Genomic DNA, 144,179 nt, shown 5'->3' with positions numbered 1-144,179 from the left:
TAATGGCGATGCCGCGGAAACTGGAAGTTGTAAACCGGAACTCGGCTTCACAATGAGGCTTGGAGCGCATGTGCAGTCGCTTCATGCTTCTTCATCTGTGCTCGCTGCTCGCAGCCGCTCGCCATGGAGGAATTTCTCCTCGCATTTGGCGAGCGGGCAAGCGGCTTTTTCAAGTCCTGGCTTACCAAATGGCAATGCCAAAATTGTTGTCAAAGCAAGAAATCAAAGAGAATCCTCCAATTGAGGCATCTGTTCCTGTGATAATTCTCTAAGATGGGAATTACATTCACTTTACAAAAAAAATTGCCTCTCATTTCCTGTTTTGTCTTCAGGACAGGAAGTGAAGAAAAATCTCTTTTCTGGGACACAGACAGCAAAAAATAAGATAATAATGGTTTTAACTTATCAGTACTCCAAACATTGAAAAAAAAAAGCATCTACTGCTAAAATGGTCCAAATAAGCTTATTATCAGTGCTTCAAGCAGCTAGCAATGAACAAACACTTGGTGTAGTTTGGTCCAGGTTTGTGAATCCTCACCTGCACATACTGCCCTCTGTCATAACCTGCTTGCTTCTTTTCTTCTTGTGCTACCTGCTGTCATATCCTCTACACTCCTTTTCTTCATGTGCTGCCTACTGTCATACCCTCTGAACTCCTTTACTGCTTTCTACAGCTTATACTATCAGCTGTCATACCCTCCACATTCCTCTCTTGCAAATACTGCCCAAGGTTACAACCTGCTTACTCCTCTCCTCAACATACTGCAAGCCATCACACCCCTTCACTCCTCCACTGCATATACTGTGCACTGCCATACTCTCCACACTCCTCTTCTCTGTATCCTATCTGTTGCCATACCTTCCACACTCCTCTCCTGTGTATACTATCTGCTTCCATAACCTCATCACGCTTCTCCTGTGTATACTATCTGCTGCCATGCCCTCATCACTCCTCCCCTGTGTATACTATATGCTGTTATAGCCAGCACACTCCTCTTCTGCATGTACTGCCCACTGTCATACCCTCTGCATTCCTCTCCTACATGTACTGCCCACTGTCATACCCTCTGCATTCCTCACCTACATGTATTGCCCACTGTCATACCCTCTGCATTCCTCTCCTGCATGTATTGCCCACTGTCATACCCTCTGCATTCCTCTCCTACATGTACTGCCCACTGTCATACCCTCTGCATTCCTCTCCTACATGTATTGCCCACTATCATACCCACTGCATTCCTCTCCTACAAGTATTGCCCACTGTCATACCCTCTGCATTCCTCTCCTACAAGTATTGCCCACTGTCATACCCTCTGCATTCCTCTCCTACAAGTATTGCCCACTGTCATACCCTCTGCATTCCTCTTCTACATGTATTGCCCACTGTCATACCCTCTGCATTCCTCTCCTGCATGTTTTGCCCACTGTCATACCCTCTGCATTCCTCTCCTACAAGTATTGCCCACTGTCATACCCTCTGAATTCCTCTTCTACATGTATTGCCCACTGTCATACCCTCTGCATTCCTCTCCTGCATGTTTTTCCCACTGTCATACCCTCTGCATTCCTCTCCTACAAGTATTGCCCACTGTCATACCCTCTGCATTCCTCTTCTACATGTATTGCCCACTGTCATACCCTCTGCATTCCTCTCCTGCATGTTTTGCCCACTGTCATACCCTCTGCATTCCTCTCCTACAAGTATTGCCCACTGTCATACCCTCTGAATTCCTCTCCTACATGTATTGTCTACTGTCATACCCTCTGCATTCCTCTCCTACAAGTATTGCCCACTGTCATACCCTCTACATTCCTCTCCTACATGTATTGCCCACCGTCATACCCTCTGAATTCCTCTCCTACATGTATTGCCCACTGTCATAACCTCTGAATTCCTCTCCTACATGTATTGTCTACTGTCATACCCTCTGCATTCCTCTCCTACATGTATTGTCCACTGTCATACCCTCTGCACTCCTCTCTTACATGTATTGCCCACTGCCATACATGGGAATGAATTGCTGCAAGGTGACTGTTTTCTGTAAAAAAAAAAAAAAATAGTGGGACAGTCCACTGGTGTATCCAATAGGTTCGGTACCAAAACACCTCCCACTTTCCACTAAAGGCGGGGCTTCTGTGACAGAGAAGAAGCAGTCTCCAAGGAACATGCAGAAAGGATATAAAGAGGCACCACTAAGTGCATACTGTTTTAGATTTATTAAAAGACAAACTAAAATGCATTCACATGCGTAAAGTAAAAGACAGGCACATCTAGGATCAAGTGAAGTCCGGGACCAACAGATGTCTCTCTTCACTTGATCCTAGATGTGCCTGTCTTTTACTTTCTGCATGTGAATGCATTTTAATTTGTATTTTCAATAAATCTAAAACAGTCTGCACTTAGTGGCGCCTCTTTTTATCCTTTCTGCATTGCCCACTGTCCCACTGTCTGTGTTCCTGTCCTGCAAATGCTGTCTGCTGTTGTACATTTCACACTCCTCTTCTGTATGTACTGCCTGCTGCCACCATCTCCATTCCTTTGCCACACCTATTGTCATACCCTCCGCACTCCTCTCCTGCATATACTGCTCATTATCATAACCTCTGCCTTCCTATTCTGCACCTACTACAAGCTGCCATACCCGCCATGCTCATGTCTTATATATACTGCCCACTGTCATACCCTCTGCATTCATCTCCAGCACATACTGCTCCCTAAAACAATTCTTCACCATTGTTTGTAATGTCTGAAAGCACTGGTGCAATGCTTTCCATGCTCCCAAAATAAAAATAGTAAATGCACATTTTATTACATGCAAAAAATGTGCATTTGTTATTTTTGGTAAAAATTAACTTATCCTTTAATATCCAGGAATCTTTGATATGTGGTAATTGGATGAACTGCAGGCTTATATTATTCTACTTCTTTCTCTCCCTCCTCATTGGCTCAGAGACAGCAGCAGAAACCATTGGCTCCTGCTGCTGTCAATCATAGCCAGTGACGAAGGAGCTAGGGGCATGGCCAAGTCCTGCTTTCCGTGTCAATAGGAAGCAAGGCTCCGGAGCGAGCCCACACGAGTTCCCTCATAGTAAGCTTCCATGGGGGGAGGGGCCAGGAGCATCGGTGGGGGACACGAGAAGAGGAAGTTGGGGCTGCTCTGTGCAAAACCACTGCACAGAGCAGGTAAGTATAACTTGTTTATTATTTTAAAAGAAAAAAAATCCTATGTTTGGAATTACTTTAAGCCTTTATTTTTAAAGTATACCTTGTAGAATTTATTTCTGTGTCTGGCAATTTAACTTCCAGGAATTATCCTAAATGGTTCTTGTCAAAAATGTGAATTTACTCCTTGTACTATACTCCTTTTCACCAAGGTCAGTTGTCAATAGTGTTTTTTGATTATCACACTAAAAAGCAACATGTCCACCCCATATATGCCTCGTGCTTTTGATGTCCTGCTTTTCCTTTATATTCTGAATGAAGTCAGGGATTATGACATTGGCTAAAAAGGACACACAGACAGTTTCCTCAGTGACCAGAAAGGATTCTCAGTGAATTAGACCTTTCTCAGCCTTGGGGGGGTTCCACAAAAGATCTTAAAAAAAAAAAGCGTATAGCGATTGTCTTGTTTCGTGATCCTGGAAAGGGAAGAGGTCTTTAGAGCAGGGAGACCAACACTGAGCATGACCTGACACCACAGGAGGAAGACAATAAAGGGCCAAGGAGACTAACGAGAGGAAAAACACAGACAAAGAGTAGCACAGCTAGCCCTCAGCCGGACCACGCAGACCGCAGCGCTGCAACATTAACTGCCTCAGACATGTGAAGAATAAGTCAGGCGGAAAGAACCTGAAGCTTCCTTATGAAGCATTGTACCACATTATCTCTAAGATTTACCCATGGCTCCACAAAGACGTTGGAGGAACGAGGCTGGCTCCCTAAATGAAGAAAAATAACGATTAAATAATTGGAACGTGGAAAGGAGGGGCAAGGGGGAAAGTTCATTAACCATCTGCCTCCTTGTGTCCTGGGCAAGAAAGGAAAAGAAAGGAAGATAAACTGCTTAAACACTTTGCTTGCAAGGCGGTGCGCGATATCCTTATAGTGGAGACATGTTAGAATTAACTTCCCAAGAAGTGGTCACTTCAGAGGGAACATAAAGCATCACATATGGCATGAAGGTGCAAAAATAGTGTCCTTACCTGAAAACTAGCGATGGCATTGCCTACAATTAGAGCGTAGTGATGTCACTATTTATAATAACTAAAAATATTAGACCAAAACCTTTTCTTTTAGTTGGATAGGGTAGGGAATGTTGAAAACCCAAATAAATACAGTTTTGGGCCATCAAAGTTAAAAGTGTGCAAAGTCTTACAGTTTGACTTCTTTAGAAAGCAGCCACAGCCTGAGTAGAAAAGTCTGTCCCCTTGAGATCATGCTGCAGAGAAGGACCTTGAAGAAGTCGATTTTCTGCAAATGTCTGAAACACCCCTGCTGAGGGAAAGATGGATCTTCCCAATAAGCAGGGAGCATGAGCTTCACAGATTACAGAGCTGTAAATCTGGCCCACAGGGGGCGTGTTGGACCTCTGCAGAGAGGCTTCCACAGAGACCTTCTTCACAGCATGCTAGCAGGGCACAGGCTTTTCTACTCAAACTGTAAGACTTTGCACACCTTTTGTTTTGATGCACCTGGAATTTAGTTGATTTAAACTCAGAGATCTAATTGGACCTTAAAGTATAGCTTTATTGTAAGGCAAAGTGGAGTGATATTAGAACACCTATTATATTCTTTATTGCTGTCTGTGCCCTCGTTAAGGAGATTAACCCTCAATATTTGTCCTGCTTACCATTATCATTGAAAGTGAAAGTGAAGTAAAATCCTAAATTTTGTCTTGTTCCCAGAAAAATAATAGAGGGGAATCTTCCAATGGGGACACTAGGTATAGTCACATGGGAGGCCCCAAGGGATTCTCTTTAATTTGCCGGGATTTCCTCACACTTCCTATTTTGGCTGTGGGACCAGAAGTGAAGGTAAATCTCCCCAATGGCAGAAAAAACTGACAGGTGTTATAACTCTCCCTTGGTTACCTTAAACCAAACTGAAAAAAAAAGTTTTGACTATAGTTCTATTTTAAAATCCCTGCAGATTTGCTCTTTGCTACCTGTGGCCCAGTGGATGGATTTACCTTTACTTCATGTCCTGGAGATACAACAGGAAGTAGGAAGAAAGCCCATATTAGATAGTTGTCAGTTGAACAGTTTCCTTCTGTTCCAGTTCTGGTAGCAACCATAACTTTCTCTTCTGATGACAATGGTCACCAGGACACAAAGGGAGGGGACACACAGGGCAATAATAAACAAGCCAGGGATTTTAATCCTTCTACATGCTTTCCAAAGGAAAAGAGTTTTGGTTTCAGATATACTTTAAAGAAAAGCCCAGGCATATATCCTTTTTAGTGTTCTGATGTACCACATCAAAAGTAATTTAATCTGCTCAGGTAGTGTTAGTACCTGTCCTTTTAATGAGGTGACATATACAAGTCAAACGTATAAAGGATAAGTTCACCTTTCCAGCAGCTGCAGCCTCTAGATATGCGAGTCCAACATTTTGTTGGGATCTTTAATGTCTTCTTAGAATTTGCATCTTGAGCTGACTTGTTGGGTATATCTAGGTTGAAATGTGTGATGCTTTGCATATGACCCAGCTGTCTCTGCTTTGATAGAATTTTGACCAATGGTGGACCAATAGAAGAGAAGGAACCAAGACAAGGTTCTTAACAAGATAGTCATTGTCTTGACCAAATACACTGTCCAAACGTTTGTGAACACCTGGCCATCACACTTTTATGAGCTTGTTGGGCATCCCATCCAAACCTATGGTAATTAATGTTACGTTGCCCCCTCCCTTAGTATTACACCGGACTCTCTTTTGGGAAGAATTTATTCAAAAATTTGGATTGTGTTTCTTGCTATTTGTGCCCATTTAGCAAAAAAGGAATTTGTATGGTCAGGTACTGATTTTGGCATACAAGACCATGCTCAATTTCAGTGTTCCAATTAATCCTAAACTTGTTCTAAAGAGATTTAATAGGGTTGGGGTCAGGGCCTTGTGCAAGCCACTCAAGTCCCTTCCACAACACTCAACAAAACCATGTCCTTATGGAGTTGGCTTTGTGCACAGTGCCACAGTCATTCTGTAACAGAAAAGGACTTTCCCCGAACTATTGCAACAAGGTTGGAAATTAACAATCCTTTTGTCTTGCTGTGTGCTGCACAAGCCTCATAAGTGTATGACAAATGTCCTTTTCTTTCCACGACTGAGCCAAATCTTCGTTCATTTGTGTCTCACATGCTACCCAACTAGACACTGCAGCCCACAGTAGGAGGGTTTGCAGCGGCAGTGCTCCCAATCCAGAAAGCAGTGGAAAGGACTAGCTATGGCCAGGTGATGACTGACAAGCTTTAGGCTAGTGAATCAATAGTGAAAATGCTGATAGCCCCACCCCCTGTAACATCTTCTCATCCCACCGTACCGACAGCAAGCACAACCTACTTGAGGGTGAAAACTCCTCTCTGAATTCAGGTGCGGTATCAATGCCACCTCATCAAAGGAAGCTGTATTAAGTGTATTGCACTGGCAGGATCAACAGGTATTTGTGGGATATAATTAAGTACAGCAGCACATATTTAGTTTTTTATTTTGAGACCATAGTTCTAATTTAGCATGACCCAAGTAATTGATAATGTTAACTTGTCTGTTCCGTTTTCTCATAGAGATGTAATTTCACAGCACTCCAGAATTAGAAACACTCCGATAGCTGATAAACAAGCAATGCTGGTTTTTCCACAATGGCAAAGAGACGGAAGGAACCAAGTATTCCTAAACCTGCATGTTATACTAAAGTTGCTGTAGGCCCCTAGGACCCATATGTTGTTGGAATTACTAATACCTCTATGACTTGATGGATGTTTTATAAACGTTGTTTTTTTGCTTATTATGGGAAGCAAGGTTTGAAATAATAATTTCTGCATTACTGTTTTTGTAGAAAGATACAACATTTTTTGCAAAACTTTAGACGCTATAATCCTTAATGCCTGACTGCAAGTATTATTGCATTATTACCCCTACATGTTTTGATGAAGATAATGTAGATATACTGTACAGTCCTCTGATTATACAGCTGACTTTCAGGTAAGTTTGACTACGCTTGTGTGTGGCCAACTCTTTAAGTGGAACTAATATTTGAAAATAAAATTGTTTTGGAGTCAGAGATTTTTGGCAGAAGAGTCCCTTCTGTTGACAAAAAACTCTGTCTCCTAGCAATTAGTCCAATGCTCCAGAGCTCAGTAAATTAGATAAAGTTTCACTTTACAAAAAATACCGAATCACCTGCAAGGAAGATTAAAAAAACTGTGTTTTTGCTTGCACATGATTGGATGATGGAAGTTTGCAAGCTTTCCTGCCTTTACTAAGATCTTGAGCAAGTGCATTTGTAGAGTGCATTGCAAACAAACAAAAGGATTTCCCAGCAACACTAACCAGCCAGCCTGCAAAACAACCAATGTGGCCCTGTCTAACAGTTTGCGTTAAAGACATTTGTACACATTTGCAAATACATAGTAAGCCACAGTCCCGCGTCAAGTGTCCTCTGTTTACTGTGGACCTAACTATGGGCCACATTGGTTGTTTTGCAGGCTGGCTGGTAAGGGTTGCTGGGAAATCCTTTTGTTTGTATGCGATGTGCATTGTACTTCCATGTGCACCTTACTGCTAAGGCTGGTTATAGGTTGGGACAGTTGCCATTTTTTGTGTTTTTTTGTGCATTTGCAGGGAGAAGCTGCACTTTGCAAAGTGCACATTCTTATTTACCTTTAATAATTTAACCTCTATGGGTCAATTTTCAGCACCTCAGGAGTGGAACTGGGTGCTGGGACAATGCAACTCCAGTGCTCATGAACAGAAGTTATATCACTGGTGCCAAGTGGGTAAAAAAAAAGAAGAATCGGTGAAGAAGATGACTGCAGTGGCAATGGTATTGCGACGGGAATCACAAAGCTGTCAGTTCTGGAGGAGGGCAAACTCAAAGATAAAGTGGTTATAAAGGAGCAAGGTTTTTTACCGTCATGCATGAAGGTTAAAAACCTTTTGTGTGCAGCAGGACCCCAGCCCTCCCTAATACTTACCTGAGCCCCCTCTTGATCCAGCAATGTGCATGAGAGCAGCGGCTCTTCCTCCACATTGGCTGAGACAGCAGCGGGAGCCATTGGCTCCTGATACTGTCAATCAGAGCCAGTGAGCCAATGATGGCAGGACCAAGCCACACTCTGCGTGTGAATGCACACGCAAAGCAGCAGCTTGGGCGCGAGCCTCCTTGGGTGCCACCATAGCAAGCAGGAGGAAGGGGCCAGGAGTTTTGGCGGGGGACCCAAGAAGAGGAGGATCGGGGCTGCTCTGTGCAAAACCATTGCACAGAGCAGGTAAGTATAACATGTTTATTATTTTAAAATACATTGCCTTCAATATCACTTTAAGTCTTCAATAAAAACCAAGCTGTGCAGTGAAATAACGTTGTTACAGTCTTCAACTTAGAAGCTGACCTGAATGCTCTGTTTAATTGGGCACCTATTTGGCAAATGAGGTTTAATGTTGATAAATGTAAGGTTCTGCACTTGGGGGATAAGAATATGCATGCATCATACATACTAGCGGGGGTACAACTGGGGGAATCAGTGGTGAAGGATCTGGAAGTTATGGTAGATCACATGCTTAATAATGGCATGCAATGCCAAGCTGCCGTTTCTAAAGCGAGCAAAATCCTCTCTTGTATTAAAGAGGCATAGACTCCAGAGAGAGAGAGATATCATATTACCCCGGTACAAATCATTAGTAATACCTCATCTAGAATATGCAGTTCAGTTTTTGGCACAAATTCACAAAAAGAACATTGGGAAACTGGAGAAAGTACGGAGAAGGGCAACCAAACTGATATGAGGCATGGAGGAGCTCAGCTATGAGGAAAGATTAGAGGAACTGAATTTATTCTCTCTTGAGAAGAGGAGATTAAGGGGGGATATGATCAACATGTATAAATACATCAGTGATTCATATAGTGAACTCGGTGTATAGCTATTCACCCTGAGGTCATCACAGAGGACAAGGGGGCACTCTTTACGTCTGGAGGAAAAGAAAGATTATCTCCAAACATGGAAAGGCTTCTTCACAGTAAGCTGTGAAAATGTGGAATAGACTTCCTCAAGAGTTGGTTCTGGCCAGCTCGGTGGATTGCTTTAAAAAAGGCCTGGATTATTTCTTGGATACACAGAATATAACTGGATATTAACATTTATAGGTAAAGTTGATCCAGGGAACATCCGAATGCCTCTTGGGGGATCAGGAAGGAATTTTCTTTTCCTGCAGGAGCAAATTGGATCATGATTTGCTGGAGTTTTTTTTGCCTTCCTCTGGATCAACTGTGGGTATAGGATTATAACTTTTTTTTTTTTTTAATGGTTGAACTGGATGAACTTTTGTCTTTTTTCAACCAGACTAACTATGCATATATATGTGCACATTATAGCAGTGCCCCACCAGTAAAGGCTTGAACATTTATTACTTGAACCGCACAGCTGAATCAAATTCGAAACCTTCTTTCTGAGATTAAACAATATTTTGGTGTTAGGATAGATGAAGTCAAAGCATTAAAGTGTATGTTCAGTGTAGATACCACTCCAGAGCTGTTGTCATCCAGATCTCCTTCAGTCCCTCTTAACTCTGGCAATACATATCAGAAGACAAATACAAGCAGAACATCCTCATAGCATAGGTAAAGCTAGGAGTCCCAATACGGCACGTGCGCCAGATGTGACGTCACCGCGCTCCGGAAGTATCGTCAGGGCGTACCAACGCGTTGCATCACAGGTAACACGTATAACACTATATGTTGTTTTTTTTTCATTCAGCCTGCTGGGTTGAAAAAAAATACTTCTTGTGTGTACCTGGCATTACCGTAACATAGGAGAGAGATGTTTTGTAGTCCCAGAGATAGGAGGTAACAATGCTAAGTGATAACAGCAGTGGCAGGGAATAAAACAGGCCATAGATGGATCAAATCTCGGTCAGGTCACCATCTATGGGTAGACTGATTGTACTCAAGTCGATCTATTGATCGACTTGGGTACAACCGCCCTGTTGGATTTTTAGTATGTTATTACTGCCTGCGGCTATAGCCACTAGCAGTAACCATTGTGTCTTCTGCCGGGTGGGAAGGATTTCTAGGAGGCATTCCCCCATCAACACTGACGGTGTTAATAGGGTAATCCAGTGATATTCTTTCTTTCCACCACAGATTCATCAATTCATCTATGATTAGCCTACAAGAACTTATATCAGCTCAAAATATTTTTAGCAGGATTAAGGGGATTTATTTGGCCTTGTGTTGACCATATAACATGACACTTTTAAATGCATGTTTAACAGACCAAAAGAAAGCAAATAAGATAAGTTCATTGTTGGGTTTTACATACACTTTAACAACACCTGGCAAAAATCCAACTGCTGTCTTTAAGGTATGGCAAGCTAAAGTCTATTATGAGGAAAGAAGGTGCTATTTTCTGAGGGATGGGGAGGTTACAGAGAATAGGGGTCCAACTGTAGCCATACATCCAAGCCAATGGTGTTTGAGTTTGGTCCCTAGTTTGACTATTGATCATAATCCAGTAAGAATTATTGTCTGCCAAATGGGACTTGGCCAGCATATGACTCTCACAGGTCCATGTAGATTTGCAGGATACATATAAACCAAAGCCCAGCAGGAAAGGCTGAGCCTTTAGTCTTATAACAAATGGCAAGCTGCATTATTCCTGCTCAAGTGTAAATGTGAATGTCAGAACAGCTTTGTACATCCTTGACCAAGTGTCCATTTTACCAGGTGGAGGGAAAGGAGAAGGAATGATCTCAGTTTAATTGCACTATAATTAGCAAATTGTTAAAGTGGAGAGCAGTAAAGCTTGGTTGTTGTTATGCGAGATTATACCCCACCCCAGGAAAATCAACTGCCCTGGTATGACCTAAACAATGGAAAACTATCCATTTGCTATCTTGTGTAGATACCTGGGATGTTAATTATTCAATTACCATTCTTAACTACTAATAATATGATCAGCAGTGGCCCTTACTGTGGACAAGCTTTAATGTACTTGTGTCAATTTCCTGTCCAAGTCATCCTTTAAATGCAAATTGGCTCCGGCTGCTTTGCTGCCTGTCCTGAAACTTAAAAATGTTTAAAGACATGTTTTTTTTTAAGAAAAACAAGCTCACAATTTTGAAGAAACACATACATTAATGAGCCAATTAAACACTGACTAGACTGATGGGCCAATAGGGCAAAGGTGAACCAATGACTGTAGAACTATATACTAAAATTGCATACTGATGAGAAGATAATAAGTGGTTCTTTTTAGTATTTTGTCCATTTAAAGTTATTGATCATATTTATTGTAAGAATGTTTGTACTGAGGAATATGTGCGTTCCTGTGTTGGCACCCTGGTGCTGGTATCTTTTGGCACAGAGGGGTTTGTCTTTTGTACAGAGGATCCTTGTGCAGGAGAGTTAAGTATGCAAACAAGAGGTTACGTTTACATAACCGAAGTTTAATGTGAGGGTTATAGTAGGAATACACCTTTAGGTTTAGGGGTTATAGTGTACTGTTTGGTTAAAAGGGTCAGTCAACCCAAAAATTAAATTCTGTTAGATTGTAAGCTCTCATGAGCAGGGCCTTTCTAAACCTCTTGTATTGTATCTGTTTTGTAATTGTACTGTCTCCCTTTATATTGTAAAGCGCTGCGCAAACTATTGTATAATAATAACATTTCCATATAGTGACCGTGGCTGCACACCTTTTGTGGCCATTATGCCTAAAGCATATAAGAAGCCAGGAGCATTCTGTGTGGACTAACTGTAAGGAAATATGTTTTATTAACTGGCATCCATTTTGTATTATGCCTCAATTTCTAGATGTGTGAACAGTTAGTTTCGCTTGTAACTTCTCTCTCGCTTTCTGAGACTAGTTTCCATTTCACTGTAAACGGAACTACCTTTTATGGTAACTATATTGATAAGAATAGAATGTTTCATTGGTCCTTCTAAGATTTAGCAACACCCACTGAGTTCTGTATAACCGTTCTTGTCTTGCATTAAGCTTTCAGAGATTTAGCTTGCACACTTCGGTGTCTGGAGCTTTATTTCTCCCAGGCCTGAGGGTGAAAATAACGAGGACAGGGGCTACAAACATAGGCTGATTCCTATCACTTACCATTTAGGGTTGGGTTAAGTTAAAGCTGAATTACAGCCTTGGCACCCCCTTTCTTGTCTTCTTTTGGAGGTGGTCTTAGCCTGCTTTCCCCCTTACATGAGGCATTCCCATCAGAGTGCCCCCTTACATCAAGTTTCTGCATCAGAAGCCCTTCTTACATTTGGTGTCTTCCATCAGTGTGCCCCCTTACATCAGTTGTCCCCATTAGAGTGCCCCATTATAAAAGGTTTCCCCATCACAGTGACACCTTACACAGGGTGTGCCAATTAGTGTGCCCCATTACATTAGGTGTCGCCATCCGAGTGCAACTTTACATCATGTATTCCCATCACATCAGGTGTGCCCATCAGAGTGCTTCTTTACATCATTTGTCCCCATCAGAGTGCCCCTTTATACATCACGTATTCCAGTCAGATTGCCCTCTTATACTCAAAGTACCCCTTTCCATAAAATTTTCCCATCAGAGTGCCCGTTTACATCATATTCCCCATCAGAGTGCACCCAGACAATGCAAATGAGCAGTTTCTCTGTCCGCATTGCAATGTTTATCAATGTCAGTCAAATAGATGGGGGGAAAAGCTCATACCTTTTCTAGGACCCCATTCTGCCTCAATGGTTTCTGGATATTGTACCCACTTTGAAATCAATTTCAACCACTGTAAGTTTGAAAAGATACGTCTTGGCTCAGGCTACCATCCTTTATTTAAAGCAGAGCTAAACCTAAGGTTCCTTCAATGACCCATGTCCTTCGCTAATGCCAGCATCTTTTGCTGGGTATTGGTTTTCAGCCATCTTCATTGGGATGATGTAATTCCTGCCCATGTGCAGGAGGCGGTCATCCTGGCTCAAGGACCGTGCCAGGGATGTAAGCTGAGCTGCGCATGCACAGCTCAGTTTACATGTCGGAGCACATTGTGAGCAGGCAGGTAGGTGTATTTAATTGCAGAAGAGACACATTGCATGTCTCTTCTGCAATAAAGAACCTGCCTGCTCGCAGTTCGTGACAGTGGAACTTTAGTTCCACTTTCATTAATGCACTCAAACTTGCTTGGTGAATTTTCTTCTGTAGACAGTCTTTGCACTTCAAGAAAAGTCCATGCTGGCAGTAATGGTAAAAGAAAAACATGAGACAAAAAGGCACAGAAAAGGTTGTTTTGTTTGTCTGATTACTTGTATAATTTAAGATTTCTTTTAAACGCCAAAGGTTTGATGAATGTAAACAGAGAAACTTGCTATCGTTACGGAACAGTACATAACAGTAAACTTTGCACAAACAAGAGTGAATGTGAAAGGATGTTTAATAGAAACATAAAGACAAAATAAAACGGTATGACAAAATCAGGTCTCCAAAGTGATAATCTCCAAAGATCAGCTTGGTTCATTAAATAATAAACATGTCCAAGAAGTAAAACTTTTTCTTAATTAAGTTTAAATTACGTGCACGTTTCTTTTTACTGTACCATTTCTGTGTTTATCACTTACACAATTTCACATCTATCAGGCAGTGAGAATGCTTACAGTTGCTTTACAAGTGTACAGGGAGCAGATGGCATGGCAGACCACAATGATTTTAAATTTACAGAGGTTCTGCACTTCAAATCATAATATTTAAAGTGGACCTAGCATTAGATATATTTTTTAGGTTCAATTCATGCATTCCAAATAATGTGCATGTAAAACACTTCTAGCAATGTATTACTTCTCACACAGATCAATGTTCTCCCCATGACAATTCCCTCATCTTCTCTTTTCTCCAGAAGGATGGAGCCATCTTTATTTCCTACATCAACCAGGGTGAGCCTCTGACACAGATCAACTGCTGCGCCTCCCACCTTATGACTTTCTCTAAAATTACCATGTTAAAGTCTGGTCCCTGGGAGAGAGCGGACTAAGGAAATGCTTCCTCCTACAGACGGCTGACATCATCTAAGTCTAGGCAAAGGCTAGACTGGAGCTCAAAAATGTCTTTTTAGTGTTAAAAGTTAGCATTTTGTTAAACAATATGCTGTTGCTGTGTATTGTGATGTTAAAAATGTATTCATGCAAAATGTTAACATTATTGAAAGGTCCATTTTAATTGTGATTAACAGGTAAAGGAAGACTGTACCTTTGTGGTACAAAGACTCACCGACTTCAGTTGCACTTCCTTACACAGGTTGTCAAGGACTGTGTTGGTCTAGAAACCAGCCTTCATCTGACTCCTTGAAGAGGTTACAGGCTTTCAAGGTCAGTTAAAATCTAAATTTGGTTAAAAATGTTTTTCGGAAAAAATCAGAGGATGGTACATACATTCAATAGGAAGTGTCCCTTGTGCTGCTGGTTGCTCCCTTAGTTAAAGTCCTTTGTGCCCCCCTTACCCCTGCAGCAGTATGGTGTTGTGGGGGTTAATATAATCCCCGGGACCTGTCATAGGCACTCATCAAGAGTACTGACTATGCCTGCCTTTTCTGCCCCCTCTCCTATATTAATAGAAGCCGTACTATAGCTTGCATCAACAAAATACTATGTGCGAATGGAGGAGAAGTGGAGAATGGAAAGGTCCACCAGCTCCATTCATAGTATTTCATTAATGGACACTATAGCACAGCTAATAGTACGAGTGCCTATGACAGGCCCTGCTGATCATATTAATCCTGGCAGCACCGAAAGATTACGGCTCCTGGGGTTGGGGGATGGGAAGAGACCTCCGATTTCAACTAAGAAATCAGCCAGCAGCACAAGGGACATTTTACATTGATGGTAAGTACCATCACTTGTGCTGATTTAACAAAAAAAAAAGATTACTTAAAAAAGGATAAGTTCACCTTTCATAACATGTTACACCCATATTCAGGATGTAAGATGTTATGAATACACCTCCCCCCCCCCCCCCTCCCGCTTTGGCAGCTAGCGAGGGATATTCTCCCCCTTCGCTAGCTGGCAAATTTTTAAAAAACGTAGCCGTGCAGAGCTACGCCCACCCAACTGCGTCACTCATTCACACTGTTCTGTGAATGAGAAACTACAAGTCCCGACATCCTTCGTGGATGTCAGGTTGTAGTTCTCAATGAAATGAGAAACTGTGGAGCGCTGTGGTAGTTCATTCATTCTTCCTGTCAGTATATCTGCTTGTTTGTACATCTTGTACGAGCAAGAAGATATACTGACAGATCTGCAGGAGACTTGCATGGCACCAGCAATCTGCTGATTGCTGGTGCAATGGTTTCCTGTCCCCTGCAACCAAAAATAAAAAATGCGCATTTTTTTACCTGCAAAAAAAAAAATGCATTTATTATTTTTGGTAAAAAGGTGAACCTATCCTTTAAATATTACATTTAGCACCAAAGTGTGCATCAGAAGTTAGGTTGTGGGTGATATTTTTGTGGAACATTTTTCCATAATGGCCCTAAAATTGACTATTAAACTAAAGTTACAGCACTTTTATTCTATTAAAGGAAACTTTCACAATGTTTTTGACAGTACTTACAGATTCACATAATTTGAAAAATATGAAATTGCTGTTCTATGAGGCCTAAAGCTCTTTGTTTGGTGCATGCTGGGCAAAAATAGGCATTGAAAGGTCTGGTCATAGTCTTTCTCTATAGATTTCCTGGACAGGAGGTCAGATTAGATGTGGGAGAATGAGTACGATCTCACTTTTGTTTTCATAATCCATTTTAACTATTCAATATTCATTTATCAATTTCCTTGATAAAATTCACTATTGATAAATGTCTATAATTTATTTGCCTTTTAACTTATATTAAGCAGTAGATATCTTAGTACTTATGTATGCCATGTACCAGAATGACCTCACTTGTTGCTAAACTTGGCTTTGACCCTTGACCTTCAATACTGTCTCTCCCCTGACCTCCTGAATTTACGACCTTCAATATTGTCTACAACCATTTGACCTTTGCCTGCTTGCTTACCCTGATATTGTTCACTGGGTAGTTCCTCCAACTGGTTTTGACCCTTATAGACCATCCTCCCTGGCTTTGCCATATGGAGGTGCCCAGAAACAAAAGTCGCATTTTCCTTTGTAGGAGACGCTACAGCTAGTCAATGTGAAATACACCTTGCAGATAACTTGAAATTAATGAGTTGAAGTAAACAAAATGAGACCCAGTAGATCTATATCGCACTGCTGACCTATTTTCAAGTTACAAGGTTTAGAGAAAATTCCTGTATGTACAGTTAACATGTCATACAGAAAATATTGGTGAAAACATTTGCTATGCCCCAAAAGCCCAAAGCAAGCTAAAACCTTTTATTAGTTTTGGATTGAGTATAAAAGAATTAGAAGCTCTGTCATGTTTTTATTGGTATCTGTATTCCTGCTAGGAAGATTTCCTCCCACTTCCTGAATCTGTAACACTCATCAACCCAGGACAGCAAATGAGAGCAAACAGATTAATCCCATGTTTGACCTCCTTTCAATGCATGTAGAGTCAAAAATGGTATTTTTAATTTTGGATAGAGCACTGATGGGTTAAAACCCATATCAGCTTATTTGTTGTCTTGAGGCCTGCTCGGGAGATTTCTCTCTATTTCCTGCTCTGAAGACATAACAATGAGAAGAAATCTCTAAAAAGTGAGGAAAGTTCCCATCTTAGACAGTTGTCACCAGAACCAGTGTCCCCACTGGAAAATTTACTCTCACCTCTTATTCTGATGACTACTTTCCCATTCTGGATTTCCCATCACTTTTTGTTATTCTGACATTGATCACCAAGACAAATAGAAAGGATGAATCTACCTAACAGCAGAAACCGTGAACAGTAAAAAGCTGGGTGTGCAAGAAGGAAAGCACCAAAAGTACAAAGTACAGTAGGTCCAGACTAATTCTATTTCAGACTTTAATGCCATAAAAACCAAAGTGTTTCCGGGATTCAAAGGCCCTCTCCCCCCTTCATTGGTGTGGTGAACTGATAAAATTAGAGGGATTCTGAGGGGTAATAAGTATGACAGCTCCAAATGCTAGTTAAGGTGATCCCTCTAATGTTATCCAGTACACACTATGTTCAACAGTACCGAGTCCTGATGATGGAGACCCTTTGAACCCCCGAAAATGAATTTACATTTTATGACATAAGAGTCTAAAAATGTAATTTGGAACAAAGTTTGCTAACAACAGTTAACAAATCCTGCTTTTGGTGCTTTGCTGCTTGCACACCAAACCCCCACTCACACAAAGAGCCAGCTTTCAGCTACCACTTCTAGGATATCTGCCTAAGAAAAAATCATTCTCGCTGCACCACTTGAAGCGGAACTAAAGGGGTAAATATAAAAAATTGCAAACAGGCTGGCTTTTTATTACAGAAGAGACATGCAGTGGGGTTGATTTACTAAAACTAGAGAGTGCAAAATCTGGTGCAGCTGTGCATGATAGCCAATCAACTTCTTCTTAAGCTTGTTCAATTAAGCTTTGACAATAAAACCTGGAAGCTGATCGGTTTCTATGCAGAGCTGCATAAACCGCAGTGTCTCTTCTGCAATAAAAAAACATTTACATGCCTTTTTGAAATCCTCTGCGGAATGTGCTGGGATGATTGCACTCCTGTGCATGCACATGAGTGACATCGTCTCACACTGGCCAATCAAAATGGCCCAAGACCAGCACCTAGGAGAACCTGGGGAGAAGATGCCAGCACCAGTAGGGACCATGCAGGTGTCATACAGTTGGAAGTAAGGTAAGTGATTGTGCCTTTAGTTCCGTTTTTAAGACCTGACTGAGAACATCTGCTACTTTAGAAGTTCCAGTGCCCACACCTTTCTTCTAATTCCTGAACAATAAAAACCTCACATGAGTTCTAAACTGTACCAAAACAACAAAAAAAGTTTTAGCTATACATATACTTTAACTAAAGAACCCACAGCAGAAATGTGAAAGCTTTGCCTAATAGGAATCAGCCATATACTAGCTTTTTTCCCTATCTTGTGGTAGACCAATACCAGCTGGAATCTCATTGGTTCCTAAACTCTATGTAAGTGTAATTTGCCTTTAAAGCAAATAAATGACTAGGCATTATATGGCACCAATATCACTGCTTTTACCCTTAGATTCTCCACTGTTTTCTCAGATCTTGGTTGTGGACATGTTGGTAGCTGTTAGTGCCCTTTTAAGTTCTGTCCCTTTTGTAGTGATGTCATGCGTAGAGCTAGTGCCCATATAATACCAGGTGTAGGTGGGGACTGAGGAGTGTGGGGTATGGGAGGAATTCAGCCTATTGTAGAACCGTGTAATTTAGCTAGGAAGAAGAAAGTGGAGGGTGCCTGGCTCAGCAGCACCAGCAAGTGGGACAGATGAACTTACTTTTAGAAGCAAGTGGAATCACCTTGCCACCCATGACTGTATTTGGGAAGAGTTGCAGTAAAGTGTTGAAAATGCTGTCGGAGTGGTGGGCATTCCTTTATTCATATAATGGCCTCAGGCCGGGGATGTAGTGTGAGGGCTTCAGGTTGGGAGAAGAATGACACAACGTTGCAGGCTCAAGAAGTTCTTCAAAAGACAGGTATGTGAGTGCCCTATCCAAGCAGAAGCAGGGTCGAACGTGGGACAGCTTGGCACCAACCGCTGTCCAATCCAGGTCCCTAACGCTCACACAGGCATGTACCCACATTCGGAATTTGCAATGTGATGCTGTTTGCCAGAGCAAACTATTGGTAGCTGTAAGCACTAGCATAGTGGTGGTGGTTGGAAGGGTGTTACCTGCATACGCCTATTCAGTATTTGTATGGAATTGTATGGGATACCATGGGTGCAGTGAGTGATGCCTATTTTCCTTCGCAGTAACATAGTCACAGGTCCTCTTTAAAATCCTCCTTCCTCTATCCATGTGTCTTTTTAGAACCCAAGGCTGTTTCTCACCAGGGAGATGGTGCAATGCAATCCATATGTGTGCTGCATGACATATTTTCCTCATATTTTGAATGCTGCAGATGTAAAGAAAAAGAAAATAATATATTTCAATCATGACTGCAGTCATATTTATACCTTATGTTGTAACCGCAGACTTGTGAACTGTGTAAAACACTAGGTACATATAGCTGTTCTATTAAAATATATATTGCTATAGAGCAGAAGACCATAAAAAATTATAATCCACGTGTTCATTAATAAGACTGCAGTGATGTATTTTTAATAAATATTTAAAATGGAAAAATATGCCCTACAAGTGTTCACCAGAGTGGAAAGGTGAGAACTTGCAAGTGAAGTAAAATAAACCTCATCTAAATTATAGAGCATGTGGCAATCAGATTACATGGGCATCTTGGTAAAAATCATAATTGGACCGAAAGGGCGTCTTCAGCAAAATATAAAGCTGAAACAATTACATGATAAGTGTTTACCTACCACAAAATATGTAGCACAGTACTCTTATATTCTACCCCAGCTGTACTACATGGCAGTAAAGTATAAGGTCAGTGATTATGCTTTTCCAAGCCTTCAAGTTTTCTACAGACTCTCTGCCACTGCTCCGCCTTTTGGCTGCTGTTTGGGCTGGGCTACCAGTAAAAATTACTATACTAGTGATTCCCACCTTAAGTGCTCACCTTCCTATAAATCTTGAAAGTCTGTTGTATCTGTTCTAGAAGTGCAAAAAGTACAGTATCTGTTGATCCTTATAGAAATCTAGTGAGCTGAGGTTCCTGTATGCTCTGCGGTGTATCTCAAGTAGTGTCCTGAGCCCTACCCAATTGAACTACAGAACAAATGCAAAAACAAATTCTCTCCTATGTTATGGAGATGAAGAGCGTATTCTGTAATTTCTTAACAAATCTGTCCTAGTGTGACAACACTGATCCTCCATAAGTACAGAACATTGAGCACAGAAAGTTTCACCTTTGAATCACAAGGTGAAACGAAGGGAAAAAAAGCTTGAAGAAAGAAACCACACCACCACAACACCTAAAGTCTGTTAAGCTGTGATATGTAGCCCTAGTCTGCTATGCTGGCACAAAAAGGAGCGGCTACTTGCACCTTAGTGTCAGTTTACTGTTTACAAGGCTGCTCCTGCTCATGTCTGAGGAGAGGAGTCTGTGTTAGTTCAGTGACGGGGGCAGTTACAGGCACAGCTACATGAGAGGCTGCTGTCACAGAACATAGAGCAGCCAGTGTTAGGCCTGCCTTCCATCCACTAGGGGGCGAACTGAGGATGTGAACTTCTAGAGACTTTGAGGAAGTGTGTGGAGGATTGTGGGAGATATAGTTTCCAGGAGTACAAGTCCCAGGAGGAAGGGCTGCTGCAAAAGGAAAGGTGAGCAGAAGATACATGTCTCACATGGAGAGAGAGAAGGGAGGCTGCTTGTGTGCTGAGGCTGATGATGCTGCTAAGTTCAAGTGTTCCCTGTGTCCCTCGATAGGGACTGAACTGTTGTACCTGCCAGAGACGACTGTGTCAGATGAGAGTGGACTGCTGCACCTGAAAGAAAGTGGGACACCGTGGCAGGCATTCTAGAACATCAGAGGACATCCTGAATGCTGGTGGAGACTGCTGCCCAATTGAGGAGCTGGATTCTGATGACACAAACCAGGATACACTTTGTCAGTGAATAGAAGAAGATTCCCCCTCTACAGAGAGTGGTGAGAGGCTGTTGGTCAACCCTGCATTGCGTCTTGCTGAAAGAGTTGTCTGCAAGAGATACAGTAGCAGTGCCTACATATTTCTTAAAGGAACACTACTTTGACCACACCACCGTTGGTTGGGTCCCAACCAACTGGCCAGCAGAAGAAAATAGAGTAGCATACAAACTTCAAGGACCCAGTGTTTAGGTTGGAAGGCTCTCTAGTATTTCCCTGCCCAGCAATACTCAGAATGGATAAAAGGGAGCAGTGCTTCAGGCCATTCAGGCCCTGCTGCATGCACATGTGGTAACATTGAAAATGCTCATGATAGGTGAGAGCACAGAGATAACATCATTAAACCTCTGCTGCTCTTTCACTGTCTTGTTACAGGCTGAGGGCAGGGAGGTGATTTAGTTGTTTAACTGCAGAAGAAAAAGTCAGGTTGCGATCCTGGCTGTGCTAACTGGCAGGGTTTTAAAAAAAATCTCAGGGCTGGATCTACAGAAAAACAAATCCTTTGAGTACAAAAATAAAGGTATAGATATTCTAATAGATCTGCTTCGATAGTGTACTTGGCTATTTGCTGGGTGTTCAACTTTAAGGTCAATTTACATTTTTCCATGAAGGAACTTCTAGGAATAAAGTAAAAATAATTAGGAAGTTATCTGGCCTTTCCCCAGCACACGTCCTTTTGTTTTTGATGTTTTTTTTTTCTTCCCCTTCACTAAGTGTTTGGGAAAGGCGGCACCGCTTTCCTTGCCACTATTTCTAAAGCCTTTGTGCCCTGTTGGCTAAGAGTAGATGACACAAGAGGAAACAATGAAGGTGGCTTTGCATTCAGAGGACACTTGTGCTTTATCTGGCATCGAGGGAGCGTGTTGCAGATTGAGTTTGCTCTGGAAGCCTGCAGAAGGGCGCAGGAAGGACGCTTGTAATCACTTAGGGGAGGGAGACTAATTAGCTGAATCAGTCTCAGAGGAAAGAGAGAAGCCTGAGGGGGATATTTTGGAGTTGGGAAAGAAGATTTGAGTTTGCTGAAAAGCAGAGCGGTCTGAAGAGAGTCATATGGTTGAATGAAGAGGAAGTCGGTGCTGGGAGAGGATGTTCTGTACAAGACAAGCCTATGTGCCTTGTAGAGAAGCACAATAAAATGCATAGCATTGCTGTAACATTGTTACAGCCACTCTTCACATGGCAAGCAACCATTCGCTTATATGGATCTTTTATTAGAGCTTTCACCCTCGAAATTCATTCATTTTAGTTCAAGTTAAAGCCCTACTCCTGCATTGTTGGGGTCGTAGCAACCCTGGGGGGAGAAAACATACAAACGCACACTCCTGAACCAGGCCACACAATAGGTACAAATACATATATATATATATATATATATATATATATATATATAAACACTCACAAATAAACGCACAATACCTGGGTACTATCCAATAGCCCATGTTGGTGTTGCAGTACACATACCAGGAATTAAAGTAGAAATAAAGGAGAACTTTTTTTTTAGTTTTGGATAGAGGGCAGAGGGATTACAACACCTATTAGTTTTTATTGCTGTGTGTGCCCCCCTTAGGGAGATTTTCCCTCTCTATTTGACTTGTTTACCATTAGCATTGAAAGTGAAAGTAAAAGAAAATCCCAAATTTTGGGTTGTCCCCGGAAATGGAATAAAAGGATATTTTATCAAATGTGAACACTAGTTCTTGTGACCCAGGGGACCCCAAGGATTTACAAGCAAAATGAGCAACCTACTGCATTCAGGGTGGATGTTCTGGCAAAGGTGAACTTTAGGTCTTCAACAACTTGGAACTGAGCAAGACTTTGTGGCCCCCTAAAAACTGGAGTAGCCCAAAGAGATAACAGGAAAAACAAAGGACACACTAGCCTTGCGCAGATGTCTAGTCACAAACAGCACGTGATATCAAACTCATCAGTATCCACATTGACTCGCACACCATAGTCCACTGCAGCGATCCCAACTTAGGGAAGACACTTCAAATTGATGATGTGTTTCAAGGGTAGGTACCCTCTTCTTCAGAGTCAGGGGTTCTGAAGAAGAGGGAACCTACCCTCGAAATGTGTCAGCCATAGTAGTGTAGTGTCTTCCCAATGTTAGGATTAGTGGAATGGACCAGGGTATGCGGGACACTGTGGATTTTGATGAGCTTAATATCATGTGCTGTTTGTGAGTAGATATCTGTTTTATTTCTTCAAAAAAATAGTTTTTTATGTTCATGTGCAAGGCTGGTGCGCCCTTTGTTTTTGTTTTTCAAGTGTCCCCAAGGAATTTCCTCAATTTGCAGGGATTTCCTCTCATTTCCTGTTTTGCTATGGGACAGGAAATGAAGAGAAATCTGCAATGGGACACAGATGGCAAAAAAATAAACTGACAGGGGTTATAACCTCCCTTATGTTATCAAAAATGAAAAAAAAAAAGTTTTGCCTAAAGTTTTACTTGAAGCATACATTTCCAAAAAGTGAGTACTTGAATTAGAAATAAAAACCCGACAGGGGTTCTAACATGTCTCATTTGTATGCAACCAGAAGGATTTGGCTGAATCTGAGTTTAGAGTGAAATGATTATGTTTTGGCTCTTTTTAGGAAGAAAGGCTTTTGGGAGGAAAGAGAACATCTGCAGAAAAGCAGAATTGTAGCTCCAGAGTAGGAAGTGAGTTGGTATGATGGTGGTGTCATATTTCACCTTTGGAAAGTTTGTAAAATTTAAAATGCCTTACCTACTTCACATATTCCAGTAAGACAAAACAAAACGGAACATCTGTTACTGTCAGTGACAAAAAACCTTAGCGCTGACAAGCAAAGTATCTTATGTTGCTTTAATAGTTATTGACTGAAGATCCCAGTGTCGATTTTGTATCTGCTAATTCTAAGGGGCCCTCAAGCTGTTTCACACACTCATTTGAACTGATTCCATAGTCAGTAGGACTGACTTCTATTGCCCAAAATCTGCTGATCAATTCTGTCCTGGATTTACATGCCACTTAGCAGTCTCTGTCACATTTATTGACAGGGACTCTTAGCAGCAGCTGCCGCTCTATTGGTTAATTGGTCAACACTGCCGCCATGCAAACCAAAATCCTCTTCTGACCCCCTCCAAATTATAGATTGGAGCATTAAGTGATCCATGATTCAAGCAAAAAAAAAAAAATCAAATAGAAATTAGTTTGTTCTAATAAATATCATGTTGTCATAATTAACCTATTCTACCGCTCTTGTGAAATTGTGTCACTAACCCAATAAGTTCATACTCATCATCCTTAATACAAATACAATATATTCTATTATGGCTGTTATATGAACATCTGAGACACATAACAAGCAATGAAACATGACATATTTAGAGAGATGTTTTGATGACCTATATAATAAAAAGAGAACTTTTCTGTACAGTAAAATGCATATTTTATATTTTTCACAGATGAAAGAAAAAAAAAATTATTTTTGTTCCTCTACTAGAGACAATAGATTCCTTTTTTCTTATCTCCGTGACTTCAGTGAGACTAAAAAAAGGAAGGAATTAGTCTGCAAACTAGTGTGGTTTCACAACATTGCAATCTGATTTTTAACTGTTTAAAGGATAACTGTACCTTTTAAAGGCTCAGTCCACTCAAAAGCGACATTTTAAAGAAGTACAGCCAAAGCTTGTTTGACTGTACTTCTCCTGTGGCTCACAGGAGTGCACTTCGATCTGCACTGCTGTGACCTGTTTAATATACAGGTCTAATACAGGACAGGTTGGAGGCCAGTAGCATAGGAGAGGATGCGGAGGTGAAAGGGTGAAAAACATTCCCACAATCAAACCCTCTCTACCATGAATCTGCTGCTGGTTTGGAACTAATGAATGATTGTTCCTTGATGAGTTCCTCTATCCTCAGTTGAAAGAGGAAGGGCTCATAGATTTACAAATGTAAACACTCCATTGTTTACTTATGCGATCACCTTGACAGGTCAATCACAGCGATTACAAGGTACAGAACTACTCGGATTGGCTCTGTACACTGTGTCTGTGAACCTAGACATTCACCTTCCTGTCATTTTTTTTATAGTACAGCAGTAGGAGGGTGGCTAAAGAGAGTAAGCTCTGGTGTGGAATGATTACTGTGTTTACTGAGACAGATGTCACTGTCAAGGTCCCCTCATGTGATTATGCTCAGTTCTAGTTATTGGCTGCTCAGTAAGTAGCAGTAAGGTGGTGAGAGAGCGTGGATGGATGAGTATACCCTCCTGAGGGGTGGGCTATCAGGAGACACTGTCACATTGTCCTGAATAGAATAAAACATATTCTAAGTCGATGAATAAATACAGTGAATGATTAACACATCTAAATAATAAATATAAAATGAATAAACATATCTAGTCCCCCCAAAAATGTGTTATTATTATTATAATACAGGATTTACCGGTATATAGCGCCAGCAGTTTGCTCAGCGCTTTACAATATAACGGGAGACAATACAGCAACAATACAGTTCAATACAAGAGGGTTAGGAGGGCCCTGATCCTTGGAGCTTACAATGTACATTGCAACTTACCATTCCTTAGATGTAGTGACTGCTTTAGTTATATTCCTATGTACAGTATATAGTAGGATCCTACAACTAGCAGTCGTAAATGTGTGGATCTGCAGGTGGTAAGATCTTACTGTACAACATTTATCATTACAATCCAGTTGACTCCAGCTATAATTTAGGCTACTTAATGCTTAAACCCTGATGAAGGGGGACTGTTTGAACCTCTGAAAAGCTTTGGCTTTCTTATTCTACTGAATACTTAATAAAATACCATTTTGGACTCCTTGACCTTTTGGTGCGGTGCCCTTACTACTTATTACATAGCTGGACTTCTCTTCTTGGAGACTTTGGGAACAGCTTGATTGTGTACAAAGCCTTTTGCAATATTAAATATTAATATAGGTGTCTCATGCATGTACCTAGTATTTTATTGTCCTTCTCTAGGGCAGATTTTCTCCTACTTCTTGTCTGGTAAGACTTTGTTCCCAGAAGGGAAAGTGAGGGTAACTCTCTTTAACCACTTCCAGTCCAGACACTTTTAACCCCTTCCTGTCCAGGCCAATTTTCAGCTTTCAGCACTATCACACTTTGAATGACAATTGCGCGGTCATGCAACACTTTACCCATATGAATTGTTTTGCATTTTTTTGAGACAGATAAAACTTTATTTTGGTGGTATTTATTCACCACTGGGATTTTTATTTTTTTGCTATGTAAATGAAAAAGTCCAAAAATTTTGAAAAAAAGTGTTTTCTTATAAAATTTTGCAAATAAATAGTATTTCATCATAAATCTTGCCCAAAATTTATTCTGTTATCTTTTTAGTAAAAAAAAAAAAATAACCCAAATTAGTTTATAACCAAAAATTATGATTTTTAAACTTTACATTTTTTTTATTTTTTTATATTACTTATGTTTTTTTTTTTTTACATACGGTCACCCTAGCAGTACAATGTCACCATGGTGACACTGTACTACTTGTTTTTACAGTGATTGCTTTTATACCCATAAAGGCTGTAAAAGCAATCATTTGTCTTTCTCTCTAGCTGCATTCTTGCAGCCATTGAGAACTACTGTGTGAGCTGTGATTGGTCACAGCTTGTCACATGGTACAAGGCTGTTGTGAATAGCCTTGTACCATGTGACCTCTGTGATCATTCACAGATTTCACATGTAGTAAGCAAGTGACATCTTGCTTACTACTCTGCATGCGATCATTGATTGGCCAACGAGTGATCACATGATCGGGACCTCGCACAGAGGTCCCGTACAACGATTAGTGTTCCACTGTGTCCGGACGACACAGCAGGCACCGGATCGCGGTGCTGCACGCTCCCAGGGAGTGCGCACAGCTAGATAATGCAGGTGCCGTTTATGAACGGCAACCCACTCCTGGACTGCCTCCGTCCTGCCGTTTATAAACAGCAGGCGGACGGCAAGTGGTTAAATGAACCAAGGATAGCACTAAAGCCTAGCAGGGGTTCCCACAAAAAAACAACTTTTGGGTACAGATACATTTTATGTAAATCACCCCCAGGGAAGGTCCAGAAGATATAGAAATGGTTTCATCCCCCATCTGTAGGCCAACTGATGAAATATTCTATGCTCTGCTTTACTTCCATGGTGTTCTTGGTGAGTCACATACAGAGCAGCAACATCCACTGATGAGATAAAAGGCCTTATGCTAAGGCAGAGGGATCTGGTACTTGTGAAAGTCCTTGCTCTCCCCAAACCACAAGTGAATTTCTTCTAGTTTTAGAGCATGCTGCTTGAATTAGGCACTTCACAAGCTTATAAAAGTTTCCCTGCAGCTTTCAAATACAATTTCGTTTTTACACATGGAAAAAAGGGCATTCCACGCCATTAATTGTATGATTCTGCTTTATTGCAAGATGGAAATAATAAGGTATCTTTCCGCTGGTTTTATAATGTATACATCTGAGGTCACAAGGCAGGCTTCCTCTAGGAACCCAGGCTAGCTAACACTGCCTGCTTGTCCACAAAACACTGGCTCAATTCAATCGCACCCTCAGATTAACCTCATCTAGGCTGGCTTTGGGGAAAAAGCACAATAAAACCCACAGAAAACATATCTCCAAAATCTAATAAGTTTACTGAGCAGGGTAATGTCTCTACCAATCAAACAGATGACTACTTTTTTCAAAAGGCCATTTTGGCTCTAAATCTATTTTAGTCATTACAAATGCATAACATGTTTCTAAAAGGATCTATATTGTTAGTCATAGTTTTACTATGGTGTGTCTAGGATTATGTATGGTGGAATAACAAGCAGCAGCCTATTTCTATTCAAAGCGGATCTATTGTACAAAATAAAAAAAAATGCACTAAAAGGAAACTAAAATGGTTTTGGGTCACTTTTGAATAGTTTTTCAGTTGTGTTTTGTGTTTGTTTTTACTTTGTTTTAAAGTGGAACTTCAGCCACAAGGGAGGGACTCCAAATGGTGTAAATAGTGGAACATGCCTAGGATTATGCATGAAGTTTTCATGTTCTCCCTATACTTGCGTGAGTTTCCCCTGACTATTTCAATTTTCTCCCATATTCCAAAGACATGCTGGTAGGTTAATTGGCTCTTGTCTAAATGGCCCTAGTATAGCTATACCATATATATGCATGTAAGGTACAAACTTAGAATGTAAGCTCCTTGAGGGCAGAGACTGATGTGAATGTGCAATGTATAGTATGTTGGTGCTATATGTGTAAATGCCTGCAATGACTAAGGAATAATAATACATTTTAGTAAGTTCTGCTTATTTAAAAGTATTGAAAATTGCATTAACATGTTACTTATTTACATAGTTAGTCTGTCTGAAAAAATACAAAAGTCCATCCAGTTCAACCATAAAAAAAAAAAGAAAAAGTTATAATCCTATACCCAAAGTTGATCCAGAGGAAGGCAAAAAACCAGCAAAGCATGATCCATTTGCTCCTGCAGGGGAAAAAATTCCTTCCTGATCCCCCGAGAGGCAATCGGATATTCCTTGGATCAACTTTACCTATAAATGTTAGTAACCAGTTATATTCTGTGTATCCAAGAAAGAATCCAGGCCTTTTTTTAAAGCAATCCATTGAGCTGGCCAGAACCAACTCTTGAGGGAGTCTATTCCACATTTTCACAGCTCTTACTGTGAAGAAACATTGCATAAGTGGACCTTGCCTGAAATGCAAGGTCTGCTTTAAATAGTAGCAACCCTGTTCGCTGATTATATTAGCAGGCTTTGCTTCCTGCTGATCATCCTATCTCGCAATAAGGTCTGTTTATCCGAAAACAATAGAATCACTGCTGTCTCTAAAGACAAAAAAACACAATGCATTTGATAGACAGGAACTATATCATCTCTGCCTAGCCCATAAGAGACATGGTATCTCTAAGTAATGTTTTTTTAATCATGTAGGTAGTTTAAAGAAGTATAATTTAATTTGGTCACACTGATGTTAAAACAACCCATCCAGTTTAAAATAGAAATGAAAGATAAAACATTTGTGTACAGACATAAAAAAACATTTCTAAATGCCTTTTTTCCCCTTTTTTTAAGTGATCATGTACTCTTTGTTCTCAGCTGCATAAGGAACTACCAGAGCTGGGGGGAGAAGAAACAGCAGTACACTGAACTTCCCAGTGAATGGTCATGCAGTGGGGGGCGTGTCAGCAGAAGTCTAATCATTGGAGGAGAGCAGGCTGAGTTCTCAGCACAGCTAAAAGAAACTAACCATGTTGCGCTCTTATGCCTGGTGTGGTCAGTTTTTGGTAGAAAAGCCAAGGGAATGGCAGGAACACCAGGTATTTCACACAAAGGAAGCAATACAAAGGGAACAGAATACTTTTTTTAATACAAATACATGGTACAGCAGGCACATATCAGGAATATGGTTGGGTTTACATAATCTGTAATATGAGCTTTCTTTTAACTTCTGCCCCCTCGCTCACTTCTCTCTATAGAATTTAGTGTCTTTCCCTATACAACTGTATCACCTAAAGGTGTGAAGAGAAAATGTGAAATCTTTTAAGCGTAAAACAAAGCCTTTTTTGGCTGTGCATGAAGTATTGAATGGTTAGAACTACTGACGTCTTTTACCCAAAACTTGGCTTAATTATAGAGGTCCCTACAATTAAACCCAGTTTTGGGTGAAATGTGACAAGGGGGGCGGTTCAAAGTGGGGTCTTGTGTTGCTTATCCATGAATATCAGGCTTCACCTATGGAGGATTCCACTTCTTTCTTTTGGATACATGGATAGTTTGGTGCGAAAATGAGCCACTGCCAGGCTTTGAAATCTCTTCAAACCGAAGGGAAGTACCCTCTTATTTGCCACCAGAACAGGTGTTCCCATTGGAAGATTTCACCTTAATTACTGTTCTGATGATGTCTAAAATTTAGAATGTCACTTGACTTTCTGTCACGATGACCATTTTAATGAAGACAGATCTGACAGAGGTTCAAATGCTTCTACAGTACATCCAAAACTAAACTACAGGTCTTGGCTCTAGGCAGGGGCGGACTGACAACTCATGGGGCCCCTGGGCAATAGGGGATCATGGGGCCCCTGTGTCCTTGCCCAAACTCAAAAAAGCCTATGAAAAAGGTACCAGGGGCATCTCATGGGGCCCCCTACTGACCCCGGGCCCTCGGGCAGTGCCCGAGTTTCCAAATGGTCAGTCCGCCCCTGGCTCTAGGTGTAATTTAACACCCAAAAATTGTTGTTTTTTTTTTAAGTTTTGCATGGTTGTTGGCGAAAATAAACCATTTCACCTTTTTAACTTTCAGAGACAGTTGCAAGAAATTTACACCATAATTTACAGTTCTGAGAGTCCTGCTATATCTTGCCTACCCATCTAACACTAGAAAAAAAGGAGCCAATTGGTCATTTATTTTTTAATGCAAGGTATGTAGGTACCTGAATTTCGACTTGATATTAGCCTCTTGCAAATCCCTAATACAGCAACACTAAGACTGGAAAAGGGATGGACGAGACCGGCAGCCAATCAGGTGTGCTGCATACAAACATGTTGACAAAGAGCAGGTTCATAGGGGATGAGAGTAGTGTGGGCAGAAGGTGACTTTATTAGTCTGCTTCTGCTCCTTCTTTTTTTCTACAGCAGGCTGGGGGTGGAGAGAGGACTCCACTGAACTGCTAAACTTTATAAACCTCAAGAATGGATGAAAAGAAATAGAAATCCTTTGGCAGGATCTCTCTGTTGATCCCCGCTGAGCCAGCGAATGACAGGTCTGTATCTGCTCCACTGCTGCAGAGCAGACACAAACACAGCCTACTGATTTCTATGGGGTAGTCGGATGGAAATGGACCACCTGTCCGTTTCCACCCAATTGTCATTTAATCCAATCCGCCAGACGGATGGGGGAATGGATCCCCATCTATCTGTTTTTAGCATACAGGATTGGATTGGATGCTGGAGGGTGTCAGCGGACAGATTTTAGTAAAAATAGTGTTTTGATAAACCTTTGTGCAAACATTGCGGGGCCTTAAAAATCAGTAACACCTTCTACTGCTCATGTGCTTTCAGAAAATATATGGTTTGGGGGGTCTTTATAAACTCAGAAAGCTTTAAGTGAAAAATTAAAACAGCTAGATTTTTTGAGAAATTTGGTTATTTCCATTTTTGCACATGTTCATTTTTCACCATTTCGCAAAAAGGCACAATTTTTAAAAATTTACAAATATTTGTTAATTTATAACTCAATACAGGTTAAGCTTTTATATGTAGTAGGAATTTAGATGGATTTTTGCAAAATTTTTGTGTCTGTATGTTTGTATCTGCTAATAATGATTCTAGTGTATTTTTAGCGGAAATATTGTTTTGATAAACATTTGCATAAATATCACAGGGCCTTAAAAATCAGTAGCACTTTATTTTTATTCTACTGGCCATGTGCTTTCAGAAAATATATGGTTTGGGAGTTTTTTTATGAACTCTGAAAGCTGTAAGGGAAAAATTAAAACCTCCAGATTTTTAAGGAAATTTGATTATTTACAGTTTTACGTATGTTCAGTTTTCACCATTTACTAAAAAGGCGCAATTTAAAATGTACAAATCCATGTTATTTATTGGCTCAATACAGGTTAAACTTTTATATTTAGCAGGAATTTTGTAAAATTTGCTGTGTTTGTATCTGCTAATAATAATTTTTTTGATAAACATTTGCGCAAGTATCACGGGGCCCTAAAGATCAGTAGCTCCTTTTTTTTATTCTACTGGTCATGTGCTTTTAGAAAATATATGATTTGTGGGGTCTTTTACAAACTCTGAAAGCCGTAAGGGGAAAATAAGAAAGGAATGGAAAAATTGCAAAAATGGTCAGTTTCTCTTGTTACTGTTACACAGCGGTACTAGATCATTTGTGATTGGTTGTTGTGTTACCTCCTTTGTATCAATGCTCGTACAAAGCCAAGGCCATAAAAAGAGTGGCTTAATTCCCACTAATTTAACAAACTGTTAGTGTTTCCTTTCTGCAGTCTAGAGATGAGTTGAGCTAGGGTGTGCTTCTTTAAAGATTATATTCAACATGACTCCCAGTGCTCAGAAAATATTTCTCTTGAGTCACATGCAGTCGCTGTGTTAGGCATGTGAGGTCAAACATGACAAATCCGGATTAAGGAAGGAAAACATCCTAAAATTAGTTTGTGAGGGATCTTCACTCACAAAAGGTTCACCCGCTTTGCTTCATTGTTGGCACATTGTTTTATGTAATATAATTCATTCACATTTTGTAATAAGAATAATTAAATAGAAAACTGGTTTGAAAGAAATCTACTCCGTTCAAAAACAAGCTACTAAGCAAGATCTAGATCAGCCTTTCTCAACCAGGGTTATTCCAGAGGTTGCTAGGGGTTGCTTGAGCATTGATGGATTGATCTCCTGCTTGACAAAGCCTGCATAGTTCCGGCATCAAAGTCACTTGGCAGAGCTTATGTCATGGGATCAGCCTCTCATCTCTTGTCTGTCAGGTGAATAACCACTGACACCAATGAACATTTTAGCTATCTGTAAGGTGGGGCATTCTTCTCAATTTAAGGGTGTACTATATTGAACTTGCAACTGACTATTAATATAACAAAGTATACAACCAATGTGAGGGATAGCTTCTCTAACTGACCACCAATGTAAGTTGGCAGTACACTGATCACCAGCTTAAAGAGGTGCAACCATCAATGTGAAATGTTGCTTCTCTGAATGACCACCAAAGTTAAAAGACCCTTCAACATTGGTCAGCAGGGTGATGAAGTCTTTCTCTTTATGATCACCAATTTAAAGTTGTCCTGCTTAGACTGGCCACCAATGTAATTGAGTCATTCTTATTCTGACCACCAATGTAAAGATGTCCTCCTCAGACTAGCCACCAATCTAAGGGAGACTTTCTTCTTCTTATCATTAGTGTAAAGAGGTCCTTCTCTGACTGACCATTATGTAAGGGAGCCTTTCTCCATCTGGTCACCATTGCAAAGGTGTCCTTTTTAAACAGGCCACCATTGTGAGGGGGCACTACACTGACCATTATTGTAGTTAGACACTTCATTGCCTGCCAATGTAAGGAGACACTACACTTACCACTAATGTAACAATAAATCATGAGTTTCATCAGATAACAAGATTTATGTGAATATGTCTGTGTATTGTATAAAGTACTGGTTAACATGTCAAGCTTCCATAAATACTGTAAAAACCTAAAAGCCATCCTTTTTTGTAATGTAATAAAACATTACCATTACATTTTGTCAACTTACCAATATATGAACTGTCTGTAAGGAAGAGCGACCAAGCACATTTTTATCTGTACTGGAAAATGACAGCTGGGAAATAAAAATGAAGACTCCCTGATTGTGAAGATGTGGCTTAGATATGCTTTTTGCCGTGTTCTCTGGGTCTGAGAAAAAACAATGTTGTAGCTGAACTCCAGGCAGATATAAAAAACACAAATGAATGCAGCTTTGTATCATGTAATTATATTTTTATTCAGAGCAAGTACCTGAAATTGACTTGGTATCATTCACTTGCAGTCCTTTTACAGAAGAACTCAGACTGGGAGAGGGAGAAGCTGCACATGGAGCCAATCAGTTATGTTGTAGTACTCAAGTACTAACAAGGAATATGATGATAGGAGGAAAGAACAAAGTGACAGAAAGATGAGCTCATCAGTGAACTGCTTCTCCTGTCACTGTCCAGTCACAGGCTGGGGGACGAACAAAACTTGCAAGTGTAAACTTAACTGACCTTAACTGCAGCAAAGGAAAATCTTGTCTTCCGCCCTGCCATACTGGATTGTGCTGTGTGTCAAAGCTGTGGTAATTTCAGAACTTGATGGACAGAAATACAAATCCTTTCCTAGCTAAAACAGCTCTCATATATGTATTTTATCTGTGCGTCACTGAGAACTGCATGCAAAATATGGATCAGTACCATAAATTCCCATATCGTACTAATAATCCTGTACTGTTATAGAGGCAGCACAGGCACGAAGAAGTTAACCTTCCTTGAGTAGGCGGCAGATATTCAATGAGGTAACTGCGCACAGGATGCAGGCCGGAGCCTCACAAAAAAAAAGAATACAGCGTTGAAACTGAGCCAGGCTGCCTTGAAAATGCATTTCTTTTTCATACAAACTATTTTAGTTAGAAAGCAACATGTGAAACTGATCCAGAGTTTGCAGTGCGGCTGGATAACAGCTCAGTGTTATCTTCCTGCTCCAAGTGTGTGGGAGACTCTCTGGTTTCCTCTGACACAATATGGAATCTTTTCAAAGATTCCTCTGGAAGTTGGGAACGGCTCCCAAATCCTGGAGAGCTTCTATTAGAAACATGAGTTTGTTTGAGATCCTGGGCTGTCTTTGCTGCTTGTTCATTCTAGTGACAAAGTTTCTTCAAATTATTATACAGGATTTGTATTGCGCCAACACTTTGTGCAACATTTTGCAAAATGGAGGGAGGCAGTACAGTTACAATACATTTCAATATAAGAGGAATCATAGAAGGTCCTGCTCATTACAGCTTGCAATCTAAAAGGAATGGTCAAGGGATACAAAAGGCAATAACTGTGGGGGGTGAGCTGATAGAGAAAGTAAAAGTTCAGTTTATTAGTTACAGGTGGGATAGGCCTCTCTGAAGAGATGGGTTTTCAGGGATCCCCTAAAGGTGGATAGAGCACAAGATGGTTGGACAGATTGGCATACGAAGTTCCAGAGGGATGAGAGAGGCTCCAGAGAAGTCCTGGAGGAGGTGACAAAGTACTGAAACTAGAGAACATGAGGTGTTGGGGGGAGCAAAGAGAACAATTGGTTGGTATTTTAAGAGGCAAGATTAGTGATGGAGCTGGGAGCAGAGTTGTGGATTTCTTTGTAGGTTGTTTTTAGTATTTTGAATTGTATTTTTTGTGTGAATGGAAGCCAGTTGAAGGACTGGCAGAGAGGGGTAGCAGACACTGAACAGTTGGTAAGGTGGATGAGTCTGGAAGCAGCATTCATGGTGAACTGAAGGGGGGAATAGCCTATGTAAAGGTAGACCAGTAAGGAGGGAGTTGCAATACACGATACAAGAGATAACCAGGGAGTGAATTGGTAGCTTTGTGGTTTAATTGGTTTAAAAGATGAGTACTCTGGAGATGTTACTGAGGTTGAGGCAGCAAGATTTGGACAGTGATTGGATGTGGGACCAATAGGAGAGTTTAGAGTCCAGGATTGCACCTAACACACTGGCATGTAGGGAGGGACTGATAGTTGTGCCATTAATCTCAACAGAAGGAAGGAGAGGGGCATAGGGAAACTGTTTGTGTGTGTGTGGGGGGGGCGATATTATGAGTTCAATTTTGCATAAATTGAGTATGAGAAAATATACTGACATCCATACTGATATGTTTGTTAGTAAATTAGTGATGCATGTGGAGAATGATGGGATGAGCTGAGGGGTAGAAAGATAGATTTGGGTGTCAGCATAGAAAAGGTATCGGAAGCCATGGGAGCCAATCAGCTGATCCAGGGAGGAGGTGCATATAGATAATATAAGAGGCCCAAAGACAGAACCTTGGCGACCCCAATGGAAAAAGGAAAAGGAGAGGAGGAGGTAGAGTTGTAAGTGGCACTGAAGACATGGTGAGATAGGTCACGGAGGCTAAAGGAATGGAGTTTGTTGAGGAGGAGGGGGTTGTCAATTGTATCAAAAGCAGCATAGAAGTCCAAGTCTAAATATATAGAATAGTGACCATTGGAGGAGTTTGTACTCCCGGAAGGTTATCCCACCATGCCACCTTGTCAGAGCCATCAGTACCAGGTTCTAGGATTTTAATTGACTTCACTTAGAGACATGTTTAAAATGATTTTTTATATATATAAATTATTTTGAGGAGTTTAAAGAGGACCTAACATTAGATGTATTTGTTTATATAAGGACATGCATGATAAGTAATGTGTAAGTGTAACACTTTAGATATGTATTACATCTTACAGAGGTAAAAGTACTCTCCCTTTCAATTCCTTTTCTCTGCAGAATTCAACTTTTCTATGCAGAAGGAAGAAGCCATGTTTGTCCAGGCAGCATCCAGGGTCATCATCTACTTTGTAGATTGAGTTGGCAAAATCGTATAGATCACTGCTATCCAACCTACAGCTCTTTGATACTTATTGTGCGACTTAGGCAATGGAACTGTGTCAAAGGGGCTGTATTAGCTGTAATCACTAGCAGTCTCATGAAACATGTTCCCAGTATCTGGCTGTCTCTTACAACATGTCTCCAGTCTCCAACAACAGTTGTAGTATGTCTGCAGTCTCTGACCATTTCATGTAGTATGTCCACAGTCCCTGACCATCTCCTGCAGCATTTCTATAGTTTTTGACCATCTCCTGTGGTATGTCTGCAGTCCCTGGCCATCTCCTGTAGTATATTTGCAGTCTCTGACCATGCCCTGTTGTATGTCCTTAATCTGTAACAATCTCATGAAGTATGTCCACAGTCTATGACCATCTCCTCTAGTATATCCTCAGCCAATGACCATCTTTGGTAGCATGTCTGTAGCCTCTAACCATCTCCTGTACCATGTCTGCAATCTCTGACCATCTCCTTTAGTGTGTCTACAGTCTCTGGCTATCTCCAATAGCATGCCCACAGTCTGACCATTCCATGTAGCATGTATGCAGTCTCTAACCATCTCTAATAGTATGTTTACAGTTTTCCACAGGGCTGTCTGTTAGAGATATGTTGCTACTGGAAGCTGGAGAGATATAAAGAGCCAGCATTCGATTCAATTGGTCAGTAGTTGCACAAAACACAAAGTGTCATTTCTGGAGGAGTTGGTTCATAAGAGTGGTCTTCTAGGTGTAGTAGCAAAAAGGTGGTTTATAGTGAAAAACTGTTTCTTTATGTAAAATAAACCTAATAAAAAGGAGGGAAAGAATAAATATGTATTTGTGAAAATGAATGACAAGTACCAGGTGCCTGGAAGAGAAAGAAAATTGACAGGTGCTCAGGAGAGGTGTCAGCTGCCAAGACACTATCTGCCAATACACAATGCAGCATTTATAGCATTAGGAAACGAATATCAGGATCCTACAGTGAAAGGGCACTTTGCATGTCATAGTAACTTTTATAATCAGAGCATTTTTTTCAAAATTAAAGGAAAAGATAAGAAAACAGAGAAGGCTTATGGTATGGCGTCTGTAAGAGGTACATGTGGGGCAACAATTTTTTTTACAGACTTCTCCTTACATATAAAGTTGAGTGACATACGCCAACAGATCTTTTGTCAGTGACAGCAAACAATAAGAGTTCAGTAGTCAAATGCAAACCAAGCAGCTGAATACAATATAAATCTCTACCACTGAATTAGAGTGGACTACTACGGGTCATGCTTTAAAGTATAATTGTCTTGAAGGAAATACTTTAGCTGCCAATATTGATCAAAAACGTCAGAGAATATTTGACTCCCTTATCTGCCTTCTTGTTACCAGTCAGCAGGCCTAGGATAAGTCAGGGGCAGAAGAGGCAATTTCCTCTGGTGCCTTGCTGTGCTGGGGGGAAGGGAGGGAACCTCTCCTGTATTCACATAGCCCTGGCTGTCTCCTGCATGTGATACTGACATCTCAGTCCTGCAGATTATCCAGACAGAGCATGGCTTGGCTTCCTGGGAAGACTCACTGCTATTGGGAGAGGCATCACATTAGCCTGGATTCCTAGAGTACGAGAATGACGGTTTGAAGTATAGCAACATGGAATCCTGTAAACATAAAATCAGCAGAAGCCACCTGACCCTTATCAATGATACAAGAATGTTTCAAGGTCCTAGCTATGCTCAGTATTATTTGTGACACAGTCCATAAGACAGATGTTTCTGTCTTAAGCTGGCCATAGATGGATTGAAATTTGTCTGGTTCAGCAGGCCCCCGCTGAATTTAGAAGTTGATCATTAGATTGACTTTTGTTGAATGAGCTTGTTGGAAAGTTTTTCTCTATCACCCTGTTGCAGTCACTGATCAGTGTATTCTGACAGTGGAGAGTCCCTGCTGTCAAAATACAATGCCCCAGTGGGGAGGATTCCTCCTGCTACTGTGCTTGTGTAGGTGGAGTAATCTGTGTTTTTTTTTTCCTTCAGCCCACTGGCTGCTAAAAAAAACCCAGGAGTAATCAATGACCAAATTTATGTAAAAACTTTGCTAAGAAGAGGCCTTTTTATAAAATAACACTCCTAATAAACTCCTAATGTCACACACATACAGTTATCTAATCACCATTCATGATTTTTATTAGTATCATACACTTTTGTATTTTGAAGTCTGTGTGATACTTGTATACACTATACTAATCAGACTAGTTGTAACACAAGGCTTACAGCTATATAAAATAATATTATCAGTCTGCCTATGAAAATATTGACATTTTATTCTTTTCAGGTAAAAGTACTTGGCTACCCTACCAGGTAGAAAAAGCCCAGTTGAAAAAAACCCTGAGTGGTTGATCACTTAACTAAATGCCAAGCCACATTACAACTACTTTCAGTGAAAAATGGAAGTTTTGCCACTTTGGAGGTTTTTGTTGGTTTTAAAGGGAGCAGTTGGCTTTTAATTGGCTCCTTAAGGTTGCAAGAATTACTTTCACCTATACTGGACCTACTGTTTTGCTAAAAAAAAAAAAACAGCCCCCATTAGTCCCCCAATTTTTTAGGTTTTTAACAGAATTAAATAGACAGTAAAAAAAAAGCAATTATATGCACACAACTAAAAGGGTAAAAACAAATAGAACGAGCACTGAAAGAAAAAAACTAACCTAAAATACACACTACATAAATTGGATCCTGAGGAAACCTTTTTTTGTGGTCAAAGTAGACATGTTTCATTTTGATTAGTTATTCAGACAAAAAATTAATTTTCAGAGATTCAGAGGTATCTGAATCTCCAAATGGACACATAAACTAATGGCAAAGAATCCAAAAATAAGATTAATAACAAAATTAATGAATTCATTCAGATGACATCACATGAATGCGATAGCAGTTCAAACCCATGGGGAAATGAATTCAATTTTCAAATTAGTTTGATAATTTGGATTTAGAAAAGGAATGGATGCGAATTTCATTCCATTAATTAATTCAGATGCACTTGACGCCAGTCAATACTGTCCAATCAGCTTATGCCATTTCTCTTGGTGGGTTGGATTAGTGTCCGAAAATATTGAATCTATCCAATTTGATAATATATGGACTATATAGCAATCTTCCGGAAAAACTGTAAATTTTTCGAATCCACCCAGACCAACAAATATATGAAAAAATGCTGAAGATTCAAAACAAATCCCAAAAAAGAATTGGTCCAAGATAATGAATACGACGAAACAAAATTCTTCAATGAATGAATGCATCCGAAATAAAACACAAATTTCTGGTGTGCACATGTCTAGTATTAAAGGCTTTTGCTATAAAATGTTTTCTTTCTAACAAACATGAAATATCCTTGGCTTGGATTGAGATATTGCCTATATACTTTAATAAATGTTTACAAGAACTCACCATTACAAAATATATAGTTTCATGGGAATCTTTAACTCAAACTGTGATTGTTGCTGGATCAGAAATGTACACGTTCTGGATGATCAGTCCTTTCCAATACTATACAGGTGTTGTACAGGTCATCATCAGGAAGTCATTACTTTCTAAGTAGATAGTCTGCATTCTTAAAATTGCTAGTTTAGTGACTGAAACTGATTTCTTCATCTTAAACAGAGGATAGACCATGAAGTGATAAGAACACCATAAGTCACCAACCATTCAGACTTTAAATGTATTGCATGTGTTCATTTTTATTAGAACCAAATTATTAATTTTCTTACTATATAGTGCCTGATGCCTCTCCTGATGTGCATTTGGTGTGCTGTCTCCTGATTTCCTGTATTTGACTAATGTTTAACAGGAATAAAGCAAACTGTTCACGGTTAAAAAAGATTAACCTCTGTAACATCTCCAAAATATGCCCCTTCCTAACCAATGAGACCACAAAGCTCCTAATTCACTTCCAGGTTATCTCTCGCCTTGGCTACTGCAACTCCCTCCTCATTGGCTTACCTTTACATAGGCTATCCCCCATCCAGTCCATCATGAATGCTGCTGCCATGCTCATCCACCTTACAATTTTTCAGTGTCTGCCACCCCTCTCTGCCAATCCCTGCACTGGCTTCCACTCACCCAACTAATTAAATTCAAAATATGAACAACAACTTACAAAACCATCCACAACTCGGTCCCCAGCTACATCACTAACCCAGTCTCAAAATACCAACCAAATTGTTATTTTTGTTCCTCCCAAGACCTCCTGCTTTCTAGTTCCTGTGTCACCTCCTCCCATGCTCACCTACAGGACTTATCCTGAGTCTCTCCCATCCTATGAAATTCCCTACCCCAATCTGTTCGACTATCTCCTACTCTGTCCACTTATAGGTGATCCCCGAAAACTTGTCTCTTCAGAGAAGCCTATCCTGCCAACTATACATGTATTTTCTTCATCCCCCACAGTTTTTACCTTCTGTATCATTTGACCCTCGCCTTTTAGATTGTTAGCTCTAATGAGCAGGGCCCTCTGATTCCTCCTGTATTCAATTGTATTGTAACTACTGTTTGCCCTCATGTTGTAAAGTGCTGAGCAAACTGTTGGCGCTATATAAATCCTGTATTATAATTAATAATCAAAACAAAAGGTTCTTGCAATAGAACAATTATACTTACCTCTCAGACAGCCTGTGTCTCCTACCTTCCCTCCATCCCAGTGTTAGTCTATATCAGCCTTTCTTAACCTTTTTAACATTGAGGAACCTTTGAAAAATCATTCTGGTCTCAGGGAACCCCTGCTAATAATTTTTATGTGTACAGTCCATGGTACATTAGTTTGACAGTCAGCGGGAATAATGCTCTTTTCACTTATTATCATTGGAACGAATCCCACCTTTACAGATGGCTAAAAGATTTTGGTTGTCGTTGTTAATTGCTCGAGGAACCCCTAGCAACTTCTAAACGAAGGAAGGAAAGTTTGTTTCAAGATTGACATTAAGTTGATATTGGATTATCACTGTTTATGGTGGCTGGACTTATGTTTGTATTTATGGATTTTATTTGTATTTCTATTATTTATCCTTGCATTTTTTGTGAATAATTAACGCTCTCTTCATTTATACACAACTTCTGAAGGAACCCTAGACTTCCATGGAACCCTGGTTGAAAAAGACTGGTCTATATACTACTCTTCAACATTCAACACATCTTGGAGTATCAGGCTCATAAGGATCCACCGTGGACCCTTGTTCCAACTTGTGACCCCCTGTGTTACTACAGGATACAGCAGTGACCTAGTGGTCAGACATTGGAACCACAATGCATTGCAAGTAACACAAGCACCTGACTTGCTCTGGAGTGTCACATGAGGAGTCTTTTGGAGGTTGCAGCTTTAGGATGTAGGGAGAGGTGGAAGGAAAAGAAGCAGGGGCTCATTAGAGTACTTCAGATGGACCAGTGCTTCCACAGATAGAGCAAGGGGTCCTTCTCTATAGCATGATGGCAGGGATCAGGCTTTTCTACTAGGGCTGTGGTTGCTTTCTAAAGGTAACCAACTGTAAGTCTTTTTACACCTTTTGTTCTGATGCATCTGAAATGTATTCAATTGATTTTAAGTTAAAGGGCAGTGGGGTGGGCAGCTGAGATGATATTTCTCTTTTCCATTGACCTTTGTTGAATGGCCTTCAAGCAGCACCACAGCTCTTAAACACTCCTAACAATCAGGAAAGACCTCATATTTCCACACTACCTACATGCATCCTATTTCTGAGAATATTCCTTGCCCCAGCCTAGTCCCTTCATCTACAGGGTGTCCCTAAAGTCTGAACACATAGGAAATGTCTCTAACTATATATTTTTTTCTCAATAAGCATTTTTCCTAAGTGTCCAGACATTAGGGACACCCTGTACTTTATTATTATTCTTCCAGATCTGTCTTTACTGATACACTTGTGATGAAATATTGTCTGTCTTATAACAGACTTTAGATTCATTGAATTGTAATCCTACCGTGTTCCAGAAAGACAATAGTGACTTAAAACGTAATGTAGTGAAAAAGATTTTATTTTTGGAGGTTATCAATATATTTCTCCCCAGATATCTTCAGTCTTTTGCTGGTTTATTGTGTTGCTAGGCGCTCTCCCAGAACTAAGAATTTTGACATAGCTTCACTTCCTCCCTGGATGCTCATCATGCAACGATCACATGACACCCATCTGCACTGTGCACATGTCCTCCATGTTCTCATGAAACTCAGGCCAAGGGGTTTCAAAATGGAAATAGCAGAAGTACCGAACGCTCAATGAATTACACACTGACCATTTGTTTCACCCCTTTCAATATCTGGATATTTAATAGTGAGGACTGAATATATTTATTCCTGTTTCACTATAGAAACAGGAAAATGTATTTTGGAGGAATCTGCTAAGAAAGCAAAATCATCATTGAAATGCTAGAGAAACAGCAAGTCAAAGCCCATATTTATTTAATTAATTTATATAGTGCCAACAAATTTTGCAGAGTCTTATAGTACATGTACTTTTCAAATCAGTCCTTAACCCCAAAGGAAGCTTACAATCTAATGACCCTACCACAGCCATATCGACTATTAGGAAAAAGCCAATTCATTTATCCGCATGTTTTAAGGAATATGAGGAAGGCTTTGTATATTTGGCTGGAATATACAAATTTAATTTGGCCATTGAATCCAAAAAACAGTGCTGCAATACAACAGTGCTAAACAAGTAACCACAGTGGTACTGTATTCTCTTAAAGTGGTTGTATCATGTGTAGAAAGGATATAGCCATGGAATGCCTTTGTGATCACTAATATCTCTATAACTTACTGTAGTATTCTGTGCCTTCGCATGACCATTGGAGACTGCTAAAACAGGAATTGGTTAAAGCTGAACTCCAGTAAATTTCTAAATACACAATTGAAATGATACTCATATAATGTGTACAGTATTATGAAATGCTTTAAATGCTTTATTGATTTATACACCTCTGCCAAATAGATCAGCCAGGAAGGTGACACCATATTTGTGTTGGAATTCAGAAACACAGTGGTGTCACCTCACTACCTGCTGACTAGACAATAAGGGAGTAGCAGCACACCGATAGGTCACCAACACCTTCAGTCTGCATGTTGTCTCCTAGCACATGTGCATGCAGAAGAGCCTGACTGGCTCCTAGGCTACTCTTCCCTTTCCCAGTGTGAGTGTTACTAAACAAGGGAGGCTGCTACTAAAATTCAAGCTTTATGCTACTTGTATAAAAAGTACATTTTGTGATTTTGACCACTTCAGGCTCTACAGCAGCCTCATCCCTTCTAGATGTAAATAAACATATGCCCCCACTTTTCAGAATAGTTTCTTGACCTTTTCTGTGTGATAAGATCTAGAAGCCCTCAGCTATGAGCACTTCCAGGTTCAGAGCTGTCAGATCCAGGTTGGTGCAGCCGGGTTAACAACAGATCGAGTACAGTCCATGCACAATTGTGCATGCAAGAATGTACAAAGGTAGCATTAGGGATCAATGAACACAAACGCACACATAGGTTGTGCATGCATACATAAACAATGTGTGCAACACATATTAGCTATTACCACACACGCTGGAGTCAGAATAATACGTCTTGGGCATGAAAAGATTGACACCCATTCCCACAATCCTCATTCCACTTTGTTGGTGCTTCTTTTTCTCTAAACCAAATCCACATCAAGAATGTAAACGAGTCAACACTTGAAATAAGGTCAGGAAGGGCATTTCTGCCCTGATTTCCTAATGTGGTTTATTCTGCTTCTCAGTGTGTATTCTTAATATTTCCACAATGGTTTTAATGTATCTTTTCTATGTGTTTTGTTGATATGTTTTTACAAGGTTTCCTTGATTCTTATATGGGGAATTTGTTTCTTCTGTGGATAGCTGGTTGTTCATTTACGCTTTCCACCATTGCATGGATAGGGTATTTTAATCAGCTGTGTTTTTAATGGATAGCTGAGACAAATGGCCTTCTGGGTTGAAATGCGTAAGCTATATCAGTTTTTGGGTGACCTAACTCTTCAATAAAGCATATCTTGGCTGATCATTTCACGCACTGGCTTGTTTTCATTACCAGTATTTGCGGTTATCTCTAAATTGTTGAGTTGTAAGGGTTTTTAAAGTATTGTCTATGGACAATTTTGAGTATCACAATTTGTCGCTATTTTGTGATCACAGACAATTTTAAAGTGTATGCATGTTTGAGATTTAAAATCATTTTAATAATTTCTATATTGAATTTCAGTTATTTCTAGCTTGCGCCTATTAATCTAAATGATTTTAAGGTGGTTGTAAAGGCTCAAGGTTTTTTACTTTCATGTATTCTATGATCATGGAACTTGTTTAAGTCTTGACATACTTGCTACCTATTTACTCGACTCTGTCTCATCTTTTATACTTACAGAAAATTTAGAGATTCTGTGGTGTTTTGTGTTCTTTAGAATCAATTTGTGTGCATTTTGTAACTGAAATAAGAGGTTAATAAGCAGTTGCAGTAATATCTAAAAATTGTAGTTTTAATTGCATTTTTGTGTACAATATGAGGATTTAATAGATAAGTGCACCTTTGGAGCATGTTACGTGTACCTGTATATACCTGTATTTGGCGTGTAACATGCTCCAATTCTATTTCCCCCTCAACCCCTGAGCACCCCCTCCTTCCCGGTGACAGAGGGCAGAGGGTTCCTCTCTCTGCATTCAATTTCAAACTTGTTGTGGCTGTGCAGGGCTCTGCCTGCAAAGCTCATCATTCATTCACAGTGATCTGAGAATGAGAAATCATAAATGAACTAAATGGTTAGCACTTCTGCCTGGCAGTACTAGGGTCACTAATTCAAATCCCAACCAGGGCACCACCTGCCTGGAATTTGCATGTTCTCCCTGTGCCTGCGTGAGTTTCCTTCGGATACTCCGGTTTCCTACACTCCAAAGACATGCTGGTAGGGTAATTGGATCTTGTCTAAATTGGCCCTATTATGTGTATCTATGAATGTAAGTTAGGGACCTTAGATTGTATGCCCCTTGAGGGTTAGGGACTGCTGTGAATGTACAGTATATATGTAAAGCGCTGCGTAAATTGACGGTGCTATATAAATTTGTAGTTCTCAATGAACTGCGAGGGCGCTCATAGTTCATTCAGAAGCCCTGCAACTTTCAACCTGACAGCCCATAGAGAGGTTCGGGCAGAAAGCTCTAGGACATGTCTGTAGGAGCCTGACATTGCACCTGTAATCCACTGATTGTAGGTGCAAGGCTTTGCAGGCAATAATAAACAATAATAAATGCACCTTTTGTTCTGCAAAAATATATGCATTTATTGTTTTTCTCCAAAAGTCAAAAGCTAACTAAAGCTGGCCACAGGTAATTTGAATAATGTATGGGCAGGCTGAATGTACCCAAGTTTATCCATCAATCAACTTGGGTACAACCGGTCTGCCACATTCTACATGCTATTATTGCTTGCTGCTATTATAGACCCTAGCAGTAATCACTGTGTTCTCCCAGCAGGGACGGCTCCCCGCCAGGAGAACACAATGGCTCCATGGGAGGGATTCCCCCATCAATACATGACTGTGTTGATGGGGGAATCTACTGATTTTCTTTCCTTCAACCCACGGTTGCAGAAAAGAAAATCACTCTGTCTATGGCTGGCTTAAACCTAAACCTACTCCCATTCCCATTTTAAGCCTGTTCTATTTAACCCTGTACAGAAAAGATCCCTATACTTACCTATTCTGAAGCCGCTCCAGTCTGGTCTCAAGCAAAGGCTTCTGCGTAGAGGAGAGAAAGCCGACAACAGCTGGAAATGCCTGGGAGATGATGTCACCCTTAGACTTACTATGGGGCATCTGTTGCCGCCTGCTCCTCCTCTACACAGAAGCGGACAGCTCATCCTGGGACCAGACCGGAGCGGTATAGGTAAGTATAGCAATCTTTTCTTTACAGGGTTAGATAGAATAGGTTTAGAATGGAGGTGGGAGTAGATTTAGCCTTAGTTAGCTTTTCACTGGAATTCCACTTTAAGCATGTGTGCTCAAAATGAAAATAATGTCTCTGGTAGCAAAACAGTTAATGAAAAACACAACTGCATTAGGTGGTGTTTTGTATATCTGTCTAAAGTTCAGCTTTAAAGGAATGTGGAAGCTGCTCTAGTGAAGTCCTTCTGAAAATGTAAGTTGCCCATTTGTCATGCTGACCCTTAATACTTTGAAACTTAGAATGACATAAGGCATCCATTTACAGGAGACAGTCCAATGCAAACAGCTGTGGCACCTTTGTTTCATATGTCATGAATTTAAAAGATAACCTCATGACACCAAAATAAAAAAACCCACTAGACATGTTAGTAATCATGTCCAGTGAAACAATTCACAGCCTATAACACATTTCTATACTGTGCTCTAAAAGCTGAATGCAGGCTTGGATGATTTACAAATTAATCTTTTAGAAATTCCTCAGGTATACATATCCAGCTGTCAACATGGTCTTTAGATGTAAGATCTGTCTAAAGCACGGTATACACAGATTGGAAACTGTCCGGTTCCTCCTTCAGTCCGTGTTTACAGCTGTCTGTTCAACAAAAGCTGGTCTAAAGACTGTTTTTTTTTTTGTTCAACTCTCTGATTAAACAAAAAAAACTGTAAGTGCATACCCAGCTGTAGAATAGGTTCACACTATTGCAAGTGGTCGAATGCATCTAAATCGCACGTGCAACCTCATGCACCCGCAGCCAAAATACGCTGCTCTTTATCAGATGTGTGGGGATGCCATTCATTTTTAATGTTTTGGGCAATTGCAGCACACAGGAAAAGAGAAGATATGAACCTAGCCTATTGATGGCCCTAAAAGGTACTCTTCTGCCTGATGAAACATATATTTCTATATGCTAATCAAATCTAGCAGTTACTGTTCAACGATGAAGGGAATATGGTTGATTGGTTTATTCGAATTCTCTTTAAGCTGATTGTGTAGTGCTGTGGTTGTCAACTTACAAGGTATAGAATGTCTCATTTTGGGGACCCTGACATCACACAATGGGTTTTCTTATTATTCAGCTTGTGTAATGGTTCAGATGATTGTCAGAGATTGGAAACATACTAGGGAATATGGTCATAGACTACAAAAAAAGTATTGCTGGGGGACTTGAGACCTGGTGCATGAGACATTTAAAGACAGTGGACATGTTACATCAGTCTGCTAGAGATTACTGATTTTTAAACCATTTACAAACTGATGCTTCCACTCCCAATGTTGGCTGCTGGGGTCTGCAGAGGGCTGCATATCAAGTACCAAAGGGTTGTACGTGGTCCTCAGGCTGCAGATTGAGCACAGAGCCTGTAGTGAATTAAACAAATGCTGGCTTCTGAAATGATGACATCAAAGTGCTCAGACTAACACATGGGAAACCGTGTAACAATGATTTCAGACATCTCATTTATACTATTGAATCCAATGATCAATAGCATAATAAATCTATTTGTGTATCACCAGCTTTAAATTTAAAACCAAGCAGTTAAAACTAGCAGGCAGACCTTCTAAAACTAAAAAACAGCCTGACTACACGGCTATAATGTGTATCCTAAAAGAAATGCTGTGAATCATCCATGTTGTTGTAGTTTTCTGATGGTAAAGGAAATGTATGGTTTCCTTTTACTAAAAAGAAGGTCATGGTGAGTTGAACTCAATTCACTAGTCATAAAGGAGCTGGTCCTTACAAAAAAAAACCCACTCCCAGCACTCACTTTAGGTTGGGCCTGGCCAGTGCTTTATGGGTGCATTTTGCTGACCTGAGACTTTGGAGTTTCATGTCTTTTAACCTCTGCATTGAGAAAACACATATAGAAAGATGAATGTGTCTGCTAGGATCAAATGGGAACTTCACATCGGCATTATCTGATTTCAAGAGTTTCAGCTGCAAGCTTTCATGGTTCTCTGTGACTGTTTCATACCTTAGAGGGTCAGCCTCACCAAAACTGATATTTCAGTGTGTGGTGGATGCTGGTTAAAGGAGAAATTCAGAAAAACCTTCCAGACTCTTCCTTCCTAACCCCTAACCTGATCTACGCCTAAATTCCCCATCTTGATGTTTATTAATCTTTTATCGATGTTGAATGACAGCCTACTTGTTTTATTGTAGACTTCTACCTGAAATCTTCTTCGGAGGTGCCTGTGCATTAAAATATACTGTGGCAACTTTAGAGAAGATTTCGGGAATATAGTTGTAAATAGAGATGAGCGAATCGAACCAGGCGAACCGGAATTCGATACGAATTTCAGGAAAAATTCGATTCGCGTCGAATCCGAATATTTGCCTACTTCGGGTGCGCGAATCGGATTTTTCCCGATCAGCCGGCAAAAGTGTCCCTGCAGAGAGCTCTGCTATTTCTGACAGTTCTCTGACAGAAGGAACACATGTACAGCGGTTGAAACATTGTATCTATTAGTTTCCATTTAGGATACAGATGTTTCAACCGCTGTACATGTGAAGAAGCTGTCAGAGAACTGTCAGAAATAGAGGAACTCTGCACATACACTTTTTGCCGGTTTGGAATTCTTATTTTCATCCTACTTCTTCTTCTTCTTCTACTTCTTCATCCTCATCCTCAGAAGAAGAAGAAGAGGATGAGGATGAAGAAGAAGAAGAAGTAGGATGAAAATAAGAATAATTCCAAGCCGGCAAAAAGTGTATGTGCAGAGTTCCTCTATTCTGCAGATACACTTAGAGGAGCTCTGCAGATACACTTAGAGGAGCTCTGTACATACACTTTTTGCCGGCTTGGAATTAATCTTATTTTCATCCTACTTCTTCTTCTTCTTCATCTTCATCCTCATCCTCAGAAGAAGAAGAGGATGAGGATGAGGATGAAGAAGAAGAAGAAGAAGAAGTAGGATGAAAATAAGAATAATTCCAAGCCGGCAAAAAGTGTATGTGCAGAGTTCCTCTATTCTGCAGATACACTTAGAGGAGCTCTGCAGATACACTTAGAGGAGCTCTGCACATACACTTTTTGCCGGCTTGGAATTAATCTTATTTTCATCCTACTTCTTCTTCTTCTTCTTCATCCTCAGAAGAAGAAGAAGAGGATGAGGATGAAGAAGTAGGATGAAAATAAGAATAATTCCAAGCCGGCAAAAAGTGTATGTGCAGAGTTCCTCTATTCTGCAGATACACTTAGAGGAGCTCTGCAGATACACTTAGAGGAGCTCTGCACATACACTTTTTGCCGGCTTGGAATTAATCTTATTTTCATCCTACTTCTTCTTCTTCTTCATCCTCATCCTCATCCTCAGAAGAAGAAGAGGATGAGGATGAAGAAGAAGAAGAAGAAGAAGTAGGATGAAAATAAGAATAATTCCAAGCCGGCAAAAAGTGTATCTGCAGAGCTCCTCTAAGTGTATCTGCAGAATGTCATTTATGGAAACAAATAGATACAATGTTTCAACCGCTGTATGGAGTGAATGTCCCAGAACTGTCAGAAATAGACTATTTCTGACAGTTCTGGGACATTCCCTCCATACAGCGGTTGAAACCGCTGTATGGAGTGAATGTCCCACAACTGTCAGAAATAGACTATTTATGACAGTTCTGGGACATTCCCTCCATACATCGGTTGAAACCGCTGTATGGAGTGAATGTCCCACAACTGTCAGAAATAGACTATTTATGACAGTTCTGGGACATTCCCTCCATACAGCGGTTGAAACCGCTGTATGGAGGGAATGTCCCACAACTGTCAGAAATAGACATATGACAGTTCTGGGACATTCACTCCATACATGTCCCAGAACTGTCAGAAATAGACTATTTCTGACAGTTCTGGGACATTCCCTCAATACAGCGGTTGAAACCGCTGTATGGAGTGAATGTCACAGAACTGTCAGAAATAGACAGAAACTGTCACAGAACTGTCCTTCTTCTCATCCTTCTCCTTCTTCTCATCCTTCTTCTCATCCTTCTTCTCATCCTTCTCCTTCTTCTCATCCTTCTCCTTCTTCTCATCCTTCTTCTCATCCTTCTCCTTCTTCTCATCCTTCTTCTCATCCTTCTCCTCCTTCTCCTTCTCCTTCTTCTTCTCATCCTTCTTCTCATCCTTCTCCTTCTTCTCATCCTTCTCCTTCTCCTTCTTCTCATCCTTCTCCTTCTCCTTCTCCTTCTTCTCATCCTTCTCCTTCTTCTCATCCTTCTCCTTCTTCTCATCCTTCTCCTTCTCCTTCTTCTCATCCTTCTCCTTCTCCTTCCTCATCTCCAAGGGCATTTAAATTAAAGGTACAGTGTTCTGCACTAATTTAAAGGCTCTCTGAAGCCTAGAAACCCTTTTTATAAGTTAACTTCGTAGCGAATTAATTCGCATCGAATCGAATTTCTTCCTGGAATTCGCCGAATCAGCCGAATCGAATTTTTGAAAAATTCGCTCATCTCTAGTTGTAAACTATTGTTTAGGTAATGGTAAATAACCACCTGGACATGGGGAAGGGGGTAGGCTTAGATTAGGGGGCCAAAGAGGGTTTTTTCTTTAAACCACCTGACAATTTCTTATATCATTGGTGCACTCCATTGTTGAGATGTCAGTGCCGAGTTTCCAGTTCTGCCCACTTGATGTGTCAGTAAAGATAGAGTATCACTTTCCCTGCTGGAATTTTTTTTATATCATACAGTTTGTAAAGGAAAGAGCTGGAACACCCAGAGGTGGGCAGGAACACCAAAAATACCCTGGTAAACTGAAATAGAGTTGGGAATTATGGCAGAGAGACATAGACTGCAACAAACAAAACATTTTTTTTCAGTAAAATGGAAAGGAGTAAGAACTTCTTACTGTCTGTATTTTCCTATCCCAGTGACAGCAACTCTATTAATTTCTTATCCTGCTGTCATACAAACAGAAAGTGAGGAAGAAATCTTCCAAACAGCAAAAAAACTTGACTCTTCTCAAGATGAAAGGTTTTTGGCTGGAGTTGGTCTTCAGTTATTCCCATTGCTTCTGCTACATACTTTGTACTCCAAAATAATTTAAAAATCTAATACCAATATTGGTTCTGTCATAATAATCATGGCAAGTGTGCAGATTTGCAAATTTCATACATTGTTTGTTTGGACACCTTGTGTATTTAGGGCAAAGTGGCAGAGTCTGTTGTAAAAAGAATAAGAAAACAGGAGCAAGATGGAAAATTTGTCCTGAACAAATTAAATTCTACCTACAAATTTAGTTTATTAGGAAAAATCATACATAATGTAAGGATCACATTCTAGGCACAAAAGAAACGTGTTTAATATGTCTGGGATTCCATTCAAGTAGCAAATCTGCTCAAATTTTAGTTGACTCAGTGATGGCAAGAATGAATGCCTTGGCAAATGATTTTTTTAGAATTTCCGTACACCCGCAAATTATTTTCTACCGACCTTACAAGAATCTGTCCTGAATGGACAGATTCTCCTTAACTCTGCTAGTCCCATCAAATATTGAAAATATCAGCAGACCAAACCCTTTAAATAGAGCCTTTATCATTCTAAATTTGAGAATGTTAGTGACAGAATGGGAGAAACTCTCCAGTATTTTCCCTTACCTAAAGCTGAGCCTCGCAGAGTAATTTATGGATTCTTTCCCAGGGTCTTTTTACTTGAAGCCCACACACTAATAGTCTGGTGCTTACAGTCTAGAGTGGTATCCTGGATCTGCTCCATTGGTTTTAGTTTCTTAGTTTCACTATGTAGGGCCATTCAACTGAAAGTTCACATTGCATCTGTGTTAGCAAATAGTCATTCCCTGCCAATTTATCACCAATATTCATATTTTTAAATAACTCAGAATGCACATATGGAAAATGTACATAATTCATCATTTGTATTTTTCCTGTGTTTGTTTTCCTTTTTAAAGTGAACCTGTACATTGTCTATGCAAGACAAAGCACAAGGTTCCCTTTAATTTAACCCTCCCCAGCAGCCTATAGTGGCCTTTTTGTTCAGCCACTGGAATTGCAGCTTTCACATGGCTATGGACTCCCTGTGTAAGATGACTGTATGGACCAAAGCTGTTACTTGTAGCAAGACACATGCTGCAGTATACTGAACAGAGAACTGAAGAAAAGGTGAGAGTGTGCTGGGGAGGAGGGATAAAAGTTTGATTTTAAGTGTAAATCCTCTTATAGTTGACCTTTAGGCATCACATTTAGAAAGACTTACCTTATTGAGAATAACCTTCTCGATCCCTTTCAGTCTGGATTTCTCCCACAACACTCCACAGAAACTGCTCTCCTAAAACTCACAAACGACTTGCTAACCGCTAAAACCAATGGTCACTATTCCGTACTTTTACTCTTGGACCTCTCCGCTGCCTTTGACACAGTTGACCATCCCCTCCTCCTCAAAAAACTCTATTTACTTGGTCTTCGTGGCTGTACTCTCCCTTGGTTCAAATCTTACCTATCTCACCACATCTTCAGTGTCACTTACAACTCTTCTTCCTTCTCTCCTACACTTCTTAACGTCAGGGTCCCCCAAATTTCTGTTTCTAGACCTCTCCTCTTCTTGACCTACACTTCTTCCTTGGGTCAGCTGATAGTTTCCCATGGTTTCCAATACCATTTCTATGCACACACATCTATCTCTCTACTCCTCAGCTCACCCCATCAGTTTCCTCACATATCACTGATTTACTAACAGACATATCTGACTGGATGTCACACCACATTCTAAAACTCAATTTATCCAAAACTGAGCTCATATTATTAACCCCCCCCCCCGTGCCTCTTCCTCTGATTTCTCGGTCAGCATCAATAGCACCACTATGAACCCATCCCCGCATGCCAAAGTTCTAGGGGTAACTCTGGATTCTGAACTATCCTAATTCACTCCCTGGTTATCTTTAGCCTCGACTACTGCAACTCCCTCCTCATTGGTTTACCTTTACAGAGGCTATCCCCCCTCCAGTCCATCATGAATACTGCTGCCATCCACCTTACCAAACGTTCAGTGTATGCTACCCCTCTCTGCCAATCTCTCCACTGGCTTCCACTCACCCAACAAATAAAATTCAAAATACTAGCAACAACTTACAAAGCCATCCACAACTCTGCCCCCAGCTACAGCACTAACCTGGTCTCAAAATATCAACCAAATCACTCTCTTCGATCCTTCCAAGACCTTCTGCTCTCTAGTTTCCATGTCACCTTTTCCCATGCTCGCCTCCAGGACTTCTCTCGAGCTCATCCCATCCTATGGAACTCCCTACCCCAATCTATCCGACTATTTCCTAATCTATCCACCTTTAGATGATCCCGGAAAACCTTTCTCTTTAAATAAGCCTATCTTGCTTCTAACTAGTAAACTTCCTTTTATTTCCTCCATCAGCTCATCCCCCTACAGCTATTGCCTTTTCTATCACTCAACCCTTTCTATTAGATTGTGAGCTCTAACTAGCAGGGCCCTCTGTTTCCTCTTGTACCAAATTGTATTGTAACTGTAATGTCTACCTTAATTTTGTAAAGTGCCGCGCAAGCTGTTGGCACTATATAAATCCTGTATAATAATAATGCCTAATCAGTAACTCTGTCATAAATGTGGTGGAACTACCTGATTGTCCAGCCAAAGCCATGATGGGTTTGTTCTCCATATGCTCTGACAAAGGGAGGGGCAGTTCATTTTTGTATTTTGGATAGTGTGGCGAAGGGTTATAGCCTCTTTCAGATATTGCTGTGTGATTTCCCTTCATGCCTGTCCTTAGAGGCGCAACAATATGTGCACATCTCTCCAAAATGAAGGGAAATCACACCTTCGAAGGCTGTCACTAGAACGAGTGTTCCCACTAGAAGATGTTCCTACTATTTCTCTTCTGGTGGCAACTGAAAATTTGGGAATTTCCTTTCACTATCTCTCCCAGTAACAATGGCCACCTATACTTATAGTGATTTACGATTCCTTCCTGAAGGCATCATATAGACAAAACGCGTAGAGTGGGACTTCTGGTTGTCATTTCCAGGGACATCATATCTGGTTATGCAATGTCCGGTACCTGGAACACATGCTGGCTCCGTGTAAAAGTAGAGCGGTGGTGTTTCCTGTAATCTTGAACGCTGAGTGTATTGGGTGTTGATGCGGCACTTGTTACTTGTGAGTGAACAATTGTACAGTTTTATTTTGGGTAAATGTATTATTTTAATACATTTTTGAACAATTAGAATCCTTCTTTTGGTTTTTGCGAGTAACTGAGGAGGTGTCAGGGATGCGGGTGTGACCAGAAGTGCGTGGACTGACACAGGGAAACGTAGGCTTCAGATATAGTAAATAATATAATTTATTGAGACTAACAATACAAATATAAACGCAGTGCACCAAACCCCAAGCTAACACAAATACATACAACAAGGTGAAACAAACCCAAACCTAAACTGATATAGATACACAGGTACATACACATATAGAGCACAACGTAGTCAGGCAGGCCGGGTCGATAACTATCGGGCAGGTAGGTACAGGAGGAGCAGGAGGAGAGAATGGTCAGGGTCACAAGCCAGGGATCAAACAGGAGAAGTCAGCAGAGGTCAGGATCAGGCAGGGTCGGCAACAAGTCAGGCAGAAACAGGAACAGGAATGCAGGTTACAAGATACAGGGGCCCATGGAAAAACACACACCAAGGCCCTGACTGTGAGTCTGGCCATTCCTTAAATACAACCCCTGCAATCAGCTTCAGGTGTTTTGGCTGACTGCAGGGGTGAGTCTCTGATTGCTGAGAGCACCCGCTGGCCAGCCCTGGTACTGCAGCCCACAAGGCAGGTGAGTCCCACCGTTATTGGCAAGTCCATTCCTGACAGGAGGTGAGGAGGAGGAGAGCTGTTATCCTGGAAGTCTGGAGGTCAGTACAGTGGAGTGGAATCCTTGAAGAGCACAGTGACCTGCTCATTGTGTATAAGGGACCATTGTTTTTCACTAAGTGAGCACTTTTCACAAGTGGCCCTTGGAAATCACTTTCTGGATTAATGTTGGCACAGTGAGGGGATAAGAAGGCAGAAAGATGATTGATTCACTTGAATATTATTGCACAGAGATTGAACTTTGTGACATTCACTTTGTTGCTTATTATGCACAGTAATTACATTGTGAGCATTTAGTAAAATTTGTTTAAAGCCACCCATTGTATGTATGGTTATGTTAATAGTAACGTTTCCTCAAAAGGCACATTAAAGCTAACCATACACAGCTAGATTTCTCTCGTTTAGGCTCGAGGGCTGAACAACAGAAACATTTAGATTGCCCCATGCATGCTAAACAGCATAGATGGAGGAATCTCCAGCAATGGCTATTGTATTCCGACACCCTCAGCACCCATGGCTGTCTGAATACCTGAATAATGCCTGCATCCTATATCTGATAGGATAGGGTGAAGGGAGGCAAAACATAAGCAGAGTAAACCTCAGCTTGAGTTTTCAGGTGATCAGCTGGAGTTTTAGAATTCTAATATCAGTTTTTTATTGCAAAGCTGATCAAGAAAGACGTGTCTTTTTTCTGAATCATGCAGTCAAAGTACATGTCCATAATTATTTTACAAATGCTTTTTTTTGATAGCAACAACAAGGAATTCCAAATAGCCAGAGTTCAAAATCATGTTCCAGTGAGACGAATGTAGATGTGCCATAGAGCTATAAACTCAGATTAACCCACTTGTTACAATAATAACACTAATTACTATAACACTGTGCATGCTTGTAGAGGCAACAATGGTGTGGCTTCTTCACTGTAATTCTGTCAGGAAGGATGTGAGGGCCTTAAATAATCAGGGTAAGAATAGACTCCTTTCACAGAGGGTGGGTGATGGGGTGACTGCACCCTTTCAGCTCCGGACATTATAGATATTAATAACCCCAGCCATAGGCCCAGACGTTTACAGCTGATGCTGGAGTTATTACTGTCATTTCTGTCTCTCTGACACCAATGCTGGGGGGGTTACTATTGTGGATGCTGACACAAATGCTGGGGGTCATTATTGAAGCCACTGACATCAGTGCTGGGGTTATTATTGTGGCTACTGACAACATTGCTGGGGGTTATTATTCTAGCCCTTGACACCAGTGTTGGGGGTCATTTTGCAGCTGATAACACTAGTATTGTGGGTTATTACTGCAGCTGGTGACAGCAATGCTGTGAGTTATTGCATCTACTGACAAAAACACTGGGGTTTTGATAGTGGCCACTGACATTAATGATGGGGCTTATTGTACTCCAACTTGCTCTTCAAAGTCTGCTGCAATATGCTGCACAAAATGCAAAAGGGCAATATTTTTGGGCACTGAGTTGTGTTACAACCTGTCCATTTTGAATAGGCTACCTAGCTTGATGTGATGCACCTCAAAAGCGCACCGCTATCTTGTGGCCCTCTGGAAGCATTGGGGGGGCTACACTGGAGGCCACCACTGTTATAGACACTGAATCTTCACAACAAAGACACACACTTCAATGAAAACCAGATAGGGGATCTAAGCCTTTCTCCCCCCATTCAACAAAACGTTGTGGGGCATTCCTTGCTAAAAATATCTGAAGTATAATTAATTGTAGATGTGCAAGGTAATGCATTTTATTTAAAAAAAATTATTTTGTGGTTAAAAAACACAGGCCAGGAATGCTAAAACAGTAATTAAATAATTAGCTTTTTTTTTTTCAGAACACAGTTTTTGCAGAAGTAAAAGCTTCTAATTTCTTCACTGTCCTCTAAAGCCCTTTCTTCCATGTCACCAATCTTTCACTGGCTCTGATCTGCCATGCCCTGCTACGTGAGTTTCTGACATGACTTAAATACAATGCAATTTATGAATAACAATGGCATGTCTGAAAGGACAGTAATTATTGCTTCTCTGTGCCCTTTAAAGTCACTGCATACAAAGCATAGACTGAACTCAACAGAGTTTAGACAAGGCGACAAGGCCATTAAGAAAAAAGATGTGTATTTAATGAGAAGAAAGTATGCATGCCACATTTTATAACAGGACATTATCATCCTTTTTAGTCGAGAGATGGCTTCTACAGAGAATGCCCATAAAATGGTTAGAGACCTAATATGGGGTCACAACCTTTATACAATGGAAGTCACAAAGCCAAAAAGACCTTATAGAATGGTTTGATGTACAGACACCAAAGCACACAACACACAGAAGTGTGGAGGGAAATTGGTCTACACATGTTGTGCAGGTGATGGGGAGTTTTTGTGCACAACTAATGGGGTGCCTATAGCTTCTGCTGTCTGTCCCCTCTTCTCCACCCACTGCCAGGGGATCAGAAAGGTCTAATAAAGCATACAGATAAATGGGTACAGTGCTGGAGCTGCTAAAAGGGGTAGTGTCTATAAACAGCCATTACACATTGAAATAACATTTTCTTTTAGCTTGCACTTTGTTGTTGCCAAACTAGGCAGTCAACAGTCCAAATTATTTAGTTCAGGTATTTCCAGTGAAGATTACTGTTAATGCTAATGCATACAGAATATTTTTAGACAATAAGCTTTTAACTTTGTGGTGACAATTTAGAAAAGGCAGTTTTCTGTTCCATCATTACTGTGCCCTTATGTACAAAGATCCATAAAGACATTAGTTTGATGTGGAGAAACTTGAGTGTCCTGCAAAGACCCTCAACCTTACTGAACAACTTTGCAATAAATTGGAACACCAATTGTGAGCCAGGTCTTCTCATCCAAATTACTTCACAAATGCTCTATTGGCTGAGTAGGCCACAGACTCGCTCCAAAAACCCTTCCCAGAAGAGTGGAGGCTGTTATAGCCTACTAAGGATGGTTTTGAAATGGGTTGTCCAACAAGCACATATAGAAGTGAAGGTCCATTGTCCACAAGTGGCTTACATAATGTATTTGTAAGTAAAGTAAAAAAGCATAAAGGTTCTAGCCCTTCTCCACTCCATTTAAACTTGAAATCAAATAAAAACATTGGCTAGAGTTGGGCTTGTAATTGCCAGTCATCAGAGACCTGAATAATGTTTCATTTTTATGTGGTGCAACTGTATAGTCAAGAAACTTGAAGTAAGGATGAAAAACTTTTTATCCCAATGGGGAGGGTGCCTTGTGCTTGTCTTTTGCTTTCTAAAACTGGCCATAGATGGTTAGAAGCTCGACCGGTTCAGCAGGGCCAGCCGAGATTTGAACCATGTATGGGCAGGCTGAATGTACCCAAGTACAGTAATCACTGTGTTCTCACAGCGGGGGCAACTCCCCCTTCCGGGAGAACACAATGGCTCCACAGAGGGATTCCCCCATCAACACTGATGGGGGATTGATGGGAGAATCGGGTGATTTTCTTTGCTTACAACCCGTGGTTCAAAAATATAAATAAATAGAAATTGCATTATAAGATCAGAACCAGCAGCAGGCAAAAAACAATCAGATAAATTGTGTACCAAAATGTGAAATTACATTGCGAAACTAAAATAAAAATCACAGTGTGTATCATAAATCAAACACATGAATGTACGTACTGTATATAAAAAAAAGCCCCAAATAAGAGAAACAATAATCCCAACTTGTCAATGGTGTGGTAAAGAGAGCCTGTTAAATCCTGTTAAATTCCTGGTAACAGCGTGCGTGGTGACGTCCTGAGCGATGACTCCACCCTACACATTTAGCCCATGCCCCCGCTGAAGTCAGATGTGACGAAACGTGTAGGGTGGAGTCAGTGCTCGTGACATCACCATGCACGCAGTTACCAGGAACTGACCAGTGTGAATCCTGGGATCATGATTACAAATAAGTGCTTGTTGTTTTTAATCATGTGAGTGGCTAGTACTTTTGGAATACAATTTTGTATATGGTTTTACACTATGTTGGTGTTCCTGGTCTTCTTTATATGCTTTGGCTGATCACCCTGTTCTATTGGATGTGGATTGGTGACCCCATGTAGAGACCTGGAGGTGGTACCTGATCCTCAGCAGACGGTGTATTGACACGCAAAACTATGTGACTCTTTTTATAGACAAGGAGTCCACATGCTCCGTTAAGAGTTCTACTCTTTGAAGGTGGTGGTGCCCGTTAATATTGTGAACATCCAGTTTACAGGATCTCTCTACCATATTATTAAAATTTGGGACTATCGTTTCTCTTATTTAGGACTTCTTTTCTATATATTTGAATTCATGTGTTTAATTTATGATACACGATGTGATTTTATTAGTGCAGCAATGCCATTTCACATTTTGAACCCGTGGTTGCAGGAAAGAAAATTGCTGCACCTATGGCTGGCTTTAGGTTACCCACACATAACACAACTAATGCTTGTGAATGTCTTTGCCTTGTGTATGTCAAGTTAGGCTATTGCAGAAAGTGGCTGAAAAGAGGCGGCATTAGTTTAGCAGCATCAAGCTGCAACAAAGGATAAAAAAGTTGAAAACAAGTATTTTCTTTTAAAAAGTGATTGTTTAGGATGTGCTTTAACAAGCTAGGTGTCATGCAGTTAGGGTTTATATCTATTTTAACTCTTGGCTGTCAAGATGACAAGGTGGGTTAATAGAGAGCTGTGGGAGGTGTCTGTGATCCCCCAGCCAGTTCTGGCAAGTCCAGTTCCAAACATGCTAACATCTCCCTGTTTGTTAATGTTACTTAATCCCCGTGATCTCCCAACTAATACACTGTAATGCCATATAAGGCTGGGGAAGCCAAGCACACGCATGAAACCTAGAGATTTAGAGACATGGGGTCAAATTCAACGTGACCTGGTCTTGACATTTATTATTAATCTAGGCAGGCTTCCATCTTCATCCAGAATAATTTGTAGTGAAAATTAGCACCATGGGGGTAAACATCTTTAAATTAATAATTTCAATTTTGAGTAAAATTAGCCATCTGCATTAAATGGCAGAGAGTTGTTAAAGTGTATGTGTAGCCAAAACTTTTATTTTCGTCAAGAGTATGTAAAAGTTAAAACCGCTGTCGAGTTGTCCTTGCTGTCCATTTCCCCTCTAGGTAGAGTCATCCTCTCTATTTGTCCTAGTGACCATTGTCAAATGAGAGAAAGTGAAGGGAAATCCAAAATTTGTCACTAGAAGAAAAGGCGATTGTACATCCTCCAATAAGGACACCTGTTTTGGTAAGAACCGTCTAAGAGGGGGATTCAACCCACTTTTAGAGGTTCCCTTTCACTCCCTATTGCATCTCCAAAATAGGTAGTGAAGGAACATCACTCCAGTGGAACACACACAGCACAAAATGTACTTACTGGATGCCCACAGTCTCAAGGCCAGGAAGGCTTACCACTGCAGCTGCTGACATCTGTTCCTGCTGTGCCACCCGGCAGACCTCAGATACAATGACAGTGCAGCCAAACTGTTTTTATTTGTTTTTTTGATAAAGTGGCAAAGAACTAGACCTTCTGTCAAGTTTTCATTGCTGTCTGTGCCTCCATTGTACTTGAAACAGAAAATGAGAAGAAATCCAAAATGTTAGAGCTGTGGCCAGAACAAAAGATGTAAGAGGAAATCTTCCAATGGGGACACCTGTTTTGGGGAAAACTGTCTAAGAGGGGAGTTTCCCTCACTTTGGAGAGATTTCCTCTTTCCATTGCGCTCTAATATAGGAAGTGAAAATTTCCCAAATGGTAGGAAGACAGCAAATAAATAAATAACAACTCTAGATTGTAAGCCCCATGAGCAGGGCCCTCCTATTCCTTCTGTACTGAAATGTATTGTAATTGTACTGTCTCCCTTTATATTGTAAAGTGCTGTGCAAACTGTTGGTGCTATATAAATCCTGTATAATAATAATATCCAAAACAACAAAATAAAACAGTTTTGGCTATACATGCTTTTTAAGCAAACTAAATGTCCTCAAGTTAGGGTTTAGGGGTTTAGATCTAATTTAATGGTCATCTTTTGTCTTGACTAGAAATTGCCTTTTTTTTTTCTTTCTAAGAAAAAAAAAAAAAAACAGTCTCGGCCATATAAACATTGAGTCTGTACAAATCTGAAAATCTAGCCGGGCGTGTTCCTAAGACGGCATAATGCACGCTGCCTGGCCTTCTTTCTTCCCTGTAAAAAGAAAAGAAGGTTTTGCCATCATTATGTCTGGTGGCCGATTTGCCGGGCTTCGGCCCTTTTGAAGTAGGTGGCAGCTGCAGCACGAGAATAAAAACTCCTTCCCAATAGCGCCAATGACCTTGGAAATCGAAGTGCTCGCCACTTGAATTGCCCCCCTCCTCTTGATGTCCCGTCTTCTTTATACCTCCACAAAGCACAAACGGCGGAGAGGGAGAGGGAGAATTTGCTACTTAGCATATCACTGCCGCCTTGGAACATCATGATATTTCGGATGAAAATGAGGTCATATGGAGTGATGTCATTGTCATTCTGCTCCAGTGTTCTCTCACAAAGCTCCTCTCTTTGTGTTGGTGACATGGTGGCCTCACATTCCCCTCACATTCCTGCAGCCCACACCACACGGCTGTACAAAGACAGGCTTCTGTCAGTCTCCTGCACAACTTGTGTGAAAGGGCCTTGTTGACAACTGCGCCTCGGCTCACGCCTCAGGAATCCAAAGAATCGCCCCAGCATAAAGGCAGCTTGTGACTTCGGACGGACATTGACGGCAATTCATTTTGTATGATATTGTAATCCTCATTATTATTGTAATTCCGCGGGCCATCGATAATGCAGGAGGCTCGGGCCTGTTGATGCTACTTTAATTTGTCAGCCATTATTTATTGGCCCCCGTTGAGCAGACTCTGGTATATAACATGCAAGGCCTCTATAGCCGCTATTATGAGTTAGATGTTGCTGCCTAGCTAGCTTTTCGACCCTATTCAAAGCAGAAGAATCAAAACTAACTATTCCTACACGCTAATATGTACCCATGGCACTGTAGCGGAGAGGGCGTTTTTCCTATGTGATCTGAATTTCAAGGAAACGACTTTGTCCTACTTAGCTGCTGTAAGAATAAACTGACATTTAGTTTAACAAAAGCATTTGACTTTTTGTAAAGTGGACAAAGTCTGCATGAATAAATTCCTGATGTACCACAATATACAGTAATTATATTTTTTTTAAAGTTCCACATTTATTACTAAAAAGCCATCCCTGAGATTCAGTGAGATATTGGCATTAGCCTGCTGCAGGCAGGAGGACGCATTTCCTTAGTCTCTTGTTCTCCATGTGTCATCATCTCAGTCCTGGAACTAAAAAAAGATGTCTTTCTGGAGTGTAATGCAAAGGAGAAGCTTTGTTTGGGGGTTCTGTGACCTCTGTAAGTGTGAATACTTTCCTGGAAGTTTAATATTTACACATTATTTAACATGTATGATGTTAACATGAACCTATACTGTATGTCTGGTGCTAGGTCCACTTAAAATTAACGCTGAACTCCATGTGTGATCTTTCTTGCATACTTTTACAGATTCACACAATGTAAGTGTGCATATCTCATACCTATGGGGCCATAGGGAAAGCTGACAATCATTGTAGTAGTTTGTGTTACTACAGTAAGAGGTGTGATCTTCTGGGTCCTGCTTAAATTCTGTGCAAAAGTTTTGGCTGAACTGAAGGGAACCTAGAACAGCATTTGCTCCAGGAAAGACACACCAACCACACGGGGTGATCTTTCACAGGGCACTGCTCCCATTTATAGAACAGCGTTTATTTTTTTCATTGACTACAAGGTATTCTCTGATTGGATGAGGACGAGAAGAGGGATGGTAAAACTGTTGTCACTGTGACAGTAAATGAAAGGAAATCTCTCTATGGGCTCTTTCAGTTGTGCAGTCAGGCTGTTGTTGAGCCGTGGTTTTACTGTCCCCCGACACCCCACCTAAAGGGCATGCAGCTGCTCAGGGCTGTACACATGCCATGGCTGCCATGCTTTGCCTTATGGCCATGGTTAAAATGAAACCCCCTGACTCATTCAAGTGAATGGGACTCTGTTGCATACGTCCAGCAACTACGCGCAATGCACACAGTTGTGGCAGTTCAGCATTTTCAAGCCTAAAACAGGTAATTAAGAGGAAACATATCACCTTCCAGCCACCTGTCAACTGGAAGGGCTGCTGCACATCAAAATGAGCCCTTTGGCCTTGTTCACACACTGTATACTGTAGTGTACACTCATGCGAAGGCTGTGTTTGCCTGCTTTGGGATACACATGTGTCCATCCACAGCAGCTGCCCCCAGTTTGACAGCCGTATGGGTGCTGGTGCACGGCCCTGAATGCACACTATCTCCTAGCAGCCGCTGCGTCCCAATTGACCAGAATGGGACTGCCTGTGCAGGGATGCATGGAGCACCTGTGCATCCCTACGCGGGCAACATGGCCCTCAAACAGGTGTATGCTATAGTACGCTCATGTGAACAAGGCCTTACGGAGCCCCAAATAGCAACAGAAACCTGATAGGAGTTCTAATGTTTCTGTACTCTACCAAAAACTTAAAAAAAAGTTTTGGCTGGACTGAAGGGAACCTAGAACAGCATTTGCTCCAGGAAAGGCAAGTATTTCATCCCATCCAATACTCTTTACTGTATTTATCCATGTCAGCAGGCCAGCTGTATGTTCACATTTCGGTATAGGCCCATTTTAACACATCATCTGTTCCAACACCTCCATTTTCAGCTCCCCTGCTTACATACACACCCATCCTCATTGTATTTAGAATATAAATCTTTTTCTAGCGCCTCTACTTTCTAGGAACTTGTGCCCTGGTCTGGATTTTGTGAATAGCTTGAATATCCTACATGGCGCCCCAGCACGCTGTAAATAGACCAAGAGAAGCACAGATTGGAACAGCGAGACAAGTCCTGTAAACAGTTTCACCGGTGCCAGCTTATGCCTGGCATGTTTCAGTCCCCTCTCAATCGATGTCTGTACCCCTTCCAACACACCAATATAACTAACGAGAAACACATGGAAGGACAGGAAGCTGTGCAGAAATTAATGGGGGAAAGTTATGCTGAGAGGTGTTTAACGAAGGGAGGATTGTGGGGAAGGACTCCCCAGTTTTACTTAAAGAGACCCTGGCACCAGAGTAATAAACAATTGCAGGTAAAAGTGCATAAAAATCAAAAATGTAAATGCTTACTAGCAGCATTTTTTTTCTTTCCATAGGTTTTTTTGTCTTATTGACTTGCAAAGTGCTTCTGAAATTTGACTTCTTTATAAGAGTCGATATCCTGGTACAGCCTTCTCCCTCTTTACAAATCATAGCCCTCTTCTCATCTAGTGGTGTCAAGTGACTGTGCTGGCCCAGCTTCCCCTTCCCTAGGATTTTATGTAGAAGTTGGAGGGCAAAGGGAAATACTATAGAGCGTCATTTGTGTGAGCAGTTTGTGTGAGTGTACTGGGCCTGCTGACATCACATCTAAAATGGTGGCACCTGGCAACAGTCTTTGAGCTTTTGAATGTCTACACAAGGGAGGCTTTGACAGGTAAATAGCATGCATAAAATATAATATTATTATTATTATTATACAGGATTTATATAGCGCCAACAGTTTGCTCAGTGGACAATACGGCAACAATATAGTTCAATACAAGAGGGTTAGGAGGGCCCAGCTCCTTGGAGCTTATATTAAATATATATTGCCTGACAGCTATCGTATGTAGAATTTACTCATACAATTTCTAAATAAATGAAATTAGTGATAATGAATATTGAGCATACTATGAATATTGATAGAAAATAAGAATATTCTAAAGAGGACCAGTCACCACTTGGGCATTTTATTTGAATCTCAGCTCTTGAATGGTTATAGTATATGTATTCTCTCCCTGTCAGAGCAGACATACAGTATGAGACTGAAACACTCAAAATACTGTCATATAACAAAGGAGATGTCAGGAGTGTATGGAAGAAAAAATTAGATCTTTGTGTAGAAAATCACCGCCATGTGCAAACTTGTAGAGATACCAAGTGAATATTTTTTTATAAAATGCCTTTTCATCTATTTCTTAGGCCCTCTTCAACCCTGAGCCCCATAGCAGCTGCTAGTGTTGCTGTAATGTACAGCGCTGAGCGAACTGTTGGTGCTTTATAAATACTGTATAATAATATAGCTGTAGTTATTGCCTTTACTCTCATAGTGTTCTAGCAGCTCAGCCTGATCTCAGTTATCAGCACAGACAGGAACCAGGTCAGCCTTCATAGGAGCCATACTGCCTGACACTGGGCTGACTTTGCCAAAAAGAGAATACAAGCAAATAACAACACACCTTACCCAGATAGTTAACATTCTTATAAATACCCAAGAAGGAAATTATATTCTTACAAATGTCAACTCTTGACTGGGTTTCTGCAGATTTAATTGAATTTGGGGGAAAGTATGGTACTTCCATTTGCTTAATTTGGTTCTACTGTCTTATTTTTGAAACACGGCATATGGCTTAAAGCTCTTCTCCATGTTCTCTGCCCTCGTTTTTTAATCTATATTCATTTCTTTGTTTAATGGGTCTGGTCATGTGATGGATGGGTCAAGGATGGGTCCCCTTCCTTCTCCAGTAGCAGCCAGTCCTAAATGCTACAGAGAATGATTTCACATAATGATGTGGTGCTATTCTTTGCAGCGGCTTTCATAAAGCCAGGACAAGTTGATGACATTCCATAAGAGGTGGGTTCTCGGTGCCTTGGGTTCACAATTTGAATGCTATTGGGCATCACTTAATCCAGAAGATAAGTTGTGTTGGACATGTTGGGGTTTATTTACTAAAGCTGGAGAGTCCAAAATCAGACTCCCTTCTGCATAGAAACCAATCAGCTTCCAGGTTTCATTGCCAAAGCTTCATTGAACAAGCTGAGATTAGAAGCTGATTGGTTTCTATGCAGAAGGGGGTCTGATTTTGGACTCTCCAGCTTTAGTAAATAAACCCCGTTGAGTCTGTGGGATACGGCCTTAGAGAGGAGCTGAGCATTGAAGCAAAAGGTGCTTTTTATTTTAACAAGGAGAGAGGGACAGATGATGCTGGAAACTCAGGTAATTCAGGTAATTTGGGTAATTCAAATTGGTTGGTGATGGGCAGTGTTTCATGGTTGGACTTGGACAGGCAAGCTCTCAAATACAGAAAGGCTACCAGAACCACCTTACTGTGAGAATGAGAATGAAGTGCATGTAAACCCAAACAGTAATTACCTGTTAAAAAATAAAAACAAACAGTGAACTTCTCTTATTTGGTCCCTTTTGGTCTGTTTAATATATTATCGAAAGCATTTTGTTATATCTATTTGATAAGATGTAGAAAATACCCATTAATCTTGCCAGAAATCAGGTGAGCTAGTTCATTCCTGTATTATGTGTGTGCTGACTGTTATCAGTTACATGTTCTCTAAGGACTAAAGCAATATACCCCTATATGTTATGGACAATAGGAGAGTGATGGGGTTCTGCAATCCTATCTTGTTTCTGTTGTCCTGATACAGATGGATGAGTTATTGCTGCCGTCTTAAGACAGGATGTGTGTTATTGGCAGAATCATCAGGTAAAAATAAAGGAAAAAAGAAAACTAATGTAGCTATCACATCTAAAGATTGGTAAACTGCCATATGTACATTTTGTTGGCTAGCTATATTGATCTCCTGAAACATTTTTAAAACCCTTGTTTAGACTTGTTTTTCATGTACAGTGGACTTTTTAGGTAACAACCAACCTTCATGTCTTCATCAAGCTGGGGTGATGCAAATAATAAGCACTGACAATAAAAAAATATGTTCCTGCAAAATCAACATTAGTTAATATGTCAAGTAAGAGATTTCTGAAATTGAGGACTCAACAGTTCCCTGTGACTGTACATTACTGATTACTATTGATTAGTCTCATATGGAGATGGATGCAAGTTTACAATAGCATGCCTATTTATTGGTTTGGATGGGCTAATTCTATTAATGAACAGTGTATAATCCACTTGTAAGGAGAAAGAAAATCAATTAATACATATTTGCATTATACAGTTCGTTGGATATGTAATTGCCAATAATACTAAATTAGGGCAATCCTAGTATTGATCCCACCAGAGTTAATATGTATTGATTGCCCTTGGTTGTGAACACTATGAGCAATTATTGATATTATTTTAACTTAACAGATTTAAATATGGAAGATGAGATGTCCCTGCGGATTTGCTTGCCTGGATTCTGTAAACTCCATGTAAAAATTGTCAGTAGAGTAAGGAGCTGTAGCAGTTCTTGATATGAAATTGCTGCCAGAAAAAGGATGGGCTGCAGCAATATTTATACTAACTGGGTCACGGGCTGTCCCAACAAGCTCATATAGGTGTGATAGTCAGGTGTCCACTTGCTTTTGGCCATATATTATATTTTTTTGTTTTCAGTTTTGTGTCGAGTGCTTATCAAATTGAATCAGATGCTCATTTTTTATTTCCCAGAGACCCAAGTAGTGAAAAGTCTCCATCAGAAATTGCAGTTCTGAGAATGCTGTAATATGTTAACTATGCCTAAACACCATCCAAGACTTGATATTGAATATTTGTATGCTTGCTGTCAAGATGAATCACACACTGGTCCTTTATAGGATAGTGTAATAGTGAGCACAAATAGAGCAAAATGGAAAGAAAATGGTCCACTTGTTAACGTGATTGTAAAGTCACTTGTTAATGCATTCTGTGCATTAAGGTAAAAAAGACCTTCTGTGCCAGGGATCCCTTCCAGCACCCCCATCATAATCCAGCGTTGTGCATGAGAGCAGTGGTTCTCCCGGCTCTGTCCCTCTTCACAGGGTAGATCAATGACAGTGAAGGCCATTGGCTCCTGCTGCTAACAATCAAAATCTGTGACAAGGGAGTGGGAAGTGGGGTCGTGCCCTACTGTCTGTGTCTATAGATGCAAGCAGATTGGGAGCAAGCCTGCATGAGTGCTCCTATAGGTACAGCTATCTGTTGGGGCACTGGATAAAGAGGAGAAGCCAGGAGCACAGGAAACCCAAGAAGAGGAGGATTGGGGCTGCTCTGTGCAAAAACATTGCACAGAGCAGCTAAATATGATTGTTTTTATTATATTATTATTATTACTATGTTAACAAAAACAAAATGAAGCTTTATAATAATTTTAATTTAGTGATTTCACAAACTTTTGGCTATATGGTGTTTGAGGTACATCTTTGTAGAAGAACATGTTGAGCAGACAGAAGACTATATTGTATATCTGTTTGTCACTGTTTTTTTAAAGCAGAATGACAGGTTGCAGTACCTGCACAAAAAAAGCACACCCAACTCCTTCCTGGATCTTTTACAAAAATACCCTATACATTCTTTTATTCCAGCAGTCTTCTAGCTGGTCTGGTGATGTCACAGGTCCTTCCTCTTCTTCCACATTGGTGTTGGTGGGTGAGATCCTTCCATCTGGACTGAGCCCAGACTATGTAATGATGCAGCCCCAGGAAGTGTCAACGATAGGCTGAGCTCACAGGAAATGGATTGAATGGTGAATGGTGATGACTGTCATTCAATACAAAACCCAAGACTGGAATAGCTGAGCGTAGGAGGAAGCTGGGGACAGCATTGGAGTGTGGAGATTGAAAGTAGAGCTTGGTCATAAATAAATAAAGTTCTGCTTTAACCCTCAAGGGATTTAAATACAAAAAATAATATTGCAGAATGTTTTTTCAGTTTCCATGGAAAGCAAGAAGTACACCAAAGCACTTTACAGAGCAGACATTTGAACAATCTGAAGCCCAAGATAACATTAATTTATTTAGATATTTTGAGCTTCTAATGACTTCCTGATACAACCCCAGTACTTGGCTTATCAGGGTTTGGCTCTGTTTGCAACATAGATAATAGACAGCCAAATCCAGAAAAGATATGTTTATCTTTAGGTAATCCTGTATGCAACCAGAGCTTAGATTCAAGTATATTAAAGGAACCCTCAGAAAAAGTGGGCCATCTTCCATCTAGAGATCCAATGTCTGCTTGCTAGAGTAATAGTCACATAGCTCTCAGAGATGTGTTTGACAAATGTGCAATGAAAGAGATCATGAAACATTACTAGCACTCTGGTATTTCCAAAGGGAAGGTGGAGTTGTAATGAGCCATCAAATAGACAACTTTTCCAAGATCACACAGGACTTCTTTGTCAAGGATGACTGATTGATGGGTCTCTGAAACCTCTCCTATACTTTGGAAACTCCAGAAGAGTGCAGGCAATCTTTCATTATCTCTTGAGTGATTAATAACTCCAAGTTTCAAGTACCTCGATTACGTTATGGTCCATAAGCTTGTAAGGGCGATGAGTGGTTGCTTCAATTAATGTTATATTTGCAGTGAAATGATTGCTGTTTCCCGAAAGATAAAGTGCTCATTCACAAAGAAAATATGCTGCAAAATTTTTGCAAATGCTTGTTGCTTGATGGTAATTTTGATGTTTTTTAGCTACCACAGAGGTATAATTTAGAAGCACCTGATCCCATAGATGAGAATTGTGTCCCTCCTCCTTGCGTTTAGGCCAGTATTTTTAAAGAAATCAGTGCCTGTAAGGAGAAGACGTACATACGTCACAGGGTTCATCAAAGCTAAATACTAATCAGCATTTAAAAATTATTTTTAAAAATTTCATTGCCAACCCTCCCCCTAGTCTTTTCCCCCGGATAGTAGCTTAGTCTGTGAAGGACATGTAAAGCACAGGAATCTTTACCGCTTACTTTTCTTCATGGTACAGCTGATTTCTGCATGCTGGTTCCAGAATGGATGCCTGGTTACCCAAAGCCACTGCACCTCACTACTACTCCTGGGCCGACCTCACCATGTACAATGCAGGACCAGCGGTCCTGCAGCTCTCTCTAGTTCAGTCTGAGCTTCTCTCTCATAGTTTGTTCCCCCTTGCAGAAACCCACATAGTCTTTTTAGATCACTGGGTTTCCAGACCAGGTGGAATTCTTGGTCTAGAGTAGTGTTCATCAAGTACCACACTCTGGGCTCCTAATTTTCCCTTTTTTTTACATTTCTTTATTTTTATGTTATAAGTTTTTTTTCTTTGCTTTAAACTAGCATTTTTATTATGTGTGTGTGGTGGTGTTTGTGGTGGTGGTGGCATGCTAAAAAGTGGATCTTGTATTTCCATTCAAAGTCTGCTTTAAGCAATACCTGACCTTGCCAGACAACCCCTAGCTGACCTGTCTAAAGGGGAGAATCAATTGCTGCTCTTTCACAGGTCTGTTTGTGCATTTTGACCAATTCAAATGATCTTGTTTTTATCAAGGTTCTTTAGAATACTTTACTTGCAATCTCCTGACTAAAATTAGATAGGCCCTCATTTTACACAGTTGTTTGTAAATGCTGTTGCTTTGTCACATCAAAACTGAAAAAAAAATCTATGTATGACCAGCATTGTCTTAGGCCTATTGCTAGCACTACCTCTTGCTGGGTTGATAAGTATAAGACAGTGGGCACAGCTATGGTCTTATACCATGGGAAGACGTCTCCAAGAACCCAGCACAGAGGGTTGGAGTCCAGCTAATCGCACTCATCAAGACCTTGGGCCTCTTTCACCCCTCAACCCATCTGTTCTTAGCTTGTGCACATAACTTGCTGGGCACAGGTCCCAGTGCAAATGATGGCGCCCAGCAGCCTAGCCATTGCAGCCATTGAGCCATTATTTTAACTTGCTTGTTCTAGTTTTTAAGGCTCTGGCATTATGCCACCGGGAGCCCTTGGACCCAGCGCACGTGTTCCCAGCTGTTGACTTGTGACACCCTCCCCTTGAACAAATGAAACTGGCAATTCCTTGGAACCCGCCTTACTGTTTGGCAAGAGGCAAAATCCCTAGAAAGAAAGGCAAAATGGAAAACTGTTAAACCTCTTTTATTCTCAGAAAAGTAGATACAAAGCTCATTACTGAGAAGTACATTTGTAAGCGCCCTTTCTTAGATGGTGCCCGTGCTGAGATAAACGTCCCAACAGCTGCCTTGACGAAGACAGCAGCACACAGAGCTGCATTCTATCACAAATATGCAGGCACAACTGGTGCGATTATTATGGCTCTGTGTTTAAAAAGCAGCAATTCATGTCAAGGAAAAATATACTCTTCCTCCTAAAGTATTAGTATGGTGGAATGAAAATATGTTAGGCGTGACAATGCACAGCACACAAATCTTCTTCTGTTTGTACCAACAACTCTAAGTTTGCACTTCCACATTCTTAGCTCAGTTTCACAATTAGAGTTTATTGAAGGAGCTTATTTTGTGTGGACAATTTTCCGTCCTGTCATTGTACAACCAAATGCACTTTCATAAATTGTTGCAGCACCTATCAATATAACACCGTATGCAAAATGTACGCAGTATATGACAATTATTTCATTCTTCTGATAATTCGGTCTGGAATAAAACACCCTTTGATCATTTCTCTGGATGAGCTGAGTTATTCTGGTAAAAAAAATTTTTTTTTCAGCAGCAACCTTTCCAAAAATAAACCCCAAAAACTTTTCCCCTGACAGGTAATGTCTTAGTGTACTAGTTTGCATCACATACTAGCACATTATCAGAGACTTATCTTAAGACAAAGCCCTCCTGCAGTGTGCTGACAGGGCTTCCATCTTCACCCTGTGTTCTTTCCAGGTTCATGGGCTCTGGCCGTTTGAATGGCTGAGCCACAATTACGTCACTCCCAAGCATGCACGGCGTCACGGAGTCACGGCGCAGCACAGTGCTCTGAAGGGATGGCATCTTCAGCACGCATTGCGCATGCACCGATGACGTCACAAATGCAGAAGTAATGAATATCTTCTAAATGATGCACGTGTAGAAGATATTCCTTGTACCTACAGGTTAGCTTTATTGAGCAAGCAGTGTTTACTACCACTTTAATAAGCCCCTGAGAGTTAATGTGTCCATACATTAATAATTTTTTTCATTAAAAAAAGATTACCTGATTCCCCCATCCACATCAAATGGATGGGGGAATCGGGTCATCTTTTTTTAATGAAAAAACATTTGATGTGGATGGGGGAATAACTCCCGCTGTGCTGTTGTTATGCTGTTACACAGTTAATATTTATGTTAATGTACATGAGAATTCATATAGTTTATTCTTTGTACCATTTTCTATGGATATTTCTATAGTTAGATATATGCCGTCACCAGTGGCCTTATTTGGTAATGCACTTGTTTTCATATTACCTCCCTGAGATCTATGACACAATTCCTTTGCATATGAAGCTCCTCCCTTCTTTATGAGTACAGCACTTCCTGTGTCTTGAATGTAGCTAACAGACCACATGTAACAGGGACACATGTATTCTGCATAGTACGCTACAGAAAGTATCATCTTTTGACCGCATAATACTGGAAACCATTCATTCTGCTGTATCCTGTTGTCACATGTACAGAATAAAGCAACTTCTGGATGAACACAGTATTGGTGAGTTCAGCTATCTGATAAGGATTGCCCACAGTGATTATATCTGCTTATACAGGCTAGGCAGAGAGGTCTCACAAGGGATAAATCGCTATCACAACAATCTGAGTCAGAATAGTTGTATTCTGACGGTGGGGAGACTTCCCTGCCTTCAGAACACACTGTTCAGTGTTGCCAGCTATATGTACAACCAGACTGCCCATACATGGAGCAAAATGCAGCCAGTCCTTGCTTAACCGGCCTAATTTCGATCTATGTGTGGCCGCTTAACATAAGTTAGACCCCGTGCTCTCAGTAATCAGCACTTAGTAACGGAACAACAGGATGCAATGGGGATGGATGCTGCTGGAGATGGCTGTTTTTGCCACCTTGGACAGTAATTGTACCTAGGTTAGGGACTGATGTGCAAGCTGTCTGCGTCCAGGGGCGTACATATGTCTGTAACTGCAGGTAATTGCTTCAAGTGAACAGCAGCAGGCAGCCGCGGGCAGTGTCAGCTTTTGCTTATTGATTTACCCCTGGTTCACATATCTGCGCGCGTGCGGGCCACATTTTGCGCAGGTACGAGAGCCCATTCATTTGAAAGGACTCCCGTGCCCCGGGACACGCAGGGAAGAAGTCCCTACACTTCTCTGGAAACCGCAGCCCGCACGGGAACCTCAGTTCCCAGTATGGTTGCGATTTCCAGTGCGGGCGTCATGCCATTAGAATTAATGGCACCCGCCCGCAGGTCCGCATTCCTCTGTGCGGGTGGCGCGGCTGCATGTATTTTTGTGCGGGTCCCGCATTGCTCTGTGCGGGTGGTGCAGCTGCAGGTATTTTTGTGCGGGTCCCGCATTGCTCTGTGCGGGTGGTGCAGCTGCAGGTATTTTTGTGCGGGTCCCGCATTGCTCTGTGCGGGTGGTGCAGCTGCAGGTATTTTTGTGCGGGTCCTGCATTGCTCTGTGTGGGTTGTGCAGCTGCAGGTATTATGTGCGGGTCCCGCATTGCTCTGTGAGGGTGGTGCAGCTGCAGGTATTTTTGTGCGGGTCCCGCATTGCTCTGTGAGGGTGGTGCAGCTGCAGGAATTTTTGTGCGGGTCCCGCATTGTTCTGTGAGGGTGGTGCAGCTGCAGGTATTTTTGTGCGGGTCCCGCAGCTGCACCACCCACACATATGTGAGCCTAGCCTTATACAGGCTTCCTATCGGTGGCTGATCAAAAACACCTGGCCATACCCGCTACAGAATTACACCCTAAATGACTACATGCATGAGGTCTAAAGAGATACAAAGCACTAAAACTTTAATTTGACTTTATTCCTTTTATTAATGACCAAAGGACTAAACATTGTTTTCTATATTCGCTTTTGCTTGGAGTTCTGCTTAGTTTTCCAAAGTCTTCACATCTGCCAAAGTCTCCCCTTGCGTTTTCAACTGTACGTTTTTCATTCAATAGAAAGTGTGGCTGCCCACCCCAATATAGCATGGAAAAAATGAAGTGCCTTGGTGCCTGATATAGCCTGTCCTCAGCCACCGAAACTGGCAAAGCAGCTGCCAAGTAAGGCCTAATTTACGTCCTGGACATTTACAGTAAGCGAATTCGGGTTAGCTGCTGCAAGTAGGGCTGCAAACCTGTTGCCTTGGAAATTTGAAAACACTCCGAAAATATTGGGGATGTTGAAACTTTAACTTTGTATCTTCGCTGAAATATATTTACCACGGCGGATATTTGTGGCCCAGTGTACATTCTACTTCTTAAAACAATCTTGACTGCTTGTCAGAAAAAAATGACAGTGTTCCCGCTTTTTATTTGTGTATTCCAAGCCACAGCGATGTCTTCTTTCTGCGTTTCAAATAACAATTATTTTTTGCGAAGGAGCAACGTCCATAGAAGCTGCCCATCTGCAAGTTGGATGCAGTCCCTAAAGATGGACTCCAGTCAGGGCCACAGTCATCAACTTCAACATGTTGTTCAGTAAGGCTGCTTTCACACTGATCCGTTTTTCTTACGTTTTTGCATAAAAAAAAGTGGAAGAAAATGCATGACCATTAGATCCTGTGTAGCTCTTCACATGGGTCAGTTCCAGGTTCGTTGCATTTATCAAAGTCCTGCTTGCTGCATTTTTTGCGTGTGCTTGGTGTGGTTAAAAAAAAAAACGCACCAAAAATGCATCTCCCCATTGAAATGGATGGAAACTAAAATGTTTCAAAACCGAACCCGTGGGTGAGTTTTTGGTGCGTTATCTGAGTAATATTTTTCTCCATAGGTACAAACGCAACAAAAAATGCAATAATTTCCCATAAACGTCCCCTCTATGTTTTCAGGCTGTGGCCTTACAGGCACTTTGGTGCATATATTTTGGGATTGCCCGTCCATATATTTGATTTGGTGCAGGATATCCGAGGTGGCTACCTCACTGGCGGGTATCCCAGTACGCTTATCTATACAGACCTGTCTATTGGGGGCTCATATCCCGGGGGTCTCTGATGCCATTATGAGATTGATACATACTATGTGTATTGCCACTTTATGTTCTATTGCTTTGCATTGGAAGTCCAATGCTGTACCTTTGGCCTCCATTCTACACAGAATTGATGCTGTAATGCTCATGGAACGCATTCACTATACTCTGCTGGATAAGATGAACTTATTTGATAAGAAATGGGAATCATGGAGGGATTATAGACATTTATTGCATGATTAACAACATTTCCAGTGAATAATGACTGACATATACTGTTGACAGAAGTATCATTCAACCTATCTTATCATTAACGTATTTCATGTACTTGCAATCTACTTTTTTTCCGTTTTTTTCTCTTTCTTACTATAATATATTTTTCTGAATTGTACTTTTCAAAAGTGCCTTGTTTTTGCTGTAAATATTATTTGAAAATGTGCTGTTGTTTTACTGTCTACTTTTATTCAATAAAATCGTTTGTAAACAAAAAAAAATGCAATAATAACACACATACATATTTATAGCATTTTTGAAAGAGAGCAGTTTGAATGTACTAAGACACCCTGGCTGCCATTGTGCTACATTCTGGGTGTCCAGTGTGCTCCTCTGCCTTTAAGAGAGATGGGCTTTCTCAGGTCCACCTGTCCTTGATCTATCCTTTAAATACATGTGCCTCTACTATGGGGGCTCTCAAAATTTGTAGAGTTAGGACCACAGAATATCGGGGTGCTCTGGCGTGGCTCTGTGGCTTACGTATGTATTTGCAAAAGTGTGCTAACTAAACCCCTGTTTTTAACGCATACTGTCAGGTTAATTCTGTTGTTGGCAAGCTGGCTGGCAAGTTGACCTGGAACTTTCTTTTCTCTCTTTTCTTTTGACATGCGTCACCAGTTCATTTGTCCTTGCTGCAAAAGCCAGTTATAGACTGGGGGAGTGGCCATTTTTTGTACTTTTGTATTGTATTTTTGTACAGTGTGAATGTAGCCTGAGGCAGGCCATATATTATATGTTTTTTGTCTTTCAATCAGCAGGTTGAAAAAACAAAAATGTGCGGATTTACCCATCCACACATTTGAGGTGGATGGGAGAATCCCTCCCACTGAGCTGTTGTATTTTCCCCAATGTGAGTATACAATGAGCACTGATTGGGAAAAACCAGACAGGCTGGTTGTACAGAAGTCGAATGATAGACATACATCGACTTCTGTACAACCAGGGTGCCCATACATGGATCAAAATTTGGCTGGTCCCTGCTGATCTGGCCAAATTTCGATCCATGTATAGCTGGCTTAAAGAGCTGCCGCACTTCTCATCACTCTATAAATGAAACAATAAATTAAACAAATGTCAGGTGATGTGCACTTTATATGATGGTTTTGTGACTTAGATCTACAGAAGTATCTACGCAAGTTATAATGTGCAGATCAGAACCCAACACAAGATGTGCACATGCTTGGATGTGGCTTTGGATGCCTTTGTAGGTGATTTCAGGAAGTAAAATGAAGAGGGTAGGATGTTGGTTTGTTTGGATCACTTTTCACAAGCTTTTTACCGATGGCTTAGAGGCAATGTCAATGCCTCCTCAACACCTGCAGGGCCATGGATAAGGGGGTACCACCAGTCCTCCTGTACGGGGCCCGGGCCAGAAGGGCGGCCCTGGCAGATGGGTTAATTGGATGTGGGCAGGGGGGGTGATCATCATTGGGGAGGGGGGTGCAGTTACTTGAAACGATCCCCTGTATGGCCCTCTCTGCAGTAGCTGAAAGCTGGCTTCTTCTCCTCTCCCTCCCTTTGGTTTCAGTTGCTGCAGAGAGAGCTGTACAGGGTATCAGTTCCAGTATTCCCCACCTCACCCATCACCCTTCCTGTGCACCATACTTTTCCCCCTCCTGCCCAAGCCCATTCTCACAGTGCTGCTGGCTTCCCTCCTCTCCTTCCCTCCGACATCTACAAGCACACAATAGGAACCTTCAGGATGGAGAGTGGGGAAAGCATCCAGTAAATATGTCACATTTACCAGCCCCTTTCCTGAATGAACACGATGAGTGATCAATACCGATCACCAATGTGTTCCTTTATAACTGAAGCATAGTAAACTGTGTACTTTTTTTTGGGGGGGGGGGGATCAGGTTGGCTGTATGGGCCCCATGGTTTTTAACAGCATCCCGGAACATCTGTGTTAACCATTCAAAGCCCACCTCACTGCAGCCTCATGCATTACACATGGTTGCAGAGCAAATGCAGTCACTCGAATGGGTCTGGCTGCCAAACTCAACCTGTGTAAAAAATTTTCACTACACTACAGCAGTGTGTACTAGTTAGCTTGTAGCTCAGTGTTTGGGGTGGGGTGTAAAATCAGGAAAGGAAATGAGGGGAAATACATAGCAGCAAAACCTAACGGGATTTAACCTTTTCCCACTTCATCCCAAACTAGAAGAAACAGCAGTCCCCAAATCTAAGACCTGGTAAGCTACAATGTATTAATTTTTTTTTAGATATGACTATGATATATGATAGTTTAGATATGATTCAATAATGAAAGATTGAGCTGCATTGGAAAATAGTTGAAATTAATAAAAGAGAAGCATGGGTTTCTTAAAAAAAACCTAGATGGATGCAACAACGGTCCAATGCTGAACCTGTCCCCTGCTGTTTCTAAGACTGAAAACTGAGCAATCAAACACAGCTGACCGCTCAGTTCTCAGTCTTTCTGCTCTCTGCTCTGCCCCTCCAGTGCTCACTGGAGAGCTGGGCTGTGGAGGGGGCAGCAATGACTGGCTCAGACTCTCAGACGAAAGGCTGAGATAGCTGCCCGTCCAGGCATCTGGGTGGATCCCGACTGTGAAGTCGGGATCGATCCAGAACCTGGACTGGCTGAGTGACATCACAGGAGTGCAGAATGAACTGTACTCATGCGATCCGTAGGAAAAATAGGGTCAAAAAAGCTTTGGCCGAACTTCTCCTTTTATTAAGTCCTTAAATGGACTTATTCACATGAGGTTTTTGCCGGCCCTTGACTGTCCACCTAAAGAAGGGCATGCAGCTGTTCAGGACTGCACACATGGAAAAAGTAAACCAGCATGCAACACCTTAAAACCGTGTACAATGCAAACAGTTGCTGTGTGGTGGTTCAGCTTTTTTAGGCTTTAAGCCTGGTTCACATCAATGCGCTTTTAGTGCTTTTTGCAGAAGCACACTACAGTCCATTTAACATGGTTTCCTATAGGACACAGTCACATCTATGCTTTTTTGAGCCGCTGCCTTTTTGGAAAGGGTCAGGGCCTTTTTTAACACCTTCCCATCCGGCCTATAGCAGATTGACGGCCAGGTGGGAAACTCGCCGTTGTGACTGGATGTCATATGATGTCCTATCAAAACGCAACGGCGCGATACGGGACACAACCGATGACATATCACTACACCAGCCCGTTGTCAGTGTCATGTGACCATTGTAACCAATCACAGCAGATCACATGTCAATTGTATACAATGGATGGCTTCCTGTCATGCCATCCATTGTATACAATTATGTTGTTAGCTGTGACTGGCTAAGGCAGTCACATGATACAGACAGGGCCAATCACAGCACATCTGTATCATGTGATCAGCTTTGCCAAATCACAGCTAATCACAACAAAAGACTGAATTAATCAGTTTAATTCAGTAATAATGAATGCAAATATCAATGAAATACATTGGTATTAGCAATCATAATGTGTTAAAAAAGAAAAAAAAATCCTGGTCACCAGAGTAGTTCAATGTTACTATGGTAACATTGTATTGCTTTGGTCACAGTGTGCTGAAAAATAAAATAGTACAAAAAGAAACAATTTTATAAAAAATAAATAATAAACATTTGAAAAAAAAATACAAATTCAATTATTATTTTCACCAAAGAAATGTAGCAGAATACATTTTGACCTAAATTTATGAAGAAATGTTATTTATTTGCAAAATTTTAAAACAGAAACAAAGAAAAGTGTGTTTTTTTTCAAAACTTTCTGGTGTTTTTTGTTTTAGTTATCAAAAAATTAAGAAACAGTGGTGATTAAATACCACCTAAAGAAAGCTATTTGTTTGAAAAAAATTATAAAAATTTCATATGGGTACAGTGTTGCATGACTGCACAATTGTCATTCAAAGTGCGACAGCACTGAAAGCTGAAAATTGGCCTGGACAGGAAGTGCCCGGTATTGAAGTGGTTAAATGCACAATCATGCATTTTTGGTTCAACAGACTTCAATGAAGACGCTGCAGATTATGCATTTAGTGCATTTTTGATGCGTTTTGCGGTTTTAATCTGTCCAGCAACAACTTGCCCCCCCCCCCCAAAAAAAAGCAAAACTCATAGAAAAACTGCATTATTATTAATTTACAGTATTTATATAACGCCAAAAAGTTTGCTCAGTGCTGTACAATATAGTGGGGGACAGAACATGAGACAATACCGTAACAATACAATACACAAGGGGTTCGAAGGCCCTGCTCGTTCGAGTTTACAATCTAGGAGAGAGGGGATAGTGGTACAGGAGGAAGTGGCTGTGGGGGGATGGAATGGTAGGAGGAGTGGAGGAGATTGGCTGTTAGGTGAGGATGGGGTAGGCTTCCCTAAAGAGATGGGTTTTCAGGGTGCGCCTAAAGGTGAGCAGGGTAGGTGACAGTCTGATGGATTGGGGTAGTGAGTTCCAGAGGATGGGGGAAGTCCTGGAGAAGTCAAAAACGCACGTGAATAAACAAAAGAGCTCCGCAAAAATGACAAAACGCAAACTGTAGTGGTGAGAACCAGGCCTAAAACAGGCTGCGAGGAGGTGATAAATCAGCTCCTCGCTGCCTATCAAACGCCACAGTGGATTATTATTATACAGGATTTATATAGCGCCAACAGTTTGCTCAGCGCTTTACAATATAATGGGAGACAATACAGCAACAATACAGTTCAATACAAGAGGGATAGGAAGGCCCTGCTCCTCAGAGCTTACAATCTAGGAGGGGGGGGGCACTGTTTAGTAAGGCTTCAAGGGCTGCTGCACATGAGAATGAGCCCTCAATGAGAAATAGGCAACAACAGTAGTATGCAGGGGACAGTGTAATCAGCATGTGGCTAAACAGAGCTTTTTTCTCACCTTTTGGCGCTTTAAAAGATCCCATATGAATCTATTTATTCTGCATTCCCTGTGCGGCAACGGGGGTAAGAGCTGTGGGATTTCTCTAGGACAGCTCTTTGAGATGCTGGTGGAGGTTGGCTGGCCCAACAGCTTTACGTGCTGCTCCTAGATTTCTGGCTCTCTGGCCACAACAAGCTTGTGAAGCGTTCCATATCGTACGTGCCAGGAAAATAGGAAACACCGACAAGAATACCGCTTCCAAATGGATTAGTAAAATGTATGACGACATTATGCTTGCTTCAAGAAATACTAACTGGAACGGCAAATGGATCACAGAGAATTTAGAATAGAATCTATATAGAATATCACTTCACAGATTATCACAAATTGTCTAGGAATTATTTTGTACCAGATTTTACAGCTCATCTGTAGGCAGACATAAAAGACAAATTATACAGCTCTGTAATTATTAATACATTTTTTTTTTTTTAAACACTAGAAGTGTAGGGACCTGAATTTTACTTGGTATTGGCCTTTTGCAGTCCCTGTGCAGCAGAGCTCAGATTGATAGAGGGAGAAGCAGCACAAGGAGCCAATGACTTGTGCTGCATTGTTGATAAGCGAAGAAGGGACATGCAGATAGCAGGATATAGCAGAGTGACAACGGGGATGATGGCTTCTTCTCTGTCCAGTCTTAGCCTGTGGGAGAGACAAGACTTGTAAACTTTACTTAACTGCAGCAGAGAAAATTCAGGTCATATACAGTATATAATATTTCATCTCTGTTTGCTTGGAGTTCAGCTTTAAATTATGTCTGTTTTTCTGTTTCTCTATAGATGGAATTGATCTCCCTTTTTCTGTCCCTGACAGCACCTGGACAAAAAGTGAGTAGAAATCTCTTTTGTGGGTACAAAAATGCAATGAAATTCTTAGTGATTCTAAAGGCTTATTTTTTTTAATGAAAAAATAACAAACATTTCTATATTTACCTACTGCGAGCAGTGGTTTTGCACAGAGCAGCCCAGATCCTCTTCTTCTCGGGTCCCCCGCTGGCACTCCTGGCCTCTCCCTCCTGTCGGGTGCCCCCACAGCAAGCGGCTTGCTATAGGGGCACCCACTGCACCCTGTGTCCATTCACGCATGGAGCCATGGATTGGCCCCGCTCCCTCTCTCTTTTCATTGACTCACTAGCTGTGATTGACAGCAGTGGGATCCAATGCTCCATGCACACTGCGCTTAAAAAAACACCCATTCCATTAGCAGAAAAAAACGCTGATATAGAGCATTTTAGGAGAGTTTAGCATTTTTTCTGCCAGAAAGCTCCAATCAAAACTGCACACCAGAAGGGTTTTTTTTCCTGCCTCTAGACACTGAGCTTAAAATACGCCTCCAATTGTCCTAATGTGTATGGACATATAGGATAACATTCAGCTGTTCCTACAGGCAAAACACAAAACATAGATTTTTAACCAGTGTGCATGAAGCGTCAAACTGTTAGCGCCAGACTAATCAATCACTTAGCACTTATCAAGCCTCCTCATATTATTATACAGTATTTCTATAGCGCCAAAAGGTTTGCTCAGCGCTGTACATTATAGTGGGGGACAGAACATGAGACAAGACAGTAACAAAACAATACACGAGGGGTTCGAGGGCATATTTTCTAAGTATCTTTGCAGTCCTCGGAGATGATTTGCACAATTGTCAAGTAACGAGGACACTACTTGGAAATAAAATGACCGATTTATGTTATTCTGGCTTAGAAGAGTCACAAATTCTATATTAGATTTTCCTTTATTTATGTGAGGGGGTGACAACTTTTGTCCTGAATACAGGTCATGTGTAAATGTCATTAAAGCAAACCTGTATTAAGGAAACATATTGGTAAAGTAAGATGAGGCTGTATAATGGGACCTGTACATACCTTAAGTTCCCATGCATACCTGTGTGATCTATTGCACTTTGGATGTCACATGTCAATGCACCATAAGAGGAATCCCATTATCTATGTGGTTCATTCTCGCATATGCCATGTGCTTTAATGATGGCAGCTCATGGGAACACTTGAAAAATTCATGAAAAGCACATGTTAAATGCATAAAATGCATTTCCACACGTGTGAACTTAGCCTAGAGTATGAAAAAAAATCTGATATATTTAACCAGGTACATCTGATAAAACTGGCCACTGTTAACATAAAAATAAATTAACATCTATACTAAGAACTTTCAAAGCCTTCTGACATAGTCCTCCTACGATTTCAGCCTAAGCTTCAGTCCAAGTCCAAAGTTTGTCTGCCTGACTATCCTTGTGATGTTCATAAGCCAAAAACATCTGGTAGGGACAAATGATTGATGTTTAAACAATTGAGACGAAGTTCTTTGTATCTTGCAAGAGACATCCCAAGTCTATAGCCACCTTTAGAAACCTTGCAACTAGTCTATCTTTGGGCATTGTATTCTCCGGGCAATGATCAGCTGCTAGTATTGGGGGGGTAGGGGGGTATGTGGATTTATTTGCAGAATGAAGACCAAGCATAATCATGTTGATTAAATTTTACTAGTACAAAGACAAGGTCCAACCAGTGACCTCAAGGCTTCATAAGAATAATAACACATTAAGTTGCCTACAGACTTTAGAGAACCTTCACCTGTTCTGAACTATTGCTATGAATAAGGACCTTCATCCAAAATGTGTACGTGTATTTTAAATGTACTTTGAATAAAACAGACTTTTTTTTATTGAGTATTTATCTAGAGGAACTGTTTGGATTTGCTTTGAAGAACATTTGTTCTCCCATTCATGATCCTCCTGATCCCAAGGAACCCAGCTCCACCGGCTTCCCACTCCATACTCCATGAAACATCCTTGGTTAGGAAGATCATTTGGTGTTCTGTGTGGCCAAGCCACTGTCTGATGCCTGTAGGCAGCATAAAGATGCTGGGTAATATATTTTAACCTTCTCAGCAATCTGTTTAGACTCTCACTCTGGTGTGACAAACAACCAAGTTCTTCAACAAGTTGGTGTCTTGCAAACTTTCACACATAGATATTCCCAGCCAGGGCCTAATCACAAGCCACATTTACATAGACTAACTCTCAAACATGAGCCGAATCAAAGGCTTTTGAGAAGATTTCTCAACTCTAATTTAGTTGCAACAACTGCTGCCTTAGGACAGACTCTATTCACATGGAAAAATGCTTCCTCACTAACACATGAACAGACTCCAGAAACGCATAAATTGTCACCGCTGTGAAAACATTTTCACCTCAACACAGAGGATTCTCTGCTCTTCACTTGCTTTTATATAGAGGAGAGTGCCATTCCAAACAATAGCTCTCCTGTCATAAGACATCTATAGAAGGCACAGACTGACCATTTGCTGGATTACTGCTCAGCACCAGGGTGCCTGGGTTCATTAACTCTTTAGTGATCCTGGTCTTCCAGAAGGCAGCAGTGGTTTGAGATGCACAGAGGGGGGTGTCTCATATGATATGCGATTTGTAAAGCGTGTATTTTCCAGGCCTACCAATTATTCATTGTGGACTTTCAGCTCTTTCTTAGACTTGAAACGTTTGTAGTGCCTATTGCTAAACTGAATGTGGAAAAGTAAACTGATTCATTTGAAACGCTGTGCACAAAGCTTCAGAATGTCAGCCTTTTTTTCTAAAAAAATAAATAAATAAAGGGGTAAAAGTAATTTATGTGTCCGCCTGAAAGGGATAAATGGATATTTTATTGTCTTTCTTGGACTAAGTACGAGCCTGGAATGAGGAACGCTGCTGGGTTGGGCTTCAATGACTTTTCATCGAATGTCGATCAAACATTTGTATTGCTTTTTTATGGGAAAAATATATTTAAATACTTTTTTGGTTATATTGTTCTTTTAGTTCCTGCATATTTTTCTGCTTTAACATGTTCTTCCAATTTTGTTTCTGTTTTCATCTCTAAAGCCCAATAAAAATGTTTCAAAAAGAAAGGTTAGGAGTTAGCCAGTTCCCTTAGACTGGATTATTAGACTAAACCCTGTATTGTGCTAACTCCCACCAATTGTTAGAAATTTACATATTGAGGAAGAAGGTTCAGTTTTCCAGTCATTCAGATAATATTTTTCTTCTTCAACACTTAATTTTTAACAATTGATTGCATGCTCTTGGGAGTCAGTACCATAAGAACTTTACCAACTACTTCAATTGGTTGAATTGTACTCAGTTGGTCTTTAGACAAAAATGCACAGTTGTCAAAAAATGAATTGCCAATATCAAACAATTTCTTGTTCTTGTGTATAGGTACCTTATAGGTGGACTTACAGTCTTTGTAATGTCTTTTAAATATACTTACGAAAAAGATCAGTTATGTAAACAATGTTATCAAAGTGTACTGTACCCGCATAAGCACTGATGTATGCTTTGAAAGCACATTATCACACAACCATGTACAGCCCCCTCTTCTAATACATCTCAATGGTTGGCTGTTTGTGGCAGCAGTGGGTCCCAGGAATGTTATCATGCAGGCTCTGCATGCTGTGTGGCCCCTGTATAGCTATGCGCCTGAAGCCATACACCAACAGTTTTTTTTTTCATGCAGAATGCAGGCTAATTGGAAAAAGCCTAACAGATTTCTCCATCCATGCTATAGAGCACAGATGGACAAATCTCTCACTGTATACCTGAAACTACCCAAACAGTGGCTGTGTCTGGCTGGATGCATCTGTTTTTCAGCCAACCTGAGGAGACAGCCATCAGGGCCACACACCTGAATGAATTTCAGCCAGTTCATTAGAAACTAGATGAGTATCCTACACTGTATGGTCAGCTTTAATGTTTAGTGACCTAGTTTCTATGCATAGTTTTTCATTTGATACATTATGGGCATTGAAGCAGCCATATTTTACCCTGCAGCCTCTGCTTCCTGCTGATTCTCTTATCTCGCTGATGAGGTCTGCTTGATGGAATACAATAGACTCTCTGTGTTTTCTTTAATGATGTAAAACAGCCACAATGCATCAGGTAGCTGGAGACCATGCTATCTTTGTCTAGGCTGTATGTGACATAATAAAACTTAAATGAGAAGTACAGCCAAAGCTCGTTTGACTGTACTTCTGGGGATCACAGGAGGGCAGTTCCTTCTGCATTCCTGTGATCCATTTTCAGCCGACAGTGGGTCCAGTCTGGGGAAAGATCCTGACTTTAAAGTCGGGATCCACCCAGATCGCTGGACTGGCAGTTTGGCTCAGCCTCTCAGCGATCTGCTCAGAATCTGAACCAGCCCCTCCCGCCCCCTTTACAGCCCAGTGCTCCAATGAGCACTGGGAGGGTCAGAGCAGAGAGTCGGGAACTGACAGTCTCTGCTTTCTGCTCAGAGCGGAGAGAGAGAACTGAGTGATCAGTGGTGTCTGATAGCTCAGTTCTCACACTTAGAACCAGTGGGGGACAGATGCAGCATCGGATCTATGCTGCATCCACCTAGGTACTTATTTAAAAAACAAAATCCTAATTTTCTCTTTTACGTAGCTGATGATGAGTCCGTTTTTTATTCAACCAGTGGGTTGAATGAAAACAACTGACCTGATTCCCCTATTCACACATTCAAGGTGGATAGCGGCTTACTCCCAGTGGAGCTATTGTAATCTGTCAGTGGGAAGACTTCCCCACCATCAGAATACAGTGATCATTGTGTTGCAGGCTATAACCTGCAGCGCTGATAGAGCGGGGAAAATCTGACAGGGCAGTTGTACATAAGTCAGTTGGTAGTTTGATTCCTGTACAACCACAGTGCCCATACATGGATTGAAATTCGGCTGGTCCCTGCTGAAACAAACGAACTTCAATCCATGTGTAGCCGGATTTAGAGAAGCATATTTTATACATATTTTCAGACAAGAAAGAGATATGTTTTACTCCAAAGACATGCTGGTAGTTGAATTGGTTCCTGTCTAAATTGGCCCTTGTATATGAATGTGAGTTAGGGACGTTAGATTGTACACCCCTTGAGGGTTAGGGACTGATGTGAATGTACAATATATATGTAAAGTGCTGCATAAATTGACGGCGCTATATAAGTACCTGGAATAAATACATAATAAATACTCAAGACTATGTTATTTAGTAATGCTAAAATGTGTCCTATTGATTCATGTAAAGAGCAATTTTAATCACTGGTCCACTTATTAGGCTTCCTGCATATAGCTGTACAGGGGCCATACAACATGTACAGCCAGCATAATTACTCTCCTGGGACTCGCAGATGCCCATTGGGATGCATTAAAAGTTATGGCTGTACACAGTTTGTACGCAGATGGTTGCATATGTAGGAAGGTGCAGTTTACTTTCTCCATTGCACGTGCTCAACCGGGGGGGGGGGGGGGGGCAGTGTTATAGCAGTGGGAGAGGAAGTCAAGAGGAACATGGTAACGTGGTTTCCAGGGTCACCGGGGAAGCTGTCCAATTAGATGCTGCCACCTCAGATGGCTCTAACAGCCATCTTGGGTCCGGCAGACCCTATTTAAGGCCCTGGCTCCCAGGTTTGGCATGCATTTCATGTGTCGATAGTGTAGGGACAGGTCACCCACCTGTCAGGGACAGTATTAGCAGCAAGGGAAAGTTCCAGACGAGAAGGGAAAACTTAGCACTTGCAAACTTCTTGGACATCTTCCTGTTTGGGTGCGAGATGGCCAGGCTGCATTCTCCCCCTCCAGACAGACGCTGCCAGTTCAGCTGACACCTACTCCACTACATGCTGTTGGCGTTCGTGAGTGCTCCCAGTTGGGCCTTCTCCCACCGGGTTTGCTGTGAACTGTTTTTGATCTGCTACAGTACAAGTTCTACTAGTTGCACTTGGATTGTGTGTGAGTTATTGCCACCGCACCATGCTGCACCAACACGTAAAGCACCCATGCATGTATGCACTGAATGCACACAGCCCTGCGTTCATAGCATACATCTGTGTGTCTGCAAGTGCTTTATGAAACAACCGCATACAGCTGCGTCTTCTAACAGATCATCTGCTCAATGGATGACTTGTACAAGCAAGTTGCAGGTCCTGGAATAGTAATTACGCAGGCTCTGTGCTTTCTATGGCCCTTGTACTCCTGTGTGCATGAAGCATAAATATGGACTCCATGATCCAGCTACATTTCCACATATAGCTCCCTGTCCCTGTGCACATCAAAACCACAATAAATATTGTATAATGTCTCTCTTACTTTTTTAAATCTTATTTTTGTAGTTCACTTGACATTATACATCATAGATGATTGAGGTGCCGCATGTCTTATCCAACATGCTGCCTTTGGCAAAAGACAAGTGCAATTCCCATGATCATGAGTACTGTCAAACCAAGAGCATCATTTGCATAGCTGGCAACCAATATCTGTAGGCTGGTCACAACTGGCTGTTGTGGCGATCATACTAGCCCACCGAACAAAGAGATGCTGTCACTTTGCCCATTCATTGCCTCATCGACCAGCTGATACTTACCTCTCCAGCTATCCCTGCTGCTTCTTCTTCCATTGCAGATGGAATCAAAATACCTGGTGGAGCCTAGAGAGTACAGTGACGTCAAGCACTAGACCCGAGAATTGTGATAGGGGAGACTGCTGCAAAGGTGAATATCAGTGAATGGGGGAGAATTGGATGGATTTTAACCCTTTCCTACTATAGTAAAAACTTAAATTTGATCTCTCAGTTTATTGTCCCTTTAACTAGTTACAGGGACAGTAAACCTGGAGATCAGCTGTAAAAAATGTTTTGGCTTTCTTTGATATTTTTTAAAGGATACGTTCACCTTCCCCAACATGTTACATCTGTATTCAGGGTATAACATGTAACATGTTACTGATGCAGGAGCTCCCGCACTCAGCCCCCCCCCCCCCAATTCCTCACTGTGACAGCTGTCACAATTTAAAAAATAGTCATCTGTGCAGGGCTTCACCCACTCAGCCATGTCATTCTTTCCCAGAGTTCTGTGAATGGGAAAACTACAACTACCAGCAGCCATTGCAGCCTAGGTAGTTCACTGATGCTTCCTGTCATTCAATAACTGCCTGCCCATGTGAGGTATGAGCAGGCAGATACAATGACAGTCTGCAGGTGCCTGAGATTGCACCAGTGATCTGCTGATTGCAGGTGCAATACTTTACAAGTTACCAATACAAAAAATATTAAACGCACTCTTTTTACCTGTAAATAGATGTGCATTTATTATTTTTTTTTTACAAAGGTGAACTTATCCTTTAAATATATTAAGTCTTACCTGCAAATAACTCAGTGTAACACCCTAAATCTGATAGGAAGAATAGTTTCCTTCATTGCTGCCCACCTCACACTTTGCAGATAGGGGATGGGATGCTGCAATGTGGTTGCCCAAATGCTACCTACAGTGTGTGTACCTATGCCTTAGCAGTAAAAGAGCCCGGCTGTAAAATCACAGTTTGCTGGCTGCTCCTCTGCATCCTATTTGATGTAATGGTTCTGAAACTTCTCACTGGTGAAAATTACATTGCCCCAGGTATACGAGGGGCTGAATACAAATGCACACCACACTTTTCACAGATTTATTTGTAAAAAATGTTGAAAACCATTTATCATTTTCCTTCCTTTTCACAATTATGTGCCACTTTGTGTTGGTCTATCACATAAAATCCCAATAAAATACATTTATGTTTTTGGTTGTAACATGTCGAGGGGTATGAATACTTTTTTAAGGCACTGAAGACATCAACTGTGGTAGCTGTAGAATCAGTAGCATGAACCACTTTACATCACATTGCTATTTAGAAGCAATAACTTTATCTAAAAAATAAAGATTATTTTATATTGTAAGCGTTTGACATACCAAATGTCAGCAAATCCTATTAATCTGTGCACATACTGTGCAAAATCTTACGTATCATTTATAATTTTTCCTTGAGTATAGGGCTGTCCTGTACCATAAAGTGCCGCTATCTCTGCAAGGCTGAACTTTAGCTGAAGAACTTGGATTCCCATCCTATGGATGGCTGAACTTTGGTCCATGCAGGCAAACCACCCACACTGTGCACAAGGACCCCCAAAAATAGCCCTGGCCTCGTGGATTTCTCAGGATCAGGAATAGATACACTTCCTCTGGTCCTTGTTGAAATATAGATTTGGCTCGATGTGAACATGTCAGCTGCAGGAACATCTGTCTGTAGAAACTCATTCCATGGAGCTTAAGGCCTATATTACTATATGTTCAGTCATGATACAAGAATTTTTATTATGCTAAGAAATTGCAGTAAAAGGCATCCATAGACTGCTATAAATTGTCTTTTAAAGTGAAAAAAAAAAAGCCAAGCCACAGATTGGTAGGAGGTATGGTAAGATGCCACTTCAGCAAAAATTTACTAAAGGCAAATAGGCTGTTCACCATGCAAGGGAAGTTGTACTTTTAAGGCTCCATACACACGGGGCATTTTTATAACGCTGGTAATGTTAGCTGTGTAAAGTCATGTTAAAAACGTGAGTTTTTCAGCTTTTCTTAGTGTTTTTGCATTAGTGTTTAGTGGCATTTTGCCATGTTTTTTGTTTTTTAGCGGGGTTTTTTACATAAAATTTTTTTTGTCAAAAAAAATCCCAAAACACCAGTTTGCGCCAGTTTACTGCGTTTTACAGTGTTAGAGCATTTTTACAGATGAAAAAACTCCTCTAGAAACCCATTAGCCCTGGCCCAGCCAAAAAACATTGATTACAGTCTATGTGTGCATGGGCACATAGGATAACATGCTGAGGAGTTTCCTAGCTGTAAAAAACGTCCTGTGTGCATGAGGACATAAGAAAATTTGCCCCAGGGCTTAGTGAAAGAGATGGCAAATTCCTTTGAAAAGTACACCTTCCCCTGAACAGCCTTTTTGCCTTTAGTAAATCAACCCCATTGGCTTAATAGCCAATCTCCAGGCTGAATCAGTGTCACATGGGGAAACCCTGCTGTTTTCAGCATTTAGGAAATCCAAAGTCAAAATTTCAGGGGGCTAATTGTGGCACATCAGACAGTAGTGAGAAATGACAAAGCTGTGGTGAGGATTTTATTTTATTGCAGAAAGCACTAAGGGGTCTCTTTTATATTTGCTGTGCGAATGGATCGTCATTTCACAAAAAATACCCTGGCAAAATGTTATTTTTTGGTATTTAAGTTGTCTTTTGCAGGGAGAATGTAAGATACATTTGGCCAATCCCATTTGTTGTCAGTGTTGCAAAACTGAATCTAATTAGGTTGTGTTAACTATTATATATGTTCTCTGTTGGATATAAGCAGTACTGAATGCAATGTGCGAAGAAAAAATACCTTAAACGAAAATTCCTTAAGCGAAAATACCTTAAGAAGATTCAACCCCAGGAAAATACGACAAGAATAAAAAAAATACCCTAAGCACATATGATTTTAAGAGAAACTACTCCAAGAACTTTCAACCCTAATAAAAAATACCATAAGAACATTTAATTCTAGGAGAAAATACCCTAGGAGCGTTCGATCCTAAGTGAACCTATTCCAAGAACATGCAATCAGAAGAAAAATATACCCTAAGAACATTCAGTCCTAAGAGAAAATACTATAAGGACCTTCAATCCTAATAGAAAATACCATAATAGCATTTGATTATAGGAGAAATACCCTAGGACAGGGGTGGGAAACTGTGGCCCTCCAGCTTTTGTAGAACTACAAGTCCCATGAGGCATTGCAAAACTGACAGTTACAAGCATGACTCCCAAAGGCATGATGGGACTTGTAGTTCACCAACAGCCAGAGGGCCACAGTTGCCCACCCCTGCCCTAGGAACATACATCTTATTTATTTATTTCAGGTACTTATATAGCGCCGTCAATTTACACAGCACTTTACATATATATTGTACATTCACATCAGTCCCTAACCCTCAAGGGGCGTACAATCTAAGGTCCTAAGCTCACATTCATACACAGACTAGGGCCAATTTAGACAGGATCCAATTAACCTACCAGCATGTCTTTTGAGTGTGGGAGGAAACTGGAGTACCCGGAGGAAACCCACGCAATCACAGGGAGAACATGCAAACTCCAGGCAGGTGGTGCCGTGGTTGGGATTTGAACCAGCGACCCTAGTACTGCCAGGCAGAAGTGCTAACCATTTAGCACTAAGAATTCTAAGAATATGCGATCAGAAGAAAAAATACATTCAATCCTAAGAGAAAATACTGTAAGAACCTTCATTTCTAATAGGAAATGCCATAAGAACTTTTGATCCTAAGAGAGAATAGCCTAGGAAGGGTCTATCCTAAGAGAAAAGATCCTAAGAACATTTGATCCTAAGAGAAAATACTTTAACCACTTGGCAATGGTGCCTCTCGGCCCTTTAAGGGGTTTGTGACAGTGGGAAGCAGGTGGGGTATAGGGTCATGTGACTGCTGCGAATGGCTGTCACAGCGGTCACATGATCGGAAAGCTCCCGACCGCAAGTAGAGATCGGGACCTTTCCGTGAGGCGCCGGTAAATGTGCCAGGAGTGAGCAGGGAATGTGCTCTCGGCACATCTTCTGTTTACAATGGGTACCTAAATATGTTTCCCCTCCGCGCAAAGGCCTGGCCGCCAAGACGCCACATATTTGCGTGTGCTCGGCGCCAAGAGGTTAAGAACATTTAATTTTGCATAATTCACACAACAGCCATAGCTTCGCACATTTTTTTAAATGTCCCTAAAACTGAGTGTATGCTGGATAATTCACACAAAATGAATGCAGATGTATTTACAATTGAGGATTAGCTGTGCAAATTGAATGTTAATAGGGGTCCAAGATAGATTTAAAAATGTTAAAGTTAAACTTCATACAAAATTCATTTTTCACTCTTGGGTCTGCACACCTGATCTGGCTATTACAAGGATTTCTCTACATCCCGTAGGGTCCTTTCACAGGGGCATTCCGTCTTTTTTATTAGTTCAGTCATGTTTTTTCAAAGAAGAAATGGCTCCGTTTTTCATCAGTTTACATCAGTTTTTACATCTGTTTTTTACATCCACTACCAATGCAAAAGTGGATCGTTTGTCCGTTCATCCATTTTAACTCCGTTCTGTTTTTTTGACAGAACAAAAATGCAGACTTGTTCCATTTAAAAAACAGACCTGAACGGATGTGGACAAAAACAACTGATGTAAATGGACGACATCTGCTTTCCATCCATTTTTCCATAGAGATGCATTGATGTCCGTTTTTCATCTATCAACGGATGGATGAAAAACGGACAATTGGAACACCCGTGTGAAAGGGGCCTCAATCAGCAAAGGAAGATGAGAACACCCAAAACTCCCAGGTGGACAGGAAGAGAGTCAGGAATAATAGAAGCAGGGGCGGACTGACCATTTTGAAACTCGGGTGCTGCCCGAGGGTCCGGGGTCAGTAGGGGGCCCCATGAGATGCCCCTAATACCTTTTTCATAGGCTTTTTAAGAGTTTGGGCAAGGACACAGGGGCCCCATGATCCCCTATTGCCCGGGGGCCCCATGAGTTGTCAGTACGCCCCTGAATAGAAGGAAGATCTCACTGTTAGAGCAACCAAGACATAAGACCTCACTTAGACCACCAGGCTCCTTTTATTACTAAAATGTACTTTTGGGTGGAGCAGCCCTTTGAAACACACACCTGCTCATCTAACTTACTAAAAATGAAGGTGTGCCACAACATTGGTAAATGGGCGAATGTCCCAAAGCCCACCATAAATTGAAAAGGATGACAACCGGTGATACAGCGTAGAAGTTACCACCAAAGTAATCCTGTGGGGGGGGGGGCAAGGAACATTCAAAGACCAAAGAGAATGCCCAACATGTTCCGCGATGACAGTCGCTTCCTCAGGGGCTAATTATACAGTATATCTAAAAAAGATACATATACTTAGACAAACAGAAAATCATGAACAGCAAACACAATTAAGCAATGTAAAATTGTTAAAGAGTTTAGCACTTACAAAATAGACCATTATGCATCAGACAACAGTGGACCCTTCAATCACACGGGGAAAGCCTCCTCTGAATCCAAGGTGGGGGGAAGACAATCCAGAGGTCAGATATGGGGGTGCAAAGACCACAGCAGGCCGGAAATCCCAAGAGACTTGGTTCCCAATATAAAAGGCAAAAGTTGGAAAGCCAATAAGGGTCTAGATATAAATATATGTACAGGCTAAGTATACTGCTTTCTACTCAGTAATGTTAATACATAGAAACTAACCTCCTAAGTAGTATTTTACCCTATAGTATAGTAAATACGTGTATATTCTAACACCAAAACATTAGAGGATAACCGCATCACTTGCAGTCCTAGAAAAAACAGTGGGGCTTCTACTTGGTGGAAAACACCAGAAGGCCAAGGGCATCAAAAATTGGTAAGCTGCAATATAATAATAAATGTTTGCTTTTGGGTTTAATACCACTTTAACCACTTCCCATCCGGCCCATGTATATAAGCGGCCGGATGGGAGCAGTGCAAGGGTGGGTGGCCATTTATAAACGTCCTCCCTGCTCCATGCTTGTGCGTACTCCCTGGGAGCGTGCAGTACCGCGATCCGTTGCCGGACACAGCAGAACACCGATCGTTGTATGGGACCTCTGTGTAGGTCCCGATCATGTGATCACTGATTGGCTAAGAGTAGTAAGCAAGATGTCACTTCTGACATCATTGCTTACTACTTGTGAAATCTGTGAATGATCACAGAGGTCACATTGTACAAGGCTATTCACAACAGCCTTGTACCATGTGACAAGCTGTGACCAATCACAGCTCACATAGTATTTCTCAATGGCTGCAAGAATGCAGCCAGAGAGAAGAGGAAATGATTGCTTTTACAGCCTTTATTGGTGTAAAAGCAATCCGTGTAAAAAAACAAAAATCTTCATTACCCCCCCCCCCCCCCATAAGTAGTACAGTGTACTACACTGTACTGCTAGGGTGACAGTCTGTAAAAAAACAAAACAAAACTCATAAATAATAATATAAAAAAAAAAATGTACAAAATTTATAATTTTGGGTTATATACTAATTTGGGTTATTTTTTTGTTTTACTAAAAAGAAAATTTAATACATTTTGGCCAAGATTTATGAAGAAAGATTATATATTTGCAAAATTATATAAGAAAAACACTTTTTTTCAAATTTTTGGACATTTTCATTTATATAGCAAAAAAAATAAAAATCCCAGTGGTGAATAAATACCACCAAAATAAAGTTTTATCTGTCTCCAAAAAATGCTAAAAAAATCATATGGGTACAGTATTGCCTGACCGCGCAATTGTCAAGTGTGATAGCTGAAAATTGGCCTGGGCAGGAAGGGGGTGAAAGTGTCCGGTCTGGAAGTGGTTAAATGCTTTAAAAGATATTTAAAATAAGGGCAGAAATATCCAGTGCTCACCATGTGCAAAATTCAGTCAGAGAAATAAATAACATATCAGTGTGTAACACAGTTTTTATATTCTGGGATACTATGCCTCTATTTTTCTTCTCATAATTAAATCTAAGTGGAAAAAAACTACCTAAATGTTAACACCACAGTTCTCACCATGCTGCTTAACCAGCATAACAACAATAAAAGATGTACATACATACTTAACGAAAAAAAATATGTCAGCAGAGACATTAAAGGTCACACCGCACCTGCATGTAACTGATTAAAAGGTTACCTTGTACAGGTCCACACCTCTGTGCAAAGCTGTACTTCAATAAACCGATCCCTTCAAACACTTTTAAAGGGAGAAAAAAATGCAAACCCAGAATGTATATTTTTTTAGTTATAAAGTTAAAGTAGATGTAAACTCTAGCAATAAAATCACTCGACAGAACGTACAGTTTAAATCAGCTTAATACAAAAATGACCTCATGTCAGGCTCACAAGGTATTATTTTATTGAAATCTGCAGGTTGAAAATGATTGCAAATGTCTTTTAAAATGGCACTAACGGCCAACTGATCTTTGAGCCTAAATCAGATAAATACAGAGCAGATTCATCAAAACAAAAAAGGTGTGTACAGTCTCACAGATAGTTCTCTTTACAAACAGCCACAACTTGAGTAGAAAAGCATGTCCCCTGCCAGCATGCTGTAGAGAAGGACTTCTCTCTGTGTAGAAGCAGTGGCCTCTCTGCAGAGGTCTGACATAGCCCCTGCTGAGTCAGACCTAAAGCTCTCCAATTAGCAGAGAGCATGAGCTTTGCTGATTAGAGATCTTTTGTTCTAATTTATTGTAAAGGGTTATTTTCTACAGCATGCTGGCTGGGACAGGCTGTAGAGAAGCTATAAGACTTTACAAACCTCCTAGGTTGCAGTTGGGCTTTAAGCCCTTCTAGCACTCTTTTATCTATCCTAACAACCATTCAATAGAGAAGATGGGACTTTCAGGTTGCATGAACATGAATACCAAGCATATTAAAAAGTTATATAATTTTAATTTCGTATTTTTGTAAAAAACACAACAAGAAAGGAAAAAATATAGAAACATAAAAACAATTTCAGTACTAAGAGTAAAACTGAGATTCAAACTTGGTTATGTATGCAGCTCTGACAGTGGCGCAGGCAGTAAGTCTCTGGGCTTGCAAACTTGGTTATGTAATTGTAGTCACTCCCTACATGTTTCGCCCTCACGGGCTTCTTCAGGGGAGATTTTTTGAAGAAATTTCTACCGCCAAGGCAGTCTAAAGGTATATCAAAGGAAAATTGATACAATTACCAAACAACTTTAATATATTCAATACAGAGTATTTAATAATAATAAAAAAAAAAATAATAATATATATATATATATATGTGTGTGTATATGGGACTCAATGGCTCACCCTGGATGTGAAAGCTCAGGGAGCTAGGAGACCAACAACAAGTGGTGTATTTTGGTTTTGTGCTGTCCTAGGCAACAAAAAAAATCTGACCCCCACCCTTCCGGGGGGGGGAGAACCTGACATTGACCAACAACATCCCTGCCCCCCCTCCATTAACATACAACTCCCCCTTCCCAGAGAGAGAGAGAAAGACTCTCACCTTCACAGCTCTGGACATCCCTGGGAACAAGAGTCAGGCTCTGCATACACCATCAAGTAATCTGCAGCCTCTCCTGAAAAATGCCGCCCTAGGCAAATGCCTTGTTTGCCTTGTGGTAAATATGCCTCTGCTAACAACCCTGTAAGCATAGCTATATAATACCGTTTGTGTACAGGGCAGTTTTGGGAGCATAAAAGTAGGAAGTAGAAAAAAGGTGTGTGTAGAAGAGTAAAATGCTGATAATAAATGTTGTATACAATGTAATGTGAGCATACATACATTAAAGTGTATGTCAAGGCAAAATAAAAAATGCATGCAGTGCATCTGTCCAATACATGCACATTTCACCATGTTTTAAATATTTAAAGACCCTGAAAGTACAGACAAATTCCCACTAATCTTCTAGAAATGCTCTTAGCTCATAAACTCCTATTGTGGGCTGACAACACACAGCTTTTTTTTTGAGCATTAAGTGGTGTCAGCCCTGCCCATTGTGTTTTTCTAGAATATTCAGCCACTCCTGTCATTATGTTATCCACAGCAAAAAGGCTAATTGACTTTTAGTCCAAGATAAGTCAAATACAATTTGCTTTTAATATGTGATATATATATATAGCTGAACTTCAGTCACAAAATTTTTCATTTAAATATAACCCTCAATGGCCACAAAGGCAATAAACTCATTTTATGTGCACCTCTTGCAAACCCAGATATTTTCCATATAGATGGGAAAAGTACATAGCCTGTGCAAAAAGCACTGCTGTGGGAGGGGCCCAACAACCTTTACCAACTACAGGCTGCCTGAAGAAAACTGCAGGAGGGAGCAGAGACAAGACCAGTCACCCTGCACAAGGACAGGGCTCAGCAGTGACCCGTCTTTATTACAGAAGCCCCAGCACAGAGGTAAAGTCTCACACAGATCTGGAAGAAATACACAAAGCACACCAAGATTTAAAGTGTTACTAAATCCAGGACCCTGCATTCACCATATCAGGTCTACCACAGGACACACAACATGGAAATGAAATTATATTAGTAAATTTAAACTGCTAAATACCCTTTCTCATCAGCAGTTAGAGCAGTCTTGACTTCTATCAGTGTCCAGCAGAGCACTAGTTAAAGCTTGTAAGAGGATTTTACATTCTCCCCTGATTGTCCTATGAGGTTGCAGGACCCCTGACCCTCTGTCTTGGCCCTGTGCTGATCACATACACTCTCCCAAGAGAAAAAAAAACTCTTTAGCAATACACACCAAACTAAGTAAGTGCAGCATGCACCCAAGGCTCTGTTCTGTCAGCAGATGGTATGGGGACAGTAGGAGAAGGGGAGGATCAGAGAAGACAGGATCAAACAGCATTTTTACACAATGCGAAGGATTAACCCCTTAGGTTCCACAGTGAGTATAATAAGCATGCTTTGCTGCATATACAGACTGATTTTTACTTTTCTGGGTTTAGTAACACTTTAAGGAAGAATACACATTTTGATTTAGACAATATTTGCTTATCCCAGAGTTCAGCTTTAAACAGACAAGGAGATACCAACTGCACCAAATGTTATCAGAATGATGAAGCCCATGAAGATATAACAAGCATCATGACTTCCACACTGCTAAAGCTGAAATCATACCCATCGCAAGATAGCGGCTCTGGATGACTTTGATTAAGACCGGTTTCAAAAGAATTAACACATAAAAAATACGCAAAGTACTGTACATAGCCTGTGCAAAGAGCACCGCTGTGGGAGGGGCCCAACAAACTCCACCCACTACAGGCTGCCTACAGAAAACTATAGTAGGGGGTGGAGACAGACCAATCACCCTGCACAGGGAGAGAGAGCAGCAGCGAGCTGTCTCTATTACAGGAAGCTCCTGCACAGAGGCCACGTTTCACACTGGATTACTGCACAGATTTATTTATTTCAGGTACTTATATAGCACTGTCAATTTACGCAGCGCTTTACACATATATATAATGAACATTCACATCAGTCCCTAACCCTCAAGGGGTGTACAATCTAAGGTCCCTAATTCACATTCATACATACACATATTAGGGCCAATTTTTTAGACAGGATGTAATTGACCTACCAGCATGTCTTTGGAGTGTGGGAGGAAACCAGAGCACCCGGAGAAAACCCACGCAAGCACAGGGAGAACATGCAAACTCCATGCAGGAGGCACCATGGTCAGGAATCGAACCCATGACCCATTTACTGCAAGGCAGACGTGCTAACCACTAAGCCACTGTGCCACCCAGATATAAAGGAAATACATAAAGCACAGCAAGATTTAAGGAAGAATACATGACTCTTGTGTTTAGACAATATTTGCTGTTCAGCTTTAACAAACCAAAAGGAAGTAAATAAGAGACGTTCATTGTTAGGGTGTCCATTTTAAACCTGCTAAATTTGGTGGTGTAGCTGTATGCATCGGAGGCTTTTCCTGATGGTCGATTTGTGGCCGCATTTGTGCACAGGCGACCATAAATATAATTCACGCATATGGTGATCACAGATTTGATACACACTGAAGTTCAACCTACAGCTATATAAATCCTGTATTAATAATATAATAATACAGTAGAAGCACCCAGACAGAGGACGGAAGCATTGTTCTGTGCCATGTACAAAATCTGTATACAGTATTATGACAGCCATACCAGTTTGTCAAGTAAAAAGAAAAGACAGACTGCTATCAGTAGTGGATTTATTGTTACAACAATGTATGGAATTACCAGAAAGACAACTTTTTTTGTTCTAGAATGTATATTTTACGATAAATCAAAACCCTATATTGACTATACCAGTAATTCTCACATAACAAGGCAGGGCAATGAAGTGACAGGCTTGGCATTATAGGGCTTCAAAGGACAGGAACTCTATGGGGTTGATTTACTAAAACTGAAGAGTGCAAAATCTGGTGCAGCTGTTCATGGTAGCCCAACAGCTTCTAAATTCAGCTTGTTAAATTAAAGGATAAGTTCACCTTTGGATTTTTAGCCCTCATGCACACAGGGCGTTTTGATAAAGCTGGAAATGTTAGCTGTGTAAAGTCATGTTAAAAACGTGAGTTTTTCAGCTTTTCTTAGTGTTTTTGCATTAGCGTTTAGTGACGTTTTGCCATGTTTAGTAGCGTTTTGGTTTTTAGCGGGGGTGTTTTACATAAAATGTTTTTTTGTCAAAAAAAATCCAAAAACACCAGTTTGCGGCAGTTTACTTTTTTAGCGTTTTTGCATTAGCGTTTAGCAGCATTTTTCAATGTTTTTTTTTTTACAAAAAAAAATTATTTTTTGGTCGAAATAAGTCAAAAACAGTTGTCTGCGACATTTTACTGCGTTTTTCAGTGTTAGAGCGTTTTTACAGCTGAAAAACTCCTCTAGAAACCCACTAGTCCCGTTTTTTTTCCAGCCAAAAAACGTCCCAGCCAAAAAAACGTTGATTAAAGTCCATGCGTGCATGGACACATAGGATAACATGCTGGGGGGTTTACTGGCTGTAGAAAAAAACGTCAAAACCCCAAAAAAGCCACTGTAAAAACGTCCCGTGTGAATGAGGACTTACCCCCGGCAGGGGCAGACTGACCATTTGGAAACTTGGGCCCTGCCCTAGGGCCCGGGTCAGTAGGGGGCCCCATGAGATGCCCCTGGTACCTTTTTCATAGGCTTTTTTGAGTTTGGCCAAGGACACAGGTGCCCCATGATCCCCTATTGCCCTAGGGCCCCATGAGTTGTCAGTCCGCCACTGACCCCCGGTTCACATCTATGCGGCCGTGCGGGCTGGGTTTTGCACGGGCACAAGAGCCCATTCATTTGAAAAGAGGTTTAACTTTGCCATATGTAAAGGACTTTATAGTCAGGACTCATTCCTACGGGTTAGTAACTTTAGTGTAGATCATTGTGTAGCATCAATATATATATATACAGTGTATATAATATACAGGTGAAACTCGAAAAATTAGAATATCGTGCAAAAGTTCATTTATTTCAGTAATACAACTTAAAAGGTGAAACTAATATATGAGATAGACTCATTACATGCAAAGCAAGGTAGTTCAAGCTGTGATTTGTCATAATTGTGATGATTATGGCTTACAGCTCATGAAAACCCCAAATCCACAATCCCAGAAAATTAGAATATTACATGCAATCAATAAAACAAGGATTGTACATAGAACAATATCGGACCTCTGAAAAGTATAAGCATGCATATGTACTCAGTACTTGGTTTGGGCCCCTTTTGCAGCAATTACTGCCTCAATGTGGCGTGGCATGGAAGCTATCAGCCTGTGGCACCGCTGAGGTGTTATGGAAGACCAGAATGCTTCAATAGATTCTGATGGGGTTCAGGTCAGGAGAGTTTGCTGGTCAATCAAGCACAGTAATCCCACGGTCAATGAACCAGGTTTTGGTGCTTTTGGCAGTGTGGGCAGGTGCCAAGTCCTGCTGGAAAATGAAGTCAGCGTCCCAATAAAGCTCGTCTGCGGAAGGAAGCATGAACTGCTCCAAAATCTCCTGGTAGACGGCTGCGTTGACCCTGGACTTAATGAAGCACAGTGGACCAACACCAGCAGATGACATGGCTCCCCAAATCAACACAGACTGTGGAAACTTCACAGTGGACTTCAAGCATCTTGCAGTGTGTGCCTCTCCATTCTTCTTCCATACTCTGGGTCCTTGGTTTCCAAATGAGATGCAAAAGTTGCTCTCATCAGAAAAGAGGACTTTGGACCACTGAGCAACAGACCAGGTCTGTTTTTCTTTAGCCCAAGTAAGGCGCTTCTGACGTTGTTTGTTGTTCAGGAGCGGCTTGAAAAGAGGAATACGACATTTGAAGCCCATGTCCAGGATCTGTCTGTGTGTGGTGGCTCTTGATGCACTGACTCCAGCCTCAGTCCACTTCTTGTGAAAGTCTTCAACACTTTTGAATGGCCTTTTCCTGACAATCCTCTCCAGGCTGCGGTCATCCCTGCTGCTTGTGCACCTTTTTCTTCCACACTTTTCCCTTCCACATAACTTTCTATTAATGTGCTTTGATACAGCACTTTGGGAACATCCAACTTCTTTTGCACTTACCTTTTGAGGCTTTCCCTCCTTATGGAGGGTGTCAATGATGGTTTTCTGCACAACTGTCAGGTCAGCAGTCTTTCCCATGATGGTGATTCCTACTGAACCAGACTGAGAGACCATTTAAAGGCTCAGGAACCCTTTGCAGGTGTTATGGCTTAATTAGCTGATTAGAGTGGGACACTTTGAGCCGAGAATATTGCACCTTTTCACAATATTCTAATTTTCTGAGATTGTGGATTTGGGGTTTTCATGAGCTGTAAGCCATAATCATCACAATTATGACAAATCACGGCTTGAACTATCTTGCTTTGCATGTAATGAGTATCTCATATATTACTTTAACCTTATAAGTTGCATTACTGAAATAAATGAACTTTTGCACGATATTCTAATTTTTCGAGTTTCACCTGTAGCTGGGTCAGGATAGCGTATGCATGTGTGTACGTATACATATACATTATATGTATCCTTCTGTATGTATTGTATGAGGTAGATGTCACTGCCCTGCTTTTTTACCTTGTCAAATCAGAAAACACTTTGCATTCATTCAGAAAATGCTTTGATTTGTATTTTCTGAATGGCGCCAGTGCCAAGTGGTCAACCATCTGTGTGCATAATGCAGCAGGGCATCTGCTCAGCTCAGGACCTGGAAGCTAGATCACTGGAGTAGCGATGTCTACTTCAGTGATTTCCAGCCAGATATGGTATTTACATAGTTACATTGGTCCAAGCTGGACCAATGTATCTACATATAAAATAACTATACATGGAATTCTTTTTAAAGTAACATTTAAATGTTTTGTCCTTCCCCCAACCTGACTGGACAGTGAAAGGAGAAGCAGCAGAATTGTGAGCTTATCTCTCTCTTACTCTACTTACCCCTCCTATTAGCATGTTCCTTGTTAGCACATGAGCATTGCATCACAATTTATTGTCTCCTTGTGCTGGTTCTTCCTATTTCAGTCTGAGCTCAGCTGTACAAGGACAAGGAAGAGGCTGATTCTGAGTCAAATCGAGGTGTGCTGTTTGTATTTTAAAAAAATACATTTAATGTTTTATTATTGTATAGCGAGCTGCATTAATGTGTGCCATTTTTATCTGACTGGAGCTCAGCTTTAAAACAATTCATAGAGACCGTGCCAAAAAAAAGACTAGGATGACAGGAAGTTTATTCTGATCAGGATATCCCTTGATGATGTTCAAAATATGCCTGGAATGGTTAATTAGCATGTCAGAGGAATCGGAGGAAATGGTATCTCAGCTCTCGGCCACTGTGTTTCTGTCACTTTTCGCTGCCTCTTATCTGCAGGAAACTGTCTCATTGCTTGTGAACTAGCCGGAGATTGTGACTCATAGCTGGGCACCCGGTCAAGTTCTATTTGGATGCTAAATTTCCACATTAATGGTAGTTAATGTCAAAGTGAATGTATTAGATGGGAGACCAAAGCTTTCAGGGTGGGCCCCACATGCAGAAAAAGTGAAAGTTTGATCATGACTACTGCATGCAGAAAAAGTGAAAGTCTGACTACTGTTGTGTGATCCATCATGGAGTCAGTGATGTACATCATACCTAATGATAACTATAATTTCCCCTCAACACAAACTCATCCAAAATTTATCACCAACTATGATCCAACTTTAAACAAATTTTGAAACTGAACATAAACAATTGACTACTGTTCGTGATACTTTTTTATATGCTAGATTGTAAGCTCGAAAGAGCAGGGCCCTTGACCCCCTCGTGTTTTGTTTTGTTACTGTATTGTCTCATGTTCTGTCCCCCACTATAATGTACATCGCTGAGCAAACCTTTTAGCTCTATATAAATACTGTATAATAATAATATATGCACTAACATACAATTTTTCAGGAAAAGCTTTCGGGGTGTACACCCTTCTTCAAGGTCCAAGCAGTACTAATGCACAACTGCATACCTGAACATGTTATTTGTATTCTTGAATGATAACTGCTTACTTATTGTAGTTCCATTCTGCAAATAGCAATGCATACCTCCTAGTTTTATAATATGGGAAAGAGGGACACCATTAAAGTGATTGTAAAGTCTAGATCTTCTTTTATTAAAATAACAAACATGGTATACTTACCTGTTCTGTGCAATGGTTTTGCACAGAGCAGCCTCGAACCTCATCTTCTGGGGTACCCTGCCGGCGCTGCTGGCTTCTTCTCTTCTCTTCTCTTCCCCATAGCAAGCCACTTGCTATGGGGGCACATGTGAGTACTTGCTCCTGAGCTGTGTGTGTCTATGGAGCTGCACTCCATAGATTACACACAGTGCGGCTTGGCCCTGCCCCGGTCCCTCTCCATAGCATTTGCATTAAGGTAAACAACACCCAGCCTTTAGAACTACTTTAGGCACAGAAAAGAACACACCTACTGCATCCCCAATGACATGGCTCATGATGAATTTAGAACATGCAAGATGTGGGCATAGGAGATACTCCCTCGAACATATACCTCCTAAACCCTACTTCCTTTACTTACCTTACAGAAGTAGGGGGTTCTTCTCCCTGCTGGCTCCTGTCATATTTTAAATCAACAGGGTTGTGCATGGCTCCACCCGCACAACCATGCCACTAATTCAGAGGAATCTGTGCATAAAAAAAACACAACTCCCATATGACTCTGTGGTAGAGGGGCTTGTACTTCTCAAAGGAGCACAAGTGCGGTGCCATCATCACACTTGTAGACCATTGGTACTTTCTTAGCCTCGTAACTGAAGGCCTGTATCAAGTGGATGGAGAAACAGTCCGCACAGCCTTACACACACAATCCATTCAAACTATGCCAGTCTGCAGTGTTGTCATAGGTCTTAATTTTTCCATGTAAATTGAAGCTTCATACCACTGCTAAAAAGGTCCACATATGACTTTAATCTAATAAAGTCAGAGGGACAATCAAAAAAGTAGCCAATGCATTTTTGGAGTCCAAAACTGCCTCCTTCTTCAGGCTTAAAATTGAAAACAATAGAAATGGACTAGAAGTGAACTGGGCCTTTAAATATATTTATTCCAATGTGTCTACAATCACATGCCTTGTCAGCAGCTGGTATGGTAAAATTAGGACTGAATAGAATGATATGGTATTTGGTAGAATTTCTAGAACCTTCTTCACGGATCAAGGCTGCAGCTTAGATGCTTGTTTTTTTTTGTGAAAGAGGGAACAAGAACTGAAGGATGTTGACAAGAGTGGAAGGAAGAGAGTTTTGGCGAGTGGTTACTTATAGAAAGGATGATTCGGAGTGAGGAAATCCTGCAAGCTGTGTTTCATTACAAAGGCTGTGTTGGGATCCTGTCCCACCTTGTAGAAGGCAGGAACCATTCCTAAGACTTCCTTTCACTTTCTCCATGAGCAATAAGCTCCAGCTTTCCCCCCTTCCCTAAGTCACACTTCTTGGCTCTTCTTCACACATGCCATCCCGCTAACAGTGAAGGAGCTGAAGCTTTTATTGAGATTCCAACATTCTTCCTCTGTTTTTCATCCAGTAATGAAGACAACAGGAACAAACTGGCACCCGCTTTGGCTTTGTTTACAAAACCTTCCTTTGTAAAATGAGATGGGGGGCCCTGGCTTGGCCATCTCTACTGTTCAGTGCCAACACCATCAAATTCCTGGGACTGAAAACCAAGCGGGGTGTTGAAAGATGGCTAACAATAATGAAGAGTGATCGACATAAGCACTTGCTGTGACTCTTTGCTCAAGAGCTTGTTAAAGAGCAGATCCAGAGCTCACAGACAGACATTGTATTTAAATGAACTTTCGTGAAAGCCAACAATTCTTATCAGACGCGATATGGCACCTTGTCAAACTTGTTGTGTGTGACAGACCCAGACAAGGGTGTCATAACTGAGGAGGGTTTAGGGGGGCTCAATAATCCTTCTAGTCTGACCTGTCAGGATACACTGTGACACCTGTAAGAAAATGACATGGGCTATATCCCTCTGTCTCTTCTTTTTAACTGCAAAACAGGTTTCCCATTTGCCCATGTTTGTTTTAGTATCACTGCAAGCATAGACTGTAGTGAGCCCTAGCACAGGTGGAGATATCAGCCAACTTCACTGTACATCACTGGGCCCTGTTGCACTCTTTTTGCAGGGTGATCCTATAGCTTGCCATACACTAGTAGAATTTCGAGTGAACATTCTTACAAAAAGGGAAAATGTCACCAGCACACAGAGGCCTTTGAAAAAGTGCTTGTGCACGAAACATGTCAGGAAGCCTGCCTCATTGACACAGTATGCTTGGTACACTTTCTTATGGACATCAGACTACCAGATTTTTACTATTTGGACATCATTTATCCATTGTGAGTTTATTTCATCTTTTCATTTTAACCTTGAATAAATTAAAAGTTACTACACTATGGGAAGTCTTTTTGTTTTGGCTCACTTCTGGTGAGTCTTTTCCACAAGGATACCCATTGTGACCTGACTGAAGTTACTGGTGTGATTCCCCTGGTGAAAAAATAATAAAACTTATTCCTGCGCCAAAAACTACAAAATCTAAACTGCTGCTGTGCAAATTGTAAAAAAACACAAACAATAAGAAATATAAATAAACAGCGCAAAAATAGATTTCTAAATCCACTCATAAAAAATTATTATATAAAGTGCATAAATTAATAGTGAATATCCTCAATTATATTATTATAAAACACCAAAAGTCCATGTGTAATAAAAATCAAAAATTCCAGAAATTCTTCAAATATAAAGAAAAACTTCCACCTTCCACCCATGCAGAAACCAACATCAAATGCACTCACCAGAACTTGGTGAGTGAGAAGCCTTTAAGGAATTTTAAAGGGATCCTAAACCCTCTTTAGCATCCACTCTATAGAATTCTTCACCATCCGAATAGGCTCCACCGCTCAACCAGGAGAAAGAAATCTCTAATAGTGTAATATTGCCAAATAATAGTAAAATTTCAAAGCAGAGATTAAGGCCACTCACCGGAAGTGACGTTCGACGCCCGATGTGAGGGGTGAAAGGCGTTGACGCATTTCTGGTCCATACCCCGTACGTCTGACGTCACTTCCGATGAGTGGAGCGCACGCTGAGCGGTGCGTTCCAGCGGCCATCTTTGGGAGCTGTGTTGGTCTGTGTGGATTCTCTGCTCTATCCTGTGGCTGATGTGAGATTCCTGGAATAAGGAGGCTGTTAAAACGCTCATGTTTTATCTGGAGGCTATTATATTCAATAAATGTGCCTTTTACAAGTTGCTGACATGGGAGTGGCCTTAATCTCTGCTTTGAAATTTTACTATTATTTGGCAATATTACACTATTTGAGATTTCTTTCTCCTGGTTGAACGGTGGAGCCTATTCGGATGGTGAAGAATTCTATAGAGTGGATGCTAAAGAGGGTTTAGGATCCCTTTAAAATTTCTTAAACGCTTCTCACTCACCAAGTTCTGGTGAGTGCATTTGATGTTGGTTTGCACGGGTGGAAGGTGGAAGTTTTTCTTTATATTTGAAGAATTTCTGGAATTTTTGATTTTTATTACACATGGACTTTTGGTGTTTTATAATAATATAATTGAGGATATTCACTATTAATTTATGCACTTTATATAATAATTTTTTATGAGTGGATTTAGAAATCTATTTTTGCGCTGTTTATTTATATTTCTGATTCCCCTGGTGGCTAATCTATCCTCGGTGCCGAATACTACCTGATGGTGTGCTGTAAGCCCCCCTGATGCCCACCAGATGACCTGATGTTTTAAGTAACCCGATGCTGATGACCAGGAGTTGGTCCTTAATACTCAAATGCGCATTCATTTGCGCTCTCTGGTGAGTGCAATCTACGGCCATTTATTTTATCTTTCACCATCAGGGATCTACACTAATCAGAGACTAATCACATATGCACCTGGAAAGGCCAATTGGGGACGTTCTTATCACACCTGTACTTCACCATATGTTTATAGTGCGTATATTTGTACTTCAGCATACGCCATATTGCGTGTATTGATTTCTGGCACCTTAAACTTTTGCGGATATTATATCTTGTCATCTATTTATGTCACTATAATAGATATGGTCATTGAACTTGGTCACTTTCATATTTTTAAACCTTGGCGGATATTATAGCTTGTCATCTTATATTATTCTCTATTTATGTCACTATAACAGATAAGGTCATTGAACTTGGTCACTTTCATATTTTTTAATTTTGTTATATTGGTATCATATAATTTATAATTTACGATTTTATGTGTTTTATCATACTTTTAGTGCTGCATGAGTTTTATTTTATTATTAATGAGAAGGTTTCCCATTTGCCCATGTTTGTTTTAGTATCACTGCAAGTATAGACTGTAGTGAGCCCTAGCACAGGTGGAGATATCAGCCAACTTCACTGTACATCAGTGGGTCCTGTTGCACTCTTTTGCAGGGTGATCCTATAGCTTGCCATACACTAGTAGAATTTCGAGTGAACATTCTTACAAAAAGGGAAAATGTCACCAGCACACAGAAGATCACCAATATGGGTCCAAAAGTATACGTGTATGGCTTTACTAAACCCACAACAGTAAAATCAGTCTGTATATGCAGTAAAGCATGCTTGTTATACTCACTGTGGAACCTAAGGAGTTAATCCTCTACATTTTGTAAAAAGGATGTTTGATCCTGACTTTTCTGATCCCCCCCTTCTTCCAGTGTGTACTACATATCGCCTGAAAGAACAAAAGCTCTGGGGAAAGCTGCACATGCTCAGTTTGCTGTATGATTTCTGCTTTATCAGTGTGGAAGTCATGATGCTTATAATATCTTCATGGGGCTTCATCAATCTGATAACATTTGGTGCAGTTGGTATCTCCCTTGTCTGTTTAAAGCTGAACTCCGGGATAAGCAAATATTGTCTAAATCAAAATGTGTATTCTTCCTTAAACTGTTGCTAAACCCACAAAAGTAGTATATGCAGTAAAGCATGCTTGTTCTACTCACTGTGGAAGCTAAGGGGTTAATCCTCCGCATTGAGTAAAAAGGCTATTTGACCCTGTCTTCTCTGATCCTCCCGTTCTCCTACTGTCCCCAATCCGTCTGCTGATAGAACAGAGCCTTGGGGGCACGCTGCACATGCTCAGTTTGGTGTGTATTGCTAGAGAGGTTTTTTTTTTCTTGGGACGGTGCATGTGATCAGCACAGGACCAATCAGCACTCTCCAGACAGAGGTCAGGGGTTCTGCATCCTCCTACAGGAGAATAAAAACTCCTGCAAGCTGGAACCAGTGCTCTGCTGGACACTGATAGAAGTCACAAGTAACTGCTGATGAGAAAAGATATTTAGCAGTTTATATTTACTGTGATAATTGCATTTCCATGTTCTGTGTACTGTGGGAGACAAGATATAGTAAATGCAGGGTCCTGGGTTTCTTAACACTTTAACCAAGATTTCAAATTTTGCTTCAAATTCTGAATTTTGCTTATCCATACTGAGCACCAAATTTTCACCGCATCACGTGCTATGTACTTCACGTCTCTTAAATCCATTTACTCTTAGGAAACCTGACCAAACATTCTCATCAGAAGACATTCCAAAGTGCAGAAACCTTTTCAAACTGTTTGGTTTGTCATTTTGTGAAGAAGTGTAGCACATCAGAGCTGTTGTGGGTTTACTACATAAGGACATGTTAATACAGGAGAGGCCCGCTGATTACGGCGTGCAGACAGAGGGGGAATTCCACTCGTGTCTGCAGAGAGCTGTATACACACTGCAAGGTTGTTAGTACAATGCACCGCTCATGTCTGTGCACATGTACAATATACAACGCTGTGCTCCTTACGCAGATTCCTTGAGGCCCACATGAGCAAGTAAAAGTTCATTCCAAATTGATATGTCTTATATGTCAGTTTGATTATTAAAGTAGATTTATGTACATTTATTTTAAGTGCAATTGTGATTTAACCACTTCCATACCGGGCACTTTTACCCCCTTCCTGCCCAGGCCAATTTTCAGGTTTCAGCGCTCTCACACTTTGAATGACAATTGCGCGGTCATACAACATTGTACCCAAACTAAAATTTTATATTTTCTTCCAACAACTAGAGGTTTCTTTTGGTGGTATTTAATCAACACTGGGGTTTTTATTTTTTGCTAAATTAACAAAAAAATACAGAAAAGTTTGAAAAAAATAACACGTTTTTCTTTGTTTCTGTTATAAAAGTTTGCAAATAAATAATTGTTCTTCATCAATTTAGGCCAAGATGTATTCTGCTACATGTCTTTGGTGAAAATAACCCAAATTAGGATGTATTTTTTAGTTTGTAGGAAAGTTACCGTATATACTCGAGTATAAGCCGATCCGAATATAAGCCGAGGTACCTAATTTTACCACAAAAAACTGGGAAAAACTATTGACTCGAGTATAAGCCGAGGGGGGAGGAATAGTGCCCCATCCTTGGTGTCAGTGGGGGGAGGAATAGTGCCCCATCGTTGGTGTCAGTGGGGGGAGGAATAGTGCCCCATCGTTGGTGACCCCTGCTCCAGCCTGGGTTCGCTCGCTCCCTCCCTCTCCCATGGTACACACTTACCAGTCAGATGTCTTCCTTCTCCGGCCGCTCTCCTCCTCTTCACTCGCTCGATCTTCGCGGTGCCGCTCGGCTCCTCCTCTCCAAGCTCCACCTCCTCGCCGGTGATTGGGCGCCTGTGTGCCTCTCCTGAGCTACAGTTCCGGCGGCCAATCACCGGCGAGGATTGATCCCGGGGGTGTGTCCAGATGACAGGGACGGCATGTCATCTGCAGACGTTGACTCGAGTATAAGCCGAGGGGGCCGTTTTTCAGCACAAAAAATGTGCTGAAAAACTCGGCTTATACTCGAGTATATACGGTATAGAGTTCACAAACTATGGTATAGATCTAAATATTGATCAGTCCTGAAGTACTGACGGCCAATCTAATTTCTTGAGGTCCAAGAATGTCAGGACAGTACAGATATCCCCCAAATGACCCCTGTTTGCAAAGTAGACAGTCTGACGTACTGCATAAGAGGCATGGCGAGTTTTTTTAAGTTGTAATTTTTTTGTCATAATTTTTCCGAAAATGAAGAAATTAAAAAAAATGATTTTCACAGTTTTTTTTTTTTTTACATACTGTCAGCAGTGCAGTACAGCGTCATCATATAACTGGCATGGCGGTCATCAGGGACACTGACTGGTGACAGTACGAAAAAAAATTGATAATATATTTTTTAATTTTTTTATTATTTTTAATTTTGTTATTGCTTTTTTCTCTTTTTTTAAGATTTTTTTTTTTCATATTTCACTATGACCAAAGTAGTATAATGTTACCATAGTAACATTGTACTACTTTGGGGAAGTGATCAGTATTTTTTTTTTTTCAATACAGAGTTTGCTTATAGCAAAGAATTACTTTGCTATAAGCAAGTATTTACCTGAATGAAATCGATTCATTCAGGGTTTTTCTTTTTTGTGCTTAGCTGTGGTTTGGCCACAGCTAATCACATGACACAGCTGGGCTGTGATTGGCCCAGCTTGTGCATGTGATCGCTGTGACCATTCACAGCTAGACACACTTGTATACAATGGATGGCATGAAAGGAAGCCATCCATTGTATACAACTAACATGTGACCTGCTGTGATTGGCCACAGCAGGTCACATGGTACTGGCAACAGGGCCGGTACACAGATCTGTCATCGGCCGTGTCCGTGGTACATGGCCGGAGACAGATCGCGCCTGTGGGCATGCGCAATGCGCGTTCCTGAAAGGACGCCATATGGCGTCCACCCGGAGGGCGAGCTGTTCGCCCGGCTGCCATCTGGCTATAGGCCGGGCGGCGACTAGTTGAAAAATGGATATTTGTTAGGTTGAGTCAGATCAGATTCCTGGTTATGTAGAAGTGGAAAACCCAGTTACTCCTGCGGGTTGGGGATGGACTCAATGTCATTAAGACTACATATGGAAATTCTTGGGATATGCACGCCATGCTGCCCTCAAAGGACCAGGAGAGTCCAAAGTACCGAATAGAGAAAAAAAACCGAGGGCTCACCGGCCTAGTACATTACCTTAAAAATGTTTAATGAATGTAAATAATAAGTATTGTACTCACAAATGATCATAAATAAAAGGCACATCATAAAGGAACAGCTCTGTCCACTTCACACGTGTCTATCTGTAGTGAGGATTCTGGACATCCAAAAGTCTGACGCGCTTCGAGGACTAGCCTCTTCCTCTGAGCCCTGGTTATGTCTGATGGTTGTAATGTGGGCTGAGCAGTGGTATTCAAAAACCCAATTCTACCTTTTTGAATAAAATATAAAAAAAAAATTCAATGGCCTGCATGTAAAAAAAAAAAAGATGTATGGGCTTGTTCACATGGGCAGTAAAAGCAGGCCATTGACATGCAGTTTTATCACCCTCCGACTGCCTACTTAAACAGCAATGCAGCTGCTAAGGGTTGTACCCATGCCATGGCAAACGTTAACCACTTGAGCTCCTGAGGATTTAATCCCCTTAATGACCAGGCCTTTTTTTGCTGTTTGGCGCTGCACTAATTCAAATGATAATTGCGCGGTCATGCAATGCTGTACCTAAACGAAATTTACGTCCTTTTTTTCACACAAATAGAGCTTTCTTTTGGTGGTATTTGATCACCTGTGCGCTTTTTATTTTTTGCGCTATAAACAAAAAAAACACAAATATTTTGAAAAAAAAACAATATTTTCTACTTTCAGCTATAAAAAATATATCGTAAACTCAAAGCTAGTCATAAATTTAAGCCAAAATGTATTCTGCTACGTTTTTGGTAAAAAAAATCCCGTGCATTAGTGGGCAAACTGGCGCTATCTAAGAGGGGCGCTAACACTATCGGAAGTCACCAGTGACACTAATACAGTGATCAGTAAAAATCTGTTCACTGTAATCAATGACACTGGTGACAGGGCAGTGAAGGGGTTAACTGGAGGGGGAGGGGGGCGATCAAGGGGTTAAATGGGATTTCTGGTGCACTAGCGGGCAAACTGGCGCTATCTGGGAGGGGCGCTAACACTATCGGAAGTCGCCAGCGACACTGATACAGTGATCAGTAAAAATCTGTTCACTGATCAATGACACTGGTGACAGGGCAGTGATCAACTCAGGGGGGGTGATCAAGGGGTTAGACAGGATTATTGGTGTATTAGCGGGCAATCTGGCGCTATCTGGGAGGGGCGCTAACACTATCGGAAGTCGCCAGCGACACTGATACAGTGATCAGTAAAAATCGGTTCACTGATCAGTGACACTGGTGACAGGGCAGTGAAGGGGTTAACTGGGGGGGGGAGATTAAGGGGTTAAATGGGATTACTGGTGTACTAGCGGGCAATCTGGCGCTATCTGGGAGGGGCGCTAACACTATCGGAAGTCGCCAGCGACACTGATACAGTGATCGGTAAAAATTGGTTCACTGATCAGTGACACTGGTGACAGGACAGTGAAGGGGTTAACTGGGGGGGGGGGCGATCAAGGGGTTAAACGGGATTACTGGTGTACTGGCGGGCAAACTGGCGCTATCTGGGAGGGGCGCTAACTCTATCGGAAGTCGCCAGCGACACTGATACAGTGATCAGTATAAATTGGTTCACTGATCAGTGACACTGGTGACAGGGCAGTGAAGGGGTTAACTGGGGGGGCGATCAAGGGGTTAAATGGGATTACTGGTGTACTGGCGGGCAAACTGGCGCTATCTGGGAGGGGCGCGAACTCTATCGGAAGTCACCAGCGACACTGATCAGTAAAAATCGCTTCACTGATCAGTGACACTGGTGACAGGGCAGTGAAGGGGTTAACTGGGGGGGGGGCGATCAGGGGGTTAAATGTGTCCTAGGTGTGTTCTAACTGTAGTGTAGTGCTTGTGTACTCACTTTTACTGTGTCTTCTTCTCTGTCTGGAACGGAATGTGTCCAGGCAGAGAAGAATGACATCATATCCTCCCCTGTGTATATGTCAACACAGGACAGGATAGGACAAGGACCGATCATGTGATTTCAGCCAGAAATCACTGGCTGAAATCTAATGATTGATCCCTCCTGGATCAAATCGCGTCACCCGCGGGTCGGCGGGAGCGCGCGCGCGCGCCCCCTGCCGGCGAAAGTGTCGGGAGCGTGGAATCCATTTTAAAACGTGGTTTTGCGCTCCACTGCCGCCCTGCACACGTATATACACAGTGGCAGGGCGGCAAGCGGTTAAACAACATGCCGCATTCAGCAGGCGCTACCGTTGCTGAAAGCAACCCATTCAAGTCAATGAGGCCCTGCCACAACTGCCCTACAATCCCATGCATGTATCAACCTCCTGTCCAGGGGTTGAGGGAGTGTGGCTGTCTCAGAAGGTGTGGTGAATTGACCCATTTTAAAGGTTAAAGCAGCCGCCTCCACTGCCAAGTAATCCATCACAGCTCACTTTTCAGAGGGGCAGCAGTATAGCCTCCTGTATGGGCAAGCGATAATACATCCTGTCTGCCTTTCTGGGGCTGTAACCTCCCCAGACCCGCCAATCTGTAGTCCAGAAGCACTTTTCTTCTTGGACATGTCATTCTGACTACATCCCATGAGTTCAAAACCTTGCTGTACAGAAAGGCACTCATACATCACCACATTGGTTAGGGACCTTAGATTGTACGCCCCTTGAGGGTTAGGGACTGATGTGAATGTACTATATATATGTAAAGCGCTGTGTAAATTGACGGCGCTATATACAGTTGTGTTCAAAATAATAGCAGTCAGACATCACTAACCTGATCAATCACTGTTTTTGGCAGAAATGATATTTCTACATGGCAAATATTTTACTAGCAGGTGTAGTAGAGTAATAGAAATCCAACAGACCCAACAGTCATGACATGCATGCTGCTGATTCTGTGTAATTGAATCACTAATTGAAAAGGGCATGTTCAGAATAATAGCAGTGTGGAGTTCTATTAGTGAGGTCATTCATTCTTTGAAAAACAGGTGGCAATTATTGCCCTTATTTAAGGAAGGAAGGCAGCAAATGTTGTACATGCTGGTTACAGTGCATTTCTCTCTGAAATTCTGAGGAAAATGGGTCGTTCCAGACATTGTTCAGAAGAACAGCGTACCTTGAAGCCAAGCTAAGAAGCCCCCGCAAAGTCCCACTGTTGAAAAAAAGACATGTGCTGAAGAGGTTACAATTTGCCAAAGAGCACATTGACTGGCCTAAAGAGAAATGGCGCAACATTTTGTGGACTGATGAAAGTAAGATTGTTCTTTTTGGGTCTAGTGGCCGGAGACAGTTTGTCAGACGACCCCAAACGCTGAATTCAAGCCACAGTACACTGTGAAGACAGTGAAGCATGGTGGTGCAAGCATCATAATATGGGGATGTTTCTCATACTACGGTGTTGGGCCTATTTATAGCATACCAGGGATCATGGATCAGTTTGAATACATCGGAATACTTGAAGAGGTCATGCTGCCTTATGCTGAAGAGGAAATGCCCTTGAAATGGGTGTTCCAACAAGACAACGACCCCAAACACACCAGTAAACGTGCAACATCTTGGTTCCAGACCAACAAGATTGACGTTATAGAGTGGCCAGCCCAATCCCCGGATCTTAATCCAGTAGAAAACTTGTGGGGTGACATAAAAAATGCAGTTTCTGAGGCAAAACCAAGAAATAGAGAAGAACTGTGGAATGTAGTCCAATCATCCTGGGCTGGAATACCTGATCACAGGGGCCAGAAGTTGGGTGACTCCATGCAACACAGATGTACAGCAGTTCTCAGAAACAGTGCGACTACAACCAAATATTCATTAAGTGATTCAAAGGAAAGCAAAATCTTCAAACATTTTTCAGTTTATATAATGAATGTTTGAGTTTGTAAAGAAGAATACAAACACTGCGATTTTTTTTAACGGTCTAATATTCACTTTTCTTCAATTTTTTTTAGAGGAACAACACACGTTTGATATATTTTTCTTCATGTTTTGATTTGGAATAGAATGTGTCATGTTCCCAATGCATTTGTGTGGATGGAAATAAAAGCTATTAGAAAGATTTTGAGCTTTATTAATTTTTTTCAATACACTGCTATTATTTTGAACACAACTGTATATACCTGAAAAAAATAAATGGGCAGCACTTCCACCTGGCAGTACTAGGGTCGTTGGGTCAAATCCCAGCCATGGCACCTCCTGCCTGGAGTTTGCATGTTCTCCCTGTGCTAACATGGGTTTCCTCCATGTAGTCCAGTTTCCTCCAACACTCCAAAGACATGCTGGTAGGTTAACTGTCTAAATTGGCCCTAGACTGTGTATGTATGAATGTGAGTTAGGGACCTTAGATTGTACGCCCCTTGAGGGTTAGGGACTGATGTGAATGTACAATATTTATGTAAAGCGCTGCGTAAATTGACAGCACTATATAAGTACCTGAAATACATCTAAAGTAACTAACTTACATTGACCCCCAGTTCACATATATGTAGCCGCATTTTGCACAGGCACGAGAGCCCATTCATTTGAATGGACTCCCGTGCCCGTGACACGCAGGGAAGAAGTCCCTGCACTTCTTTGGAAAACGCAGCCGCACAGGAACCTCGGTTCCCAGTACGGTTGCGTTTTCCAGTGTGGGCGGCGTGCCATTAGAAATAATGTCACCTGCCCGCAGGTCCACATTCCTCTGTGCGGGTGCATGGATTTTCATGCAGATCTGCAGCAGCACCACCCACACAGATGTGAACCTAGGGTCATACACATACTAGGGCCAATTTAGACAGGATCCAATTAACCTCCCAGCATGTCTTTGGAGTATGGGAGGAAACCAGAGTACCCAGAGGAAAACCACACAGGGAGAACATGCAAAATCCAGGCAGGTGGTGCTGTGGTTGGGATTCAAACCAACAACCCTAGTACTGCCAGGCAGAAGTGCTAACCATTTAGCCACTGTGCTACCACTACAGGCTGCCTACAGAAAACTACAGGAGGGGGCCGGAGACAAGACCAACCATACTGCACAAGACAAGAGAACAGCAGTGCCTGGTCTTTATTACATGAAGGAAAAGTCTCACACTGGATTACCGCACAGATCTAGAATAAATACACGAAGCACACCAAGATTTAGTAAGAATACACATGACTCTTGTATTTGACAATATTTGCTTATCCTGGGGTTCAGCTTTAAACAGACAAGGAGATACCAACTGCACCAAATGTTATCAGATTGATGAAGCCCCATGAAGATATAACAAGCATCATGACTTCCCCACTGATAAAGCAGAAATCGTACCCATCGCAAGATAGCGGCTCTGGATGACTTCGGTTAGGACCGGTTTCAATAGAATTAAAACATATCAAACTAATGAATCGTTACATCGCTGAATTCATCCACTGTCACAGTTCTCCCAAAGCCCCGAAACAATGTTTCTGATCAATGATCTGCTGCAAGCCGAACGTTCTGAATTTCCCTATAATCAGAGTCAGACGTTTCTCCTCTAAGCCCCAGGAAAGTCCATTTCATTACACCAAGAAGTGGAAACATATGATTTAAATCAGGAAGGGGGGGGATGTTAAAAGTAAAAGAAAAAGAAAAGGAACCTTATTGACCATTAGGTCAGCCCTGCCTGCTTTGATTCTTTTGGAATGCCTTGTCGTGCAGGGAAAGGGTTACAGTGGGAGGCCAGGCTGTCCTCTGGCAGGGATGGGGTTAAGGAAATGCAGGAATGTCTCAATGAGCCTTTGATGGCTGACTGATAACACAAGCCTTTGTCCCACTTCCTCCTCACATAACTAACTCAGTGCCATGCTGGCTTTTATGAATGGCCAGGCAGAGGGAGCAGCTGATTGGCTGAGCTATTTGTAGCCTGGACAAATAGGAAATGCAGCATGCACTTTCCAGATGAGCTGTCGCTGGCGGAGGTTTCTCTTATCACCAGAGATTTTATTTCAGAGATCAGAGCTTAGGTTTTTTTTTTCCCCTGCTGCTCTGGAACTGCAAATCCCAGGAAGCCCCAAAAACTGCTAGAGTGGCTCTGACTTGCAGCAGCAGGAAAAAAAGGAACATTACTTGCAGGGCTGGATCTAGGGGGGTGCAGGGGTGGGTTGTGCCCCTCCAGGTCTCAGAGTACATACACTGATCCATGAACCAGTCTGATGCAAACAGTTGATATAAGGGGGCACTCTGATTGGGACACCTGATGTAAGGGGGCACTCTGATTGGGATAACTATTCATATGTTAGATTGTAAGCTCCATGAGCAGGGCCCTCACATTCCTTCTGTACTTATTTCAGGTACTTATATAGCACCATCAATTATACCCAGTGCTTTACATATATATTGTATATTGACATCAGTCCCTAACCCTCAAGGGGCGTACAATCTAAGGTCCCTAACTCACATTCATACATACACATACTAGGGACAATTTAGACAGGAGCCAATTAACCTACCAGCATGTCTTTGGAGTGTGGGAGGAAACCGGAGTACCTGGAGGAAACCCATGCAGTCACATGCAAACTCCAGGCAGGTGGTGCCAGGGTTGGGAATTGAACCAGCATCCCTAGTACTGCCAAGCTGATGTGCTAACCATTCAGCCACTGTGCTGCCCCAACTGTACTGAAATGTATTGTAATTGTACTTTCTCCCTTATATTGTAAAGCGCTGCGCAAACTGTTGGCGCTATATAAATCCTGTGTAATATTAATAATAATATATAAGTGGACACTTTGATGGGGACACCTGATATAAGGGGGCACACTGATGGGGATAACTGATCATATGTAAGGGGGCACTCTGTTGGGGATCCTGATATAAGGGGCACTCTAATGGGGACACCTGATATAAGGGGGCACTCTGATTGGGACACCTGATGTAAGGGGGCACTCTGATTTGGATAACTGTTCATTTGTAAGTGGACACTTTGATGGGGACACCTGATATAAGGGGGCACTATGATGGGGATAACTGATCATATGTAAGGGGGGCACTCTGTTGTGGACAGTTGATGTAAGGGGGCACTCTGATTGGGATAACTGTTCATTTGTAAGTGGACACTTTGATGGGGACACCTGATATCAGGGGGCACTCTGACGGGGATAACTGATCATATGTAAGGGGGGGCACTCTGTTGGGGACAGTTGATGTAAGGGGGGACTCTGAAGGTGACATCTGATGTAAGGGAATGCTCTGATGGGGATCCTGATGTAAGGGGCACTCTAATGGGGACACCTGATATAAGGGAGCACTCTGATAGGGACCCTGAAGTAAAGGAGCACTGTGATGGGGACCCCGCGTAATAGGGGACTCTGATGAGGACTCCTGATAAAGGGGCACATGTTCTGTTTAATCATTCCAATGTAATGACCACCTAATACATACTAGTCGTGACACTGTGACAGACTCTCAGTGACTCACACACACTGTTGACATTATGCCCCCTTACTTTTTTTTACTGCACCCCCAGATTAGATAGGCTAGATCCAGCCCTGATTACTTGTATTGTTTAGGGCTCATAGGGGTCTGTTCATATCATTTGCATTAGGATGCACATTTTAGATGAACCCTGTTTACACCATGCCTGTGCTTTATTATTTTTTGCGTTAAAAAAAAAAAAAGACCAACAGTTTTGAGAAAGAAACAATATATTTTACTTTTTGCTATTAAACATGTCCAGTAAAAAAATAAAAAAAAATCAAACTTCATCATAAATTTAGGACAAAATGTATTCTCCGACATGTCTTTGCTAAAAAAAAAAATCCCAATACGTTTAAATTAAATGGTTTACGTGAAAGTTATAGCATTTACAAATGGCGGTATAGATACTGGAATTTGTTTTTTCTTTACTAGTAATGACAGCTATCAGCAACTTATAGAGGGACAGTGGCGAACATTCTGACACTGGGGGGAACTGGCTTGGTGTCACTGACATCCCCAGTGACACCAATACAGTGATCAGTGCTAAAAAAAAAAAAGCACTGACACTGTACTAATGGCACTGGGCAGGAATGGGTTAACATGAGGGGCATTCAAAGGGTTAAATGTGTGCTGTTTTACTTGTGTCAGTGCTTCACTGTAATCACACTGCTTTGGATGGCTGTATTGTGCATAGCCATCCAAAGCAGTGTGCAGGAGCTGACAGGGAGGAGAACTGTATTGTTTGCAATCACCGGGCGCTGCTAGTAATCACCAGCCAGGACCCAGTGATTGACAGCCGCAGCCATGAATGGTGGTGCGGGTAGGACGCGCGCCTCGCACGCGCCCCCCTACCCGGAAATGCAAAATCTCATATATCTGCTATAAGGCGGTTGGGAAGCAGTTAATGGGCTATATAGGTTTTAATATTGTTCAAAATTCTCTGCGCTTCAGTCTTCAGAAACAAAAACTAAGAAAAAAAATCTTTATTATGGGGTACCATGCCTCATACGTTTTACTGTATAGAATGCAATGCTGTAAATGGGTACAATCTAGTGCAGGGGTCTGCAACTAGTAATTCTCAGCCAGGTGACTGGTAGATCACAATCTGAGCTTGCTGATCCACCATCCCAAAGCACTGAACAGAGTGCAATGCAGAGGGACTACTTGTAAAGTTTTTGCAAAATGGTGAAAATCGAGTGTACACAAAACTGTAAATAACCAAATTTCTCTAGAAATCTGGAGGTTTTCATTTTTCACTTACAGCTTTCATAGTTTGTAAAAGACACCCCAAACCATATATTTTCTGAAAGCACATGACCAGTAGAATAAAAAGAAGGTGCTACTGATTTTTAAGGCCCCGTGGTGTTTGCGCAATTACTTATCAAAGCAATATTTTTGCTAAAATTACACCAAAATCATTATTAGCGGATACCAACACAGCACACTTTACAAAATTCCAGCTAAATTTCTTTCTAAATATAAAAGCTTAACCTGTATTGAGTTAATAAATAACAAATATTTATAAATTTTAAATTGTACCATTTTGCAAAATGGTGAAAATTGAGCGTACGCAAAATTTTTTCTAAAAATCCAGAGGTTTTTATTTTCACTTAATAGCTTTCAGAGTTTGTAAAAGACCCCAAAACCATATATTTACTGAAAGCACAGGACCAGTAGAATAAAAAGAGGTGCTACTGATTCTTTTAGGCACCACAATAGTTGCGCAAATGTTTATCAAATTGCTATTTTCACAAAAAAAAAAAGGACACTAAAATCCTTATTTGCACACAAAACCACAACACAACTTACAAAATGCCTGCTAAATTCCTACTAAGGCCTTGTTCAATGGGGTGTGGCAAAGCGTACGCCCATGGAGGGCCTTGTTTACCCGCACGGGGATGTACAGATGTGGCAGTCCAGCTCATGTCAACTGGGACGCAGCAGCTGCAAGGACAGATCTGACATCCGTGTAGGTGTAGGTGCATTGCCACAAACGCGGACAGTATGAGTTAGGGACACCCACATGGATGTCAAGTTGGGAGCAGTGGCTGTGTCGATGCAGCCACTGCATCCCAATCGATATGGATAGGACTGCCCGCACAGGACTACACGGAACATCTGTGCATTCCCGCGCAGCCTCTGTGTCCCATATTGCATCAGTGGGGCTGCCTGTGTGGGTATGCACAAAATATCTGTGCATCCCTGTGCAGATAAACATTGCCTCACTATATTATGCCCTGTATGAACAAAGCCTTAGGCCTTTTTTAGACTTGAGGTTGGGGGGGACAAAAATGCGCAGTTGAGCTACTTTTTGCCACCTTAAGCTGCAATAGCCAATGGTGTTACAACAGGCTGTGAAGGGGCGTCGCATAGCTTCCTCACCACCTGTCAGTAGCCACTGTGGCATGATCTGAATGGGGATCTGGCTTCAGAGGCAAGGGAGACTTAGATGCATCTAAATCTACCCTTTTTATATATATATATATATATATATATAATTATTTATTTATTTTATTTTGCATCTTAATTTTTTGACCTCTCGCACACTGCTGCTCATAAATGTAGGTTCAAGTGCTTTTGACATTTTTTTTGCCAATGCCCATGAACTCAACTCAATAAAAGCCTATGTGTCCATGCACACATAGACTTTTATCAGTGTTTAACAGCAGCAGAGCAGCCAGTTAAACGTCCGTCTCCTGAACACAGAAGAATCGCTTTCAGCAAAGGAACGTTTTAGCCAAAAAAACAGAAAATGCGTCAAAAACACGGCTAAATAGGCCAAAGTGCTAACCATGTTTAGTGCGTGGGCATTTATCCATTTTAATGGCAATTACTTTGGCCAATAAAATGAATAAACGTCCAAGTGCTAAACGCAGATAAACTCGGCTAAACGCTGTGTTCACACGCGTTTTTGTCATGCTTAGCAAAAAAACGTTTCAGTGTACTTGGAGCCTTTTTTTTTGAACAGGTACATTTTTATTTATTTTTTAATTTATTTTTTACATTTTTTTTAGCGTGGGGGGGTTGGAGAGACATTAGGGGTCTAAACTAGTGTGGGGTTCAAGGGGTTAAAGCATGAGGTAAGGAGGTGATAGGCTTCCTCACCGCCTGTCAAATGTTCTCTGAAGTGCGATCTGAACATAGAAACAAAAGCAAGTGTGAATGAGCCCTTAAGCCTTCTTAGAACAAAAGGAATTCATATGTCTCCATCACTGTGCCTCTCCTGGGCTAGCAGAGGCTCAAAATCCTGTGATGATGCACGCCAGCCCTTTGCAAGGGTGTATTTTTGTAGGATTTCGAAAAACCCAGCTATCTCTGGAGGCAGATGTGAAGCACAGAAACCAGGCAAATCTGAAGCCAGGATCAAGGTTTTTTGTTCTAATGGGCAGCACAGTGGCTAAATGGTTAGCACTTCCGCCTGGCAGTACTAGAGTCGCTGGTTCAAATCCAAACCCTGGCACCACCTGCCTGGAGTTTGCATGTTCTCCCTGTGACTGCGTGGGTTTCCTCCGGGTACTCCAGTTTCCTTCCACACTCCAAAGACATGCTGGTAGGTTAATTGGCTCCTGTCTAAATTGGCCCTAGTATGTGTATGTATGAATGTGAGTTAGGGACTTTAGGTTGTACACTCCTTGAGGGTTAGGGACTGATGCGAATGTACAATATATGTATGTAAAGCGCTGCGTAAATTGATGGCGCTATATAAGTACCTGAAATAAATACATAATAAATCAAGCAAATTTTTTTGATTTTTAAAACGTCATTCATTAGGCTTCACCTACTTTAAATAAGATTCACAAAAAGTTGACCAAAACACAAAGAATGCCAAAGGTCTTCAATTAGATAAACAGGTAAAATATAGGAAATGCGAATGTATTTTGGAATTGCAATACACCATACCAAAAACACCATACCAACAGTGAAGCATGGCGGTGGGAGCATCATGGTGTGCTGTTTGTCAGCAAATGGTACTGGCAAACTTCATATCTTTGAAGGAATGATGAATGGAAAAATGTACCAGGACATTCTCGATAAAAATTGTATGTATTGTAGTACATTTTTTTTTCTTCAGGAATGCCCTTTAATGGATCTCAGCATGTTGTTTTATAGGTTGCTTGACCTACAGCAGCTTTGCATGGTGAACAAGTCTGCAGTCTTTGTCCATTTTGAAGACTGTTGAGATCAGCTCTTCCTTTAAATATTTTATTTACACATTGCAAAAATAAGTCCTAAAGTCATATTTGGACCTAACCTGTCCCCACCTCCTATACTACATGTGTGTTTCTCCAGGACAGGACAGGAAGTCTCTAAGTACTCAGTGTATACATACTATATTTCATAGTGAAGGGCCTTGGCCTCCTGTTAGGTTTTGCAACGATTATACTGATGAGGTTGAAGCCGTATGCCCAACCCCCAACCAGGAAAACCAGGATATCCTTTTAAGTATCATTTAGTGCCCATTAAATAAGAGACCTTCCCTGCATGGGACAAATACTGCAAGCATGGAGTTTTTTGTGCATGTTTAATTATTTATATTTACATGTATATATATTTATATATATATATATACAGTCATGGCCGAAATTGTTGGCACCCTTGATATTTCTCCAGGAAATCATGTATTTCTCACGAAACGTATTGCATTAACACATGTTTTGCTATACACATGTTTATTCCCTTTGTGTGTATTGGGACAAAACAAAAAAAGGGAGGAAAGAAAGCAAATTCGACATAATGTCACACAAACCTCCAAAAATGGGCTGGACAAAAGTATTGGCACCCTTTCACAACTGCGGATAAATAAGAATGTTACAAGCATGTGATGCTCCTGTAAACTCACCTGGGGCAAGTAACAGGTGTGGGCAATATAGAAATCACACCTGAAAGCAGATAAAAAGGAGAGACGTTCACTTAACCTTTGCATTGTGTGTCTGTCTGTGCCACACTAAGCATGGACAACAGAAAGAGGAGACGAGAACTGTCTGAGGACCTGAGAACCAAAATTGTCGCAAAATATCAACAATCTCAAGGTTACAAGTCCATCTCCAGAGAACTAGATTTGCCTTTGTCCACAGTGCGCAACATTATCAAGAAGTTTGCAACCCATGGCACTGTAGCTAATCTCCCTGGTCGTGGACGGATGAGGAAAATTGATGAAAGATTGCAACGCAGAATAGTCCGGATGGTGGATAAGCAGCCCCAAACATGTTCCAAAGACATTCAAGCTGTCCTGCAGGCTCAGGGAGCATCAGTGTCAGCGCGAACTATCCGTCGACATTTAAATGAAATGAAACGCTATGGCAGGAGACCCAGGAGGACCCCACTGCTGACACAGAGACATAAAAAAGCAAGACTACAGTTTGCCAAAATGTACTTGAGTAAGCCAAAAGCCTTCTGGGAAAACGTCTTGTGGACAGATGAGACCAAGATAGAGCTTTTCGGTAAAGCACATCATTCTACTGTTTACCGAAAACGGAATGAGGCCTACAAAGAACAAAACACAGTACCTACGGTAAAATATGGTGGAGGTTCAATGATGTTTTGGGGTTGTTTTGCTGCCTCTGGCACTGGGTGCCTTGACTGTGTGCAAGGCATCATGAAATCTGAGGATTACCAAAGGATTTTGGGTCGCACTGTAGGGCCCAGTGTCAGAAAGCTGGGTTTGCGTCCAAGATCCTGGGTCTTCCAGCAGGACAATGACCCCAAACATACGTCAAAAAGCACTCAGAAATGGATGGCAAAGAAGCGCTGGAGAGTTCTGAAGTGGCCAGCAATGAGCCCAGATCTAAATCCCATTGAACACCTGTGGAGAGGTCTTAAAATTGCTGTTGGGAAAAGGTGTCCTTCCAATAAGAGAGACCTGGAGCTGTTTGCAAAGGAAGAGTGGTCCAAAATTCCGGGTGAGAGGTGTCAGAAGCTTATTGATGGTTATAGGAAGCGACTGATTTCAGTTATGTTTTCCAAAGGGTGTGCAACCAAATATTAAGTTAAGGGTGCCAATACTTTTGTCCAGCCCATTTTTGGGGTTTTGTGTGACATTATGTCATATTTGCTTTTCTGCCTCTGTTTTATATTTGTTCCAATACATACAAAGGGAATAAACATGTGTATAGCAAAACATGTGTTAATGCAATACCTTTTTTGTGTGAAATACTTGATTTTCAGGAAAAATATCAAGGGTGCCAACAATTTCGGCCATGACTGTATATATATATATACAGTGGGGATCGAAAGTTTGGGCACCCCAGCTAAAAATTTGTATTAATGTGCATAAAGAAGCCAAGGAAAGATGGAAAAATCTCCAAAAGGCATCAAATTACAGATTAGACATTTTTATAATATGTCAACAAAAGTTAGATTTTATTTCCATCATTTACACTTTCAAAATAACAGAAAACAAAAAAATGGCATCTGCAAAAGTTTGGGCACCCTGCAGAGTTAAAATCTTGTACTGCCCCCTTTGGCAAGTATCACAGCTTGTAAACACTTTTTGTAGCCAGCCAAGAGTCTTTCAATTCTTGTTTGAGGTATCTTTGCCCATTCTTCCTTACAAAAGTCTTCCAGTTCTTTGAGATTTCTGGGCTGTCTGTCACGCACTGCTCTTTTAAGGTCTATCCATAGATTTTCAATTATGTTGAGGTCAGAAGATTGTGAAGGCCATGGCAAAACCTTCAGTTTACGCCTCTTGATTTAATCCCCCGTGGATTTTGAGGTGTGTTTAGGATCATTATCCATTTGTAGAAGCCATCCTCTCTTTAACTTCATCTTTTTCACAGATGGCATCAAGTTACCATCCAAAATTTGCTGAAATTTTATTGAATCCATGTTTCCTTCTACTCGTGAGATGTTCCCTGTGCCACTGGCTGCAACACGACCCCAAAGCATGATTGATCCAACCCCATGCTTAACAGTTGGACAGAGGTTCTTTTCATTAAATTCTGTGCCCCTTCTTCTCCAAACGTACCTTTGCTCATTCCGGCCAAAAAGTTCAATTTTAACCTCATCGGTCCACAGAACTTGTTTCCAAAATGCATCAGGCTTGGCTATATGTTCATTTGCAAAGTTCAAACGATGATTTTTGTGGTGAGGACGTAGAAGAGGTTTTCTTCTGATGACTCTTCCATGAAGACCATATTTGTACAAGTATCTCTTTATAGTGGAATAGTGTACCACAACTCCAGTGTCTGCCAGATCTTTCTGGAGGGATCGTGCAGTCAAACGTGGGTTTTGAATTGTTTTTCTCACAATCCTGCGAGCTGTTCTGTGTGATATTTTTCTTGGTCATCCAGATGTTGCTTTAACTTCCACTGTTCCTGATGACTGCCATTTCTTAATTACATTCCGAACAGAGGATATTGACATCTGAAAACGCTTTGCTATCTTCTTATAGCCTTCTCCAGCTTTGTGAGCGTCAACTATTTTCAGTTTCAGTTTTCTAGACAACTGCTTAGAAGAACCCATGGTGCTGATTGTTGGGGCAAGGTCAGATGAGTCTGGGCATTTAAAACCTTTGAGATTGACATCACCTGGTCTTCCCAGACGATGATTGAGAACAATCCATGACACTGGCAGGTCTCAGCTTGGCAAAGGGGGCAGTGCATGCTATAAATTCTGCAGGGTGCCCAAACTTTTGCAGACGCCATTTTTTTATTTTCTGTTATTTTGAAAGTGTAAATGATGGAAATAAAATCTAACTTTTGTTGACATATTATAAGAATGTCTAATCTGTAATTTGATGCCTTTTGGAGATTTTTACATCTTTCCTTGGCTTCTTTATGCACATTAATACAAATTTTTAGCTGGGGTGCCCAAACTTTCGATCTCCACTGTATATACAGTCAGGTCCATAAATATTGGGACATCGACACAATTCTAACATTTTTGGCTCTATACACCACCACAATGGATTTGAAATGAAACAAACAAGATGTGCTTTAACTGCAGACTGTCAGCTTTAATTTGAGGGTATTTACATCCAAATCAGGTGAACAGTGTTGGAATTACAACACTTTGCATATGTGCCTCCCACTTCTTAAGGGACCAAAAGTAATGGGACAGAATAATAATCATAAATCAAACTTTCACTTTTTAATACTTGGTTGCAAATCCTTTGCAGTCAATTACAGCCTGAAGTCTGGAACGCATAGACATCACCAGACGCTGGGATTCATCCCTGGTGATGCTCTGCCAGGCCTCTACTGCAACTGTCTTCAGTTCCTGCTTGTTCTTGGGCATTTTCCCTTCAGTTTTGTCTTCAGCAAGTGAAATGCATGCTCAATCGGATTCAGGTCAGGTGATTGACTTGGCCATTGCATACAATTCCACTTCTTTCCCTTAAAAAACTCTTTGGTTGCTTTTGCAGTATGCTTTGGGTCATTGTCCATCTGCACTGTGAAGCGGTGTCCAATGAGTTCTGAAGCATTTGACTGAATATGAGCAGATAATATTGCCTGGAACACTTCAGAATTCATCCTGCTGCTTTTGTCAGCAGTCACATCATCAATAAATACAAGAGAACCAGTTCCATTGGCAGCCATACATGCCAGCGCCATGACACTACCACCACCATGCTTCACTGATGAGGTGGTATGCTTAGAATCATGAGCAGTTCCTTTCCTTCTCCATACTCTTCTCTTCCCATCACTCTGGTACAAGTTGATCTTGGTCTCATCTGTCCATAGGATGTTGTTCCAGAACTGTGAAGGCTTTTTTAGATGTCGTTTGGCAAACTCTAATCTGGCCTTCCTGTTTTTGAGGCTCACCAATGGTTTACATCTTGTGGTGAACCCTCTGTATTCACTCTGCTGAAGTCTTCTCTTGATTGTTGACTTTGACACACATACACCTACCTCCTGGAGAGTGTTCCTGATCTGGCCAACTGTTGTGAAGGGTGTTTTCTTCATCAGGGAAAGAATTCTTCGGTCATCCACCACAGTTGTTTTCCATGGTCTTCCGGGTCTTTTGGTGTTGCTGAGCTCACTGGTGCGTTCCTTCTTTTTAAGAATGTTCCAAACAGTTGTTTTGGCTACGCCTAATGTTTTTGCTATCTATCTGATGGGTTTGTTTTGTTTTTTCAGCCTAATGATGGCTTGCTTCACTGATGGTGACAGCACTTTGGATCTCATCTTGAGAGTTGACAGCAACAGATTCCAAATGCAAATAGCACACTTGAAATTAACTCTGGACCTTTTATCTGCACACTGTAATTGGGATAATGAGGGAATAACACACACCTGGCCATGGAACAGCTAAGAATCCAATTGTCCCATTACTTTTGGTCCCTTAAAAAGTGGGAGGCACATATGCAAACTGTTGTAATTCCTACACCGTTCACCTGATTTGGATGTAAATACCCTCAAATTAAAGCTGACAGTCTGCAGTTAAATTACATCTTGTTCGTTTAATTTCAAATCCATTGTGGTGATGTATAGAGCCAAAAATGTTAGAATTGTGTCGATGTCCCAATATTTATGGACCTGACTGTATATATTCCATTTGTATATTCTTGCATTTGTATTTGATTTGCATTTTTTATTTTGGCATGATTTCCCAATGTGAGAATTAGTATAATAAGATAATACAGCGGGTAAAATATGTATTGAACACGTCGCCATTTTTCTCAGTAAATATATTTCTAAAGGTGCTATTGACATGACATTTTCACCACATGTCGGTAACAACCCATACAATCCATATATGCAAAGAAACCAAAACAAATAAGCTCAGAAATTAGGCTAGGTGTAATAAACTGGAACCACACCGGGAAAAAGGATTGAACAAATGAAGAAAGGGAGTTGCAAAAAGACATGGAAAACTAAGACACCAGCTGAAATCTATCAGTAATTAGACAGCAATCCTGCTTCTTGTCAGTGCAAATTAATATCAGCTGGTTCAGTTTCAACTGATGGCCTATAAGAAGGTGTCTCATTACCAAGGAGTTACACAAAAAGCAAGGCGCAGTGAAGACCTTTGCAACTTTATTGTTGCAAAACATACTAATAGCATCGGCTACAGAAGGATTTCTAAATTTCTGAATGTTCCAGTGAGCACTGTTGGGGCCATAATCCGAAAGTGGAAAGAACATCATTTCACCATAAACTGGCCACGACCAGGTGCTCCTTGCAAGATTTCTGACAGAGGAGTGAAAATAATTATAGAGTTGTCCAAAAGCCAAGGACTGCTTGTGGAGAGCTTCAGCAAGACCTGGAATTAGCAGGTACAATTGTTTCAAAGAAAGTCATGCACTCAACTGCCATTGCCTGTATGCACGTTCACCATGCAAGACTTCATTTCTGAAGAAAAAGAATGTTGAAGCTTGTTTAAAGTCTTCTGCACAACATTTAGACAAGTCTGTGAAATACTGGGAGGGTATATTCTGGTCAGATGAGACCAAATTGAACTCTTTGGTTGCCATAATACACACCATTCGTGGAGGTCAAGTGGCACTGCACATCACCTCAAAAACACCATACTAACAGTGAAGTTTGGAGGTGGGAACATCATGGTGTGGGGATGTTTTTCAGCATACAGTACAGGCAAACTTCATATCCTTGAAGGAAGGATGAATGGAAAAATGTAACAAGACATTCTTGATAAAAATCTGCTGCCATCTACCAGGATGATGAAAATGAAATGAGGGTGGACATTTCAGCAAGATAATGCTTCCAAACATAAAGCCAAGTAAATTCCCAATTGGTTTCAAAGAAAGAAAATAAAGCTGCTAGAATGGCCCAGTCAATCACCTGACTTGAATCCAATAGAAAATCTATGGAAAGAACTAAAGGTCAGCTCATAGAAGAGACCAACAGAACCTTCAAGATTTGAAGACTGTTTGTGTGGAAGAATGGGTCAAAATCACATTGGAGCAATGCATGCCACCAGTTTCTCCATACAGGAGGCATCTTGACGCTGTCATTGCTAACAAAGGATTTTGTACAAAGTATTAAATACATTTCAGTTAGCGTGTTCAATACTTTTTCCCTGTGTCACTCTATTTATTTACACATAACTTAATTTTTGAACCTATTTGTTTTGGTTTCTTTGTATATATGGATTGTATGGGTTGTGACATGTGGTGAAAATTGCATGTCAATAGCACCTTCAGAAATAGATTTACTGAGAAAAATGGTGACGTGTTCAATACACATTTTACCCGCTGTATATACATCTACTGTGTGTGTATGTGTGTATATATATATATAATTTTATTTTTTTTTTTGGGTGGTCATAGAGTGCCCGAGTGCCAAACCATCAGCCCCTTGTACATATTGTGCAGCCGTTGGGGCCCCTTTAGGCAGTAGTCTGTGTTTTGGTGTTGGGAAATTGTTCTTTATACTGCCTTCTAGTAGTAGTGAGTAGGGTTAGTTCTCAAACTGACAAATTTCTAAAAGTTAATGTGGTTTTTGTTCCAGAAAAATGGTAGATATTGTAATGAAACCTAAGTTTGGAAATTACATACAAATAGCAAGTCTGGGTGAAATTTTATGGCTTTTTGAGATAAATTAGTTAACCCGATATTGGCAAGAATATGCTGATGAGCGATTATTTGCTGGATGTTTGAACAAAAATCTGTGCATGGCTAGCTTTATTTTTTCTGTGGCGTCTATACCTTTTCTCTTTTTATGTTTCTGCTTTCCTCTGATCTTTTATAATGGATCTTGCTAGTAATATCAAATGTGGGACAAAAAAATTTTAAGGGTGCTGTAATAAAGCCAGAATTGCAAGCCTTGATTTGTCAAGGGGCTGTAATAGCAGAGATCTCTAGCAGTCTCCTGTAATGTGTCTATGGCTGTCTCTTGCAGCACATATCTAGCCTCAAACTCTTAAAACATGTCCACAGCCTCTGATCATCTCCTGTATTTTGTCCACAGCCTCTGATCATCTCCTGTAATATGTCCACAGCCTCCGATCATCTCCTGTATTATGTCCACAGCCTCTAATCATCTCCTGTATTATGTCCACAGCCTATGATCATCTCCTGTATTATGTCCACAGCCTCTGATCATCTCCTGTAATATGTCCACAGCCTCTGGTCATCTCCTGTATTATGTCCACAGCCTCTGATCATCTCCTGTATTATGTCCACAGCCTCTGATCATATCCTGTAATATGTCCACAGCCTCTGATCATCTCCTGTAATATGTCCACAGCCTCTGGTCATCTCCTGTATTATGTCCACAGCCTCTGATCATCTCCTGTATTAGTATCATAGCCTCTGGTCATCTCCAGAATTATGTCCACAGCCTCTGATCATCTCCTGTATTATGTCCACAGCCTCTGATCATCTCCTGTATTATGTCCACAGCCTCTGATCATCTCCGGTATTAGTATCATAGCCTCTGATCATCTCCTGTATTATGTCCACAGCCTCTGATCATCTCCTGTATTATGTCCACAGCCTCTGATCATCTCCTGTATTAGTATCATAGCCTCTGGTCATCTCCTGTATTAGTATCATAGCCTCTGGTCATCTCCTGAATTATGTCCACAGCCTCTAATCATCTCCTGTATTATGTCCACAGCCTCTAATCATCTCCTGTATTGTGTCCACAGCCTCTGATCATCTCCTGTATTATGTCCACAGCCCCTGATCATCTCCTGTATTATTATCATAGCCTCTGATCATCTCCTGTATTATTATCATAGCCTCTGATCATCTCCTGTTGTGTATATGCAATCTCTGAGAATTTCTTTAGTATTACATTCACCAAATATTATGTGCGGTCCTTTGGTGATTTCAAAGGCAACTCCTATATCAAAAAACTGACTGCCTCTGATATAGTACATAAAAAGTTAAGAGCTGATATAGCCCACCAGACTCCATCTATGAGTAAAGAAACGTTGTAACCAGTTGTGTCAGGTTTTTTTTCCGTTGGGGAAATTGTCCTTCACTACCTGTCCCTTGGCCACAATAGGAAGTAAGAGGAAACCCCTCCAAAGTTTGAAAATCCTTGATTGTCACCAGGGTCACCAAAACTAATGTCCACATTGGAGGATCTCCCCTGAATTCCTGTTCTGATGACAACCCAAATTTGGGATTTTCTTTTACTTTTGCTCACAGCGAGAATGGCCAAAGAGACAAATAGAGAGGGTGAATCTCCCTAACAGGGGCAAAGACAGCAATAAAAACCTGACCAGGTTATAATCCCTCTCCACTTCATCAAAAACTAAAGAAAAATGGCCTTCAGGGCTAGTTCACACTAGATGCAGTTCAGTGCGCTTTTTTTCTGCATCAAAAATGCATGCACAGTGTTTTCCATCTATTCCAATGGCCCTAGTTCACACTAGTGTAGTCATTTCCAGTCAGTTTCCGGTGCAGGAAAAAAAGTAGAACATGCTTCATTTTTTCTGCACAGAACCATACTGGAACATGGCAAACTGCATCAAAACTGCACTGAAACTGCGTGTGGTGTGAACTGTAAGCAACAACGTATCCGGAACACATCCGGAATGCATTTTTGTAATGTGGGGCCGGTTCACACTATAGAAATGCAGTCTAGATGTGTTCTGGATGTGTTTTTGCATACCCGGTTTTTATGTGTTTTTGGCACATTCTGGTGCATTTTTATGCATTTTTGGCACATTTTGGTGCATTTGTGATGCGTTTTTATGCATTCTAGTTCATTTTTTCCCCTCTCTTTTCTTCAATTCAAATAGGAACGTGTGTTCCAGTGCATTTCGGTGCATTTTTTATGCGTTTTTCCATGTTCCAGTACAGTTATGTGCAGTAAAAATACAGCCTGTTCTACTTTTTTTTCTGCAACCGGAACGCACTGGAACTGCAAGCACTGATGTGAACTATGACATTGACAACCATATAACCTACTTTCTGTGCGTTTTGGATGCAGAAGAAAAGCAACTGAAACGCATGTAGTGTGAACTGACCCTTAGGCACACTTTAACCCCTTCCCACCCAAACCCGGCTTCCCGTTAACAAGGTCTTTATGCCTGGGTGTGGGAAAGGCCTGCCCGATTATGTGACCACTGTGATTGGCTGTCGCAATGGTCGCAGGATCATTACTATAGATTGGGACCTGTCTTTGGTAAAAGAGAAACCTCTTTTGTCCACTGACATATATGTGTGGCAAGGGGACATTAAAGCCCACCCTCTTTGCCGCAGCACATACTGTATGTGTTACGTGAGGTGCAAGAGGTTAAGGGTGGACTGAACTTTTAAATACAGCTCTGGTCCTGAACATAAAATCTCCATTAAGAAAATATGTTAAGCAACATTATAAATTCCGTTTACGTTTATGGTATATATGTGTGTTTTTGATTCAGTTTTATATGCATTTTAAGGGCTTTTTCCTGTTTCTGCTCTGTTGTCATTCGCTAAAATGTATGACAGATGCCTATTTCATGCTCTTCCATTCACAGATCCTGCAGTGTTTCCTGGTAACCACAGCAAATGACACTTTTAATGGGATTTTGTTTTTTTTTTTTAATTTTAATTGGACCAAAGAACTAGTTTAGATCAACCAGTATGTACAAGTATTTGCTGGGACGGAGTTTTTCAGTATAATCTTGTTTGCCAAGCAGCGTCCCATTTTTTTTCTTCTCTCAGACATCCCATCTGAATTTGTTTAAAGCATGTTCTGCTAAACAAGGCTTTTCTTAAGAAAGCGCCAATTACATGGCGTTTGGCTGGAGCGCCAAGGAAAGGGGAGAAAATGAACAGCAGTCAACTAATAAGTTGGATTAACTGCAGCGGTCCGTTTTTTTAACTCCCTCATAGCATCTATTATAAAAAAAAACCTTCTTCCTCTCTCCTCCTCTGCTCTGTGGGGACAGATCAGGAGAAAGGCTTTACTGAATGAAATCTGAGCCAGAGCCACATGTAAAGGAGAAAATCCAGCCACCCAGACATAAGCAGACTGGGGTCAGGGAGGGATATGAGGAGATACACGGAGGAGCAACTGGCAAGAAGGAAGTCGAGGCCAGATCAATTATATTATTATTCATGATAGATCAGTGAATAAATGCATCTTAGATAAAGGGGTACTCTTTGGAGCAGCCATTCTCAACCATGGTTTTGTAGAACCCTAGTGTCCTCCAGAGGTTTGAAGGGGTTCCTTGAGCTGTGGCTGATTGACTTCCCATCTGATGGTGTCTACTTAGTTCCAGGGCCAATGCTACTTGCCAGAGTCAACAGCATGACCTTTTGGCTAAGATCAAGTGTAGTATCTGTTCTTATCAGTGTCCAGTAGGGGTGCTCCACCATCATTCCTGCTTGCGGGGATGATTGGTTGTATAGTACCCCTGCTGGTAGGATCGGGGTCCTGATGGTTAGTACAGGCTGGAACAGAAACCGAGGCGCCCACAGGCTGCTGGTGCCCAGGAGTAATTCCCCCTGGAAAACCGGAGGGGCCCAGTTCCTTCTGATTTGAACGGATCTACCTTGTCTGGCCAGGGGCCGGGGAGGCAGAGAGTCTGCGAACCAGTGCCCCCTGAGAGTGGTCGCCTCAGGGGTGCTCTTAGTAACACTTGGGTGTGGGACCCCAACGTGTGAAAAGGCACATGGTCACTGTTTCAACACTTTTTCTGCACTGCGCCTTTTAGGGCTAGGCCTTTTGGCTAAGTCCTGGGCAATTTTTGCTACGGGCCTCAGGGCCTGGCCAGTGCACAATCTGCACGGCCACTTATTTATTTATTTTATTTATTTTTTCTCCCACGTTTGTCACTTTCACTTTTGTGTGTGTTTTCCTTCTCACAGGATGGTAGGGTGTGGGTCCTCGGGCCTACCCTGAAGTCTAGGCAGAGGATGTGTGGCCTTTTGGTTCCTTCCTCCCCTGTCCTTAGGGGGTTTTCTCTTTGGGAGAGTCCCCTTACCAAGTACTCGGTGGCTGGCTTCGGCTGGCCACAAGGAACGGGGTCCGCCAGGCCTTTTGGCTAGGCGAACCACATGGGAACCTTGTCCCTGTCAGGAGCTTCATGCCCTAGGGGATCAGGGTAGAGGTCCATCCCCTTTGGGGGAAGGACAAAGCACACCCCTAAGTGCACTTTTTTGTGTGGTGTTTTGCACTTGCACGTTTTTTGTGAACACTTACGGGTTTCTGAGACCTGAAAATTACTTTAGTGGTTCCTCTAGGGCAGGGGTGCCAAAGTTAATTTATTTGCTGTATCAGCTTTATGGTTGCCCTCAAAGGGCCTAGATGTCCAGAACACCCCCCCCTTACATCAGATGTCAGGAGCTCCCCCACTATCAGAAGTCAAGAGTCCCCCACCCTGCCTTACATCACTGTGCATCCCCCTTACCTTGTGCTGCTGCTGGGAGGAAGCTGGGGTCAGAGCTGAGAGGCAGAAAGTGCAGGGTCTGGAGGAAGACCAGTGGAGGGCTGGAGTCAACTTCAGGAGTCTGCTGAATGCTGAGACCAAGGGAGGTGGAGTTGAGGGGGTGCTGCAGCTGCACAGAGAGGTGCAAGATCTGTAGGAGGAGTTCTGTCCTCCTCTCTGCTGTCGACTGCTGACACGGGGGGGGGGGGGAAGTTATAGACAAGCCTCATTGCAGCTGCATGGAGAAGCACAGGACCAGGTGAAGGAGTTTTATCTTTCTCTCTCCTGCCGATTGTTGAGACAAGGTGGGGCAGAGACGAGGAGGGTGCCGCAGCTGCAGGAGAGGTGCGAGGGCCACATGAAATGCAAGAGAATGTCACACCATGGATCTCCAGAACGGGTCCAAAGCTTTATTCAATGACCACATCATTATAACAAAAGTCACACTTTAGAGCCTCGCAGTACCCCTTCATCAGGCAAGTGACAGTTACATGCCTGATGAAGGGGTCCTGCAGAACTCTGAAATGTTGCTTCCATTCTATTGTAATCGCTGAATAAAGCTTTGGACCCATTCTGGAGATCCGTAGTGTGCTGTTGACATTTTCTTGCTTTCATTACCTTCGGTTCCAGCCTGTGGCCTCTACAACACCTCTCAACACCAACCCTTTGCAGGAGCATGTGCATTGGGAATAGTATATTTGGGCCTCATTAAATGGGCTGTTGGGATTGTTTTTGACACATGTGCTCTAGTGTACAAAAACTTGAGGCTTCTTTAGAGCCTTGGTGCCTGACTTGCGGCCTGGGGGCCACTTGTGCCCCTTTGGTACCTGTTGTTTGGTCCTTGGGCCAACCGTCACCTGTGTTTCCCTTACCTAGGCGCTTATTCAGACCAGTGAACGAAAATATTCTTTAGAGTGGTTGCTAGTAATTAATGGTTTACTTTATTTCTTTCAAACTATTTTACTTTTCTCTGTGCTGTCCTTCCATTGTTAATTTTTATGTTTTTTTTTATTTCTATGGATCTAAGGCTGGCCACACACAGATCAAATTCCTGATAAATTGGTCAAACTTACTTCCATTGGTGGCCCCATCGGCACCACTTGGCTTGACAAAAGTCAATGTTGTCAAAGGAGCCAGGAGGAAAGTTCTCAGCCGTACAGAGCCTCTAGCCAATTAGATGCAAACACTGTTCAGGTATTCTGACAGACACTAGTGCTGGATATCAGAATACAATATCAGCAGTGATCTCTAGCAGTCTCCTGTGGTATGTCTCTGGTCTTTGATTATCTCCTGAAGCATAACCCCAGTCTCCCAACAACTCCTATATCATGTCATCAATCCCTGACTATCTCTGGTAGCATTTCTGAATTCTCTAACCATCTCCTGTTGCAGATCTACAGCTTCCATCAGCTTTTGTGACATCACATCAATATGTGTGGCCCTTTGGTGACATCCCATTTGAAGCCCAATATATTTTGATAGTTGACTCCCACTGCTTTAAAGATGAATGTTGCTGCTCCCGCCTTGTCCAGGGTAACTGGTCTTGTCTCCACCCCTTCCTGTAATTTTCTGAAGGCAGCCTGTAGTGGATGGTTTCTGCTGAGTCCCTCCCACAGCTCTGCTCTCTGCCCAGGCTATGTACAGTACATCGATGATATCATTGCTACGTTAACAAGGTAATATCTGGGCTTGAAAAGTAGTTTAGTGCTCACAAAGTGGATTTATATCCTTTGTGGTTAATCAGAAATATATTTTAAATAAAAGTTTTATGCCTGCCATTCAGCTTTAAAGACCAACAGTGTATTAATTGCCATCACGCTATTGATGTCTACAGTGCGTGCATCACAGCATGCACAGAGCTAAATTCCCTTCTTTGCTCGGCATCACAGGGGATTATTTAAAATAAATTAAAGCAGTCTGAAAAGGATGCATGTAGGACCACACAATACTAGTTGGAAATCTCTGACCCAGACCTAGATGGTCATAATTTATGCATGGACAAACAGACACTCACTGTTTTCACACAGGGAGCCATTTGAAACACTGCAAGATGCTGTATCATTCTCTGTGGCCTAAGATGAACATTCCACTATGGCCGGCCAGCTATCTGAAGAGGAACCTCATGACAAGGGCTGCCCCTATACACATATATGTGGATGGAATGCTGTAAGGCAACAAGCTACTGAATCTGCCAGAAACTAATACACAGCCATTTGACTGCATAGACACTCAAATATCTGCAAAGGTTCTGTACATTTATAACTGTTATTACTGTTTAATTCCCAAGGCTTTAAATCAGCTAATTACATTCCAGGTGTACCAATACAAAAGGATTACACAGTCTAACAGTAAATCCAGGTAGAATAGCCCATCCACTGTCAGCATGCTGCAAAGAATGACCCTTGCTCTCTGTGTGGAAGCAGTTGTCTCTCTGAAGAGGTCTGACACATCCCAGGCTCAGGCTGTGACTGCTTTATAAAGAAAATTACCATATTTTTCGCTCCATAAGAAGCACTCACCCCCCCCCAAAAAAAATGGGGGAAAATGTCAGTGCGTCTTATGGAGTGGCCAGCCCGGTATTCCCAAAAGGAATAAAAGAAAGTAAATACAACCCCAGCATGCTTGGCGGGAAGAGTATAGAACAGGTCTTCCCAAGAAAAGGAGAGGACTGTGTGAGAAGAGAGAGCCACGTTGCCCCAGCATCACTGTCTGAGGGGAGAGGAGAGCTAAGAAATGAACTGGGGGCAATTTCATCCCTGGAGACTGGGCCAGTGGAAGCCACTACTATGGAGAGAGCAAGGAGCGTGTGGGCAGCCATTACTGTAGCCAATACTCTGCAGACGGATACCAGGAGGAGAGTAAACCATATGGCCCACCACTGTTCAGCACAGTAATCCTGTCCAGCAGCCACAGGCAACTCATCAGCAACATAGGTACTCTAGGCTATGCCCAGATATGCCCACCCAGACATTGCTGAGCCCCTGAGTCATTAGGTTGCCAATTGGGCATCCTTCATCTGGCTGCAGAACTTCAAGAACTTCTTCCGGGACAAGCTTTCTCCAAGAGCCTTGATATCTCCAGGACCAGTGAGCGGGCGGAGGCCCACCTTACCTTTTAATGCCTCATTCAGAGACACTGCATGCAGACACTGTTACAACCTTTTCCACTTTAAAACCCTTTGTTGGGAAATATCTTGTTTATTCTATTCACTTTGCTGGTTGCCATTGCACAATAACAGCTTTGGGCCCCTTCATCGCTAGCTGAAAACCACGGACACCCTTACCCTAAGGACTCCTCCACTCAAAGGATTTAGCCTGCGGAATCTGTCACTGGTTAACCCCCTTTTTTTCCCTAGTGTAACAATTGTTTATCTCAAAGGGGAACTCTTACCCAGGTTTCATACAGTATATTGTGCTTTGTCTGATCTTTTTTTCGCCTGTGGCATCAGGGCTTAGAGAGAGCTGACTGGCAAAAGGTCTCTTCTTCCCCCTCTTGCTCCTGGGATCATAGATCCACCTAGGGTCTTTTTGCCCTTACAATCAGGTCCATTGCTACAGTCATTTATTGCAAATCTTTGTGACTCTGTTTAATGCTAAACCTTACAATTTGGGAAGTACCAATTTACATGTTGTGTCACCTGTTGACTTTATTGTCTCTGGTAAAATATTATTCTGCAAAGCTTTATCTTTTGGTGTCGTTAGCACTTTGCAGTTACCTCATTTAACCAGATGTGGGGGCTTGCCCAGGATACTCTGTTCTACTAGCAAACCACCAAGACAACACCCCAGAGAAATTCAAGTTGGGTCCAGCAGCTGCAACCTAGTGGTGTAAAGAGGAAAATGACAGGAGTCATGTGTAGTAATCAACATCCCTGGGGAGGCCTAGACAGAGGAGCAGACCAGTCAAGCTGTGAAGACAGGAGTCCCAGGTCAGAAGGTGTGGGTGATTGATGTAAAACCAGATCGCGGGACCTCCTGCACTTACGCTTTATTACAGTGGAGATCCCTGACAGTTTCTGAGGAGCCAGTCTGCACCTAGCAATGTTGAGGCTCACCTAATCCAACTGAATGTATCAATTATAAGCCCAGAAAGTTCAAAGCAAGCAGTCTTGTCAGATGAAGCCACCTTACCGCCACCTGTTGCCAAGATTGGGCCAGAATTCATTGCTGCCTTGGGGAACTTCGTGAAGGAGTGTCAAAAGAATGACCCAACATACATTGGGTCAGGATATCAAAAACTGAGGGATTTCTCTGGAAATCAACCCCTGCTCTCTGTGGAGGACAGTTTTGAGGAGTGGTTGGAACAAGCTTTAGAATAGGACATTCCTGAGGCTCAGAAAAAACAGAGGAGTCATTTGCAACTTGAAACTTAGCAAGAAGGATTGCATTACTTATGACTACTTGAGTATCCTGCAAGACATGTTTGGGCAAACAGAAAAGGCCTCCAACCTCATGTATCACTTTGTGCATACCTATCAAAATGAAGGGGAGAAGCTTTCTGACTATATGAGGCGTCTAGACAAGATAATACACCAGATATTACTAAAACAGGGTTTGGATGTTGGGTCAGTAGACGAGGTCAGGGCACAACAGGTTTTGAAGGGAGCACAACCCCTAGACCCTATCACAGCTTTGGGCCCCCTCATAGCTAGCTGAGGTCAGGGCACAACAGGTTTTGAAGGGAGCACAACCCCTAGACCCTATCACAGCTTTGGGCCCCCTCATAGCTAGCTGAGGTCAGGGCACAACAGGTTTTGAAGGGAGCACAACCCCTAGACCCTATCACAATTCAGCTGAAAACTCAGGGAGACAGTGGAATCCTGAAGTATCCTGACTTAATCCAGACTGTGAAAGATGAGGAAGCCATTTTGGAGAGCAAAAAGAAGAGCCAAAGATCAGAGTCTGTTGCTGGGGTTACAGTGGCTAGTGCAGCTAATGGCAACACAGTGATAGAGCTGTTAAAAACCCAAGTGTCACAATTGATGGAGATGATGGCTCTGCTGACAGCTAGGATCACTGTCCCACCTGGTGAGGAAGTCTTGGAGTCCAAGCAGTCCTTGAACCTTATATCTGGCCAAGTTGAAAAGCCAGTGAATTTGCTTCAACTGTGGAGGAGTGGGGCAGCACCAGCGGGTTTGTCCATGCCCATAGAAGTTTGAAATCCAGCGTCCAAAGCCAGCGAGAAACTTTAGGGAGCCTTGGTGAAGGAGCCAAATGTGTGCCCATCTTCAGCAGTTAGCTCAGCAGTTAGCTCAAAAGTCAAAGACACAAAGAAATCACAGTAGAAGCCCAAGCCCTTGCAGAGGGCCCCCACTTCTGAGCGACCAGACAACCCGCTTCCATCAACCTTCATTGCCTGACCTCAGAAAATCAATGCATACCAACCCTCTAGGGCCCAACTGAAGCACAAACAAGCTCAGAAGATCAAAAATGGGGCACGAATACAGACAACAGGGCAAATTAACCACCCTACTCCTGGCAAATTCCCTGACAAACTAGTGGGAACTTCTCCCATCATGCCAATACAAGTGGAAGGCATCTATGCAAAGGCCCTTCTAGATACGGGGGAGCAAGTGACCCTGCTATACCAAGACTTTTACGACAGACACCTCAAACACTTGCCCCTGCAGAAATTGGAGGAAATAGAAATACGGGGCCTTGGACCCCATAATTTCCCATTTGATGGATACTTACAGGTCTTTTGATCCCTCCGACCAAGACAAACAGAGACATTTGATACACTAGCCGTTGTATGCCCTCGTCCTGCAGGAGCCAACAAGAGTTCCCTGATAATAGCAACAAACACTGATCTCGTCAGGAGGCTACTCACTCCTCTTGTCTTGGGAGTCTGACACCCCAACCAAGGGCATACACCCTATGCTGAGATAAGTGTATCAACCCCTAGTTCAAGAACAGAAAGCCCCAGTGGCGAAGATATGGCTATTAGACAGAAGTGAGAAGATACTGCAGCCTGGAGAGGTGGTGTGTCTACGAGGCTAAGTCAAGCTCAATTGGGAGTAACTGAAGGGGCCAGTTGTCCTTGAAGCCGACTGTTGGGGACAGGACATGGGGGTGGAGGTAGTCCCAGAAGTGATATCAACCAAAGCCTTGCAAGGAAACAACAGGAAGATTCCAATCAGTATCTGCAATGTCACAGACTCACCAGTGAAATTGCAGTCTAGAATGCTGCTAGGACAAGTGAATCCAGCCTCCCCAGTCCCCCCATCCGATTTGGTGGGGGGAGCAAAAGATGGAATTCTCGTAGAAATATTCTACCCGCACCCACCCGAGAGGGAGGAAATAGTCAAAGTCCATCTCTAGAGATGGCAGGAGTTGTTCTCAAAGAGTGAAGTAGACATCGGGTGTGCAAAGTGTGCCGAACACCAGATTTGCCTTCAGGAAGACAAACCATTCAGGGAGAGAGTTTGATGGATCCCACTGGGTGATCTGGAGGATCTCCATGAGCAACTAGCAGAGCTAAAGAAAACAGGCATCATCAGAGAGTCACAGAGTCCTTATGCCTCTCCCATAGTGGTGGTGAAGAATGGTTTCCTGAGACTGTGTATTGATTATCAAACACATAGGCTCTGATGGCCCCTACAGTCAGATCCATTGTTACGGTCTTTTGTTGCGTATCTTTGTGTCTCTGTTTAATGCTGAACTCACAATTTGGGAAGTACCCAGAGTTTACAATTTGTTTTGTCACCTGTTGACTTTTGGTGTTCTTTTGGTGTCATTAAAATTTGTGTTCGCAGTTATCTCATTTAACCAGGTGTGTCAGAGGGACTGAGGTTGTTCTTTTAGTCGGGGAGCAGAACAGGGAGCACAAAATTATCAAGTGGCTCTTTCAGGGGTAATGCTACACATTTTCACAGTAAAGGGAACTAATGGCTATCAATACCAATGGGAAGTTCAAGTGGAATACAGTCCCTTCTGACAGCTGGAGGCTCTCTACTCAGCCTGAGTCATGGTTGAATCAATATCATATCTTGCATATGTTGGACCATATAAATCAGTCCAACATTGAAGAAGTCCCTTCATGCTCCCTTCTTTACAAAACAACAGTATTCCAAGGAGACATTTTGCCTTTGCTCCAGCATCTATTTTCAATGCATATACTATCTGTCGTTTGATTGCACCAAAACCTTTTGTATCACATCACAATTTAACTCGGTGTGCGGGTACATAAGGCACACTGGAACACTGCAGCCTGTGTGGCCAACTTCACGAAGATCTTTCATGTGCATTCCCTTGGGATGATATGCAAATAGGCCACATCTGTTCAGCCTAGCAGACTTCTCACCAGTGCAATTTACATAACATAAAGAAAATAGGTAGATGGCATGATCCTTCCTATCAAACAACAACTTTTCTTTGTAGAGAGCATATTCCGCTCAATGTGATTTGTCCATGAACTCTGGGGACTGTTGCATAAATTGTTGGCATTGTTTGAATTAAAATATAAATGCACATATAAATAATAGTTCCATAGCTGTTTATTTTGATTCTGCAATTATTATTCCAGCACATGAATAAATATCCCACCAAAATATTAACTGGTGCTGTAAAGAGTATGCAGGACCCATAAAGTGAACCTATGCTGAGATCAAGCACACTAAAATATTTACATATTATTAACAGGACTTAAGCATACTTTAAAGCTCCATGCAAAGTGGCTTAATACATTCTGCTCCTACAGGAGTTTAGCGTTTTGCCTGTAGAAGAAAATAATGTTATCTTATGTGTCCATTATGTAGCCTAAAGACATTTCTTAAGCCCAGCGTTTAGAAGCAGAAAAAACCCTTCTGTTTTGCGTGTTTGAGAATATTTTCTGCAGAAATGGCTGCTAAACGCTCCTAAACGCAGGTACAAAAAATGTTCAACATTAGTGTTTTTTTCCTGCCAAGAGCATTTTTTTAGCCAGTGTGCATGGAGACTAAAACAAGGTCCTATTTACTTATGTAGCTAAAGGCTTTGTAGAGCAATTAATCTTCAAAGTTCACAACTAGACATGAGCGATTTGTTTTGTTACAAATTGAACTTCGGAGGAAATTTGTGTGATTCGGATGCATCCGATTCACAGTAGTAACGAATTTCAACTAATCCGCAATAAATTTGAAAGAAAGCAGCGGATTAATTTGTATTCATTAGTTTCATTCAGATGACATGATGTGATAGTTTGGGCCTTTTGGTAATGTTTGAAGCATCCAAAATAACATAATGACATAACGTATGATCTGAATTGATCCGGATCCATTTGTTTTTATTTTAGTCAGCATAGCGTGAATATTTTAATATGATTTTTTTTTTGTATTGGAGTTGAGAGACCATTTGTTTCATTTGTATGTGCACGGCCTAACAAAGTCAGTTGGGAATGGGGGAATGATTGGGATTATATATTGTTCAGGAATGTTGTACTCTGGTAGTGCTGCCTGATCGGCTGCACTGCTTGTGCAATAAAGTGAATTTGTGATTTAACCTCTTCACACCGAGCGCACGCAAATGTGTGGCCTCTCGGCGTCTGGGCCTTGACACCGAGCGGCCACACATTTGTGTGCAATTAAAAAAACCATGTGTGCTAAGAGCGCGCGCCCTGCACGCTTCCAGCACACATGTCCGGTACTCGTGGAAAGGTCCTGATCTCCTCTTGTGATCAGGACCTTTCCTGATCATGTGACCGCCGTGACAGCGAATCACAGTGGTCACGTGAACCTAAAACCCCACCCCACCTCCCAGCTTCTGAAACCCTTAAAGGGTCGGGAAGCGCCGGCGCCAAGGGGTTAAAGTCAATTTGTAATTGTCATTAGTCAGTTGCACAATCTAATGCAATTCTTAGGTTTGAAAAATTCTAGGTCCAACTGCATTAATTGCGTTGCATCTGAATAAAACAAATAATTCAAAATATTTTATATTACGAATTTTGAATATGTTATATACGAATATCCCGAAATAACAAATTAAAGTGGTAAAATAAATATAGCCAATCTTCTGAAATAACAAAAGAATAACAGAACTTTTTAAAAATACGAATTGATTTGGAACAACAAATATACAGTATACTCTCCCAAAATAACTAACCAGAAACAAATCTAATTCTAACATAACGATTGTGACTAAATTATTTACTTAACAAATGAAACTAAAAGAAACTAAACAAAATTTTCCAGTGTGCACAACAGGGGCATAGAAATCTTAGTTCTTTTCCTTTTACTTTCAATTGCAGAACCTTGGTAGCCTGCCAGTCTTCTAATGTAACCACACAGTGGATGTTTCTGAGCTGACTATACACCATCTGAAATCAATTTTACAGTCTTTGTTGTGGTCTCTGAGGCTCTTTAACCACTTCCCGTCTGGCCCATGTAGATAAACGGCAGGACGGGAGCGCTGCCGAAGCGGGTGGACGTTTCTAAACGTCTCCCCGCATCTATTGCCTGTACGTGCCCCCTGGGAGCACGCGGCACCGCGATCGATGCCCGCTGGGTCTGGAGGACACAGCGGAACACAGAACGCTGTACGGGACCTCTGTGCGAGATCCCGATTCATGTGATTACTGATTGGCCAATCAGTGATCACATGAATAGTAGTAAACAAGATG

Source organism: Staurois parvus, unplaced genomic scaffold, assembly GCF_062004578.1.
Source record: "Staurois parvus isolate SC_StPar_1 unplaced genomic scaffold, SC_StPar_1.0 ptg000350l, whole genome shotgun sequence".
Taxonomy (NCBI): domain Eukaryota; kingdom Metazoa; phylum Chordata; class Amphibia; order Anura; family Ranidae; genus Staurois; species Staurois parvus.
This window is presented reverse-complemented; position numbering follows the sequence as displayed.